At 44.0% G+C, this 125796-nt stretch overlaps 6 protein-coding genes and 1 pseudogene across 8 annotated transcripts; 3 read left to right on the plus strand and 4 right to left on the minus strand.

Moving 5' to 3' along the window:
* The first annotated feature begins 1707 nt into the window (after window positions 1–1707).
* Window positions 1708–2743, plus strand: LOC101839169 (olfactory receptor 5-like). Its single transcript, XM_005085677.2, has one exon. It carries the CDS (start codon window positions 1708–1710, stop codon window positions 2647–2649), a length of 942 nt encoding a protein of 313 aa, XP_005085734.2. The 3' UTR covers window positions 2650–2743.
* A 3682-nt stretch (window positions 2744–6425) lies between these two features.
* On the minus strand, window positions 6426–7364 carry LOC101838901 (olfactory receptor 5). The gene has a single exon (XM_021236296.2). It carries the CDS (start codon window positions 7362–7364, stop codon window positions 6426–6428), a length of 939 nt encoding a protein of 312 aa, XP_021091955.2.
* Window positions 7365–13480: 6116 nt separating this feature from the next.
* Window positions 13481–14425, minus strand: LOC101829124 (olfactory receptor 5-like). The gene has a single exon (XM_005085647.3). The coding sequence runs from the start codon at window positions 14417–14419 to the stop codon at window positions 13481–13483; it is 939 nt and encodes a 312-aa protein (XP_005085704.1). The 5' UTR covers window positions 14420–14425.
* Window positions 14426–20570: 6145 nt separating this feature from the next.
* On the minus strand, window positions 20571–121320 carry LOC101828857 (olfactory receptor 5-like). Of its 3 annotated transcripts, XR_005872498.1 has the most exons (3): window positions 121049–121173; window positions 116017–116112; window positions 112408–113482 (listed from the first exon to the last, which is right to left on the minus strand). XR_005872498.1 is itself a non-coding variant. In XM_005085646.3 (2 exons), exons 1-2 carry the CDS (start codon window positions 121175–121177, stop codon window positions 21136–21138), a joined length of 1068 nt encoding a protein of 355 aa, XP_005085703.2. In that variant the 5' UTR covers window positions 121178–121320; the 3' UTR covers window positions 20571–21135. The 3 variants fall into 3 exon arrangements, 1 of the variants encoding a protein (XP_005085703.2); XM_005085646.3 differs by lacking the exons at window positions 112408–113482; window positions 116017–116112 and adding an exon at window positions 20571–22074 and having other exon boundaries at window positions 121049–121320; XR_005872499.1 differs by lacking the exon at window positions 116017–116112 and having other exon boundaries at window positions 121049–121181.
* LOC101838628 (olfactory receptor 10A7-like) lies at window positions 32886–35233 on the minus strand. Its single transcript, XM_040734022.1, has one exon. The coding sequence runs from the start codon at window positions 35190–35192 to the stop codon at window positions 34224–34226; it is 969 nt and encodes a 322-aa protein (XP_040589956.1). The 5' UTR covers window positions 35193–35233; the 3' UTR covers window positions 32886–34223.
* On the plus strand, window positions 35703–39505 carry LOC101838371 (annotated as a pseudogene).
* Window positions 77062–78078, plus strand: LOC101838099 (olfactory receptor 2B6-like). Its single transcript, XM_013124936.2, has one exon. It carries the CDS (start codon window positions 77092–77094, stop codon window positions 78076–78078), a length of 987 nt encoding a protein of 328 aa, XP_012980390.2. The 5' UTR covers window positions 77062–77091.
* Window positions 121321–125796: the final 4476 nt, after the last annotated feature.

Genomic DNA, 125796 nt, shown 5'->3' on the forward strand with positions numbered 1-125796 from the left:
CAGGTGGATCCTGAGAGCTCACTGATCAGCCAGCCGACCAGAAACTGTAGGCTTATAGTTCAGTAAGAAGCCCGGTCTTAAGGCAAAAAGGTGGAGATCGGTTGAGGAAGACACCCGAAGTTCTACTTTGGTCTCTGCATGCACATTTATGGGTGCATATGGACACCCATGCACATGCAAAACACACACATTCACACACACATGCATGTACAGACACATTCATACACACCCATGCATGTACATGCACACGTACGCACATACATAGGCACAGGGAAACAGAAATACACACACACATGCATGCACAGACACATTCATACACACCTATGCATGTACATGCACATGTATGCTCATACATATGCACAGAGAAACAGAAGTGTGTGTGCTTGTATGTACACACACACACTATTGCCGTTCTGGAAGGATTTTCTTCACCCAGGCTTCATGAGTCTCAGCTGCTGTACTGTTCTAACAGAGGTGAGGCTCTGGGAAGTTGGCTTGGTGCTTAAGAGTTCTTGTTGCTTTTGCACGAGACACAGGTTTCATTTTTTAGCACCTGTATGGCAACTCATGACCATCCCTAGCTCCAGCTCCAGGACCATTATATCGACCTCTGTGGGTACCAAACATTCACAAGAAGGGGCATGCATATGGGCAGGGTAAATACTCATACACTTACGTAAATATAGACATGCTCCTCTGCCCAAATTGTCCTTCACCTACGTGGTCCTCACAGCATCGGTCAACTTCATTCCTGCCCTCGTCATCTTAGTCATGGAAGAAAATTCTCATGGAAAGATTATTGTACTGGAACCTTTTTCTAGCGGTGACACACTTCCTTTAGCAAAGAGCCCAGTCAAGAGAGAGATAAACCTAGAAAAGACTGTTGTGAGTCTTCTCTTACTTAAAATAGTGCACACTACTTCTGAGACCTTGGGAGGTTTTTGAAGGAAGAAATCTGACCCAGAAACAATCATCTAAGGTCATCAAAAGTAAGAAAAATAACCACCATCCCTTATTCTATAAAACATATTCTCATCCATTGTTATATTTAAATATCATAGGCAGGGGTGCGGTTGTGGCTCCGTAGGACAGCACTCATGTAAGATGGGCAGGGCCCTGAGTGCAATTCTCAGCCGGAAAAAGCAAAAAAAAAAAAAAAACCAAGAAAACAAACACCAACAAAATTTAAATATTCATAATGGCTAAGGGCTCTGTGAGGATGGATTTCGCTTTGTTTCATTCTTTTCAGAGTCTATTATTTCATGTTATGTGTACGATCATTTTGCCTTCATGTATTTGTGTGTACCTCATGTGTGCCTGGTACCCTCAAAGGTCAGGAGGTACTGCATCACCTAGAACTGGAGTTACAGATGGTTGTGAGCTGCCACGTGGGTCCCGGGAATCAAACCCAGGTTCTCTGAACTGCAGAGCCACCTCTCCAGCCCCTCACCTCTATTTTACTGACTCAGTAATGGGGAGACCCATAAAGGCTAGACGTCTTTCTTAAAACTGCAGACTCAGTAAACTCCCGTATGTGCCAATCTCCCATTTCTGGTTTTGCAGTTTCCCGGGTTCTCCTCATTGCTCGTCCCGTCACATGTCAACCGTTTGCTAAGTTGATTCAGCCCCAAGAAGGTTTAACCATAGATGCCTTTACACTCCAGAACAGATCCAAGTCTTTACAATCCCATTTCTTTCTTCGCTTAGATGGAGAGATCTCTGCAGCTGACCAATAGGTCCACTGACCAGGATTTTATCCTGCTGGGTTTGTCTGCCAGGAAAGACATCAGGGACGGCCTGTTTGTCATTTTTCTGGCCCTCTACCTGCTGATCCTCATAGAGAACATGCTAGTCATCTACCTCATCTGCAGCCAGCACGAGTTACTCCACAAGCCCATGTACTTCTTCCTGGGCAACCTCAGCTGCCTGGAGATGTGCTATGTGTCAGTCACCATGCCCAGCTTGCTCATGGGCCTGAGGTCTAGCCCGTGCTACGTGTCCTTCACGTCCTGCATGGCTCAGTTGTTTTTGTTCATTTCTTTCATTGGTACCAAGTGCGCCCTCCTGGCCTCCATGGCCTATGACCGCTATGTGGCCGTGTGCCGCCCGCTGCACTACCCCCTGCTCATGAGGCCCCAGGTCTGCTGGGGACTGGCTGTGTCCTCCTGGGCGGGTGGACTGTCCGTCTCGGTGATCAAGACCACTTGCATTGCCAGCCTGTCCTACTGTGGCCCCAATGTCCTCAACCACTTCTTCTGTGACGTCTCTCCTCTGCTCAGCCTGTCCTGCACCCGCGTGGTCCTCACAGAGCTGGTCGACTTCATCTTGGCCATCGTCATCTTCTGTGGGTCGTTGCTAGTTGCTCTGGCCTCTTACGTGGGCATCGGTAGGGTGCTGATCCGGATGCCTTCGGCTGCTGCGAGCCGCAGAGCCCTCTCCACCTGCGCCTCCCACCTCCTTGTGATGGGCATTTTCTACTCTGTGGTCCTCTTCATGTATTCCAGGCCCAGACGTATCAAGCCCACAGACCTCAACAAGGTGCTGTCAGTCATCTACACAGTGGCCACTCCCATGTGCAGCCCAATCATCTACTGCTTGAGGAATAGGGAGGTCCACGCGGTGCTGAGGAAAACGCTCCGCGTGTGCTAAGATTCTTGAGAGAGCCGATGTCCTCCCTCTCCTGGTTTGAAAAGAAAATCATGGCCAAATACTCATGAAGGAATCTCAAAGGCAGAGAGAAACATGGCAGAAGTTTTCGGGACACTGCACCAAGAGCCTTCTTTTCTTTTATTTTCCGAGGCAGGGTTTCTCTGCATATCTTTGGCTGTCCTGGAACTCACGCTGCAGACCAGGCTGGCCTCTTGAACTCCCGAGTGCTGGGATTAAAGGCATGCACCACCCTGCCCAGCCTAAAGAGACTTTGTAAAATCATCGTGAAAAACAGGACTATTAAAGGGACTGAAAAGATGTCTCAGGGAGCAGACGATCGCTCTCAAGTCTGATGACCTGACTCCCTGTGTCTCACATTGTAGAAGGAGTGAACTGACACCCACAGGCTGTCCTCTGATGTTCACATGTGCATGGTGGCACGCATATACCCCGATTCTCAAGACAGACAGAGAGTCTGATCAAAAGGTTACTATTGCATGCTCAAATGCCCTCATCGCTATTCATCATTAAAGGAACTCAGGGCAGAAACTCAAGCAGGGAACCGATGCAGAGGCCATGGAGGGGGAGCTGCTTACTAGCTTGCTCAGCCTGCTTTCTTATGGAACCCAGGACCACCAGCCCAGGGATGGCATTATCTACAATGGCCTATGTCCTCACCCATCAATCACTAGTTAAGAAAATTCCCTACAGGTTTGCCTACAGCATGATCTTAAAAAAAGATTAGAAAAGCCTTATTTTATATATCAATCCCAGTTCTCTCCCTCCCATCCTCCCAAACCCCACACTGACCCCCATCCCATCCCTCTTCCGCTCCAATAGAAAGGGTAAGGTTTTTCAGGGGGGGATCATCAAAGTCTGTCACATCGTTTGAGGCAGGGCCTAGGCCCTTCCCCATGTGTCTAGGCTGAGAGAGTGTCCCTTTATGGGGAATTGGGATAAATACTGATCCACTATCAGAGGCCCCATAGACTTCCCAGGTCTCCTAACTGACACCCACATTCAGGGGGCCTGGCTCTGTCCTATGCTGGTTCCCGAGATGTCAGTCTAGAGTCAATGAGCTTCCTTTTGTGCAGGTCAGCTGTTTCTGTGGGTTTCCCCAGCCTGGTCTTGACCCCTTTGCTCATCACTCCACCCTCTCTGCAACTGGATTCCAGGAGTTTGGCTCAGTGTTTAGCTGTGGGTGTCTGCTTCTGCTTCCATCAGCTGCTGGATGAAGGCTCTAGATGGCATATAAGGTAGCCATCAGTCTTATTATAGGGGAAAGGCATTTAGGATAGCATCTTCACTATTGCTTAGAATCTTAGTTGGGGTCATCCTTGTAGATCTCTGGTCATTTCCCTAGTGCCACATTTCTCTTTAAACCTATAATAGCTCCCTCAATTAGTGTTTCTCTTTTGTTGCTCTCCTCTATTCTTCCTCTGACTCAACCTTCCTGCTCCCTCATGTTCTCCTCTCCTCTCCTCTTCTCCCCTTCACTTTGTCCTAACTCCTTCTCCCCTCCTCCCATGCTCACAATTTGCTCAGGAAATCTTGTTCTTTCCCCTTCTCTGGGGGACCAAGTATGTCTGTCTCAGGGTCCTCCTTGTTTCCTAGCTTCTTTGGAGGTGTGGGTTGTAGGGTGGTGATTCTTTGTACAGCACGATCATATGGAGGCATTTTCTCAAGCAGAGTTCCCTCCTCTTAGATGACTACAGCTTGTGTCAAGTTAGCATAAAACTAGCCAGCACAGGAAGGAAGGAAGGAAGGAAGGAGTGAGGGAGCCAGAGGGAGGAGTGGAGCGAGGGAAGAAGAAAGAGGAAGGACTGGAATACCCCCCAAAACAAATGAAAATAGTTGTGAACAGGAATATTGACAAAGAAACATAACTGCTCAGTAAACACCAGAAAGATGGACATCCTGTCTCTCTCTTTTTCTTTTCTTTTTTTTTGAAACTTGGTTTCTCTGTAGCTTTGGAGCCTGTCCTGGAACTCTCTCGGTAGACCAGGCTGGCCTCAAATTCACAAAGATCTGCCTGCCTCTGCCTCCCAAGTGCTGGGATTGAAGGCGTGTGCCACTGCCATCCTTTCTCTTAAATACAAGCTGGAGAGAAGATTATCACTTATTATTTGTGTCCTAACACACATCTGCTACATATATCTGTGTGTACAAACAGTGAGAAAAAACGTGTGTACAAGAATGGTTAATATGTGCTTGCTTTGGCAACGTATACTAAAATTTGAATGATACAGACAAGAATGGTTACTGTAAATTGTGACATTCCAAATTAATATTATGTAAATAAATATTTGAAATGTCTCAAAGATCCTCTTGAAAATTATTTACATTTAAAACGCACATTTTGTGAAAAGATACATATCAGTCAAAGATGAAACTGGGTCTGCGATTACTGACATGGGGGAGATAATCTGGCAGGTGATTGAGTAGAAAGTAGACAATTACATGACTGTGTCAGTCTTATAAGACAATAATGGCAGTGACAGTGATGGGTGGCACTCATTTACAACCAGTATGCATTGATAAAGGATTCTGAAGGGACACATGATATAGTTAACAGCTGCTAGAAATTTTTAGTTAATGAACAGGACCATCGGGAACTCATGTTTTCTATGCTTACCATTTTGCATTAAGTTTGTGTTATGTTAGGTAGCTCATGCCTTTGATCTCAGCACTCTGGAGGCAGGATCTCTGTGAGTTCAAGGTCAGTCTGCTCATTCCTTCCTTAGCTGTGGAGCTACTGGCAACCGATGTCTGTTAAAGGAAAGAAAGCCATTTTTCTTTAGGGATGCGGACCCTGGCAGGTTGCTCATGCTCATTCAGGCAGCGGTAGTTGTGAGCAGAGGATTAAGGAAGGTTGAAGGACATGAGGAATTTGAGGGGATGAGGTTGGTCAATATGATCAAGATAAACTGTAAACACAAATGCAGTTTTCAAAGAATAAATAGAAGTATTTAAAAAATTTAAAAAAGTGTTATTCATAGGGGCTGGAGAGGTTAATCACCTGTTAAGAGCACTGACTGCTCCTCCAGAGGACCTCTGTTTGATTCCCAGTGACCACACGATAGCTCACAACTGTCTGTAACTCCAGTTCCAGGGGATTCAATGCTGCTTTTCTGGCTTCTGTGGACACAATTCACACGCATGGTGTACAGACATACATGCAGGAAAATACCCATAAACAAATAATAACAATAATGATTCTTAACAAAATAAAAATGTTCATGGTTTCATTAGACCAAAGATTTCCCCAAAGCAGACTCAACCCACATGTCCACTAACTGGTAAATGAGCACACAGGATAGGGAGCATCAAAACAGCATAGTGTTAGAGCATCAATACAGCATAGTGCCATTTGGGTACAAACAGAAATAAAGTGCTAATTAATGAGGCAATATGTACAAATTTCAAAATACATCAGCCGCAATGGCCACATGTGACATAAGCCTCTTAACATAAAAGGTCCAGAACGGATGAATCTACAGAAACAGAATACAGGCTGTTAATTTATTGGGGTGTGGAGTAGTGAGTGGTGGGCATTAGGAATGGTTTCTAACATGCCTAGGTTTATCTTCAGGGCAGGTAAAACGTTCTGGATTTGATAGTGGTGGTGCTTATGTAATTGCAAGCAAGCTGAGAAGAAAACACTGTGCTGTATGTGTTTAAAAGGTATAATGTATGCTATCTGAATTGTATTTTAATAAAAATAGCCATTGGTAAATTTAAAGTCTCTCTCCCAGGATTAAGTCATCTGGTCAACCTCAGGACCAGTGCATGGTTCTGTAGAAAGCTACTTGGACCTCCTTGTTCCTCAGACAGTAGATGACTGGGTTGCACAAGGGGGTGACCACCGTGTAGATGACAGACAGCATCTTGTTGAGGTCCATTGCTTCTATGCGTTTGGGGCGGGCATAGATGAAGATAGTGACTGAGTAAAAAATTCCTACTACTATCAAGTGGGAGGCGCATGTAGAGAAAGCCTTGTAGCGGGCAGTGGTAGAGGGCATGCACAAAACTGTCCTACCGATAGCCACATAGGAGGCCATAGTCACCAGGAAGCAACCCCAGAGGATGACAATGGCTGAGATGAAGTCTACCAGTTCTGTGAGGGCCACATGGGTGCATGACAGGTTGAGCAATGGGGAAACATCACAGAAGAAATGGTTGAGGACATTGGGACCACAGTAGGACAGTGTGGCGATGCATGTGGTCTTGACCAGAGAGACCAGTAGCCCACCCAGCCATGAAGACAAGGCTAAGCCCAGGCAGACCTGGGGCCTCATGAGCAGTGGGTAGTGTAATGGGTGGCAGATGGCCACATAGCGGTCATAGGCCATGGAGGCCAGGAGGATGCACTCTGTGCCTACAAGAACAATGAAGAAGAAGAGTTGTGTCATACAGGCTATGAAGGAAATATAATAGAACCCATTCCATAGTCCCATGAGCAGGGTGGGCATGGTGACTGACACATAGCACATCTCCAGGCAGCTGAGGTTGCCCAGGAAGAAGTACATGGGCTTGTGGAGCTCGCTGTGGCTGCAGATGAGGTAGATGATGAGTGTGTTCTCCAGGAGTGTCAGCAGGTAGAGAGTCAGGAAGACAGCAAATAGAGCATCCCTTATGTCCAGCCTAGTGGACAAGCCCAGCAAGATGAACTGCTGAACCCTGGTCATGTTTGTCAGCTCCAGGGACCTCTCCATCTGTAGACAGACAAAGAAGATTGCTGACATTCCATCCCTGGTGATATACAGTGATTACAAATATCAGGGAAGATGTTCAGAGTGCTCGGAAATCCCCTACATGTATGGTGTTTTAACATCTGTTGGGGTTGTTATACAGAAAGGCATGGGTGGTTTATGGGGCATGTGTGAGAATAGTACCTCACTGAGTCTGAGACTTCATCCAGAGCACCCATGAGTTGACATAATCATGCTCTGGACCTCTGGGTATGTATTGTAACCAAGCAAATGAATCAGTGGGTGGTAAGTTGCTTATTTGAATAAAAAATATTATGGGCCTTGTCAGGTGAGGTAGCTGTTTAATCCCAACCTTTTGGAGGCAGAGGCAAGCAGATCTCTGTGAGTTAGAGGCTTGTCTGGTCTATACCGTGAATCCCGGGTCAACCTTGAGGTGAGACTGTGTCTTATAAAAAATACATGAGCCTGAAAGAGGACTCAGTAGATAAAATGGTTGCCCACTAAGCGTGAGAATATGAATTTGGATCTGTAGAAATCCTATAAAGTCAGATACTGTGGTGTATGTCTGTAGTTCCAGCACTTCTATGGCTAGCTAGTGGCTAGACACAAAAGAATTCCCAGAATCCCTGGGGCCATATAGCCTGGCTTACACACTGACGAACAAGAGACACTGAGTTAAACAATGTTTTGACAATGAGGACTGACACTCTAGGTTGTCTTCTGACCTCCACGTCCATGCTTGCACATGGGCTGCACACACAGAAATACACACAAACGCGCGCGCACACACACACACACAGATATCACCAAGAAGACAAATTATACTTTGTCAGTTTTGAAAGAAGTGTAGTCCTTTTGTCTCTGATTTCTTTCTGTCAGGTAACTAACACACACATATTAGGTACTCTATAATGCCTAGAGACAGGCAACATCCTCTCTCTCTTTCTCCTTCTCATTCCTCTGTCTCTTCCTCCTTACCCTTCCCCCTCCTCTTCCAATGCTCCTGCTTTTCCCAACTCTCCCTCATCTTTCCTTTATCTCTCCTCCTTTCCCCCTCCCCTTTTTCCCCTTCCCCTCCTTCTCTTCTCTCTCCCCTCTTTCCTTCTTTTTGATCCTTTCCAGAACATTGTAAAAATGCTATCTTTACTCTTTTTTTTAAACAAGGAAGACACTGTAGAGCAAAATGCTAAAATGGGGCCCAAGAGATCACTCGGCGTGTAAAGCTGCTTGCTACCACTCCCGACAACCCGAGTTTGATCCTTGGCACTAAGTGGTGGAAAGAGAACATATTCCTGCAAGCTGCCTTTTGACTTTCACACACGTGTCATGGCAAAGGCATACACATCACACACACACACACACACACACACTTTTCATTAAGGATTAAAACCCAATTAAAATGGCTTGCTCTAAATCATGCAACCAACAAGGGAAATGGGATCAAATCTCTGGATAATTTGAGCCCCTGTCCAGCCACACTCTCTAATTGTTATTTCCTGGTCAGCATCATTCTGAATGGTAGTAGCACAAACGTTAAACTCCATAGTACTAAGGATAATCATTATCTCCTAAGTCAGTGGTTCTCAGTCTTCCTAACGCTGTGACCCTTTAATACAGTTCCTCATGCTGTGGTGACCCCCTCCAACCATAAAATCACTTTGTTGCTATTTTATAACTAATTTTGCCAGTTATGAATTGTAATGTGAACATCTGACATGTGACCCCAAAGAGTCAACAACCCACAGGTTGAGAACAACTGTCCTAAGCTCTTACTTGGGTCAAAGTCTTGGTCTCCAATGAGAAGAATTAACCCTTTAAAGCATTTCAGACACCTATGAAGATGATTTTACCATCACAACAGTGGAAGTCAGGATTGAGAAGAAACATACCCAAGACAGAGTGGAGGGAATAGGGAGAGCTGGCTTACAAATGGGGCTCTCACAAAATCAAAGTTCTGTGTCCTGACATCTTTGGTGCTGGGCAGTGAGTGAATGAATACAGAAAATATAGTGCATATATACACAGAGCTTTTAATCAGTCATAAAGTAAAATGAAATAAGGATTGCAGAAAAAATGGTTGGAACTGGAAATCATCATGTTAAGTGAAATAACTATAGGATATTTTCTCTCCTATATTTAGGAATAAAATATAAAGAAGGATACAGTAGGAGAGGAGTAGGGAGGATAATTAATGAAAAACAAATTTTGCTTTAAAAAGTCCAAAATGAGCCAGGCGTTGGTGGCGCACGTCTTTAATCCCAGCACTTGGGAGGCAGAGGCAGGCGGATCTCTGTGAGTTCGAGGTCAGCCTGGTCTACAGAGTGAGTTCCAGGACAGCCTCCAAAATGATACAGAGAAACCCTGTCTCGAAAAACCAAAAAAAAAGTCCACAATGAAACTGAATACTAAAGATGTATGGAAAAACTCAACAGAAGGAAATTATTTTGTAGGTTTAATAGGTGATCAATTGTATATTCCCCATGAGCCAGTAGATGATGTCACACCCATGCACATTTGAATAGTACTAGCTGGACTTTAGAAGAACATGCAGTTGGCAGGATGGCATGTTGGGTGGGTTACAGGGAGAGGGTAGGGGTGGATATGGTCAAGACATATTAGTGTATGAAATTAAAAAAATAAGAAGAACCAAATTAGAAAAAAATGTTAAGTGGAGTCCCTCTGCACAGGTAGATAATTCTCCTTGAAGCTAAAGATTCAAGATGAAATAAGAAAGTGAAAGGAATATTATGGACATGGGACAGGAAACGAATGTGTGTTGTAGGGAAAGTGGTAATAGAGAGGGGGAATATTATCAAAATATATTACATGCACACATGAAAAATGAAATGCCAAATTCATGCTTTGGATATTAACTTTTAATAAAAGCTAATCAAATTTTTAAAGTTCTTTAATACATTTCACAAATTAGGTTTGGTTAAATTTTCACCTTATGGGTTTAAATATTGACTTGGACAAACTAATGAGAACTTAATAATTTCTCTTGCCAAAGTTTCATAAAAAGATGGTGCTCTTTCTCAGAACCTTCATGGTAGTGTGTGTGTGTGTGTGTGTGTGTGTGTGTGGTGTCTGGGGACTGGACCCAAGGCTCGCACATCCTAGGCTGGTTCTCAACCATTAAGCAATGCTTCCAGTTCTTGAAGACTGCCAGAAAAGTTCACACTGTCTTATTACTAGTGGTGTGTGCCTGTGCTTTGTCTTAAATAGGACCCCTCCAGATCTGAATAGGGGCTGATTCTGTCTAGGTTGCTAAACATGAGCATTCCATTAGCTTGGATGTTTATCTGGTGGTAGGTCCCTTGACAAACTTACACATGCACTCTCAAGAGTTAGGTTCTGACTCTCTACAGGTGGGGTTCTGTTTGCTGTTGAAAGGGAGTCTTTATTCTCCAGACTCAGAACTGATGCCAAAGTTCTGAAGAGTCTGGCAGCAACTTCCTTGCCAAGACTTCCGGTTGTGACATCTGCACCATACTGCTTTTCCCTCTTTTCTGGTTCTGCCTTTGAGTTTCATTCTGTTCCCTTTCACACCAACTCCACTCATGGCTCAACTCTTCTATGAATCTTTTTCTGGAAAACCCTTCCTTTCTAACAGATTGAAATACAGCACAGCACACCATAAAAATCCTACAAATATCTACCAGCCACCCAAACTGCCCCACCACATCAGGAGAAACAGGAGACACACCCAATTATACCTCACTTCTCTAATATATGAACCACTCAGCAGGATCTATACTAGATTAAAAATGATGTGGAGGATATCCTGTTTCTGTCTGTTCTCCAGAGGGATATTAGCCATGATGCTTTCCCAAATCTGTGCCCTGGGAAGGCTACTAATTCTCTTCAAGCATCAACTGTCTGTTTTTCAAAGTGAGAGACAGTCATCTACTCTGATGAATGTCATTTCTCTGCCCCATAAAGGAGCGAGAAATATTTTATTATAAGCCTTTACTATAAGAATTTACCTCATAAGTTAAATGAGGTTTTGTCTTAAATAAAATCCAGATTTTTTCTCAACAAGACTATTGGCTAGAATGCTTATGAAGGAAAGTTTTGAGCAGAGAGAGCAGGACCAAAGAGCAATGGGTACGTTGTCACCTGAGAAGCTGAGTTTTTAGCATCAAGATGTTTGCAAACTTGTATATGTCTCTAGGAATCACTCATCTACTTCAGCCCTTTCTGTCTTCTCTGCAATATAGGATCATTCCATATCATATGGGATGATAACTGAACCACTGCTGAAAATGAAAGGCTGAAGTCACCCTGACATATTACCTCTCCCTTGTAAGTACATGGTCTTTAAGACCACCTGACCCCTCCATGCTGTCAATCTCTCTATCTCTACCCATATATGCACATATTTTTTCTATGCAGTTGTCATGAGCACTAAATCAATATCTTTCAAGTATTTGGAGATGGTACCTAGTAAACAATCATGTGCTTTATACAAGTTCTTTTTCTATAGCCAAGCATATATACTTGTGATTACATACTCGTAATTCCAGCACCCCAAGGCTGGATGAGGTGGGAGGACCACACTTTTGAGTCCAGAATGATCTTGACTAAAGAGACAGCATATTCATTCTGCCATTCTTTGTATTGGTTTTTAGACTGCGTCTCATATATCCCAAGTTGGTTTTGAACTTGTTATCTAGTGAAAGGTATGCCCTGAGTTTATGATCCCCCTCTCCACCCTCTGTTTCCCAAGAACTGAGATGTGAAGCGTGTGCCATCACTCCCTCTTTTAGGTAGTGCCTGGGTTCAAGCCCAGGGCTTCTGGCATGTTAGGCACTTGACCACCTGAGCCATGTCCTCAGCCCCGATGTTCCTTGTTTTCACTCCCTGAAAGAGATTCTCTGGATCTTCTCACCTGGATGAAGGTAGATGAGTACAGGTCCTTTCTGGCTGATGCCGAATGTGGAGTAGGCCTTGGTGGTGGACAGATGGAAGCAGCTGGCCCTAAGGAGGGGATGCCAAGCACTGGAGCCTTTCAGCGCGGTTTGGGAGAAGCTGACTTTGGCCTTCACACACACACACACACACACACACACACACACACACACACACACACACACACGATCTCACACCTGTGTCTCTGCTCAGGATGTCTCCGTCACTGAGTTGGCTATACCGTGGGAGAAGGCAAGAGAACAATCTTAAGCCAGTTCTCTAGACCTGAGAGGATTCTTTGGTCCCTGTGGATTTAGAAGAAATGGGGAAGGGAAAGATTCAGAGAAGACGGAAGGTGAGGATTGACACCTGAAGTTGTCCCATGAGTTCCACACACATGTTAAGGTATGTGCGTGTCGACACTCACACACAAATATATGCACACAAACAAAGGGATTTGTACCACATTTTACTTGGCTTTTTAAAAAATTTAAGATATGTATGAGTTAGGTTTATTTTCATGGTAAAACATATTGGCTGGAGAAATGGCTCAGTTGTTAAAAGCATTCATTGCTCTTGCAAAGGACACAAGCTCACATCCCAGCATCCAGGTTGAGTGGCTGCTGGTTTCTCTTCCCCAGGGACTCTGATGCCTATGAGTTCTGTGCACACGCTCACTCCCATGCATGCACCCCATAATAGACATACAAGTGCACAATAACTAAGATCATAAAAATAATATTTAAGACATGATATTTCTCTTTTACTGTCCCATATTTTATCTTATAATTAAACTATCATTATATATAAATACTATTGGTAGGCATTTAAATTGATCCTCTCTTGTTGCAAACAATGACTCAGTAAGCTTTTCAAGTTTGAACATTATCTTTCTATACTTGTAGACTTTTACAGGCTCACTTCATGAGTATTTATTAGCCAATTATCAGTAAAAATTACAGGACTATGAAATATGCATGTGTGAGTTAATTTAAGCACATAAAAATATGGGTGAGCACATATGTGTAATTACTCACGAGCTTTGATCATTTTCTCTTAATGATTTTTCTCTTAGTGACTTTTATGAGCCGAGCTCCTAGGAAAACATTTTCTACAGGTTTTAGTTAATATTTAAAGGTTACTTATGGTGGTCGTGCCATGGGAGATTTGAACCAAGGTGTGAGAGGCTCATGTATGGAAGATGATTATCAAGGCCAATGGAGGGCCTTCCTCAGCACAGTGTGGACCTCCTTGTTTCTCAGACAGTAAATGACAGGGTTGCAGAGAGGGGTGACCACCGTGTAGATCACAGACAGCACCTTGTTGAGGTCCATGGACTTGATGCGGCTGGGGCGGCAATAGATGAAGAGAGCAGCTGAGTAGAAGATGCCCACCACTACCAGGTGGGAGGCGCAGGTGGAGAAGGCCTTGCGTCTGGCAGCAGCTGATGGCATTCGGAGTACGGCCATCCCAATGGCTGAATAGGAGGCCAAGGACACCAGGAGTGTCCCGCAGAAGATGACGATGGCCGAGATGAAGTCCACCAGCTCTGTGAGGGCCACGTGGGTGCAGGACAAGTTGAGCAGAGGAGAGACATCACAGAAAAATTGGTTGAGGACATTGGGGCCACAGTAAGACAGGCTTGCAATGCATTTTGTCTTTATTGCTGAGACCACCAGCCCACCAAGCCATGAAGACAAGGCTAAGCCCAGGCAGACCTGGGGCCTCATGAGCAGTGGGTAGTGCAGTGGGCGGCAGATGGCCACATAGCGGTCATAGGCCATGGAGGCCAGGAGGGTGCACTCTGTGCAGATGAGAGAGACGAAGAAGAAGAGTTGGGTCATGCAGAGCGTAAAGGAAATGTGGTAGGGCCCTGTCCACAGCCCCATGAGCAGGGTGGGCATGGTGACTGACACATAGCACATCTCCAGGCAGCTGAGGTTGCCCAGGAAGAAGTACATGGGCTTGTGGAGCTCGCTGTGGCTGCAGATGAGGTAGATGATGAGTGTGTTCTCCAGGAGCGTCAGTAGGTAGAGAGTCAGGAAGACGACAAACAGGGCGTCCCTTATCCCCAGCCTTGTGGGAAAGCCTAAGAGTACAAATTGCTGGACTCTGGTCATGTTGGTGAACTCCAGTGATGTCTCCATCTGTGGAGAGCAAATAGCATTATTCATAAACAAGCACAATGGTGCAAACTTGTTCGTTCACATTTCCTGGTGAAATTAGTGGAGCTGGAAACTGTCCAGAAAGGTAGAGTGTTAACCAAATTTCTGAAAGAAACTCTAACATGGTCCCCGTTTGCATTGGTTACTTCTCTTGTTATGATGAAATATTATGGCTAAGGCAAGTTAACGAAGAAAGAAAGAGCTTATTCTACCTTAGGGCTCCAGGGGGTATAAGAGTTTGTTGTGGTGGGAAAACATGGTAACAAGAGGCAGGCATGGCAGCAGGAGTGTGACGCAGAGAGCACACATCCTCAACTGACAGCAAACAGGAAGTTGATTGGGGTTATGAACTCTCAAAGCCCACCCCAGTGATGTACTTCCTCCAGCAAGACCACTCATCCCAAGTATTCCCAAACAGCATTACCAGCGAAGTGGTCAAATAGCCGCGTCTATGGGAGATGTTTTTCATTCAAAGTGCCATACAGGTTCCCTAAATCTCTGTAATCTCTCTGTCTCTCAGTCTCTCTGTCTCTCTGTCTCTCTGTCTCTCTGTCTCTCTCTCTCTCTCACACACACACACACACAAATATAATTTTAAAAAGGGGGTCTGCAATATGATCAGTGTGTAATATGCTTTCCACCAAGTCTAGTGTGAACTCAGCTCACCCTCTGAGTGTTGCATGATATTTTAAAGTTTCCTTTTGCATTCCAACCAAAGTTCTCCCTCCCACCCCTTGCTTCTTCCTGCCCAAGCTCACGCCCCAACCACTCCTCCCAACAGGTAAGGGCTTACATGGGGAGTCAACAAAGTTTGGCATGTTAAGTTGGGTCAGGACTAAGCCCCATCCCCTGTGTTAAGGCTGAACAAGTATATAATATACATATAGACACAAGAAATAATAACCATTGTGTTGATGGCCCATAGTAAAATATAACAAAAAAATAAAACCACACTAAGAGAAGAGAGATATTTTTCAAAGAAAAAAATCTAACAGTCTTGTCCACTCTTGACTTACAGATGTGACCAATTTTCTGTGTGGAGTTTAAAAAGGATATTAGAAACCGTTAAGGCTAGCTCAGCAGGACCAGGATCTTTCCCTGGGTGGAGGGGAGGGAGAAGAGGGTGCACTTGGGATGTAATGTATGAGAGAAGAATGAATAAATAAAATAAAGTAAAAGAAAAAATGAAGGAAAGTCACAGGAAGCAGTAACAAGAAGTCTACATACTAAGTTCTATTTTATTTTTGAGAGCTGATTGCTGGTCTGTTTCTTCCCATGTGCGCCTCTCTGCATTTCCATAAACTCTCCATGGAGATACCACTCTGCCCCACCCATCTTTGCTGGTAAGGGAATGGCTTCAGAGAAACAACCAGCTTCCTTAAAACAAAGAGCTGTGCTGCTACAGCTGGGGCCACTCTGTACCCCAAAGCACATATCTCCTTCAGGCTGGTGCCTTTTTTCCCCTTTAGTTCCTACAGAGTTTCCAGTATTCAAACACTGACTTAGATAAACTAGTGTGAATATGGATTATTAGTTTTTTAGTCACATTTTCAAATTGACACAGACGCTGCATTTGAATATTAGAGATGGAGAGTATTTTGTTGCTTTGTGGTAGTTTATACTCTTTTGGCTTTTTGAGACAGGATTTCTCTGTGTAGTCGTGAAACTCACTCTGTAGACCAGGCTGGCCTTGAACTCACAGATTCCTGCCTGCCTCTGCCTCCTGAGAGCTGGGGTTAAGGGCGTGCGCCACTGCCACCTAGTCTTACTCTTTTATTCTAAATATTTACTTTTCTTTTTAATTATGTGCATATGTCTGTGCTTGTTTGAGGGTTTGTGGTCTTGTGAATGCAGGTGCCCAAGGGGTCCAGAGACATTGGCCCCGTGGAGCTGGAGGTACAGGTGGTTGTGTACCATCCAATGTGGATGTTGTGTTCACTTCGAGAGCAGATCATGCTCTTGACCCTGAGCCGTCTCTGCAACCCATACTAACCTTGAAAACCACTACGCTTTAGTTAACGTTTTTGGGTGTGTGTGAGAGAGAGCATGAGCGGAGGTCAGAGGACAGCTTGCAGGCATCTGTTCTTTCCTCCACTACGTGCATCCTAGGCATTAAACTTACATCATCAGCCGTGGCGGCAAACAACTTTACCCGTAGATCCATCTTGCCACCCTCTAGTTGTATCTATTCTTTGGGAATATCATATATTTATGCAACATGTTTGGGGGGAAATGGGGGCAGAAGCAGTGGATGAGTCCAAGGACACACTGTCTTCCAGACACATTGCACATGGGACAGTTGCACGAGTGAAATCGGGACAGCATGCCTAAGAGCTGTGTAAGCTCAAGCTGGGCAAATTCCCAACAAGAAGAGGAGAGTTGGGCCTGAAGTCTCATCCCTAGGAGAGGATCTGTTGGCAACTGGTCGCTTCTGAGAAAGGAGGATTCAGTTTTTGCTAAGAGTGTAGGTCCTCGTAGTAGACCGTGCTCCAGCAGAAGGCCACATGTACAAAAATGCATGGGTAAAACAAATTAGATTTAATTGGTATAAATACAGAGGAGAGTAAAAGGGACATAAAAATTGGTGAGTAGGAATGTCAGGGTAGATATGGGAGGTGTTGAGAGAGGGGTGAATATGATTAGAACATTTTCTGAAATTCTCAAGGGACTAATACAAATTTTAAAAATAAAAATAGACTTTAGATATGAATAGAATTCTCAAAAGAAGAAGTAGAAATGGCCACAAAATATTTTTTAAAAATGTTCAACATCCTTAGTGATCAGGGAGATGTAAACTAAACTACTTTGAGGTTTCATCTTACCCCAAGCAGAATGGTTAAGACTTTAAAAAATGAATTTTACAACAAATGCTGTCAAGGCAACGAGGAAAGGGAAACCACTTATTTGTTTTAGCAAATGTGTAAAGAAGCGCAGGTATTCTGGAAATCAATGGGGAAGGTTCCTCAAAAGGAGTCAAATAGATCTATCATAAGACACAGCCATACTTTTTACAAGGATTCTACATCCTACTCAGAGGTATCTGCTCATCCAAACTCATTGATGCTCTATTCACAATAGCCAAGTAAAGGTTTTGAGACAGATCCTCTTGCATGCATCTTTTTTTGTGCCTACACAGTCTGTTTGATGACCCAGGAGTACTTACATTTCCTTATATTACTTGCTGTAAGAGTACCTCCAAAGGGCCACAACAGTACCCTGAATCAAAGAGCTAGACCATGTAAAAACTGATTCAACTGAAAATGCATGTGTGAGCTTGTGCTGTCTTTCAACAGTTCCTCTGTGTCGTAAGGGGATAGTTTGATGAATATGAAAGAATCCAGTCCATACAGGGGTTAGGGCCATGGTGCTTTCCTAGAGCATTTCATGCCTCAATGTTCTATTTTTCTTTTCAGTAAGGATACCAGAAGCTAAATAGACGGCTCAGAGGTTAAGAGCACTTACTGCTCTTGCAGAGGACCTGAGTTCAGTTCCTAGCACCCATGCCAGGCAGCTCACAAACATGTATGACTCAAGCTCCAAGTGACATGGCACCCTCTTCTGGCCTCTGCAAGTGATGAACATGCGCTTACCCCATGCCTAGTCACAGACACAGCGATGGACAGACAGACAGACAGACACACACACACACACTCACACAAGAAATAAATTTTATAGTTAAAAACGTAGAGATATCCATCTGTATCTTGAATTGCATTTCTTCTATTGAAGAGGGAATGTAATATGGAGAGCACTTGGACTCTTTGTTATATAAACTGTATCTGTTCTAAACAAAATTGAGACTTTCTCTCACGAGAAAGCAGAAGTCTTTAATGGCCATTTCACTCCATTGGCATTTAAGAAACCGGGTCATCAGCTGAAATTTTTGGGTATCTCAGTTTTGCACTTTGAGATACCTAACTGGTTGCAGTGGTTAGTTTTAAAGAGACATGAATGTTTGAAAGGGAATTATAGGGAGAAGAGGGTTAATAGCGGTAGGAGAGACATTAGAGAGGGTAGCAATGTTACACTAGTCAGAATCCACCTTAAACTTGCAAAACTTGTCAAAGAGCAAACTCAGCAAAAAAAAAATAGGAAGCCAAGGATGTACACAAAAATGCAAAGCGTCAGGAGCTTCTTGCATAACACATACAGCTGCACTTTTTTTCTAAAAGCACTGGGAGAACTATGACTCTAGGAACGATGGTCAATATACTTAATATTGCTTGTCTATTCTGGCATATAGGAGTGCTCAGTAATTCCCTAGAATGAGCTGAATCCATACAAGAGTAACCAGCCCTCTTTGAAATGGTATAACACTATGGTTAACATTCTTGAAGTCAGACAGAATGTCTCTCCCACCCTAACTGGAAACCACTTAGATGGACCATGTAGCGTTACTAATATTTCACTTCTAGATGCAGTTATTGTTACCACCTCTTCATCAGTTCCTCTGATGCTTAAATTTGTTGATGTCTCCAAAAACAGTCAATATCCATGTGCCAGAGGTGTTCATGGAGGCTTCTTGCCTTCATGCCCAGAACAACGCGGGAGCAACTCACCTGGTGGCTGAAGATAGCAGGTACGGTCGATCCTTCCTCACAGGTCTGATCAAGAGGCTCTGATACTCAGCTGCTGCCCAGAGCAGATGCCAAGAAACAGGAGAAAAGCCCTTCCGTGAGCCTTGGGAGGAGCTGCTCGTGGTCCTGAAACAGACCCTCCTCCAGTTCTTTTTTGTGGCTCCGGAGTCTCTGAAGTGCTGCCTGCACTAAAATGAGGAGGCAGGGTGCAGTCTCAGAAGCTCTGGGCCTCAGAGACGCCCCTGGCCCCCGATGGTTTGTAGGAGTGGCAGGAAAGGAAACATTTGGCTGATACTTGTTAAGCCATTTAAGTAGAAAGGCAAGCAGACAGCTCTCAATTAGAGCCAGTTCTTTCTAAAAATGTATGTGTATGCCACAGCTAAACTGACCTGAGCTCCTGGAATCCAGCTGTGGATAGAGAGGACTGATGAGCAAAGGGGTCAAGACCAGCCTGGAGAAACCTACAGAAACAGATGACCTGAACAAGGGGCTCATGGACCCCAGACTGATAGCTGGGAAACCAGCGTAGGACTGATCCAGACTCCCTGAATGTGGATGTCAGTGAGGAGGCCTAGGTAATCTATGGGGAGTCTGGTAGTAGATCAGTTTTTATTTATAGCACACAAATGGGCTTTGGAAGCCCATTCCACATAGAGGGGTACTCTCTCAGTCTAGACACATGGGGGAGGGCCTAAGCCCTGCTCCAATTGATGTGACAGACTTTGAAGATCCCCATGGAAGATCCCCTAGGGAACAGAAAGGGGATGGGATAGGGGGTTACTGGAGGTCAGGGGAGGAGGGAGGGAGAGGGAACTGGGATTGACATGTAAAGCAAGCTTGTTTCTAATTTAAATTAAAAAATAAAATAGAAAAAAATTATATGTATGTGTGGTATCTGTATGGGGATATGTGTACGTGGGTGTAGATGCCTGCAGTGGCCACAAGAGGCACTAGAGCTGGAGTTACAGGCAGTTGAGAATTACATAACATAGGTATTGGGAACTGAAGTTGGACTCTCTACATAAGTAGTTTGTCTTCTCAATTTCTGAGCAATCTCTCCAGACCCATATGGGCAGGTTTCTTATGCAATGTAAATACTCTGCTTGGAGTATGAAGTATGTAAGGGTGCAAAACCAAAACCAAAACCAAACCAAAACAAACGCACAACTGCTCCAGCCTTCAGTTGATTGATACTTAGAATAGAGAAGCATGCCAACAAGGAATATACAACCCATTAATATACGGGTACATAATCTGTTTAAAGAAACACAGTTGGTGCTGAAGACACAAGAAAGAATGTAACAATTCAGCCAGGCTATGGTGTTGGCATGCTTTAATCCCAGCACCTGGGAGGCAGAGGCAGGCAGATCGGTGTGAGGCCGAGGCCAGCCTGGTCTACAGAGAAAGTTCCAGGACAGCCAGAGCTGTCACAAAGAGAAACTCTGTCCCCGACCCCCATAAAAAGAACATAACAATTCAGACAAAGGAGTAAGTCTGAAGTATGTCCACCACAAATGTAACTGTGTGTGCACAATTGATACAGGCCAACAAATACAAAAGGCATGAAATTGAAATTTATTGGAAAGAAGAAAGAGACCAGCGTGGGGTGGAAGGAAGATAAACGATGGTCATGACAGGTGAAGTACATTATATCCATGCAAGAAAATGCCGTAATGAAGCCATTTTGTACTGTTAATATATGCTAACACAGTTTTAAAAACTTTCAGTAAAAACGTATCAGTCTTCCAGGAATAAAATGATGGGATGCTCAAGCTACATTCTTTAGGTTATGATTTAAGAAGTGGGTCATCGGTCACTAATGCATAATATTTGTTTTGTGTTGGGCATTGATGATTTCTCCTTAGCCATTTCAGATTTAGTTATTGCTTGATGTGTATTACATATCGAATGGAAAAGATGTTTTATTCTATTTTTCTTTGGGGTTTAAGGTTTATGGAGTTTTGGGAGCCAAGAAATAATTATAGTTCTTTTTTCAAAGGTGTTGGGGATCAAATACAGAGTCTTGCATGCTATGATAGAGGTCTACCACTGAGATACATCCCCAGACCTCAAGGAATGTTTGGTCCAGGGAGAGAGGGGTCCAGATTTGGAAAACCATGGTCAAGCCCAGTGAAAAGTCTTTTGTAGCACAGTGTGGACCTCCTTATTTCTCAGACAGTAGATGACAGGGTTGCAGAGAGGTGTGGCCACCGTGTAGATCACAGACAGCACCTTGTTGAGGTCCATGGACTTGATGCGGCTGGGGCGGCAGTAGATGAAGAGAGCAGCTGAGTAGAAGATGCCCACCACTACCAGGTGGGAGGCGCAGGTGGAGAAGGCCTTGCGTCTGGCAGCAGCTGATGGCATTCGGAGTACGGCCGTCCCAATGGCTGAATAGGAGGCCAAGGACACAAGGAGTGTCCCGCAGAAGATGATGATGGCCGAGATGAAGTCAACCAGCTCTGTGAGGGCCACGTGGGTGCAGGACAAGTTCAGAAGAGGAGAGACATCACAGAAAAATTGGTTGAGGACATTGGGACCACAGTATGACAGGCTGGCGATGCATGTTGTTTTGGCTACTGAGACTACCAGCCCACCAAGCCATGAAGACAAGGCTAAGCCCAGGCAGACCTGGGGCCTCATGAGCAGTGGGTAGTGCAGTGGGCGGCAGATGGCCACATAGCGGTCATAGGCCATGGAGGCCAGGAGGGTGCACTCTGTGCAGATGAGGACTATAAAGAAGAAGAGTTGGGTCATGCAGAGCGTAAAGGAAATGTGGTAGGGCCCTGTCCACAGCCCCACGAGTAAGGTGGGCATGGTGACTGACACATAGCAGATCTCTAGGCAGCTGAGGTTGCACAGGAAGAAGTACATGGGTTTGTGGAGCTCGCTGTGGGTGCAGATGAGGTAGATGATGAGTGTGTTCTCCAGGAGCGTCAGCAGGTAAAGAGTCAGGAAGACAGCAAATAGAGCATCCTTTATGTCTAGCCTAGTGGACAATCCCAGCAAGATGAACTGCTGAACCCTGGTCATGTTGGCCAGCTCCAGGGGCCTCTCCATCTGCAGAGAGACAAACCAATTGTTAACATGTATTCTTTATCGTAGAAGTAATTAGAAACATGTTCTTGGTGATTTGAGCCTTTAGTGACTTAATGATGCGGGAAGTCCTTCTGTGTATATGTTGTTTTATTGGTTGATAAATAAAGCACTGTTGACCAATAAGGAAGCAAGATAGGTGGGACTAGGAGTCGAGGAGGATTCTGGGAAATGTAGTCAAGAGTAGAGGATGTGGTCCCAGGAGGAAAGGGCACAAGTCTGGTGTTCTCTGTAAGATAAGACCTTGTGAAAATACATATTAGTAATTATGGGTTAATAATTAGATCAGAGCTAGCCATTAAGAAACCATAGCAAATGGCCAATAGCTTCATAATTAGTCTAGTGTCTCGTGTGTTATTTGGGGGCTGAGACAGTGACAGGACCCAGGCAGCTGAAGGGAAGGAATGCACGGTACAGACAATCATATCAATATTTCTTGGGGACTGGATAAGAGAAGGATTCTTCACATTCTTGAGATGAATGCTGCATCTGATGACTCCAAAGCACAGAAAGAACGTGACCATCTGTCTGAACATTCAGAGGATAAATGTTGCTCTCAGTGAGATTAAGTAAGGGAAAAGACTGACATTTGCTATGCTACATGATTATAATTATTTTCATTTCAGTTTTTTAGAAGTATTATTCCCCAGTTGTCTCCCCTACACACCAGTTTAGGATAAGATAAAATCTAGGGGAAATAAACTGCTATCTGTGATATCCAAAAACCGGGTTTAATCTACAGCCATACTACTCTGAATGGGCCTGATCCTGTCTGAAACAGAGTCCCTTTTTTCTTAAAGTGATTTTATTGTTACGGAACTGCATTATGCTGTAGGTGATTAGACCCACAGCTAAGAAGTTTTGTTCAGAATAATATAGTTAAAATTCTAAGAAAGTTGGTACTCATTTAACAGAAGTTTAGAGATTCCATTGTTTAGGCCCAATCAGTGTGATCAAATATACAACATTACTCATAATTTGTACAACATTGCATCTGGTTAAAGGGTGGAGATTCTGTTGGCTGCACCCAATGTAGATGATCATACTTCCTTATCATTCACACACTGCTGTTTGGGGGAGAAGCTGGGAGATACACAGGGAATGATGGATGCAATCTAGGTATGCATCCTGATCACAAAAACCTCTAAGATTTATTGAGCTTTTACTTCATATCAGAAACATGTCATGAAGACATGGCTATTCAGCACTATTAAGTTCTGGTATGACTCAGCCATTCTTTATTTTTTTGAGGATTTATTTTTATTTTATCTGCATGACTATGTATGTCTATGCATTGCACGCATGCAGTGTCGTCGGAGGCCACAGAAGGCATCAAATCCCCCTGTAACTGGAGTTACAGATGGTTATGAGCTGCCATGAGGGTGTTGGGACTTGAACCTAAGTCCTCTGGAAGAGCAACCAGTGCTTTTAACTGCTGAGCCATGTTTCTAGCACCACGGATTTAGTCTTAAATGACGTAGTTATAGTCTTTGCCTCTGTCCCACAGGATAAGTGTGGGGACACAGGGAGGTACATCACAGCCCAAAGTGACCCAGTCAGGAAGCTATTGTAGCTCATCCTAACTCCATATCTACGTCACTTCAATAGGATGACATTACCTGTCCTGAAAGCCAGGACCAGAACAGGCTCTAACATCCAAGACTACAGATCCAGAAAGTTATACAATTTGGGAGTCTTTCTTGCTTTAGAGTATCCTGCAAAGATTCTACGTGGTGGAATTAAGCTCCTGCAATGAGTTAGGAACCCTAGCATTCTTCAGTCTTCTTCTTGTTCTTGTTCTTGTTCTTCTTCTTGTTCTTCCTCCTCCTCCTCCTCCTCCTCCTCTTCTTCCTCCTCCTCCTCCTCCTCCTCCTCTTCCTCCTCCTCCTCCTCCTCCTCCTTCTCCTCATTCTCATGCTCCTCAATCTTCTTCCTTCTCGTCTCCTCCTCCCCTTCTCCCACCTCCTACTCTTTTTCTTTTTCTTTTCCTTCTCTTTCTCCTCCCCTCCCCTCATTTCCCCTATCTCTATTTCATTTCTCTTAAATATGGGGATTTTCTTTTATATCTTGTTAGTATAAGCAAACACATTTAATAAACAATTCAAGGTTCAAACATTGCTCTCACCTATTAGGAGTTGACTTCTTACAGGACACAGAGCCAATGAAAAGATATTACAGAGCTTATTATGAAACATATTATCTTGATGTTGAAGGCTACTCCTTCATAAATGGCTAGTAGTCTAATGCAGGAGGAGAGAGGGCCCTCATCTACCATGGAAAAATATTGGGAAGAGCATTTTAACAAAGCAGCAGCAACAAGAATAGCTTGACTATGAGGGAAACTGCCTCACAAGAGCCTGCTTCATCATCCAACAGATTCTCTCCACTTTAGAATTTTTAGCTTCTCATCTGGTTTCTTCTTCAGTGAAACATCCCTGAATTCCTTCAAATATTTTATTTTTAAAAACTGCATTTATTTACTTGTACACACATGCTTGTGAATATGCATCATGGTTCATGTGGGAAAAGCCAGAGAACAACTGTCATGGCAAGACTCAGTTCTGTCCTGCCATGTGGATCCTGGGAATGTAACTCCCAGGCTATCAGATCTGGAGGTACACAACCAACTTGACTCCCTGAGCTATCCCACCAGTCTACTTTAAGCATTTCTCAAGGGCAAAGCATTCACACTTCTCCCAGAATGATCACCATCATGTGACCCCACCGTAGGAAAATGGAACAAATTCAAGTCATCATTCTCTCCCAGACCAACTGAAGCCAATGTCAAATTCCCACCTCCATATTTGGTCCCGAAAGTCATTGACAGTCCTTGGTCCATTTTTTTCTACATGTGAAGATAAACTAGTTCACTTTCTTCCCTCCTCTCCCCTTCTCTCCTCTCCCCTCCTCTCCTCTCCTCTTCTGCATTCTCTTCCCTTCCTCCCTATCCCTGTTTCTGTAGATATCTCAGCCAGTCTGTCCCTCTGAACTCTTTTATTTCTCCTTCCCCTTCCTTTACTTCTCTTAAGTATATAGACATTTTAATCTATGCCTTGCTATGATAAGCAAATATATTTACTAAATAATCAACTCATTATTTTTCTCATCCTTTGCACTCAGTTGGGCACTTACCAAGCCAGCTTCTTAGAAGTATGGTTTCTGTCAACATCCTCACAAATAGGCACACGTGTCTTGGTAAACACCAGATACATTCAATACCTCGCTATTTTCACCAATGATTTATTCTCAGGCAGATCCTATATCTTCAGAGAGCTGATATTTTTTTAGTAGAATCTAGATAGCTCCTTGTGTGGGTCACAGAGTCCCAGTTCCTTACCAGAAATTGTTCCAATCTCCAAGTCCATCACAGAGATCACAGAGCAAACTCAACTTGTTTTCCAACCTCCACATGTGCCTGGTACAATAACTGCATCTTATGAGACAAAGAGAGTTAAAAATCCCAGCAAGGAGGAGGGAGGGGCTTCCAATATTTCACCCCTAGCTTAGGACCTAAAGGCAGCTGATGGGAACAGAGGGAGGAAGGCCACTTTTCTTTCATGAGTGTGTGGATTTCTGTTGTTAGATCACCCATGTCCGGGTTGATGACTGCACACAGAACATATGGGCAGCACTAATTGAACTTAGTTGGCTACAAAATAAAAAGGTAGGATGATGATTGGGACAGAAGTGGGAGGAGTTATGGGGAGACAGTGAGCTGGAAGGAAGGAAAGGGGGGTGGATATCACCCAGATCTGTTAGCTCCTTAAAACCTCTATAGAACTACAATTGCTGGGATGGGGTTATGACTTCCGGTGGTGGAGTGCTTGCCTGGTGTGCATATGTCCCTCAGCATCACATAAAAAAAATAAAAGATGATTTCTTATTTGATGGTTAAGCATTAAGCTCTGATATTAGTAACTTGGCCCAAAATACAGAGAGGATGTCTAGAGCTAAGGTGCACTGGTAAGTCACAAGTCCCCTCTTCCCCATGCTTGGTCTCTGTTCCTTCTGTTTAGTTTCTAGGTTCCTTTCCAAATATTTAATAGTTTGGCATGAACAGATATTTATTACAGACACCATGAAGCTGAGATTCATAGTGACATTGGTCCTCAATTTCAGAGATACTCTATAGCACCTGAGCTTTGGTAGACATTAGTTGGATGTAAGTCCAGTCACAGACCCGTAAGGCTGTAAAATCAGACACAGAGCTAGATTCAGCTATGTCCCATACACATTTTTCCAAGCAATGGGGATATCATGAATTATCCTTAAGAATTTATTGGAAGGAAAATTGAAGCATAGCTACATCAATGACAGCTATAAAATGACACCAATGTACCTTGTAAAATGATGCCTATTATTGGTTCCTGTCAAGAATGCCTTAATGCTAAGAGGTAACTCTAGACCATGGAGCTGCCTGTGAGTTTCTTGAGCTTGGGTTTGGCTTCTATGTGGGCTGTTTATTATAATCTTAAACAGAAGCCTTACCAATTAGTCATCAACAAGACACGTTTTTAAAATTCAAGATGGAGCTGTCACCAATCTGGTGGAACCCTTTGTTCTCTTCTGAGAAGTCTGTCCTCCTTCTGAAGCTCTTCCTCCATTTCCGGCCTTCCATTGGTCTCTCTTTGCCTACCCAAATCAGCTTCTTCACAAATTCTTTTCTGTGCTCCCACCCATAACTGATTGCTTCAAATGCAAATGAGATACCCTTAGAAGTGCATTTGGAAAAATTCATTCCTCTGAAGCCCAGAGATAGAATATTTAGAGAATACCCTGCCTCAAAAGTGTTTACTAGCCCTTGAACTAAGTCAATAGCTGCTGTAGAAAATGGACAATGTAAAGCTGGGTGGTGGTGGCACACACCTTTATTCCCAGCACTCAGGAGGCAGAGGCAGGCAGATCTCTGTGAGTTTGATTCCAGCCTGGTCTACAAGAGCTAGTTCCAGGACAGCCTCCAAAGCCACAGAGAAACCCTGTCTCGAAAAACCAAAAATGAAAGAAAGAAAGAGGACAATGTAATGTAGTTACTAAAATTTGCTCTAAAAGTCACAAATAACTCATGAGATATATGCAAAAATCAACAGTAAAGACATTCTTTGTAGAAGGTTCTCATGGATGAAAGGGTTTGTGGACATGTCCTCTTGGGTTATAAGATCAGGAACACTGAAGAATATTTCAAAGGGAGGATTTTTTTTAGTTGTGGCAAGTCAGAAAATTTTTGAAAAATTAGAATTGGAGATATGGAGAAATGTTTCATCTTAATGTTATGTCTAAAGGAATAAGGATCTGGACTTAAGTTTAACTCTGAGTATAAACAGATGTTTACATCCCTTCAATTATTATAGACAAAACTGAGGACATCTCTCAAGAGAAAGTAGACTCTTTTTGTTTTGTGTTTTGTTTTTCGAGACAAGATTTCTCTGTATTGTTTTGGAGGCTGTCCTGGAACTCACTCTGTAGACCAGGCTGACTTCGAACTCACAGAGGTCCACCTGCCTCTGTCTCCCGAGTGCTGGAATTAAAGGAGTACGCCACCAACACCCGTCGAGAAAGTAGACTCTTAACTGATCTACTATGATCTTCAATTCCACAAACACTTGCCAAAGAAGGACCTGGTGCACAGAGAAGACCCTAAGGGGCCTGAGGACATGGAGACATGAAAGAACCTGAGTTTTCATTAAAAGTGTTTGAAAATTTTGAAACAGTGTATCTATGGGCAAACTTCTTAGGCTATTTGGTACTTTACACATGTTCTATAATGTAAGAGCTATTATTCACTTTGGTGTTATCCGTGTTATATATATATATACACACGAGTGAATTGTTTGGTAGAACACAGGAGTAAGAAGCAAAGGTTATGAAGTGTGAGAGACAAGCACAACAGACTATTTCTCCACTGATAAAAATTCTAATATGCAAAAGCCACTTAATCACCTGCCAGTTCTAAATGTCTGTCTTTCCATCCGTCCGTCCACCCACCCATCCATCCTGTCTATTAACCTATCATTTATCATCTATCTGTCTATCATCTATCTATCTGTCTATCTATCTATCTATCTATCTATCTATCTATCTATCTATCTATCATGTATCTATCTGTCAGCTCTCCATCTTTACATCATCCTATCAAACATCCATCTATTCATTTATCATCTATGCATCTCATTCATAATTTATCTAATCTATCTGTCTGTCTGTCCATCATCTATTTCATGGGTATACACACACACGTGTATTCTAAAACTCATGTATATATGTGTCTTATATCTATTATCTATACATATATTTCTATTTTATCTACCAATATATCCATCATTTATTGCTCACATAGTTATGTATCACGTACCTGTCTGTGTATTCAGATAAAACTGCCATTCCTGAGCATCAAGCCATTTGGTGTCACTAAAGTGTTCAGACTTTGTAATGTGGACGTGATATCTTGACTACTCTAGAAAAGAAAAGCATATGTTCCTGCCACTCCCTGATTTTACCCTCAAAGAATAGCTCTGGGTCTTCATACCTGATAGCAGTTGAGAAGTATTGATCCTTCCTTGCTGATTCTAACAGTGGAGGAGCAGACTCTGATATCTACATAGACTCGGCTTCTGCTTAGAGGAGATACCAGAGAATGCAACCTTTCAATCTGCCTTGAAAGGAGGTGCTCTACACACACACACACACACACACACACACACACACACACACACACACACACACACAAAGCCTTTGTCTCTTTTCTGTCTTAAACTCTTGAAGTTTCCGAGTAGACTGTCCACACTCTGAGAAGGAGTAGGCATGCAAACTTAAGCCAGAGCTTTGGACCCCAGAGACTTCAGTGGTCTCTGTGGATTGGGAAAGGACTGTGGCGGAAAGTCTCTCCCTGATGCTCTGCAGAGACGGAAGAGGGCAGGTCAGAGGCAAGCGAGCTTCTAAACTACCTTCGCTTCATGTCTGGGCATTGATGGTGTCTTCCCCGAAGGTCAGGCCCTGCTCTTGGTGCTGATGGGTCTGATGTCCATGTAATAGACAAGAGGCTGATAATGCAGCTTAGTGAAACCGTATCTGTCACCTACATCCACAGTATCAGTGTTGACTGCAGCCAGAGGTGGAAGAAACCAGATGTCCTTTGAGCAGAACACAAAGGAATATTGTTTAGCCTTAAGGAAGGGAGGGAATTCTGACAGATGCTACAATACGGATGAACCTTGAAGGCGTAGTGTCAAGTGAAATAGTCAGAGGAAGACTAGCGGGGCTGGAGAGATGGCTCAGAGGTGAAAGCACTCACAGGTTAAAATTCCAGAGGGTGTGAGTTCAGTTCCCAGAACCCACATGGTGATCCCTTACCAGCTCTGTATCTCCAGCTCCAGTGAATCTGACGCCCTCTCCTGGCCTCTGTAGGCACTGCACATACATGGTGTAAAGGCATACAGGCAGGCGAACATTCATACACTAAAAACAACCATAACAGAGCCGGGCGTTGGTGGCGCGCGCCTTTAATCCCAGCACTCGGTAGGCAGAGGCAGGCGGATCTCTGTGAGTTCAAGATCAGCCTGGTCTACCAAGCGAGTTCCAGGACAGCCTCCAAAACAATACAGAGAAACCCTGTCTCGAAACAACAACAAAAATAACAACAACTTTAAGAAATCTTTGCCCTTGAAATATCATCAAACCCTAAATGAAACAAATTCTTTTTTGAGACAGGGTTTCTCTGTGTAGCCCTGGCTGTCCCGGAACTCACTCTGTAGGCCAGGCTGGTCTCGAACTCACAGAGATCCTCCTGCCTCCCAAGTGGTGGGATTAAAGGCATGTACCACCACCACCAAGCAAATTCTTTTCTTTTACGAATATATTCTGTCTGTTCTTTGAAATTCTATATATGTATTCAATGTATCCCATTTCCTCCCCTCCAACTTCTCCTGCCTCCTCCAATATTGTCACCTACTAAAGCTCTACAATTTATTTATATTTAATTACTTTCACCCAAAGACAAAACCCACACGGTTTATAGCAACCAAGTAAGAAAAATCCTCAAGTATATGTATAGAATAATTTTTCTAATGTACTGTCTGGTCATCCTATTTTTTCATGACTTTGTTTTTTTCTAGTATATCTTTCGTTTATTCTTTGACAATTCTGTAAGCATATGCAATGTATCTTGACCATATCCACCCCAACTTCCCTTTCCACTTCCCCCATACAAGTTCCTCTTGCACCTCTGGTTCTGCTTCATCTTATTTTAAAGTGCACAGAGTCTATTTTGTTCTGCCTGGTGAAATACGAGTTAGCCATGCTGGCCTGATCTCGTGCAGGTAACCGCAGCTACAATGAGTTCATGTGTGCAACAACTATGTCATGTCCAGAAGACAGTATCTCACAACCCTCCTCCATATCCTTCAGCCATTACGTTCTTCTCATTGCTTCTTTCATGATTTTCACTAGACCTGGTGGGTGGGCACCTTTTGTCTTTACATGTAACCTAGAATCCTTGTGTGAAGCCTTCCCCACACTTTATCCTCAGCCTCATAAACACTAGTGACATAAAAGATATTCACTCTTGATCTCCACACATCTATTCATGCTGCAACAGACCCATTTTTCCTTGTGGTGAAATAGGATGCATCCTTTAAAAGTTAAACCCAACACCACAGTATTTGAAAAGTACTTACTAACCCCTTCTGTCTCCACCCAAACTGACCTGAGCTACCTCTCTGAGCAAGTCCTGTGGTGGGACACAGTTGGTCATCTTCTGAGTGAGAACAGAAGAACACTACAGAGACTGTATCTCAACAGACCTGAAACCCAGCTTTTGACAAACTAAGATAATTGTGAACCACCAGAATAAATTGCTATGACCTTGCCTTTCTCTCAGGATCACAGAGAAGACAAAAACAGTGACTGTAGATGTCACTCAGCTCAGTATAAATGAAATCACCCTCCAGTGGGATTGTTTTTATTATTACCATTATGCAGGTATGAAGTATAGACATTTTGGAGAATTAAATTAGCAGAAGCATTTACCATGTTGGCATGAAAACTGACACTGAGTAGATTCTCAATACATACTAGTTGATTTCCCTCATGATGCTAGAAGTAATGGTTTGGTGTAGTAGCCACTCTCAGGGTTCCTCTGAGGTACTAGCTACATTTTGCAAAGAGAGGCAGAAGATTAAACAATTATTTAAAATTGGAGTTCTTTGGTGGTTTGAGTGATGAATGTCTCCCATAGTCTTGTGCATAGTCTTGAATACTTGGTGCCCAGTTGGTGGCCCTGTTTGGGGAAGTTTAGATATGGTCTTGCTGGAGGTGTGTCACTGGGAATGGGCTTCCAGATTTCAATTGATATTCCCAGTTCACACTTTCTCTGCTTTCTGCCATAGTGGACTCAGCTCTCTGAAACCATGAGCATAAATAACTTCCTTCTGTAGGTTCCTATGGTCATAGTCCTTTATCACAGCAATAGAAAGGTAATTAATTGTTTATGAGTATTCAGGATGGACCACACTCTTCCAAACAGGATGTTGCACAAATCATCCCATCTTCTTCAGGGTTTACTTTGTGTTCTTTGAACAGGATGGAGTGGGGTTGGGGTTCATTGGTCTCTATTGTACCCAACACCCATAAAAGTATAAAGAGGCAGTCAGTGAAAAAACAGAGACAGTCAGTGTAAAATATGCATACTAAATGATGACGGTGATGACGATTATGTTAAAAGTCAACATGCACAGGGTTATTGTAATGGTGCTTTGATACCAGAACATCTTTATTTCAACTCAGTCCAGAGCTGTTCTAACTGAGAGGATTACGCAATTTCACAGAACAAAGTCCTTCATTTCCTATGTAGTGACAGTACGTTACCACAGCTATCACCATTGTCATCGCTATCATTACCATCACTACCGCCATCATCATCACCACCACCATCATTGCCTCTCAAGAACTAGGCTAATTGTTAAGGCTAACATCAGGAGTCATACCAAGAGATGGAAAACTCGACCAAAACACGCTTAAGCAGAAGTGAATTTATTTGTTCACAGAAGGGGACTTTCTATGAATAGAGCAAACTTCAGGTGTGATTGGATCCAGGAATTCATTAGCCATTAGTACCTCATTGCTGTCTCTCCAATAGACTTGTTTTTCTTTTGTTGATTCTGTTATTAGTAAGAATATATGTATGTATATGTGTGTGTGTGTTTGTACATATATGCATATATATATGTAAGGGTATGAGCATGTGTGCAGTACCCATATTGGCCACAAGAAGGCAATATTGGATCCACTGAACCTCTGGACAGGTGGTAGCCAAAACGGATATTGGGAAGGGAACTCTAGTCCTTTTGAAGAGTAGTGCGTGTGCTTAACGGTCGAGCCTTCTCTGCTAAAGCCCAAACAGTAGCATCTACAACTCCTACAATCCTATAGATGTGTTGGTTAGTTTTATGTCTACTTGACACAAACTAGAATGATTTGGGAAGAAGGACTCTCAGCTGAGATAATGTCTCCATGAGATTGTCCTATAGATAAGTCTGTTGAATGCTTTCTTGACTAGTGATTGGTATAGAAGGACCTTGTCCACTGTGTGTGGTGCCACCCTTGGTCTGGTGGTCCTGGGTTGCATAAGAAAGCAGCTGAGCAAGCTGCGGGGTGGTCCACATAAGCAGCTCTCCTCCATGGTCTTTGATTCAGTTTCATTTCTTGAGCTCCTTCCCTGACTTCCTTCAGCGATGGACTGGGACCTAAGCGTTTGAAAATGAAATGAACATTTTCCTCCTCAGGTTGCTTTTGGCCATGGTGTTTTTGTCACAGCAGTAGAAACCCTCACTCAGATGATGGACAAAGAAAAAAATCTGAGAGAGAAATTTTGAGATCTGGGGGTTTGATGTTGATTTATTAATGTCTTATTAATTTCCTCAATCACCGTTCTACGAAGGTCAAGTTTCACATAACTCCAGCCTCCTTCACATAAAGCCCGAGGGAATACATTACCTCTTGACTTTAGATCTTCCCACAGGCTTTAAATGGTCTATTCCTAATGATAGTACGCCATGTGACCAAAGCCTTGACAATCTGGCATGTAATTGGATCTCCCCTTTTATACTTCAGCTACTGCAATGGAAGGCCATGCTTTAATCAACTCTTTGATCTTGAGAAGTATATAGATAAAAGCTTCTTCATTATAACCACGCTAACATTGAACAACATCTATGTGCATACGCAAAATTAGCCCATGTCAAAAACCACTAAGGTATGTCCAGCCTAGGCTACCTAACACTCAGCCAATTGAAATTGAATGAGAATAGGTGACAGGCTTTAAGACACTATTTTTGTTTGTTTGTTTTACACTAGGTCCCTGGGCTATTTAGTCTCAGGTTCTTGATTACCCAAGCAATGTTGGGGATGGGTTCCATTTGTGGAGTGGCCCTTAAGTCAGATCAGATATTAATTGGTTACTTCTCCAAGCTTTGTGCCACCATTACACTGGCATACCTGGACACCGTTGCGGATCAAAGTGTTTGCAGCTAGGTTGGTGTTTATGTTTCTCCTGTGGTAGCACGCAGAGTATCTGCCTGTACCAGATGCTAGCCAGTACAGGCGAAGGCTCGGTGTAGGCACCAGCTTGACTTCCCCATGTTAAATGAGTTGTGTAGGTGTCATCTACAGCAACGGGACCTTGCCCGTTAGATTGTGGAGAACAACCTACAGTCTTGGCAACAACCTTGGCTTGTTTGGGTGTTCCCATGTGACGCCTTTGGCCAACATCTCAATTAAATGTAAATGAATCCTGGTACTGGAAGCTTCATTTGGTGACAAAAGATGCCTAGTTGGGGCTCAAGACACTAAATTTTAAAATGGCTTATTGTGCAACATTCTTCCAGAAGATGCTAGCTAACACACTCTCCTTGGCTTAAAGTGGATTTGTTCACCCACCTTTATTTAAAATAACCATGATTAGAGACGGAAAGTTTGGTGTTGTGCCTTCTCTTGGGTAGGAAAATGGAAGCAGTCATGGGTTTCCTAGAGGAAAGTCAGGGTCTTAAGCCACCCTGGGAACGTGGGCCTCAACAATTTCCTCACTCTGAATGGTGGTAAAGGGGAAGCTTCTTCCATCGAGTCTAGAGCCTAGACCCTTGGCGTCCACAGCACACACGCCCAAAGGCAGCCTTGACCTCCTTGTTCCGCAGGCTGTAGATGAGGGGGTTGAGCATGGGGGTCACCATGGTGTAGGACAGGGACACTACTTGCTTGCTCTCAGGAGAGTAGCTGGCCTTGGGGCGCAAGTGGATGACTCCCGTTGTGCCATAAAACAGAATTACCACGACGAGGTGGGAGGCACAGGTGGACAGGGCCTTGTGGCGCCCAGAGGCTGACGGCATCCGAAGGACAGCAGCCAGAATCAAGATGTAGGATGTAGCTATAAGACAGAAGGGAACCATGATGACGAGGACAGTGGCCACAAACACGTTGGCCTCGAAGACTCTGGTGTCTGCACACACCAGGCTCAGCAGAGGTGCTATGTCACAGAAGAAGTGTCGGATGCCCCGTGGTCCACAGAAGGGAAAGTTGAAGAGCCAGATGGTGAAGACCAGAGCCACGGGAATTCCTGCGAGCCAGCACATGGTGGCCAGCAGGTGGCACAACCGTGGGCTCATGATGGCGCCGTAGTGCAGAGGCCTGCAAATGGCCAGGAAGCGGTCCCAGGCCATGACTGTGAGGAGGAAACACTCAGATGTGACACAGGACAGCACAAGGAGCAGCTGCAGGGCACAGCTTGTGGGGTACATCCCGCGACCAGGTCGCAGCAGGGTCACTAGCAGACGGGGCGCCACGTCCAGTGAGAAGCAGATCTCCACCAGGGCCAGCTGGCGCAGGAACAAGTACATGGGCGCTCGCAGGCCTGGGTCAAGGCTGGTGAGCAGGACGATGAGCGTGTTGCCTAGCAGCGTGAGCAGGAAGATGGCCAGGAAGAGCACTGCGAGCATTGGGCGCAGGGAGGGCACATGTGCAAAGCCCAGCAGAACGAACTCCAGCTCATGTGTGTGGCTCTGATTGGTCCAGGAACGAGCTGCCCAGAACGGCGACATGAGCCCAGGATTCCAGGGCACTGAGCTAAGGGTCAGGCAGGAACCCTATGGAGTACCAGAGGGAGGAGAAGATGAAGTGAGAATTGCAGTCTGTAAGTTCTGTCCTATTTAATCACAGCAAAGCGTATCCAAAATGCAAATCAAATCCTCTGACACCCAGGGCCTTTCTTAAGCACCTCAGTAAGTGTGGAATGAATGAAATGGCCGCATCTGTTGACCTAACTCCGCCCTGTGTCTCTGGTCTATGTTCCATGGATCTCCATCCGGCGCGCGTGTACCGCCTCAGGGTCTTCGCATCCGCCGTTCATTCTCTCCCCCTCCCGCCACTCTTTCCGTGTCGTTTTTTAAGGGTGATGTGTGCTGGCCCTTGGCTTCATCTCTACCCACATTTCCCTCTACCCTCCCAAGAGGTTCCCGAGATCCTCAATACCTGACCATCTCGCCCGAGCACCCAACACGTCCTCCTCCTCAGGGAGCCCTCTCCAGGGCCTTTGCATATAAATTTTCCACATGTTGGTGTTGCTAGACCATTCTCAGTCTTCAGGTATGTATTAAAACACCACCTCCAAGGCCACCAAGATGGCTCCCCAAATAAAGGAGCTTGCCGCTAAGCCTGAAGACCCGAGTTCAAGCCGCAACACCCGTACAGCGGAAGAAGAGATCCAGCTCCTGTGAGCTGGTCTTTGACATCTGAATGGCACATGCATTCACTCACTCCCACATCCCCCATACATAAATAGGTGAAGAAATCATACCACCTGAGAGTCCATGCCTGGGTGGCCAGAGTAAAACAAGCGACCACTCCTACTAGTCACACTTTCTGATTGTAGCTGTAATTGAGCAAATACTAGATCAAACTTACTTCCTACTCGACAAAGTCTATTCAGTCTGTAATCTGTGAGCACCACGGGTCACATGACTTCACCTACAGCCCAGGAGATCATTCTCCACTAAATGCCATCAAAGGATCGTCTCTCGTGTGAGTTTTGTGAAAAATCCATTTTGAGTGAAAATATTTGCAATTTCTGGGCCCAGGGAGATAGCTCTATGTGTAAAGTGCTTGCCGTGCACAGAGGAAGACCCGAGTTTAGATCCTCATTATGTAAAAGCAGGGTGCTGCCTCTGTTACTCCAGTGTGGGTCGTGGGTGCAGAGGCAGGAAGATGGTAGGGGCTGCTCGCCAGCCAGAGTCTGGCTGACACAGCGAGTTCCACATTCAGTGACAGATCCTGTCTGAGAAAATAAGGCAGAGGGTTTGGAGCGATGGTGAAGGGGGTAAGAGAGCTTGCTGGGTAAGCCTGGGGAGCTGCGTTCAAGTCCCTAGCGCCCATGTAGAAACCAGGTATGGCTTCATATGCCTGTGAGTACAGTGTTGGGGGAGCAGAGGCGGGTGCATCATGGGAGCTCTCTGTCCAACCGGTCTGGCTCACGGGCACGCAACACTCACCCATGTGCATGCTACACGCATACTACATGCTACATCAGAAATTTTTAAAAATTAAAAAGCTGGAGCCAGGCGTTGGTGGAGCACACCTTTAATCCCAGCACTCGGGAGGCAGAGGCAGGTGGATCTCTGTGAGTTGGAAGCCGGCCTGGTCTACAAGAGCTAGTTCCAGGACAGCCTCCAAAGCCACAGAGAAACCCTGCCTCGAAAGACCAAAAAAAAAAAAAGAAGGAAAAAAGTAAAAAGAAAAATTAAAAATCTGAGAACGGTGGATGAAGACACCAACCTTGACCTATATTCAAACGCACAGACAAGCATACCTGCATACACATGTGTATATTGTACCACACACACACACACATTATTTGGACATATTTGACTGTGACCCATCCCTGGAAAAATATGCAAACACACACACACACACACACACACACATACACACACACACACACACCACACAATCCAGAAAGATAACCCACAGCCCCAGATATTGCATCAGGAACTGATCTTGGATCCAAGTTTTAAATGGAAAGAGGCCTGTTCCTCAACTTCCAATGTTTGGGCAGACAGAGGGGAATACTTAAATGAGAAAGGATTGCACAGAAGGGTGTCCTAGTGTAACACAAGAAATAAAAGAACCCAGAGACAGACATTAGGGTTCAAACTTCAAGCTAAACATCAAGCAGAGTAGCCAGCCACTAGCTCTTACCTCTACCTCAGAACTAAAGGGGATGATCCTGTCTCCACCATGCCTCAGATGTCTGCCTCTCCTCAGTGTGGCCGGAGAATCAATCCCCACATGAGACCCTTTGATTTTTACACCTCCCTAGTGCTGGGATTAAAGGCGTGTGATCCCAAGTGCTGAGGTCATCGTTGTGTGCGCTGTCTCTCTTTAAGACTGGGTCAGTTTCGTGTAGCTCAGTGCGGCCTTGAACTAACAGAAATCTGCTTACCTCTACCTCCCAAGTGATGGGTTTAAAGGTGTGTGTCACTATTGCCTGGCTTCTATAGCTAACTAGTGTGGCTGGCTTTGTTTTCTGTACCTTCAGGCAGACTTTAATAAACCATAAATAGTACATCACCACATCATAGGGTGACACCCTAAAGCCTGGTCCTCTGTGCAGCTCATCAAACAGTCTCACAACAGCATTCAGTGCATGCACATCCTTTTGTTTTACTAAACACAACGCCAGGCTCGCAGTAGGTGAAGAATTTGTATTTACAAAATGGTTGAATGCCTGTCTTGTTCATAATTCCACTTCTAGTTTCTACTTCAGTGCCTGGCACAAATAACGGCAAATCAGAAGCTCTTTGTTTGTTTGTCTGTTTTTTGAGACAGGGTTTTTTTGTGTAGCAGCTCTGGCTGTCCTGGAACTAACTCTGTAGAGTTCGAGGCTGGCCTCGAACTCCCGAGTGCTAGAATCAAAGGCATGCACCACCACTGTCTGACCCAGAAGTCCTTTATTGAGCTTCTGGGGATGGACAGCCCACGTTCTCAGGCCTCCTTTATTCTACCCAGCACCTTCTCACTCGATCTTCAGTCCTGCTGCATGCTGGTGTCTCTCGCTCACCTTGGGGGTAAATGCTGCTCCCACCCTTGTCCCAGGCCTGAAATTAAGCCAGTCTCATACCAGGTGGAGCCTGGCTGTACATGTCCACGTCTAGAAGCAAGTTTTATAGTGAATGAAACGGTGAGATGGGTCAGTGGATAAGAGTGCTTGCTCTGTGAGTTCCAGAGCCTAGGTTCAATCCCCAGTAGCCAGGCATGTGCCTGCAAACCCAGCGGCAGAGAGGGGAACATAGACAGACAGATCTTCAGGGCTCGCCGCCAGCTAGGCTAACCAAAAGGGCTGGCTCATCGAGAGACCCCGTCTCAAGGTCATACGGTGGGGAGAAAGAAGAGAAGCTACGTCAACAGTTCTCAACCTGTGGGTCGCAACCCTTTGGAGGTTGAATGACCCTTTCGCAGGGAACGCCACAGACCATCTGCATGTCATATATTTACATTATGATTCATAACAGTAGAAAAATGACAGTTATGAAGTAGCAATGGAAAACATTTTATGTTTGGGGGTCACCATAGCCTGAGGAACTGCGTTAAGGGCCACAGCATTAGGAAGGCTGAGATCCACTGCTCTCCTGCTCGTGTACAGGCAGACATGCTACCACACTCAAGTGCACGTACATTACCTCCACTGCCGGGAAGGGGGGGGAATCTATCTTAAGAATGTAACAGAGGAAAGTTAAACACAGAGATAGCCAACGTCTTTTCAACTCCGAGAGGAGAGCGATACTCTTAAGCAACCTCCAGGGATACTGCTGGCTGAATGTAGGTTAGATCTTCCCACTCGAGCTTTTCTATCTAGCAGGTTTGAGCTCCCAGATCTAAAAAGAAATAAAAAGCAGTTTGTAAAAATGTACTCTGTGGGTGGAGGTGAGCGGAGTTCCTGCTGCTGAACTTTGGGGGCAGATTCCTGGGGCCTGCTGGGAACAGGACTTCTAAAAGGCAACTATGGAACGCTTTGGTGCACGGCCATCTTTGCTGGCTATAAGCGAGGTCTCCAGAACCAGAGAGAGCACACAGCTCTTCTTAAAGCTGAAGGTGTTTATGCCCGAGAGGAAACTGACTTCTACTTGGGCAAGAGATGCGCTTACGTGTATAGAGCGGAAAATAACACAGTGACACCCAGAGGCAAACCTAACAAAACCAGAGTGATCTGGGGAAAAGTAACTCAGGCCCGTGGAAACAGTAGCATGCTTCGTGCCAAATTCCCGAAGCAACCTTCCGGCAAAGGCCACTGGACAAAGAATCCGTGTGATGCTGTACCCTTCCAGGATTTAAACTAATGAAAAGTAAATAAATAAAGGTGTATTTGTAAAAAAAAAATGCACTCTGTGAACTAAGTGGATACCATCTCCATAGCAACCTCCAGCGTAGGTCACCATCACTTTTCACATAATGAGTGCTGTAAGTTCATAACTAGGCATTCTTCCTTTCTCCTTGGCATCTCCAATCTATTTTTTCATTGCATTCACCAGAATGATGAGTGAATGTGTGTGTGTGTGTGTGCGAGTGTGTGTAAGAGAGAGAAAAAGAGAGATCGAGAGAGAGAGGTTGAGGTGTGGGAGACAGATTGAAGGAGACGGCAGCTCATTGAGAACCACAGAAAAAATTGCTGCTGCCTCGGTGAATATCCCTTTGGTGACTGCATTTTTAATTCCTCTGCAACTGGTACCCAGGCCACTGGAAGTCTTCATCACCCCTTCAGGGAGACAAGGGATGCCTCAGCTTGCCTGAAGGACTCTATCTAGTCTTACTTACACATTCGTCAAGCATTCTCTGTTTTACTTCCCAAGTGCTCTCAACTGAAGAGTGTCTGATGGCAAAGCTGGAGGCACAGGGAGACATCAGAAGGCTACTTGGATAGTCCTGGGCGTGAGGGGTGCTGCTGGCTGCTACGTAGAAACAGACATCTCAACGAGGAGGTGCAGATGCACAGAACCGATTCCGGAGGCTACATCACCAGCTACTGCTGATGGATTGGATGCTCGCGCAAAGGACGGGGGGAGATGAGACATGACTGCCAGGAGTCTGTCCATAGACGCAGGATGATGGCATCGACTGAAACGGAAAGATTCGAGGATGTTCCAGTTTGGTGCTGAGGTGGGAGGGAGGGAGGGACGGCTCTGACTAAAGAGAGTCTGAGACTTTCCTGCTGGCTTGTAGAGAAGGCTAACATTGGGTGTTTTCCTTTGTTATGTAACACCTTCCTTTCTGAGACTGGGTCTCTCACTGAATCTGGAGATTGCACTTTCAGCGAGGCTGGCTGGCCAGGGAGCTTCCGGAGTCTGCCTGACTCCACTTCCCTTTGCTTCCCGAACCTCTTATGTTACTGATGATTCTTACATGATTTTTGAGACTCCAAAATCAACTCATTTTGCTCGGACACCAACCACTTTAGCCACTGAGTGTAGAGACCAGTTTTAAAAGTAAAATTGTAATTGGTTTCAAAGCAGATTTTGTGTCTTTCATGTTCTCATGCATGGGAAAAATTTTCCTTGTTATTATAGCTAGCTGGGCAACCGTCTGCTTTATGAGGCTGCCAGATAGCATCCAGTCAATTCTAGATCACATGGGTCACATGGGGGTAAGTCCTTCATTTCGTTGTCAATCCAGTGAAGTGTGCAAAACTCTACTTAATTCAGTGAGCCACAGTGAGGATGGACTGAACCAGTTTAATCTCTGACTGTGAGAAGGTTCAGTAGGTAAAAGTGCTTACTGTTAAGCTAAGAGATCTGAGTTTGATTCCTGGAATGATGGAAATAAGAAGATGACTCCTCAAGTTGTCTTCTGACCTTCACACATGTGCTATAGAGCATACAAGCATCCCGCACACAAAGAAATAAGTGTGATAAAACCTGGAAGAATTCTATACATGGTCCCAGTACGTAACAGCCATTCGATAAGTGCTATTTTGTTATTATTTTACATAGTGAAGCTGTCTTCAGTGTCATATATATATAGTTTGTATTATAAGGGATGGAGCGTGATGGTGCATATCTGTGACCCCAGTCTTGGGAGGTCGAAGCAGGGGATATTATGAGTTCTAGAACAACCTGGGATATATACTGAGAGCCTCTTTCAATCCCTGCTCCCTGCCACCAAAGTAATGCAATGGACAGCTGTAGACAAAGTTGATTGTAAGATAACTGAGAGAAGGAAAGGGCATAGAGGGAGGAAGGAAGAAGACGAAGGGACAGAAGGAAGACAGAAGAAGGGTGGGAAGATGGGAAGGAGGGATTAAGGAAGAAAGGGAGGAGGAAGCTGAGAAGGGAGGAAGGTGAGAAGGGAGAGAGGGGAAGAGAGCAGAGGGAGGAAGAATGGGAGATAGGGAGGAATGGAAGAGGAAAGGAAGAGAGCAGAGAGGGGAAATGGAGGAGTGAGGGGGGCTGACTGCCTTACAACTATTGAGCGTACTGCTTTCCTTGAGATCAGCCATTGTTCTTGGTTCTAATATCAGAAAATGAGAAACCCAGAGTGGTGAGTCCTCCCCAAACACTCAGGGAATTCTTCACTGGCCCCCCCACACCTGTCACAGTTCATCTCGGTCAAGTTAATTCTCAGGTGATGATTGAGTCGAGAAACGGAAGCCCGGGGACCTCCCAGACTTGCCAAGCAAAGCAGAGACACCCACTCCTCCTACCTTTCCAGTAATGTCCTTGAAGAAACTGTCTCTTTCCTTTGAGTAACCCCACAGTCCCAAAGAGAAAGGAGATGGAGACTCGCCTCCTTGCCCATCCACAGTCAAGGCTGGCTGAAGCAGGTCCCAGGGATATCAGCCTCTGGCCAGGGACCCGGAGCTGTCTGCTTTCCCTGGGGAGTGTAGACTCCACGCTCATTAGCCATCCTCACTGTGCCCAGGGATATCAGCCTCTTCCTGTTCATCCCTCCATCCACGGCACAGGCAAGCCAAGTCACCTCTGTAAACGGTGGGAGCCTCTTCCATGGAGAAAAGGCCTGATGTTGGCAGGGGTCTGGAGGGACAAATCCCTTCCTACTGGGAAGCTGGGAGTCTTAGCTGCACAGCCCAGCTTGCGGGAATGTGGATAGAATCAAATCAGTGTTAGATCAAGCCTTCCGAACAGCGGGGCAGGGATACCACATCTTAGCACCATGTGATGGAAATGCCCTCTCGAGGGGCTATGTGGGCACATGGAAGGGTGCGTGAGGGACACCAATAGTGACATTGGGAATACACGTTGATAAGTCCTGGGTGGGCTAGAATATATGTAGATAAGTCCATTCACCCCACAGGAAAACACTGCAGAGACCGTTCTGTAACGATAAAGGAGGATTTCCCCCAAATGTTTAAGACTAAGCAGAGATAGCTCCTTGCAGAGTGATACGGTGGGGTATCTCTCAGGGGAGAAATGAGGGATATGAAGAAGAGGAAGAAAGGTGTAGTCCAATGTGGAGGAGGAGAAATGGGGGAGGAGAACAAGGAGAGGAGGGGAGGAGGGAGAGGAGGAGGAGAAGGAAAGAAGAGGATGAGGAGGACAAGGAGAGGAGGGGTAGGAAGGAGAGGAGGAAGGAGAAGGAAAGGAAGAGGATGAGGAGGACAAGGAGAGGAGGGGAGAGGAGGAGGAGGAGGAGGACAAGGAGAGGAGGGGGAGGAGGGGAGAGGAGGAGGAGGAGGAGGACAAGGAGAGGAGGAGTGTGTGGAGGTCAGAGGACCAGTCGCAGAGGTCAACTTTCTCCTTCTGTCCTGTTGGTTGTGGGATCACACTCAGGTCTCAGACTTGGCGGCAAGTGCTGTCACCCACCACGAGCTGAGGTCAAAGCCCTTGGACAGGCTCATCGTTCAATGGCGCTGAAACCCTGTCCTTGCAATAGCAGGATCGAATCTGGTGGAGAATGTGGCAAGCGAAACCTGCGGGTGACTGGAAAACAAGGGTCATATGAGCACAGCACGCAGACTGGGAAAAGACTGAGTCCATAGAAGCAGAAAGTGAACGTGGGATTTCCCGGTTCCACAGCACCGGGGAAATGAGGAGATTTGAGGAATGTTCAAACTTCAAGACAGAAGATGTCTTATTGCACAGTGTGGTACAACAGTTAACCATGAAGTGCTCCATACTCGCCAAGGGAATCGCGTGTCTACACCACGTGTGGTGCACACACGTACACACATATGCACAAATGGTGATGACACATGTGTTAATTAAATTCATAGGTGGCAATCGTTCTATAGGGTGCAGGTATATCAAGTGGTCAGGTTAAATGCTTTAAATCAGTCAGCGCCCCGCCAGGCAGCGCTGACTGGACCCTGAGTTTAAAACAATAATAAGAGGAAGAGATTATATCAGGCAGGGCGCGCTGTGAGTGACCAGAGGGAGTGGGAGGGGTGGAGGTGGGCGTGGATGTGTGAAATTGTTAGAAAATAGATAAAAAATATTTTTAAATGTTATATGCCTTGAGTATACCAAGCTTTTACTGGCCCCTGGTACCTCTTTAAAACTTGAAAAATAAACTCTATCTCAGGCTCAAAAATTTAGTCTAAATTAAACATGTTTTAGGACAACTTTGATAGCTTCTTTCTGAAAAGAACCTATAAAGGCACTCATTGCATGATTGAAGTTTAATAATCTCTTTTAAAAAGAATGTGGTGGCCGGGTGTTGGTGGCGCACACCTTTAATCTCAGCACTCAGGAGGCAGAAGCAGGTGGATCTCTATGAGTTTGAGGCCAGCCTGGTCTACAGAGTGAGTTCCAGGACAGGCTCCAAAGCTATGCAGAGAAAGTCTTTTAAATGTATTCTTATTTCATGTATGTATCGGTACTGCAGTGCCTGCAGAGACCAGGAGAAGATGCTGGATCCCCTGGAATTAGAGTCTCAGACAGTTATGAGCAGAAAACCCAAAACCACAAACCTCAGGCCCTCTGCAAGACCAGCCAGTGCTCTTTAGTGCTCCAAAACTTTTTATAAAGGATGAGATGACAAACATTTTGGATGTTGCTGAAAGCTACCTTAATGCTGCCACGGTAAAAAAGGCCTCCAGATTAAGCCAGAAAGGAATCAGGGCCTGAATCCATGAAACCATTTGTGGACACTGGTAGCTGAGCATTATCTAATGTCTGCGTACCACAAAATCTTATTTTAATTTTCAAAAATATTTATTTTATGTGCATATGTGTACCCCTGAGTATGTGTCTGTACGTGTATGCAGTACCCACAGAGGCCAGAAGAGAGTATCAGATCTGGAAATGGAGTTATAAATCATTGTGAGCTGCCATGTGGGTGCTGGGAATTGAACCTGGGTCCTCTGGAAGATTAGCCAGAGCTCTTAATCACTGAGACCTCTCTCCATCCCATAAAAGGTGTGTATTATCTTGCACGTGCTTTCTCAATTCTCGTTTTATAGAAGAGTTCTTTTTAATTTATTTTTTATTTTTTGTTTTTTGGGTTTTACGAGACAGGGTTTCTCTGTATTGTTTTGGAGGCTGTCGGTCCAGCCCGGCCTCGAACTCACAGAGATCCGCCTGCCTCTGCCTCCCGAGTGCTGGGATTAAAGGTGTGTGCCACCACCGTCCGGCGAAGAGTTCTTTTTTAAAAATATTATTTTGTGGAACCAGGTTTCTGCAGAAAGTGCCTCAAACGCTGGCATTGCCAATTGAAAGTAGTCTAGATGTGGTAGGTATTCAATAAACATATGCTGAATCAGGAATTCTTTCCCTCAGGAAACCATCCTCTCTCTCTCTCTCTCTCTCTCTCTCTCTCTCTCTCTCTCTCTCTCTCTCTCTCTCTCTTTCTGTCTGTCTGTCTGTCTTTCTCTCTCTCTGTCTCTCTCTCTCTGTCTGTCTGTCTCTCTCTCTGTCTCTGTCTCTCTCTGTCTCTCTGTCTCTGTCTCTGTCTCTGTCTCTCTCTCTGTTTCTCTCTCTCCCCCAGAGGAGTGAAAACGCATTAATGCATTTACAGACTAGGTGCCAAGTTTGTTTAACTTGTGGTCCATGGACCCCAAATAGTCAAGGGCCGCCACAGATGAAGTCCTACACAAAACCACAAACCCACTTAACACATTATGCGAGTTGTAGTGTTGGGAGACTGCTCAGCAGGCGGAGTGCCTATAGTGCAGTTATGAGCACCCCAGTTTCAGTCAGCCTACAGCACCCACGTAAAAATCCAGTCAAGGAGGAGAGGTCAAAAGGTGAGGAAGATGGAGAGGGAAGTGTGGGGTTAGAAATGATGTAAATGCATTACTCAAATATGAAATCCCCCAAAACAAATTAATGTTAAAAAAATAAAAATCCAGATGAGGTGGCCCGTGGGGGCGGGACAAGCAGACCTCAGCAGTGTGCTGACCAAAAGCCTAACCGGTCAATGGGTTTGGGGCTCCATGTGACACCCTGCCTCAAAAAGCAAGGCGGTGAGAGGGAGGTGACCCTGGCCCCCACCCACATGTGTACAACCCAACACACAGACACACAAACATGCATATATTATATATACTACACACACAGCATTCTTTAAACTATGAAGTTAGGACTGCGGAGATGCCTCAGTGACTAAGAGAACCAGTTGCTTTCCCAGGGAACCCAGGTTCAGTTTGCTGTACCCACGAAACAGCGCAGAACTGTCTGAAACTCCAGTTCCAGGGGCTCTGACACCCTCTTCTGGCCTCCATGGGTACTGCATGCAAATTGTACACATACATGCAGGCAAAACACCCACACACATAAAGTTTAAAAAAAGAAAAAAGAGAAAGAGAAACAAAAATTAAAACTCTGAGACTTTTTGTGATTTTTTTTTGCAACTCAGTTGTGTGGTTCTCAAGTGTAGGTTTTGTGGATTATGGTGTCCTCTTACGAAGTTCAATAGTTGGAGATACCTGATACAGCATACTGGCCTCAGATACACGCTTTATGTATCTAATTATGGGATTTTGGTCATGAGATTAACGAAAAAGAAAGTCAGAATAAATCTAAATCAGACCACATGTCCTGCTGACTTAAAAATCTGCCACAGCACCCCACTGTCACAGAACAAAGTCAAAACAACCCACCATTCCATGGCCCCAAGGTTTCTTAACACCCTATCTATTCCTTTGTTTATGGGAAACCCCCTACTTAGAAATACTATGCCTGCTTGTAGAGGCAAGAGGTTGTGTGTGTCTTCCTTTTCCTTTTAAAAAGGATCTATTATGTATGCAGTGTTCTGCCTGCATACCAGAAGAGGGCACCAGATTCTATCATAGACGGTTGGAGCCACTATGTGGTTGCTGGGAATTGAACTCAGGACCTCTGGAAAAGCAGCCAGTGCTTTTAATCTCTGAGCCATCTCTCCAGGCAGTGTGTGTCTTCCTCAGTCTCTCTCTACCTCGCTTATGGATGTAGGGTCTCTCACTGGATCTGGAGTTCACTACACAGCTTGCTCTGAGGATCCCTGTTTGCTTCTTCCAATCGCTGGGAGCACAAGTAGGAGCACAAAGCTGCCACACTCAGCTTTGATGTAGGTGGGTGCTGAGGCTCCAAGTTTCTCTCTCCCCCAACCTTCTGTGGCTAGCACTTTATCTTTCAAGCCATCTCCCCAGCATCTTCAGCATAATGGTTTTGCTCATTTGTTTGTCTTTTTGAGACAGGGGCTGTACTGGAACCTCACTCCGTAGACCAGGCTAGCCTTGAACTCACAGAGATTCACCTGTCTCGGCAACCTGAGTGCTGGGATTAAAGGTGTGAGCCGCCACTGGCAGGAAAACATAATGTTTTAAGAAAAATAAAATTCAGTGACAGGATAGAGTGACTGAGTGTCAGAGGGACAGCCTGGCTAAAATTCAACAACTTTGTAAAATGGGACACAAAAGTACCCAACATTTAATGGGTCATCTTGGTTGTCAGTGTGATTGGACTTAGTAGCACCTCTTGGTATTTCTCCAAGGATGTTTTCAGACAGGTTTAACTGAGAAAGGATGGTGGGTGGCATGAACAGAAGTCCCAGCCTGGACAAAAGGGGGGCCAGGAAAATATGACCTGAGTACCAGCCTTTATCTCTCTCTGCTCCCTGGTCCAGTGCGACCAGATGTCTCCCAATGATACCTCCTGCAATGATGGACTACATCCTTGATGGGGAATGTCCTTCTGTATGTAAGCTTCTCTTATTGGTTGATGAATAAAACACTGTTGGCCAGTAACAAGGCAGGGAGTGTAAGCAGGGACAGGACGCAGAGAGACGCCACATAGATACTGGGAAAATAGGACTCTGGGCATTCTCCAGTAAGATAAGGCCATGTAGAAATACACAGATTAATAGTTGTGGGTTAACCAAGCCACACAAAGATACAACTAAGAAAGAGAACTTCAGACCAATATCCCTCATGAACATTGATACAAAAATACTCAATAAAATACTGGCAAATCGGATCCAAGAACACATCAAAACGATCATTCACCACGATCAAGTAGGTTTCATCCCAGGGATGCAGGGATGGTTCAACATACGAAAATCCATCAACGTAATCCACCATATAAACAAGCTGAAAAACAAAAATCACATGATCATCTCACTAGATGCTGAAAAAGCCTTTGACAAAATCCAACACCCCTTCATGATAAAGGTCTTGGAGAGATCTGGGATAACAGGAACATACTTAAACATAATAAAAACTATATATAGTAAACCAACAGCCAACATCAAACTAAATGGACAGAAACTCAATGCAATTCCTCTAAAATCAGGAACAAAACAAGGCTGTCCATTCTCTCCATACCTTTTCAACATGGTACTTGAAGTCGTATTGCCATACGACAACAAAGGGGGATCAAGGGGATACAAATTGGGAAGGAAGAGGTCAAACTTTCACTGTTTGCAGACGATATGATAGTTTACATAAATGACCCAAAGAACTCTACCAGGGAACTCTTACAGCTGATTAACACCTTCAGCAAAGTGGCAGGCTACAAGATCAACTCAAGAAAATCAGTAGCCCTACTATATACAGATGATGAAAGGGCTGAAAGAGAAATCAGAGAAACATCACCCTTTACAATAGCCACAAACAACATAAAATACCTTGGGGTAACACTAACCAAACAAGTGAAATACCTGTATCATAAGAACTTTGAATCTTTAAAGAAAGAAATTAAAGAAGCCCTCAGAAAATGGAAAGATCTCCCATGCTCTTGGATAGGTAGGATCAATGTAGTAAAAATGGCAATCCTGCCAAAAGCAATCTACAGATTCAATGCAATCCCCATTAAAATCCCAGCACAATTCTTCACAGACCTTGAAAGAACAATAATCAATTTTGTATGGAAAAACAAAAGACCCAGGATAGCCAAAACAACCCTGTTCAACAAGGCAACGTCCGGAGGCATCACCATCCCTGACCTCAAGCTCTATTACAGAGCTATAGTCCTGAAAACAGCTTGGTATTGGCACAAAAATAGACAGGTAGACCAATGGAATCGAATTGAAAACCCGGGTATTAACCCACACACGTACGAACATCTGATCTTTGACAAAGAAGCTAAAAATATACAATGGAATAAAGAAAGCATCTTCAACAAATGGTGCTGGCATAATTGGAGACTGGCATGTAGAAGAATGGGGATCGATCCATGTTTATCGCCATGCACAAAACTTAAGTCCAAATGGATCAAAGACCTCAACATAAATCCAGCCACACTGAACCTCTTAGAAGACAAAGTGAGTGGTACCCTTGAACGAATTGGTACAGGAGACAGCTTCCTGAACATAACACCAGTAGCACAGACAGTGAGATCAACAATTAATAAATGGGACCTCCTGAAAATGAGAAGCTTCTGTAAGGCAAAGGACACAGTCAGCAAGACAAAAAGGCAGCCCACAGAATGGGAAAAAATATTCACTAATCCCACATCTGACAGAGGGTTGATCTCCAAAATTTACAAAGAACTCAAGAAGCAAGTCTCCAAAACACCAAAGGACCCTATTAAAAAGTGGGCTGCAGAACTAAATAGAGAGTTTTCAATAGAGGAGTCTAAAATGGCTGAGAGGCACTTGAGAAAGTGCTCAACATCCTTAGCCATCCAGGAAATGCAAATCAAAACAACTCTGAGATATCATCTCACTCCTGTCAGAATGGCTAAAATCAAAAACACCAATGACAATTTATGCTGGAGAGGATGTGGTGAAAGGGGGACACTCCTCCATGGCTGGTGGGAGTGCCAACTGGTTCAGCCACTTTGGAAATCAGTATGGAGATTCCTCAGAAAAATGGGAATAAACCTACCACAAGACCCAGCAACTCCACTCTTAGGCATATATCCAAAAGATGCCAATTCATACAACAAAGATGTCTGCTCCACTATGTTCATAGCAGCTTTATTTGTAATAGCCAGAACTTGGAAGCAACCTAGATGTCCCTCACCCGAAGAGTGGATAGAGAAAATGTGGTACATCTACACAATGGAGTACTATTCAGCAGAAAAAATAATGGAATCATGAGATTCGCAGGCAAATGGATGACACTAGAAGAAACCATCCTGAGTGAGGTAACCCAGTCACAAAAAGAGAAACATGGCATGTACTCTCTCATATATGGATTTTAGACATAGATCTGGGGAGTGCCAGCCTACAATCCCATGGCCAGAGAGTCTGGGAAACAGAAACTTCATTTAGTGGCTGATCGAAGAAGAGGCAGACTCCCTTGGTTAAGTACTGAGCTGAACTCAAGAAAGCCAGTAACAGAGAGGGAGGATTGATGATCAAAGGGATTAAGACTGGGCTGGTTTAACCCCCAGAAACAGCTGACCAGACAAAGGTTAACTCTTGAATCCCAGGCATCAGCCTGGGAATCCAGCATGGGACTGATCAAGACCCCCTGAATCTGGGTGTCAGTGAGGAGGCCTAGGGAATCTATTGAGCCTTGGGCAGCAGATCAGTACCCATCCCAAGTATACACACGGACTTTGGGCTCCCATAGATCAATGTGAGGTGCACTCTCACCCTGAACTCTTGGGGAAGGGTCTAAGCCCTGCCCTGGATGAAATGACAGACTATGGGCACCCCCATAGAGGGCCTGACCCTCCCTGGGGGAATGAGGGGATAACGGGGGGGGGTTGCGGGGAGGGCACGGGAGGAGGGGAGGGAATGGGAGAGGGACCTGGAACTGACTTGTGAAGCAACCTCGTATCTTATCTAAATTTAAACTGGAAAATAAAATATAAAAAAATAGTTGTGGGTTAATAATTAAGAGAGACCTTGCCAGTAAGAAGCCTAAACCATCCGCCAAACAGTTGATAATTAATATAAGTCTCTGTGTGTTTATTTGGAGCTAACTGGCAGTGGGACTAGGTGGAGCAGAACCTCTGTCTAGACATCCTGAAGCTGTGAGCCTAAATAAGCCCTCTCTTCCTTCCATTGTTTTTGTTATAGCAACGAGGAAAGCAACTAACAGGCTACCGTGGGCGTCTCAGCAAAATTAGATAAGATATTGCATAGAAGTGTCACGAAGTAAGAGCTGACTAAGTCATTGCCATCATTATTTCAATTATTTCTTGCAATCACTATTGTTATTATTCCTCCAAAGAGGAGTTTAATGAATTGAATGAAAAAATGTGTCCCCATAGGCTTAGATATGTTAACACTTGGTCCCCATGGATGGTTCTAGAGTTTTCTTTTTAGGGTGTGGAGCCTTGCTGGAGGAAATGTGACAGTCAGGTGGATGTTGAGAGCTTTACCCTACTTCTAGTCCACTCTGTTTGCTTCCTGTTTGCCATGGGAAATGTTCTCTCCTGGCTTCCTGCTGTGGTGCCCAGCTGCTATGTGTCCCCCACCATTATGGACTCCCCCTCTGGACCCACAAGCCAAAATCAAGCCTCTTCTGGCACAAGGAGTGAGCAGCCATTACGCCCTGTGGCGGCAGGATTGGGGAAAGCACAGCACACACAAGAACCCCACATATATACATACACACACATATACATACATATACATACACATACATACACACATATACATATACATGCACATACACACATACATATACACACATGCATATATACACACATATACATACACATACATACATACACACATATACATATACATGCACACACATATACATATACATATACATGCACATACACACACATACACATACATATACGAGCATACGCAAAAAAAGCCCATTATGTTGAAAATCATCTTTTGGCTTTACTTCATTGTGACTTTGTCACTTGAATCTCCCCCAAAGGGACATTTTGGGAGCAAACCTTTTGAGCACTTTGTCCTTTGCTCTGCCTCTAACGCCTGGAATAATGATGAGCACGGCTGACTCACTCCTGCTATAAATGTGCGGTGGCTGAATGGATAAAGCTCCCTGTGGAGACGCAGTAATGAAGGTTGACAGAGTTGGAGAGTTATCGAACGGCAGTTTCCTCTGAATTGAAGCATTTCATTCAGGAAGGAGCAGAGAAGGCTTCGAGACTCGGGAAATAAAGAAACTCATGTGTCTGGGAAAGCAAAAACTGACAAGATCCAAGAGGGCCACTCAAGGTTATTGAAACAGCGTCAGTCTGCCGCTGTGGGATAAGACTGACCGGCTGAGCTGCAGAGGAGGAATTCTCAGACCTGTCAACATGGCTGCAGGCTGTGTGGACAGCTCCAGGGATGAGGGTTTTGTGGAGTCATCATGTCTGTTGGGGAGAACCTTCCAGTCACGCGCTGGTTTTGAGTCACCCATTTTCCTGAAAGTAGCCCCTCACCCAAAATCATGGGTTTACCGAGATGTGTTTCGATAGAATTATTTTGGTCCATTGTGGGATTTCTGACTGGGGCGAGTAGTTAAGAGTGCTGTGATGCCATGGAAAGTGTCACTTGGTGGGAGTTTGTCCTGAACCTTGTCGAGTTAAGTGACAAGCCTTCTGTTTTTCTCATGTTATAACGCTCTTTGAGCTTCCAGAATGGAGATGGGTGACAAATCAAAATAATGAGAACATCTTGCTCATTGAAAATGGTCGCATTTCCTTTTTTTTTTTTTTAAGATTGCAAGTCTTGTTGGAGAAATAGCTTACTGGTTAAAAGCATCGGCCCCCTCTTCCAAATGACCCAAGTTCAATTTCCAGTACCCACATGACAGATCATGACTGACTATCTGATAATCTCTTCTAGCCTCCTAAAGAGTACCAGGCACACATGTGGTATACAGACATGAATGCTGGCAAACCAACCATACACATAAAAATAAATAATAAGTACACAATTTAAAAAGATTGTAAATCTTGTCTAATACAAGCTAAATTTATGTGGAATATCTGGTTTGATACAGGGTTGGGGGCCTCAGAAATGTGGGATTACTCCATCATTATAAAGAATAATTGTTCACCAGGCGTTAGTGGAGCACACCTTTAATCCCAGTACTCGGGAGGCAGAGGCAGGAGGATCTCTGTGAGTTCAAGGCCAGCCTGGTCTACAGAGTAGGTTCCAGGACAGCCTCCAAAACAATACAGAGAAACCCTATCTCAAAAAACAAACAAGCAAACAAAATAATTCTTCATGTGAAAAAAAAGGTGCATACCCACTACTTAGCACCAAGCCTAGTGATCTCTGGAACCCACATGACAGAATCAGACAACCCATTCTATAAACTGACCTCTGGTCTCCATGTTTGCACTATGGGACTTGCACCCACATAAATAAATAAGTGGGGGGAAAAGAACACAGAGCGATCAAAAGAAATAGCAATCAAAATAAAGAAATGTCTGTCCACATGCCAAAACATTAAATGCAGCCTTGCAACTGCCATAAAAATGAACTCAAAATGGCGTTTGGGGAGAGAATGGGATGGAAATAAGGCCGCCAGTAACTGAGATTCTGACTTGAGGGGACACCCTTGCACAGCCCTATCATCTACCATGATGGGCACTCCTCCAAGAGATCCTCCTACAGTTGTGAAGATGTAATAAGCACAGAGATTCAAAGGCACATGGCACCTTTGTACGAAACGCATAGTCTCTAGAATAGATGCATCAGTGATTTGGGTGCTCTGGGTAAGGCCCATCTCTCTCTTGTTTTAAACTATGGGTGGACAGGATGACTGGAGCTAAGTAAAAAACTCCAAGTTTCATTATTTTAAATGGCCATATCAAGAGTCAAGCCTAAGCACACAAGATTCAGGCTCTAATTTTTGAAATGTGTTCTGTGTCGGGCCACTTTGCTGAAATGGTTGATTATTTCTACACGTTTCCTGGTGGAATTTTTGGGATCTCTTATGCATAATATCGTGTCATATGCAAATATTTGACTTCTTGTCAGATTGTTGTCTCTTTAATTTCCTTCTCTTGTCTTATTGCTTTGGCTAGTGCTTCAAAGACTACATTGAAAAGGACTGGAGAGAGTGGACAGCTCTGTCTCATTCTTGATTTTAATGGGATTGCTTCAAGGTTTTCTCCATTTAGGTTGGTGGTGGCTATGGAGGGCTAGGGCTTCTTAAACCAAAGTGAAAGCGTTAGAGAGAGGACAGAGGTAGAGGATCAGGGATGATGGTATCATTGCTGCAGTACTGTCTTCATTACTGTTATATTGCTATAAAAAGACACCACGGCAAAGGTATCTAGAGTAAGATGACAGATTCTGATATCCCCTATGTGGAAGGAATTGGCAATGGGGTGGGAGGGTGGGGGGAAAGGGGAGTGCGGGAGGAGGGGAGGGAGAGGGAACTGGGATTGACATGTAAAACAAGCTATTTAAAATTAAAAAAAAAGGTTAGTGACTGCAGAAAGGCAAATACAGTATGTACTCACTCATAAGTGGATACCAGACATAAAGCAAAAAAAAAATCCCAGCCTACAATCTACAACCCCAGAGAAGCTAGAATCCTCGTCCAGAAACAGATGAAAGCAGATGCAGAAATCCACAACTAACCAATGGGCCAAGCTCCTGGAGTACAATCGGAGTGAGGGAGGAGCGATAATATGAACAAAGGAGTAAAGACCACGATGGGGAAACCCACAGAATCAGCTGACCTGAGCTAGTGAGAGATCACTGACTCAGGTCTGACAAATGGGGAACCTGCATAATACCGAACTAGACTCCCTTAATACAGGTGACAATAGCATGGCTGGGAAAATAGATGAGGCCAGTGGCATTGGGTACAAGATCTAACAATAATGCCCAAACTGACTTAGTGGAGCCCATTCTACATGGAGAGATACCTTGCCCAGCCTAGACACAGGGGTGTGGAAGGTGGAGAGGGGCCTTGTCCTGCCTCAACGAGATGATGTGACAGACTTAGTAGACTTCTTAGGGGAGGCATTACCCTCTCCACAGAGCAGATGGGAGGGGGAGAGTGGAGGGAGCAGGAGGAGAGGAAGGAGGGGGAACTGGGATAAGAATGTAAAAATAAATTAAGAAAAAAAAAGGTTAGTGCACGGTCATCATGGAGGGAAACATGGCGATGAGCAGGCAGATGAGGCTAGATCAGTAGCTGAGAGCTCACATCTGAGCCATAAGCAAGGGAAGAGACAGAGAGAGGGGTGAGGGGAGGGAGAGAGAAAGAAAGAGATAAGCCCACCCTCAGGGACACACCTTCTTCAGCAAGACTGTGCCTGCCAACCCTTCCTAAACAGTTCTGCCCACTGGGAACCAAACCGTCAAATATATGAGCCCATAAGGAGACCATTCTTAGTCAAACTACCATGCTGTGGTTTGGAAGAAATTTAAGAATTATTTTTCTATTGTGTGAATACGATGCTCTTCTCATTCAGTCGCCGTTTCATAGGCATGTGAGTATGTCGTGGGATGTAATTCAGGGGAGATGTGAACAACATCTACTCGTCCCAGAAAGCTAAACAATGACAGAACGAAATAAGGACACCACCAAAGTCCAACTAGGTGAACAAGTGAGCTTTACTGGAATTCCCTAAGGGGTTATTTACAAGAGCAGAAATGACTCAAAGACAGCTGAATCACAAGGCCCACCACACCATAGGTGACAGTTCATTAAAGCTGGTAACCTGGAGCCTACTAAAGGATTTACAGGTGGCGTGAAAGCTCAGAAAGTGTCTCTTCCTGGAAGTTTGGCTGCTCTCTCTTTCCATCAGTAATATTGTTTAGGTAATCTTGAGGAGGGAGGGTCTTTGCACATAAGATCTGGTTCAGGGACTTCCTAAGCCTCCTGAGTTGTTTACTCTTCGAGTTTGCATTTAGAATGCTCTAAATCTTACAAAACCTTCTTCAGCATTCCTGGACTTTTTGTTTGTTTCCTTGCTTTTGGAGACAGGGTTCACTATGTAGCCATGGCTGGCCTAGAACTCAGTGTGTAGGCAAGCGTGGCCTTGAACTCAAAGAGATTCACCTGCCTCTGCCTCCTGCTAAGATTAAAGATGTGTGCCAACACACCAGGTACCACTTCCTTGGTCTTAATGGGCTTCAGAGGAAATTGCTACACTATACGAATGATTTTAGAGTGACGATCCTATAAGTATTTGCATGCAAGTTTTCATCTGGATATATATTTATGTGTATTCATTTTCACTCAATTTGTTCTTCACAGGAAGGTCACTCAAGAGTACAACTGAAGTCAGTGGGTTAAAGAATGAGGACACAAAGCTGTATGGATAGGCAAGAGAGCGGCTCTGGAAGGAGTTGTGAGTGGTTAAGATATATTTGTATGAAATTGTCAAAAGAATTCATAAAATATTGTTAAAACATCATAAGAAAAAAAACAGAATTGCCAGGTAGTCTAGAAATCTCACTTCTGGGTACATTTTTTTTTTGGTTTTACGAGACAGGGTTTCTCTGTATTGTTTTGGAGGCTGTCGGTCCAGCTCGGCCTCAAACTCACAGAGATCCGCCTGCCTCTGCCTCCTGAGTGCTGGGAAAGGCATGCGCCACCACCGCCCGGCTTCTGGGTACATTTTTAAAAGCAATGAAATCAGGGGGCTTGGGAGATGGCCTGGGGGGGTAAAATACTGTTGAAAACATGAAAACCTATGCAAAATCCAGACACGATGGCCCACACTTGTAATACCAAGGTGGAGAGGTTGGATCTTTGTGGCTCACTAAGCAGTCAGTCTATCCAAAGCAGAAAGCTTTGACTTGGTTGAGAGACCCTATTTTAAAAAGACAAGATGGCTGGGGAGATTGATCATTAAGTAAAGGCACTTATGGCCAAGCCTGATGAGCCCAGTTTGACTCGTTGAATCCACATGGTGGAAGAAGAGAATTGAGCCCTACAAGTTTTCCTTGGTCCACACATACACCGGTCATGGCAGAAACCTGCCCATCAACCAATAAATCAAACAATTTGAAAATTAAAAACAAAGTGGAGAGTGATAGAAACTATCTGAAGCCATCATCTATCCTGTTGAGGTAATCTTTTGCTGTGTGAAAAAGTGTCTCTGTTCCATCTCACTTGCCTAAGGCACTTTCTGATTGGTTTAATAAAGACCTGAGTGGTCATTGGCCAGATAGGAAGAGGATATGTGGGACTCCTGGGTAGGGATAGGAACTCTGGGAAAGAATCTGAGGTGCAGGGGATTCGCCAGCCAGGTGTGGAGAAATTTGGACATATGGTACTGAGGAGAGGTAACAAGCCACATGGAAGAACATAGATTAATATAAACAGGTTAATCTAAGTTTTAAGAGCTAGTTGGGAACAAGCCTAAGCTGAGGCCAAGCTTCCGTAATTAATAAGAAGTCTCCATGTCATTATTTGGGAGCTGGCGTTCCTAGGAAAGACCTGTTAACACACGCACTTGCACATGTAAGTGTACCATCTGCACACACATACTACATGGATACTACATACATCTACATGATAAAGACATCAATGAAATCAGTATACTGAAGAGGCATCTGCCCTCCCATGTTCCTGAAGCACTAATCAGTCATGATAGCCAGGAAGCGTCTGTGTCTAACACATAGAAACATAAAGAAAATGGCATGTACGTACAATAGAGTATCACTGAGCCTGGTTATGGTTTTAATATGAAATGTCTCGGGTCAGCTCATGAGTTGAATTGGTCCCTGACCGATGGAATTGTTTGGGGAAGTGGTGGGAACTTTAGGTGAGGTCTAGCTGGAGGAGCCAGGTCACTAGCGAATACGCCTTTGAGAGTTGTATCTGGCCACCAGAGCCTGACTTAGTCTCTGCTTCTTGTCCACCATGAGTTAAAGGAGGCAGTGTCACGGGCCCAGAAACCATGGAGCCTGCCATGCTGGCTGCAAAATCTCCGAAACCATGAGCCAAAATAAGCCTTTCCTCCCTGAAGTTGTCAACAAGAACACACCCACAATAACATGTGTGAGCCCGAAGGCCGTGATGCTAAGTGAAAGTGATGGATGCAGGAAGACGAGGCAGTGACATCTCCCTTATAGGAAGACTTCTGAATAGCAGAACTCAGGGAAGCACAGAACTGAATGGCGTTTTCATGACACTGCCATGTCGAGATTCGGTTCGAAGGATGGAAATATTGAGCTGAGCAGAAGGAATTGCTGAGAGAGGCCAGTGAGACAGATGTTCAGGGGGTAAAGTCTCTTGCTGCCAATCCCGATGTCCTGAGCTCAATCCAGAGGGCCCACATGGTAGAAGGACTGAGTGTTGTGGGTTGTTCTCTAACCTCCGTATAAGCACCGTGGTGCGCAAATACTCCACACACACAAGATAAATAAATAAACAAATTAATAAATGTAAATTACTGAAACATGTCTTAGATGTCATCATTCCAAATAGGATAAATAAATAACATTGATCAGTTCTATTCAGCCATTGCACAATGCTTATAAATATCAAAATGTCAAACTGCATATCATCAATATATTTTGACCTTGTCTGGGGAGGTGTGTCACTGAGGGTGAGATTTGAGGTTTGCCTGGTGTTTTCTTTGCCCCCTGCTTGTGCTTTTTGCTCTAGGCTGTTATGCCTGCCATGCCGTTGCTCTACCATCATGGACTCTCACCCTCTGAAATCATAAGCCCAATTAAATGCTTTAAAAAAAGTTACATTGGTCATGGTGTCTTATCACAGGGGGAAAGTAACCTGAACACTTTCTATGTGGGTATGTCTACTCACTTCCAGTCTGTCATCTCTAATCAGATGGTAATTTCCCATGAAGTGTCCCCAGTTTCAAGTGAGAGGTCTTTGTTGCTCTTGAATATAGTTATGGAAGGAACCTTGGAGGTTGAGCTACTTGGAGATACTGAGATATAACTCTGTTCTCGTTCTTTTTACATATTTATTTTATTTATTGCTCTCTGTGTATGTGTGTGTATGTGTGTGTGTGTGTGTGCATTGTGTGGTTCCCACGTGTCTGGAGGTGCAAGTGCCCATGTGTATGAAGCTGTGGATGCCCAAGTTTGATATTGGCAATCATCCTTAATCCCTCTTCAAATTTATTCATTAAGGAAGGGTATCCCTAGTTAGATTTTTAATGCTGTGATAAGCAACATGACCAAAAGAAACTTGGGGACGAAAGGGCTTATTTCATACTTCTCAATCGCTCTCTACTGCTGATGGAAATCAGGACAGGAACTCAAATCAGGTACCTGGAGGCAGGAACAGAACCAGAGGCCATGGGAGGGGGCTGCTTACTGGGTTTCTCTTCAGAGTTTGCTCAGCCTCCTTTCTCATAGTATCTCAGAACACTTGCTCAGGGGTGGCAAGCCTACTGTGGTCTGGGCCCTCCCACATCAATAATTAATCAAGAAAATTCCCCACAGACTTGTCTGAAGGCCAATATGATGGGGGCATTTTCTCTTCCCTCTTCCCAACTCTTGCCAACTTGACAAAAATAACATCCAGCGCAAAGGGTCTTGCAGTCCCGTATGTGCCTGGCTTCCCTATCCAGCCTGCTCTAGGGACTCCTGTTTCCCAAGACCAGAACTACAGATAGGCCAGTTGTCCACTCAGAATTTGCTTGGATTCTGGGTGTCAGAACTCCAATCTTCATGCTCATGGGGCAAACACTTTAAGCCCTGAGCTACCTCTCCCAGCTGTAACTCCCCATTATCTAGGGGGTGGGTTGGCCATAGATTCCTCGATTCATGGCATGCACATTGCCATATATGGGTGCCATTGGCTGTACCAGATTCTGGTTAGTGACAAACAGCAACGGCAAATTCTCTGCTCATTTCTTGCAAGACCCACCAGCTACGTCTCTTCAAAGACAGAAGTCACATGGACATCTCAAAGAAGAAGCCTTTGACAAGGTCCAGTGTTCTCTATGATTGATCCCTTCCCTCTCTTTGAGGGATCTTTTATTTTTATTTCCCCTGAATCGCCATTGCTTATTCGAACTCTGGTCTCCAATATTCTTTCTCTACAACTCATGCATTCATTTCCCCAGAGCTGTCCTCTATAACCCACTTTTCTTAATCTGTGTTCACTTGACACCTTTTCAGAGCAATCTCTCTTAATTGTTCTTTTTTTGTTGCTGTTGTTAAATATTTACTTTTCATTATGTGTATGCCTGTGTGTCTATGTGTGGGTGTGTATACAAAGAGACCAGAAGAGGACCCCAGATGCCCTGGAGCTGGAGCTACAGAAGGTTTTAAGAAGCCAGACATGGGTACTAGGAGCTGAATTCCAGTCCCCTGGAAGAGTATCAAGTGCTCTCAACCACTGAGTCCTATCTAAGCTTAATAATCAATCAGTCTTATTGCAACATCAGTAAGCATTCCACTACCTTTAATTTACACTGCCTCGTCTGCCTTTAATATATGCGGCCTCATCTACCTTTAATATACACTGCTTCACCTTTAATTTTTTTCTGTTTTTTATTTTTTAGACAGACTTTATTAAGTATGTCAAGATGACCTTGAACTCACAATCTAACTCAGGCTGACCTTAAACTCAAAGCAATCCTTTTGCATCAGTCTCCAAGATTTTGCAATATTTTTCTTTTTTATTATTTCTTTTCTTTTTAAAATTTAAATTAGAAACAAGGTTGTTTCACATGTCAATCCCAGTTCCCTCTCTCTCCCTTATTCCCATGCTTTGCCACCAATTCCCCCAGTCCCCCCTAGTCCCCACTCCATTCCCTAGGGAGGGTGAGGCCCTCCATGGGGGATACCCAAAGTTTGTCATTTTGTTCAGGGCAGGGCCTAGGCCTTCCCCCAAGAGTCTAGGCTGAGAGCGCATCCCTCATTGTGGGATGGACACCCAAAGTCTATTTGTATGCCAGGGATAAATAATGATCTACTACCAAAGGCCCCATAGATTGCCTAGGCCTCCTCACTGACACTCACATTCAGGGAGTCTGGATCAGTCACAAGCTGGATTCCCAGCCATCAGTCTGGGGTTCAGGATCTCCCCCTTGTTCAGGTCAGCTGTTTCTGTGGGTTTCACCAGCCCAGTCTTGACGCCTTTGTTCATCAGTCCTCCCTCTCTGTCACTGGGTTCCAGGAGTTCAGTTCAGTGTTTAGCTGTGGGTGTCTACCTCTGCTTCCATCAGTCACAGGTTGAAGATTCTAGGATGGCATATAAGGAAGTAGTTGAACTCATTATCAGGGAGGGGCAATTAAGATAGTCTCTCCACTATTGCTTAGTTTTCCAGTTGGTGTTATACTTGTAGATCTCTGATTAGTCTGCTTCCTTATAGCATCCAGGACCACCACCCCAGGGGCAGCCCTGACAATCAATCATCAGTCAAAGAAAATGCACCATAGAGTTTCCCATAGGCTGATCTGGTGATGGCATTTTCTCAATTGACTTCCCTCTCTCCAGGTAAGTCTAGCTTGTGTCAAGTTGACATAAATGGAGTCAGCACATTGTGATCTGCCTTTATACGAGATCTATTTTTATTTTTTTAATTTTTTTATTTTTAAATTTAAATTTCGATTAGAAACAAGGTTGCTTCACAAGTCAGTTCCAGGTCCCTCTCCGTTTCCCGCCCCTCCTCCCGTGCCCTCCCCCAACCCCCCCCCAATATCCCCTCATTTCCCCAGGGAGAGTGAGGCCCTCCTTGAGGGTGTCCATAGTCTGTCATTTCATCCAGGGCAGGGCCTAGACCCTCCCCCAAGTGTTCAGGGTGAGAGTGCATCTCACATTGTTGGATGGGAGTCCAAAGTCCATGTGTACACTTGGGATAAATACTGATCTACTGCCCAAGGCTCAATAGATTACCTAGGCCTCCTCACTGACACCCCCATTCAGGGGGGTCTTGATCAGTCCCATGCTGGATTCCCAGGCATCAGCCTGGGATTCAAGAGTTAACCCTTGTCAGGTCAGCTGTTTCTGGGGGTTAAACCAGCCCAGTCTTAATCCCTTTGGTCATCAGTACTCCCATTCTGTTACTGGCTTTCTTGAGTTCAGTTCAGTGCTTAGCCATGAGTGTCTGCCTCTTCTTCCATCAGCCACTGAATGAAGGTTCTGTTTCCTAGACTTTCTGGCCATGGGATTGTAGGCTGGCACTCACCAGATCTATGTCTAAAATCCATGTATGAGAGAATACATGCCATGCTTCTCTTTTTGTGACTGGGTTACCTCACTCAGGATGGTTTCTTCTAGTGTCATCCATTTGCCTGTGAATCTCATGATTCCATTTTCTCTGCTGAATAGTACTCCATTGTGTAAATGTACCACATTTTCTCTATCCACTCTTTGGTTGAGGGGCATCTAGGTTGCTTCCAAGTTCTGGCTATTACAAATAATGCTGCTATGAAATGCTATAATGGAAGACATGTCCTTGTTGTATGAATGGGCATCTTTTGGATATATGCCTAAGAGTGGAGATGCTGGGTCTTGTGGTAGGTTTATTTCCATTTTTCTGAGGAATCTCCATACTAATTTCCAAAGTGGTTGAACAAGTTGGCACTCCCACCAGCAATGGAGGAGTGTCCCCCTTTTACCACGTCCTCTCCAGCATAAATTTGTTCTGGTTTTAGCCATTCTGACAGGAGTGAGATGGTATCTCAGAGTTGTTTTGATTTGCATTTCCCGGATGTCTAAGGATCTTGAGCACTTTCTCAAGTGCCTCTCACCCATTTTAGACTCATCTATTGAAAATTCTCTATTTAGTTCTGCAGCCCACTTTTTAACTGGATCCTTTGGTGTTTTGGAGACTTGCTTCTTGAGTTTTTTGTAAATTTTGGAGATCAACCCTCCGTCAGATGTGGAGTTAGTGAATATTTTTTCCCATTCTGTGGGCTGCCTTTTTGTGTCTTGCTGACTTTGTCCTTTGCCTTACAGAAGCTTCTCAGTTTCAGGAGGTCCCATTGTTTAATTGTTGATCTCACTGTCTGTGCTACTGGTGTTATTATGTTTAGGAAGCTGTCTCCTGTACCAATTCATTCAAGGGTACCACCCACTTTCTCTTCTAAGAGGTTCAGTGTGGCTGGATTTATGTTGAGGTATTTGATCCATTTGAACTTAAGTTTTGTACATGGCGATAAACATGGATCGATCCGTATTCTTCTACATGCCAGCCTCCAGTTATGCCAGCACCATTTGTTGGAAATGCTTTCTTTATTCCAGTGTATTTTTTAGCTTCTTTGTTAAAGACCAGATGTTCATACATGTGTGTGTTAATATCAGGGATTTCAATTCGATTCCATTGGTCTACTTGTCTATTTTTGTGCCAATACCAAGCTGTTTTCAGGACTATAGCTCTATAATAGAGGTTGAAGTCAGGGATGGTGATGCCTTCAGACATTGCCTTATTGAACAGGGTTGTTTTGGCCATCCTGGGTTTTTTGTTTTTCTATACAAAATTGATTATTGTTCTTTCAAGGTCTGTGAAGAATTGTACTGGGATTATAATTGGGATTGCATTGAATCTGTAGATTGCTTTTGGCAGGATTGCCATTTTTACTACATTGATCCTACCTATCCAAGAGCATGGGAGATCTTTCCATTTTCTGAGGGCTTCTTTAATTTCTTTCTTTAAAGATTCAAAATTCTTGTGATACAGGTCTTTCACTTGTTTGGTTAGCGTTACCCCAAGGTATTTTATGTTGTTTGTGGCAATTGTAAAGGGTGATGTTTCTCTGATTTCTCTTTCAGCCCTTTTATCATCTGTATATAGTAGGGCTACTGATTTTCTTGGGTGGATCTTGTAGCCTGCCACTTTGCTGAAGGTGTTAATCAGCTGTAAGAGTTCCCTGGTAGAGTTCTTTGGGTCATTTATGTAAACTATCATATCGTCTGCAAATAGTGAAAGTTTGACCTCTTCCTTCCCGATTTGTATACCCTTGATGCCCTTTTGTTGTCGTATGGCTCTGGCTAGAACTTCAAGTACAATGTTGAAAAGCTATGGAGAGAGTGGACAGCCTTGTCTTGTTCCTGATTTTAGAGGAATTGCGTTGAGTTTCTGTCCATTTAGTTTGATGTTGGCTGTTGGTTTACTGTATATAGCTTTTATTATGTTCCTGTTATCCCAGATCTCTCCAAGACCTTTATCATGAAGGGGTGTTGGATTTTGTCAAAAGCTTTTTCAGCATCTAGTGAGATGATCATGTGATTTTTGTTTTTCAGCTTGTTTATATTGTGGATTACATTGATGGATTTTCGTATGTTGAACCATCCCTGCATCCCTTGGATGAAACCTACTTGATCTTGGTGGATGAGTTTTCTGATGTGTTCTTAGATCCGATTTGCCAGTATTTTATTGAGTATTTTTGCATCAATGTTCATGAAGTTCTCTTTCTTAGTTGTGTGGCTTGAGTATCAAGGTTATTGAAGCCTCGTAGAAAGAGTTTGGCAAAGACCCTTCTGCTTCTATTGGGTGGCATACTTTGAGAAGAATTGGTATAAGCTGTTCTTTGAATTTCTGGTAGTATTCTGCACTGAGGCCATCTGGACCTGGGCTTTTTTTGGTTGGGAGACTTTTGATGAGTGCTTCTATTTCCATAGGGGTTATAGGTCTATTTAAATTGTTTATCTGTTCTTGATTTAATTTTGGCAAGTAATAGCTATCCAAGAAGTCTTCCATTTCCTTTAAATTTTTGAATTTTGTGGAGTACAGGTCTTCAAAGTATGACCTGATGATTCTCTGAATTTCCTCAGAGTCCGTTGTTATGAACCCCTTTTCATTTCTGATTTTGTTAATTTGCATGTTCACTCTCTGCTGTTTGGTAAGTTTGCAATAACTCCATACACCTTATCAGACCACGAAGCATTAAAATTAGAATTCAACAACAACACAAATTTCAGGAACCCTACAAACTCATTGAAATTGAATAATGCACAACTGCACCATTCCTGGGTCAAAGAAGAAATAAAAAAAGAAATTAAAGACTTCCTAGAATTCAATGAGAATAAAGACACAACATACCCAAACCTATGGGACACTTTGAAAGCAGTGCTACGGGGGAAGTTCATAGCACTAAGTGCCCACATGAAGAAACTGGAGAATAGTTATACTAGAGAATTAACAGCACAGCTGAAAGCTCTAAAACACAAAGAAGCAAAGTCCCCCAGGAGAAGTAGATGCCAGGAAATAATCAAATTGAGGGCTGAAATCAATAAAGTAGAAACTAGGAAAACAATACAAAGAATCAATGCAATGAAGAGCTGGTTCTTTGAGAAAATATATTTTATTTTTTACTCATGAGTATGTGTGCATGTCTGTCTACAGGAGGGTATGAGCACATGTGTGAGTTTCCCAGAAAAGCCAGAAGGTGGCATCGGATTCCTCCAGAGCTAGAACTACAGGTGGCTGCCGGTGAATCGTAAACTGCCACAGGTGCCAGGAATGGTACATCCCATCTGTCCTCTGCTAGAACAGCGCAGACAGCTAACCATTGGACCATCTCTTCACTCCCAATCACTCTCCACTTTATACATCCAAGCAGGGATCGCTGAACCCAGAGATCAACAACTGTCCTGGTGTGGCTAGCCCCACTTGCTGTAGGGAAGCCTCTGCTTCCTGTATGCTGGGATTATAGGCGAGATGACACACCCTCATGGCTTTTAGGTGGGTTCTGAGCATCTTAACTCTGGTTTTCACTTGCTGAGCTCTTGTGTTCATGGGATGCACTTGTGTCGCCACGCCCCCCTGCTCCCACCGTGAAGTTGTTGGAAAGATATTTATTTATTTTTGTGTGTATATATCTCAGGTATGTGGTTGGGTGCTTGTGAACATATGTGCATGGAAGCCAGAAGGTGACATGCAGTATCTTTTTAAAAAGATTTATTTTTATTTAGTGTGTGTGTGTGTGTGTGTGTGTGTGTGTGTGAGAACATAAATGTGTGCAGTACCTGCAGAGGCCAGAAGAGGGCACCAGATCTTCTGGAGAGGAAATTGCAGGCAGATGTGGACCCATGATTTGTGCAGGGAGCTAAACTTGGGTCTTCTTCAAGAACAGCCAACGCTTCTGGCCACTGGGCCCTCTCTCCAGCCCCTGGCTGTCTTCCTCACTTGCATTCCACCTTAGACTTTTGAGGCAGGGCCTCTCACTGAGCCCTGAGGTCACTGATTCATCTAGACTGACTAGCCAGCGCTCACTAGGAATCCTCCTGTCTCTGACTTCCCAACACTGAGATTGCTCAAGTGCTTGCTGCTGGGGTCACCTTTTTACAATAGTGCTGGCATGATAGCTCAGATCTTCATGTTTGTCTGGAAAGTACTTTACTGAAAGAGCCATCTCCAAGCCCCCTTGTTCATCTTCTCAATCTCCTCTCTCTCTCTCTCTCTCATGCTGTATATGTACACATGTATATTTGTGTATGTGCCTCTGTGTGTGTGTGTGTGTGTGTCCAGAGGTTGACATTGCATCATTCTCTATCACTCTCCACATTTTTATTTGAGATGGGGTCTCTCACTGAATTTGAGCTCTGTTTCATCTAGGCTGGCTGGCCACAAGCTCTGGGGATCCAGCTCCCTCTGTCCTCCAGGGTTGGAATTACAAGTACAAACCGCTATTTATGTGGCTTTTACCTGGGTGTCAAGGATTCAAACTTAGGTCCTGATGCTTGTGTGATAGGCACTTTATCTACTGAGTCCACTTCCCAGATCCCTTATTCTTCCTTGTGCCTTGAGAGCTCGGGAAGATGGAAGATGGATATTGTCTTGGTTTCGACTGTCAGTGTGACACAGCCTCGGGTCACCTGAGAAAGGAGTCTCGATTGAGATACTATCCAGATCAGAGTGGTATGTGGGGATGTCTGTCAAGAGACTGCCTTGATTATTAAGTGGTGTAGTGGGATCCAGCCCACTGTGGGTGGCACCATTCCAATAGACAGTTGGTCCTAGATTGTACTAGAAAGCTAATGAAGCATGAGCCTATGAGCAAGCCAGCAAGTAGCATTCCTCCATGTGTTGTTTTTCTGCTGTATTTCCTTGGCCATGAGTGAGTTCCCTGATAAGAGGCAATGTCTCATGAAATGTCTTTCTTTTCCTACCTTGAATTCCTGCTCTCATTTATGATGAACTGTGACCTGGAAGTGTAAGTGAAATGAATCCTTTCCTTCCATAAGTTGCTTTTTGGTCAGAGTACTTTATCACAGGGAAAACAAAAACAGAAGGAGAATTGGACAGTTAGGAATCAGTAAGCCAATGGTTCTTAGCTATGGCATTTGGGGATCTGATCATTCATTGCAGTGAGGGTCTGCCCTGTGCATTACAGATGCTAAGCAGTCTCCCTGGCTTCTACACATTGTATTTTGGTATCTCCCATCCAATGTGGCAATCAAAACTATACTCTGGCACTGCCATGGGTCTCCTGATGGGCAGAGTCACCTCAATTTGAGAACTGCTGCTACCAAGACAACATCTACGTGAGTCCTTTCAACCATTCAGCCCTACGGCTCAATCACTTCCCACCTATCTGTCTTCTCCTGTGTGCTGCAAGAAAGGAACTGTTTCAGGTACTGGAGACTCACCGAGAGGAGTAGCTGAACCGTCATCACCCACACCCTCATTTGACAGAACATAAGGTAGGCTCTCATGGAGCCAAGACATGCATGGCTAAGCAGTGATTGCAATAGGCGCTGCCAAAAGTCTTTTCCTTTCTGGCAACTCCACGGTGCATTTCCTCAGCATGGAGACTAACTTGCTGCTCCTGGGGGAGGTCTCAGCCATAATCGGCCTCTTTGTTAATGAGTTTAAGCAGTCAAAAAGTTTTCTTTGCAATTCCCTGACCAGCCTGGGCTCACCTGCTCCTAACAAGCACAGAGTTCTCATCCCTAGAGGCTACCCCAGATGAAATGGAAAGCCAATTACTCCAGCCCTGTGGGGAGGAGACCTTGATGGGTGTTCCTGAGTTGGCTGAGTTCTCACCCTTGGGAAGCCATCAGGAGTTTCAACTTAATGAGACATGTCTTCACCTTAGAAGAGTGGTGTGTTGTGTTCATCTAAACTGATTTGGTCCTCTTGGAATTTCCAAGTGAGAGCAGGTGAGAGGAATCTCACCGGGCATTGGGGGCTTCAGAGAACAGTTTGAAGTTTGCTGCCATCAGCCCTGGGGTGTTTGTGTCGTGTTCTTTGAGTTATCACATCTCTCTGTAGATACTATGTTAGTCATCCCAGGTATCAATACTGAAGATGTTACATTGGTGTTAGAATGATTTCTTAGACACACACACACACAAATACCAACTTCTCTCAGTCCTGTGACTTTAGTTACCATTGAAGTTCTTTAAAATAAAACAACAACAAACAATGTTTATTGTCCAATTCCAATGGAAATTCTTGGGATCTTGGTTTAGAGTCATTCTCCACAGTTATTCCAATTGCCCGGTTTAAACAAAAAGCAACTACCTATCTAGAAATTTCATGATTGTTCTTCAAGCAGAAAATATTAGGATTTAAAATAAAAACTCCAAGGTGTATAGTATACAGATTGACAGACATAAAATATATACATTGGCAGAAGATAAAGAGTAGCTAGACAGAAAACAGAAAGATAAATAGTAGATGGTAGATGACAGATTATTATATAACTATAGGTAAATATGGGGCACAGATAAACATCGTGTGTTCACTGTTGCCATTGTGTGTTATTTCTGTTATTTCTACCACCTCAATGGCATGAGTCTCTAAGTTCACTCCACACCACATCTTCTTGTGGTTTGGCCACAGCACTATGATTCAAACAGGATTTTAAAAACTACCATTCAGGTTTTTCCTTCTCAGAAAAGCCCCTCAAGGTCATGTTACCATGCTGATCTTCATATACAGCCCACACAATTGGGGTCCTATCTTGAAGTTCTAAGTCTCACTAATAAAAGAATTTAACAATGAACTAAAACTGAAGTCCAAGGTCGATTTTATTAGAGTTTAAAAGAAAAACCCCAGGGTAGGCAAGGTATAAAACTCTCAGCAGCTTTCTGTAGAAGGCAGGAAAGAAGAAAAAAAAAGCAAACAAGAGCATGCCCTTCCAGACATATGGTGGATATGCAGTTACATAGTTCGGAGAATTTTAGAGACAAAGAAAGCCCAAAATGTTGGGGGAATCCAGTGTTAAAGGAAGCTTGCTTAGAAAAGAGATAAAAAGAAAAGAAGTCATGTTTTTCAAAGCAGTCATACTGTGAAACAACATAGTTGCCTCCTTGTAACCTGCTGTGATAGTTCTAGGGATTCTGGGGGAAAAAAAATACAAGATCTCGTTTGAGGACTAATTATTCCGCCCATTTCTTCAGTGCCACTCAAGGTAAACCCATCTTCGTGGAGATGTCCCTTGACTTGGTGATTGACCCAGCCCAACTTAAATGTTATATTTTCACCCAATCAAAAGATTCAGATTATTTTTTGACAGGGAGGAGTTTTCTCTTAATGGGTGTGGGCTTTTACTGCTAACAAATACCCACATCATATATTATAAAGGACTATAAGACTACAATAAGGAAATAGCAGTGCCTTAGCCACTGTTCTATTTTTATTGAAAAGCACCATGACCATGATGACTCTTATAAAAGAAAGCATTTAATTGGGGGCTGGCTTACAGTTTCAGAGGTTTAGTCCATTATATTCATGGTGGTGAGCATGGTGGCACGCAGGCAGTCATGGTGTTAGAGAAGTCAAGATTTCTACATCTGGATCCACAGGCAGCAGGAAGAGAGAGATGCTGAGCCTGACTTGAACATTTGAAACCTCAAAGCCCATGCCCAGTGACACACTTCCTCCAAGGCCACACTTCCTAATCCCTGTCAAGTACCGCCACTTGCTAAAGACTACACATTCAAATATATAAGCCTATGGGGGCCATTCAAAGTTTATGAAGTAGGAATTACATTTTAATAAATATTTGTAACAATAAATGGAGGAATTGTTTAGTGGTTAAGAATGTTCTCTGTTCAACCGTGAGGACCAGAGGTTGGATCCCAGCACCCATGTGATAAACCATGTATCCCACACATGCCTGTGACCTCAGTTCCAGGGACATGCAGATTGCTGGGGCTTGCTGGCTTCCAGTCTAGGTGAGAAAACACAAGCTCCAGATTCAGGGACAGACTCTGCCTTAAAGGATAAAGGAGAGGGTGATAGACAAGGAAATCTGTGCTCTTCCAGTCTGTGCATGCATGTATGTGCACACACCACACATACATGTGCATGCATGTATGTGCACATAACACACAAAGATGTGCACACATGTATGTGTACACCCCATGTATATGTGCACACACGTATGTACACATGCCACACATACATGCACATGCATGTATGTGCGCACACACGTATATGTGCACGGATGTATGTGCACACACCTCACGTATATGCGCATGTACTTGCATATACACAAACAAACATTTAAAAATAGCCGTGATCACACACCCTTCAGAATGACATGGCAAGGAAACCATGTGACGGGAGGAAGGGCAGCTGGTCACTTCATCTACAGTCAGAGAGAGGAGTGCCCTCTTTTTTTCTTTTTATTTAACTTGGGATCTGAACCCATAGATTGGGTTTTCCCAACTAAATTCACCCATTATAGAGACATCCCTCACAGATAAGACCAGAGTTTTGCTTCCAAGTTGATACTAGATCCTGTCCAGTTGATAATCAGTATAAAACATTGCGCTGTGGAAATGTAAGCTAAAATAAAATAAGATGGGGTTTTTTTTTTGGGCCATAGGATGACTATGACTTTAAAAACTATCAAATTGATCATAAAAATAAAAATTGATTCTCATACACACATAACTCATATGTATATTGATAAAGCTCATTCATACTGAGTTGAAAAATTTCCCAGGAATAAAGTGCCCACACCCATTGATTCAGTCATTCCAATTTATTGGAAAAATCTGTGCCTATATACAAAGAGGGTATGTTTTATCTTATACACTGATACCAGGTATAGTTGGGGAGACAGTTCAGCGGTTAGGGCCCTTGATTGCAAGCATGAGGACCAGAGAGTTCAAATCCCCAGAACTAGGTAAACAAGGATGGGTGTGGTGGCCTGCTTGTAATTCCAGCCTCAGGGGATTCCCCAGAGCAAGCTTTCTGGTGATTAGCTGCATGGGCCAGCTTTGAGTGGGAGAGACCCTGCTTCTGTGGTTAAGGAGGAAGAACAGTTGATGACGATGATTCTAGATATCGACTTGAGGTCTCCACAGGCATGCATATGCATACAAAAACATACGCACACAGGTGTCCAAATACACAAAAAATATATAACATGTATACATATACATGTGTATATATACTCACAGATACACCATACACATAGCTAAAAATTGAAAAATAAAATAATAATAATAAGATATAAGAAAAAGCACAAAGATCAGTAAGGTATATGATTATCTACTGTAATCAATAAGAAAATGTCTTGAAAATGAAATACTATTTAAAAGAACAACCAAACTCAAGGGTAATGACAAACAAAAAACACACTAAATTATAAAGAATTTGTTGAACATACTTAAAGATATGTAGCCTAAGATGTTAGTATTTAAAGACTTAATTGATGTATACATGAATAAACATATATACCTAGGATGTTTATTTTAAATATTTATTTTTTTACGTGTGAATGTTGAGTACCTTCATCTATCCTTCCCCACTTATTTCTTTGAGGCAGGGTCTCTCCCTGAATCTGGGTCTTTCATTTTCTCCGCTAGATGTGGTGATATATTGTTTATGACTTATTAAAGCTCGCCTGAGGATTCAGAAAGTAAAGTCAGGTCAAGCTATAGAAATCGGGCAGTGGTGGCATACACATTTATCCCAGCAGCCAGAAGCTAGGAGGTAGTGGTACACACCTTTAATCTTAGGACTCAGGATAAAGAGGTAGACGGATCTCTGTGAGTCCAAGGCCACCTAGATTTACACAAGAGTGATCCAGTTTTAAAGAGAAACAGCCCACACAAAGATGATCTCATCACCTGGGATCACACTCCTTTAATCCCAGTACAAGAGGGGTATAAAAGATGGGAGCAGGGTCTTCAACAGTCAGTATCAGGCATTAATTCTCCAGCCGCATTGACGATAGGAAGACATTAAGTCTCAGGATTCTACAGGCACACTGAGGAGAGGCAGCAGGATCAGTCCATTCAGCTTGAGGTAATGAGTGATACGAGCTAGTGGCCTACTAATCTTCAATTTGAAGTTTGAACCCTGATATCTGTCTCTGGGTCTTATTTATTGTGCAATGGCTGAGACCAGAAGCCAACAAGCCCCAGTGACCACCTGTCTCTGCCCTCCTAACATCTGGGGCTACAGGAGTGCACAGGATCCCTGGATTGTTTTATGGGTGCCGGGATCTGAACTCTGTTCCTTGTGATTGTGCAGCAAGAGCTCTTGGCCAGTGTATCATCAGCCCATAACCCAAGATGCTTGGGAAAAATGTAAGAATGCCGGTTGCAGAACCAATAGCCTTGGCCAAAAGGTTGAAAACAGACTAAGAGTCCACTGACGTGAGAAGGGACACTTTAATTTTTTTTATCTACAGTGTGGAGCTATGTGAAGCAGTCAAAAAATATTTCTACATGAGATTCCTATTCAATATCTGTCTGAGACCATTTTCAATGAGACGTACCTATAAAGGCAAAATAGTAAGTGACATAATGTCCATGGCCACTGAGTATTATCAGAGTGTCCGAGGAAGGTCCCAGCTGGAGCCAGCACTGATCTCCGGCCTGCCAAAGAGCCTCATTCTCAGAGCTCAGAACCACCACAGAACACAAGGTCCCAGAGGTGAGCCTGGGTAAGCTCCCAAGAGAAGCAGAGAGCAACATCTCAGAGGCGGAGCTATGGTTCAGAGCCAACCTCAAGGACAGTAGTAGACCTGGCCCATTCCCAAGGCTGTCCTTGCCATAGCTTAAAAAGTGTGGGTTCGTCCTTGACTGAAGAGCTCCCATTTTGGATCTGCACCCAAACAGCCCCTCAGGGAATTGGCCTCCCACTAGCCCAGGGCAGCGTCAAATAGGCTTCAGCTTCACTTCCTGCATGGGGATAGTGGTCAACAGCCAGGTAGGTCGCCCTGCTGCAAATTTCTAAGCAGCTGTCATTTTGTGCCTGGGATGTCTGAGGCAGCAGAGGCGTGCACATCTTGGGTTGTGGGGGTGGATCAGCCAAGGCTTAGCCTAGCCTGTCCATAGCAGTGCCAAGATAAAAAAAAGGAAAAATCCTGCTTTAGAGAGAACAAGGAAGTCATTTGTTCTGAGCCGAATGACCATCACACAGGAACACGGATTCAAAATTATCATTTATACTGATGGACGTGTCCCCTCTGTGGAAGTTACATAAATAACTTTATAGTCACAGAAGTGAATCAAATGTGGATTTATCCGATAGGTATAGAGAATATATAGGTATATATAGAAGGCATATATATATATATATGCATATATAGAAGAATCTCTTCCATAGGGTTCAGAAGCTAGGCATCTTCTGGGATCTCCATAGAACCTAAGACGTTTTGTGGAGTTGTTTATTTGAGGCAGGATTTCCTAGGCTGGACTCAGTCAAATTCACTGTGTAGCTGGGGCTGGCCTCAGTCAAGTTCACTGTGTAGCTGGGGCTGGCCTCAGTCAAGTTCACTGTGTAGCTGAGGCTGCCCTCAGTCAAGTTCACTGTGTAGCTGAGGCTGGCCTCAGTCAAGTTCACTGTGTAGCTGACTGAGGCTGCCCTCAGACAAGTTCACTGTGTAGCTGAGGCTGCCCTCAGTCAAGTTCACTGTGTAGCTGGGGCTGGCCTCAGTCAAGTTCACTGTGTAGCTGGGGCTGGCCTCAGTCAAGTTCACTGTGTAGCTGAGGCTGCCCTCAGACAAGTTTACTGTGTAGTTGAGGCTGGCCTTCAACTCTTGATCCTCTCACATGTATTTCCTGAGTTCTGGAATACTTGGCCTTGTAATTCTTTCTAGTAAGGAAAATGTTGGATACAGAGTTGATACTATTAAAAGGGCCTAGAGATAGACTACAATAGCTGGCTCAAAAGAGCCTGCAAGACTTCACCCATCAGTCTTGGTCTAAGGCTCTGTGGGCTCTTGAAAACCCAATTGGCAGAGTGCCTAATATGTATGCATGAAGCCCTGAGTTTGATCTCCAGTCCTGCATAAAACCAGGCACAGTGGTGCGTGTCTCCAATCCCTGCACTTGGGAAGCTAAAGGCAGGAAGATCAAGAGTCTAAGAACACTCTAAGTTAGTAAGTTCAAGACCAGCCTAGCCACAGTGAGTCCCTGTCCCAAGGAAACATCATTACAGGGCCAGCAAGATGGCAGGTGAAGACACTGCTGCCTAACCTGAAGCAGAGCTCAGCCCAGGAATCTGCATGGCAGCGGGAGAGACCCCAGGTTGTCCTCTGACCTTCATAGGTGCTCCGTCACGTGTGTGTGTGTGTGTGTGTGTGTGTGTGTTTGTGCGCGCGTGCGCACACGCAAGCTCACCTTACACATAAATAAATAAATGCAATAAAAGATTAAAACCCATTGTATTGCAGATTGAAAAGCAAGAGGACAGATCAGCCAAGCATCTAGTGGGTGGTGGGGCTGGGAACCCTGAACACTCCCGACTGTTCTTGGTAATAATCTGTGGATTATTCTCGAACTTTCTCTTTTTTCATCGAAAGATCCTGTCATTGGAAGGGAACCCAACAGTCCAATAACAGAAGTAAGAAGCATACAATTTTCTCTAGCTGAAGGAAAAAGGTCATATTCCCCACAAGTCAAGATGCCCACATCCTGGAGGTCCCCAAAGAGTAGTGGGAGCAGAGAGAATGGCCTGGCCAGCCCCTCTCCTGCAGATGAAAAAAAAAACAGGCTGTGATAACAGCTCAGTGAAGAGTCACCTTTCTGCACACCGGTCACAGGGAACACATTCACGTGCAAATCTCACAGCTTTCCCAAAGGACAGTGAGGGTAGAGGGTGGATACTGTACCTCTTCATATACATACATACATATATATATATGATACACACATATATAATCATTTTACTGTGTTTGGGAGAGGTACGTGTGTACCACACACATATGGAACATGGAAGTGAGTTGAGTTTGTGGAAATCATCTATCTCTCTCCACTTTGTGGTTCCCTGGGATTGAACTCAGGCTGTCAGGCTTGGCAGCAAGTGCTTTTTTCCCAGTGAGCTACCTCACTAATCATTTTGCACCCCCTGGAATACCAACATGCACTTCTGTCTCTCTGAGCGGTCACACATGAAGCCTTGTCTGATGATACCACTGAAATCAGCACAGTCCTTATATTCACGCCTGGAATCTGTCTCATTCAGATGCATGCATCCTGAAGAGGGTTAGGGTTGTGGTGGAGGGAGGGAAGAAGGGAGGGAGGGAGGGAAGGAGTGAGGGAGGGAGGTAGGGAGGGAGAGAAATAACAGGGAGCCTCCTGAATGAGGAGCAGATGATAGTCTTTTTGCTTAGCACTTTTACTTCTGGGTAGGACAGGACAACCAGAAGATCACAACAAGCTGCTGGCAGGATTCCAGTGAGTCTTGAAGAGGTCCTGGTCTGGGTCTCCCAGCCAGACCAGGGGAGCAAGCTGAGAACCCCTGGGAAAGGGAGAGGCAATGGGATGGAGTTGTGGCGTTTGGCAGTCTCCCTACTGGGTGACTAGAGTGGATGGAGCCCATGGAGGAGAGCCTGAGCCATACTATGTGTGTGAGTAATAGAGATAATGTCTAGGTGCAGCTTGCAGCAGGGGATGCTGGGAAGTAAAGAGAAGAGTCAGAAATCATCTCCCAGTTGTTTTTTTTTTGGGGGGGGAAGAAGGAGTAGATACTTAGACCTCAAACTGCATGTTCTACTTAAGAAGCCATGGACGAGCCGGGTATTGGTGGTGCACGCCTTTAATCCCAGCACTCGGGAGGCAGAGGCAGGCGGATTTCTGTGAGTTCGAGGCCAGCCTGGTCTACGGAGCGAGTTCCAGGACAGCCTCCAAAACAATACAGAGAAACCCTGTCTCGAAAACAAACAAAACAAAACAACCCAAAAAAGAAGCCATGGAGTTGCCTAGAAACACGCATGGAAGGCTGGGGATGTGGTTCAATTGACAGAGCACTTGCCTGGTATGATGAACCCCTGGGCACCGCCTACACTAGGTATGACCATGGACACCTGTGACGGGCAGGTAGAAGGAAAGGGTGTTTACCATCGTCCTCAGCTACACAGTGACTTTAAAGCAAACCTGAGTTATACGAGATTCTGTCTCAAATGGCGGGAAAAAAGATAGATGAATGTGTGATAAATAGTTTTGCAAAAGAGCATTAAACTAATGGAGGCCATAGGCAGACTCAAGCATATTCCCTCAATTGCTCTCCCTCTTATTTCTTGAGACAGGATCTCTCACTGAGCCTACGAGTGGTAACTCAGCTCCCTGGACCGTCCAGCAAACCTGGTGTCTCCACCCCACCAGCGCCGGGATTACAGCTGCATGGCACTGGGCCAGCTTTGCTTTTTTATGTGGGTGCTGGGAACCAAACTCAGGTCCGAGTGCGTATGTAGCAAGCACTTTACAGCTGAGCCACACGTTGTAACTCACTGACAACCTATGAGAGTCAAGAGATTTTCTTTACAGACGTGGGACTCGCAAGCCTCACTTGGGCAGAATCCTCATTTTTCCAGTCTCCACCATTTCCTGATGCATTCCACCCAGCTGGATTCTCTTACGTGTGTCGTGTCTCTGTGGGTATTTGAGTTTGGGATTTCAATGGGAGATAAGGAACATTCTCTCCAGAGGCAACTCATCCTTTTAAAAACAGGTTTTAGGCTGGGCAGTGGTGGTGTACACCTTTAATCCCAGCACTCGGGAGGCAGAGGCAGGTGGATCTCTGTGAGTTCCAGGTCAGCCTGTTCTACATAACGAGTTCTAGGACAGGTTCTAAAGCTACAGATAAACCATATCTTGAAAAAACAACAACAAAAAAGCAAAAAAAGATTTTAATACATTCTTTTAAAATTTCATATCTTGATTATATCAACTCATTTCCCCCTCCATCTCCCTCCCAGAACCACCCCCATCTTCCTCACAACTTCATGTCTTTTTTCTTTTATAACTGTTCATTTATTCTGACCTATTAAGTCATATTAGTGCTACCCATATGTACATGGTTCTGGTGCCATCACTACAGGGGTGTGACAAACCTATCAGTCACCATATCTCGAAGAAAAGAGACTGGCCAACATAAACTACCGTTAACTCCTCAGGTAGAGGTGGGTGGGATCCCGGGAGTCCCTCCCACCCATGCCGAAATTACACCCGGCTTGCGTAGGTCACCACAGCTGCGGTAGGTTTGCAGTGTGACAGCCATGTCATGGTCAGGGACAGCCTTTGGGAGCACCCCTTCTCTATCCTCTGGGCTCCTACATCCTTTTGTCCCCTTTTCCATGGTGTTTCCTGACAACTGAGAGAGAGTTGATATAAGACGTCCCACGTATGGCTGGGCGCTCACGGCCACTTATCCCCAGTGCTTCCAATTAAATGGCATCTCTGCATTCAGCTCTCCGCTGCAGCAAGAAGTGTCGTTGACCGAAGCTAAGACCGGAAATGCCTCACCTCTTTTTTTCTCCCTTTCCTCCCAGGTCCTTGCTATGGTTGCCTGTTCTCTCTGCGCACTCTCCCTTGTGCCGATTTTCCGGTGACAAGCCATGGCCAACCTCTCTGCAGTGTCTGTGTTCATTCTCCAGGGCTTCTCCACCGTCCCCGCGTTACAGCTGCTGAGCACTGGCGCCTTCCTTCTCGTATACCTGGCTGCGGTTCTGGGGAATGTCTCCATCGTGGTAGCCGTGACGTCCAACGCCCGCCTGCACACCCCCATGTACTTCTTCGTCAAACACCTCTCCCTGGCGGATCTCTGTTCTACAACCACCACCCTGCCCAGGGCCCTGGTGGCTACCATGGCAGACACTAAGGAGATTTCCCTCCCGGCCTGCGTGTCCCAGCTCTTCGCTTTTGTCTGCTTCGGCTCCCTCGAATGTTTCCTCATCACCTCCATGGCTTTTGATCGCTGTCTAGCCATCTACAGGCCCCTGGTGTATGGGGCCACCATGGATGCTCAGACTTGCGTCTCCCTGGTAGCGGTGGCCTGGGTCAGCGGGCTCCTCTTTTCCGCCTTCCACACGGCCAACACTTTCTCCTTGCCATTCTGTGGCCCCGGGGTGATCGACCACTTCTTCTGTGACATCCCCCCGCTCATGCATCTGGCCTGTGGTGACAGCGCGGGCCGCGAGGCCGTGGGCTTTGCAGTCAGCGGCTGCATCATCATGACCTGCTTCGCCCTCACCTGCCTGTCCTACGCTCTCATCGTGCGCACGGTGGCCCGCATCCGATCCTCGGCGGGCCGCTGGAAGGCCTTCTCCACGTGCTCCTCCCACCTGGCCACGGTGCTCCTGCTTTACAGCACAGGAAGTTCCGCTTACATGCAGCCCGCCGCCCACTACTCCCCTCTCCAAGGGCGCGTGGCTGCCGTGTTCTACTCTGTCCTGGCGCCCGCACTGAACCCACTTATCTACAGCCTGAGGAACAAGGACATGAAAGACGCTCTGAAGAAGGTCTACCCACAGGTGCCACCTTGGAACCTGGCATTTAGACACGGGGATGGCCAGAAGCCTACTAGCACCAAATTCCCCCTGTAGCCACGCAGAGACCATCAGAAAGGCCACCGTTGCTGTCGAAAATAGTTATCGGCCATTTGGGTTGCTTTTTGTGTGTGTGTGTGTGTGTGTGTGTGTGTGTGTGTGTGTGTGTGTGTGTGTGTGTGCCACGTGTCCATTGGTTGTTTTATTTCCTTGGCCGTCCACCTTCTAGTGTCACATTTCCTCCAGACTGAAACGTGTAAACTCAGGAGATTCACCAAGGCCCTTGCCAGAGGTTACACAAATGGTAAACCTTGCACTGGGGCCTCCAGCAACAGCTTTCCTGAGACACTGCCCATGCTTGAGGGAAGCTGCCCAAGCCACTCACATTCCCCTATGTAACACCACAACCATGATGCTCTAATTCAGTCCAATAAACCCATTGGTCGCCAAGTGAGACTTGGAAGGGAATCATTGCTTTGTCCTTCACTGCCCTGACCTGGGTGAGCAGGCATCTCTGTGCCTCTTCCTAGGAAAAAATGATGCACTAGATATTCATATATTTTAAAAAATAACTAGCTCCCTGATTTTGTAAAAGGGGTTGTGGCTGGCTTAAAGCATGCAGTGGGGTCTACTGAGGAATGCTTATTAGGTATTTAAATATCTGGATTCCCTGGCAATGCCAAAGTAGCCCTATTCCTGAGACGTTTGGGGTTTCAAAAATGAGAAATGTAAGGGAGAGCTTGCTTTATAAGAACCACACACTGGGGCTGGAGAGATGGCTCAGCAGGGAAGGTCATTTGGTGCTCTCCCAGAGCACCAGAGTTTGAGTTCCAGCACCCACAATCAGGCAGCTCACAACAGTCATAACTCTAGATCTAGGGGATCCGATGCCCTCTTCTGACCTCTACAGGTACTGCAGTCAGGTACAGAAACACCCCCACACACACACACATTCAGTTCATACAGAAACATACATATACACGTAAATATGAATTCTTTAAAAAGATACACACCTAGGGGAAAAGACTGGAGGGATAGCTAAGAAACATATGTGACCATATAAGGTGAAACACACATAGGAAAGCTGGACCACATACAAGGTTAATGTCCTATCCCTAGTGCTGAGACTAAATGTAACCATGTTAGTAACCAACCAGACAATTTGGCTTGGCAGGTAAAAGTGTTGGCTGCCAACCCCTGGCAACTCAAGTTCAAATCACAGGACACACAAGGTGGGTGGAGAAGTGAGCCCTGAACATTTCCCCCTCACATGCACACACGTGGCTTCACACAAATAAACACACAGAGAGACACTATACACAGGTGCAGAATGTACCGCAACAAACCAAAAGGCATTTTAATTAGATTTTAATGTGGACTAACAATCACAGCCATCATATCTTTATTTATTTATTTATTTATTTATTTTCCGTCTATGGTTTGGCTCTTTTTTTTTTTAAGTTTAAATTTAGATTAGAAACAAGGTTGCTTCACATGTCAGTTCCAGGTACCTCTCCGTTTCCCTGCCCTCCTCCCGTGCCCTCCCACCAAGCCCCCAATATCCCCTCATTTCCCCAGGGAGGGTGAGGCCTCCATGGGGGTGTCCATAGTCTGTCATTTCATCCAGGACAGGGCCTAGACCCTACCCCAAGAGTTCAGGGTGAGAGTGCATCTCACATGGTTGGATGGGAGTCCAAAGTCCATGTGTATACTCAGGATGAATACTGACCTACTACCCAAGGCTCAATAGATTACCTAGGCCTCCTCACTGACACCCACATTCAGGGTGTCTTGATCAGTCCCATGCTGGATTCCCAGGCTGATGCCTGGGATTCAAGAGTTAACCCTTGTCAGGTCAGCTGTTTCTGGGGTTAAACCAGCCCAGTCTTAATCCCTTTGATCATCAGTCCTCCCTCTCTGCCACTGGATTTCTTGAGTTCAGCTCAGTGCTTAGCCATGAGTGTCTGCCTCTTCTTCCATCAGCCACTGAATGAAGGTTCTGTTTCCCAGACTCTCTGGCCATGGGATTGTAGGCTGGCACTCCCCAGATCTATGTCTAAAATCCATATATGAGAGAGTACATGCCATGTTTCTCTTTTTGTGACTGCGTTACCTCACTCAGGATGGTTTCTTCTAGTGTCATCCATTTGCCTGCGAATCTCAGGATTCCATTGTTTTTTTCTGCTGAATAGTACTCCATTGTGTAAATGTACCACATTTTCTATATCCACTCTTCAGTTGAGGGGCATCTAGGTTGCTTCCAAGTTCTGGCTATTACAAATAATGCTGCTATGAACATAGTGGAACAGACATCCTTGTTGTATGAATGGGCATCTTTTGGATATATGCCTAAGAGTGGAGTTTCTGGGTCTTGTGGTAGGTTTATTCCCATTTTTCTGAGGAATCTCCATACTGATTTCCAAAGTGGCTGACCAGCAATGGAGGAGTGTTCCCCTTTCACCACATCCTCTCCAGCATAAATTGTCATTGGTGTTTTTGATTTTAGCCATTCTGACAGGAGTGAGATGATATCTCAGAGTTGTTTTGATTTGCATTTCCCGGATGGCTAAGGATGTTGAGCACTTTCTCAAGTGCCTCTCAGCCATTTTAGACTCCTCTATTGAAAATTCTCTATTTAGTTCTGCAGCCCACTTTTTAATTGGATCCTTTGGTGTTTTGGAGACTTGCTTCTTGAGTTCTTTGTAAATTTTGGAGATCAACCCTCTGTCAGATGTGGGATCAGTGAATATTTTTTCCCATTCTCTGGGCTGCCTTTTTGTCTTGCTGTGTCCTTTGCTTTACAGAAGCTTCTCATTTTCAGGAGGTCCCATTTATTAATTGTGGATCTCACTGTCTGTGCTACTGGTGTTATGTTCAGGAAGCTGTCTCCTGTACCAATTCGTTCAAGGGTACCACCCAATTTCTCTTCTAAGAGGTTCAGTGTGTTTGGATTTATGATGAGATCTTTGATCCATTTGGACTTAAGTTTTGTGCATGGTGATAAACATGGATCGATCCGTATTCTTCTACATGCCAGCCTCCAGTTATGCCAGCACCATTTGTTGAAAATGCTTTCTTTATTCCATTGTATATTTTTAGCTTCTTTGTCAAAGATCAGATGTTCATACGTGTGTGGGTTAATATCAGGGTTTTCAATTCGATTCCATTGGTCTACCTGTCTATTTTTGTGCCAATATCAAGCTGTTTTCAGGACTATAGCTCTGTAATAGAGCTTGAGGTCAGGGATGGTGATGCCTCTGGACGTTGCCTTGTTGAACAGGGTTGTTTTGGCTATCCTGGGTCTTTTGTTTTTCCATACAAAATTGATTATTGTTCTTTCAAGGTCTGTGAAGAATTGTGCTGGGATTTTAATTGGGATTGCATTGAATCTGTAGATTGCTTTTGGCAGGATTGCCATTTTTACTACATTGATCCTACCTATCCAAGAGCATGGGACATCTTTCCATTTTCTGAGGGCTTCTTTAATTTCTTTCTTTAAAGATTCAAAGTTCTTGTGATACGGGCCTTTCACTTGTTTGGTTAGCGTTACCCCAAGGTATTTTATGTTGTTTGTGGCAATTGTAAAGGGTGATGTTTCTCTGATTTCTTTCTCAGCCCTTTTATCATCTGTATATAGTAGGGCTACTGATTTACTTGAGTTGATCTTGTAGCCTGCCACTTTGCTGAAGGTGTTAATGAGCTGTAAGAGTTCCCTGGTAGCTGGGCGGTGGTGGTGCAAGCCTTTAATCCCAGCACTCTGGAGGCGGATCTCTGTGAGTTCGAGGCCAGGCCGACCAACAGCCTCCAAAACAATACAGAGAAACCCTGTCTCATAAAACCAAAAAAAAAAAGTGTTCCCTGGTAGTGTTCTTTGGGTCATTTATGAAAACTATTATATCATCTGCAAATAGTGAAAGTTTGACCTCTTCCTTCCCAATTTGTATCCCCTTGATCCCCTTTTGTTGTCGTATGGCCTTGGCTAGAACTTCAAGTACAATGTTGAAAAGGTATAGAGAGAGTGGACAGCCTTGTCTTGTTCCTGATTTTAGAGGAATTGTGTTGAGTTTCTGTCCATTTAGTTTTATGTTGGCTGTTAGTTTACCGTATATAGCTTTTATTATGTTTATGTATGTTCCTGTTATCCCACATCTCTCCAAGACCTTTATCATGAAGGGGTGTTGGATTTTGTCAAAGGCTTTTTCAGCATCTAGTGAAATGATCATGTGATTTTTGTTTTTCAGCTTGTTTATATGGTGGATTACATTGATGGATTTTCATATGTTGAACCATCCCTGCATCCCTGGGATGAAACCTACTTGATCGTGGTGAATGATTGTTTTGATGTGTTCTTGGATCTGATTTGCCAGTATTTTATTGAGTATTTTTGCATCAATGTTCATGAGGGATATTGGTCTGAAGTTCTCTTTCTTAGTTGTATCTTTGTGTGGCTTGGGGATCAAGGTTATTGAAGCCTCATAGAAAGAGTTTGGCAAAGACCCTTCTGCTTCTATTGTGTGGAATACTTTGAGAAGAATTGGTATAAGCTGTTCTTTGAATTTCTGGTAGAATTCTGCACTGAGGCCATCTGGACCTGGGCTTTTTTTGGTTGGGAGACTTTTGATGACTGCTTCTATTTCCATAGGGGTTATAGGTCTATTTAAATTGCTTATCTGTTCTTGATTTAGTTTTGGCAAGTGATAGCTGTCCAGGAAGTCATCCATTTCCTTTAAATTTTCGAATTTTGTGGAGTACAGGTTTTCAAAGTATGACCTGATGATTCTCTGAATTTCCTCAGAGTCTGTTGTTATGTCCCCCTTTTCATTTCTGATTTTGTTAATTTGCATGTTCACACTCTGCTGTTTGGTTAGTTTGGACAAAGGTTTGTCTATCTTGTTGATTTTTCTCAAAGAACCAACTCTTCGTTGCATTGATTTTTGTCAGTGTTTTCCTAGTTTCTACTTTGTTGATTTCAGCCCTCAATTTGATTATTTCCTGGCGTCTACTCCTCCTGGGGGAGTTTGCTTCTTTGTGTTCTAGAGCTTTCAGCTGTGCTGTTAATTCTCTAGTATAACTATTCTCCAGTTTCTTCATGTGAGCACTTAGTGCTATGAACTTCCCCTGTAGCACTGCTTTCAAAGTGTCCCATAGGTTTGGGTATGTTGTGTCTTCATTCTCATTGAATTTTAGGAAGTCATTATTTTCTTTTTTTTATTTCTTCTTTGACCCAGGAATGGGGCAGTTGTGCATTATTCAATGTCCATGAGTTTGTAGGGTTTCTGCAATTGTGTTGTTGTTGAATTCTAATTTTAATGCATGGTGGTCTGATAAGATGCATGGATTTATTCCAATTTTTTTGTAGCTGCTGAGGTTTGATATGTTGCCAAGTATGTCGTCGATTTTTGAGAAGGTTCCATGTGGTGGTGAGAAGAAAGTATATTCTTTTTTATGTGGATGAAATGTTCTATAGATGTCTGTTAATCCCAGTTGGGTCATTACTTCTATTAGACCCTTTGCTTCTTTGTTGAGTTTCTGTCTGGTATTCCTGTCTAGTGGTGAGAGTGGTATGTTGAAATCTCCCACTAAAAGTGTGTGGGGCTTTATATGTGATTTACGTTTTAGTAATGTTTCTTTCACGAATGTGGATGCCTTTGTATTTGGGGCATAGATGTTCAGGATAGACACTTCATCTTGGTGGATTTCGCCTGTGCTGAGTATGTAATGACCTCCTTCATCACTTTTGATTGATTTTATTTTAAAGTCTAATTTGTTAGATATTAGGATTGCTACCCCTGCTTGTTTCTTGGGTCCATTTGATTGAAAAATTTTCTCCCAACCTTTAACTCTCAGGTAATGTCTGTCTTTGAGGGTGAGGTGTGTTTCTTGTATGCAGCAGAAGGAAGGGTTCTGTCTTCGAATCCATTCTGCTGGTCTGTGTCTTTTTATGGGTGAGTTAAGGCCATTAATGTTGAGGGATATTAATGACCATTGATTGCTCATTCTTCTTCGATTTGGAATGGTTGTTGTTGGTGGAATTATGTGTGGAATTTCACCTCTTTGTTCTTTTGGCTGTTGGTAGAGAGGGATTCTCTAATGCCTATGTTTTTCTGGTTGTAGTTAACTTCCTTGGGTTGGATTTTTCCTTCCAAAACTTTCTGTAGGGCTGGGTTAGTGGATATGTATTGCTTGAATCTAGTTTTGTCATAGAATATTTTGTTTTCTCCATCTATAGTGATTGAGAGCTTTGCCGGGTATAGTAGTCTGGGCTGGCATGCATGGTCTCTTAGTGTTGGTAGAATATCTATCCAGGACCTTCTGGCTTTCAGAGTTTCCATGGAGAAATCAGGTGTAATTCTGATAGGTTTGCCTTTATATGTTACTTGGCCTTTTTCCTTAGCTGCTCTTAATATTCTTTCTTTATTCTGTATATTTGGGGTCTTGATTATTATGTGGCAAGGGGACTTTTTTGTGGTCCACTCTATTTGGTGTTCTGTAAGCTTCTTGTACCTTCATTGGCATGTCTTTCTTAAGGTTGGTAAAGTTTTCTTCTATGATTTTGTTGAATATGTTTTCTGCCCCTTTGAGACGGTTTTCTTCTCCTTCTTCTATACCTATTATTCTTAGGTTTGGTCTTTTCATGGTGTCCCATATTTCCTGGATGTTTTGTGTTAAGGATTTGTTGGATTTAAGGTTTTCTTTGGTTGATGAATCCATTTCTCCTAATGTATCTTCAACACTTGAGATTCTCTCTTCCATCTCTTCTATTCTGTTGGTAATGCTTGTATTGGTAGTACCTGACTGTTTGTCCAGCTTTTCTATTTTCTGCCTTTCTTCAGATTGTGTTTTTTTAGTGTCTCTATTTCAGTTTTCAACCCTTGCAGTGTTTGCATTGTTTCTTGCAATTTTCAGTTTATCTTTTCGTCCATTTGTTGCATTTTATGAATTTTTTGGTTTGTTCTTTCTTCCATTTCTTGTATTTTTTGGTTTGTTTTTCCTTCCATTTCTTGCATTTTTGGTTTGCTTTTTCTTCCATTTCTTGCTTTGTTTCTTCTTCCATTTCTTGCATTTTTTGCTTTGTTTTTTCTTCCATGTCTTGCATTTTTTGGTTTGTTTTTTCATCCATTTCGAGGATTTTCCTATATCCTCTTTTAGGGCCTCTATCATTTTCTTGATGGTGCTTTTAAGGTCATTCTGTTCTGCGTCGTTTGCATTGGGACGTTGGAGTCTTGCTGGTGTGGAGTCTCTAGAATCTGGTGGAGTCATATTTGCTTTTCTGTTGCTGAGTGTGTTTTTGTATTGTCTCTTTCCATCTCTTCTTCTAGTGGTGCAGAAAGAGCCCTTACTGGTCTGGTGGTTAGGGACCAGAGTTCCTTCTGGTGGGTGCTAGCAAGTCCAATAATCGTTTTTGGTTTTTACAAGACAGGGTTTCTCTTTATTGTTTTGGAGGCTGTCGGTCCGCCTTCTTCCATTTCTTGCATTTTTTGGTTTGTTTTTTCTTCCATTTCTTTGAGGGATTTCCCAATATCCTCTTTTAGGGCCTCTATCATTTTCCCAGACAATCCCCAGGCACTGGAACACAGGCCCGGATGCAGGGCCTGTTGTATCTGGTCCCAACGGAACAGCTGATCCCCTGGTCTCCCTCGCCACCATATCTTTATAAAAGCAGAAAAATCATGTATACATTTACAGCACAATGATTGAAGACTCAAATATATAAAAATTACAAAGAATGCTGATGTAAGACAAATTAAGTAAAAAAACCAAGCAAACAAACCAAAAGCCCAGTGGTCCAAGCTGGGTCCTGCACTATGCAATATGACCTTATCTGTAAAGGCTAAGAGCCCTGCTGCAGCTCCTACCCAGGGTCCCGGGGGTGAAATGCTTCTCAGAGGTGAAGGAGGGGGTAAGGGATTTCTATAGTAACTTCTCACACAATCTGGGGGTCATGCTCTTTATTGCCAGAAGGAGAAAGATGAAGGTTGAGACCATTTGAGGCTGATATAGGAATAAATCTATGGGATCATGTTCTATTGGAGCAATGGGAAATCCTGACTAACATTCCTCCATTATCTGACATAAACCATAAACAAAATCGTGTTTATGGAAAAGATGTGGTAAGGCACTATATAAAATTGACACTAATGATCCATGCTGTACAAAAACAGAATACAGTTGCCAAACTCACAGAGGAACCAAAAGCCCTACCTTTAAAGTGGCTAAATGATGAACCTGTCTGGGCAGGGCAATGGCCTATAACCTATGAGAAGCTGGAGGCCATAGACACTCTAGTTCAGGAAGAGCTAAATGCTGGACATATTGAAGAATCTACCAGCCTTTGGAATTTTCCTGTATTTTTTATTAAAAAGAAATCTGGAAAACGGAGGATGTTTACAGACTTGAGAGTGATCAATAAAGTAATTCAGCCACTGTGCTCTCTACAGCCTGTAATGCCCTTACCTTCTCTGATACCTAAAGAGTGGCCTATTATAGTTATTGATTTGAAGGATTGCTTCTTTACTATACATTTAAAAGAAAGGGATAGGGAAAATTTTGCCTTCACGTTACTTACAATAATTCTCAGCTGCGTAAGAGATATCAATGGAAGGTCTTGCCACAGGAAATTTTAAATAGCCCCATCCTATGCCAATATTTTGTGCAAAAATATAATTTGTAAACAGTTTCCATAATCCATAATTTACCATTATATGGACAATTTATTGTTGGCTGATTCAAAGGCAGAGATATTACAAAAAAAGTTTGAGGAAGAAAATTTTGCCTTGCTGGGGATTACAAATTGCCTGTGAAAAATACAAAGAGGAGATTCTATCAATTATTTAGGATATAGAATAGGTCTACAGAAAATTATACCACAAAAAGTACAGATCAGGAGAGATTGATATTAAACTCTTAAATTTACTAGGAGAGATTTCCCAGCTATAGACAATTATTATTGGAGTAGAAGGGTAGGAAAGAGAATACTAGAGGCACATGTGGACTGTGTTCATCCAAAGCTTGACTGCATTCTGTTTATAGTACCACCTAGGGAACACCCTTCAGGGATTTTGATGCAGAGGGAAGACATCATAATAGAATGGATATTTCTGCCACATAAATAGAATAAAAAATTAAAAACATATCTGGAAAAGACTTCCTATTTTGATTTTAAAAGGAAAATTAAGTGTTCATCAACTGACAGGAATGGACTCAACAGACATTAAAGTACCTTTAACTAATGAGGAAATTCTGTCCTTATGGAAAGATAATGAACATTAACAAAGAGCTTGCAGTAACGTTTTGGGAATGATGAGCAACAATTATCCCAAAAGTGAAAGAATACAATTCATAAAGAAAACCATTTTGATCTTTTGAACATTGTAAGGAAAACACCAAATTCTGGAGTCCCTACATTCTACACTGATGCAAACGAATCAGGTAAGGCAGGTTATAAATCATGAAGTATAAGTAAAGTGGTTCCCAGCTCTTATAACTCTTTATGCCAATCTCATGGTACTTAAGGATTTTACAGAACCTCTCAATTTAGTTACTGACTCTCAATAAGCAAAGAAAGTGGTCTTATACATTGGAACTGCTGAATTTATTTCTGATGATACAGAATTAATGTCATTGTTTATACAATTACAAGAAATAATCAGGAATAGGACTCATCCTATAAGCATAACACACATCAGATCCCATACGAGTCTGCCAGGTCCTCTAGCTCAAGGCAATGATGACATTCATTGTTTATTAATAGTAACTGTGTGGGAGGCCTTAGCATTTCATAAAAAACATCCCATGAATAGCAAAGGACTTTTCCATCACTTGGCAACAAGCTAAGGATATAGTAAAAAAAATGTCCTACCTGTCCCTTCCATAATCAAAATCCTTTATCAGCAAGTAGTAACCCTAAAGGTATACATAGAATTGAAATTTGGCAAATGGATGTGTTTCACTTTGCAGAATTTGGAAAATTAAAATATGTGTACCATACAATAGACAGAATTTCAGGATTTCAATGGGCAACTGCTCTGAGTTCTATAAAGGCTGATTCCATTACTACACACCTATTAGAGGTAATGGCTATAACAGCACAAATAAAAACTGACAATGCTCCAGCATATGTCTCCAGTAATTTGAAACAGTGTTTTAAATATAATAACATAAAGCAGGTTATTGTATACCACACAATCCTACAGGACAAGCAGTTGTTTAGAGGTCTAATCACACCTTAAAGGAAGTGCTCTCTAAACAGGCAGGGGGAACCAAGACCCTCCCCCCCAAACAGATAACATAATGCTTTACTAACCTTAAACTTTCTTAATTCGGTCTGTTGCTGGACTGCCTTCTGTTTGCCTCCCCTAGGGGGCTTCTGGTCTGGTTACTGCTCGAAGGTGGACATGCCCAGGTAGGCCAAGCCATCCAAAGTCTGCCGACCAAGTAACGCTAGTGCCATCTTGACCCACGGGAAGAGGTGGGCTTGGTCCTGTCTGTTCTGTGGCCACCTTCCACTTGCCCTCCTAGGGATCTCCTGGCCTGGGGACTGCATACAGTTGGACCTGCCCCCTGGCAGACCAACTCATCCAGAGACTGCCAACATTGTAGTGCTAGTCCCGCCTCCACCCACCGGGAGAGGAAGTGTCTCAGACCCACCTACACCCACCGGGAAGGTCAGCAGAGTACTGGACCTGCTTGCACTCACAGGAAGAGAACGTTGGAATCATACTAACCAGGAAGGGGAGAAACCCCACCTGCACCCACTGGAAAAAAGGATGAGAAGACGAAAGTTTAAGAACACATTCAACAAAGAAAGACCAATATGACACCACCAGAGTCTAGGGATTCTACACCAGCAAGACCTGAACATCCCAACACAAATGAAGCAGAAGAGAACAACTTTAAAAAACAACTTAATGAAGATGTTAGAGTCCCTCAAAGAGGAAATGAGAAAATCTCTTAAAGAAATGGAAGAAAAACAAAAAATACAGGAAATAGAGGAAAAGACAAATCAAAAAAATCAAGAAATAAACAAATCTATTAAAGAAAGCAAGAAAAACTAAGAGAAAAAACAACAAATGAATGAAACAATTCAAATAGGCCAAGGCTTGAAAGCTGAAATAGAGACAATTAAAAAAAACACAGTCTGAAGGAATGCTGGAAATAGAAAAGCTGGGCAAACTGTCAGGTACTACAGATACAAGCATAACCAACAGAATACAAGAGATGGAAGAGAGAAACTCAGGCTTGAAGGTACACTATGAGGAAATAGAGTTATCGACCAAAGAAAATCTTAAGTCCAACAAATCCCTAACACAAAGTATCCAGGAAATATGGGACACAGTGAGAAGGCCAAACCTAAGAATAATAGGTATGGAAGAAGGTGAAGAGCTTGGTCCACCTATGCCCTCTGCTTGGGTTGAGTGTGGGTTCCGCTCAGGCCCAATTTCCCCCATCCCCATCCTGGAGCTTTCTGGGTCTGCTCAGCATGTAGTAAACCTGCCTCAGCAGGCTGGGCCATTTGGAGTCTGCCTGTATCTCAGTCTTAAACACCCCCCATGCCCTATGCTTGAGGTGAGTGTAGGCTCCACTCAGGCCCAATGACCCCCACCCCCTCCTTGAAGCTCTCTGGGTCTGCTCCCAGTGTAGTGGATCCGCCCTGACAAACTGAACCATCTAGAATCTGCCCACACTGCAGTTGGAAACCCCCTATGCCCTCTGAGTGAGACTGGGCCATCCAGAGTTGCTGACATCGAAGACTTGGCCCAACTCCACCCACCAGGACACGAGAGGAGAGGGGGAGACTCCCCTCCACTCACTGGAAGAAGGGATGGGAAGACAACAGCATAAGATCACATTCAACAACAGAAAGACCAATATGACACCACCAGAATCTAGGGACTCTACACCAGCAAGACCTGAACATCCCAACACAGATGAAGCAGAAGAGAAGGACCTTGAAAACAACTTTATGAAGATGATAGAGACCCTTATAGAGGAAATGAGAAAATCCCTTAAAGAAATGGAAGAGCTTCTGCTGCCCTGTTTGGAGCCACCTCTGGGGACTGTGCACTGTGGATCCCATCTTGGTGGGTTCCAGCCCACCCAGAGACTGCCAGAGCCCTAGTCCTTTTCTCTGCCCACAGGCCAAGGTAACCGTGTGCAGGGAGAGTCTTATGTTGGGTGTGGTCACAGGTATGTAGAAGGTACGGGGGATGAAATAGCGGACGGGAAAAGAGACATGCTCTCTCTTGGGTTCCGGTCGGGTCTCGGAAGGCAGCGAGCAGACCTTGGGTTCTCGGCTTCTCATTTATTTAGACTTCTCTCTAAATAAATATCATATGACATCCCTACGCTGTGTAGCTTAATTTTCCTCAATATCTGGTGTCAGTACCCAGGCTCCCCTCCTCCAGGTCTGTGCACCTTGGCACCGTTCCAAAAGCGGCTGCATAAACCGCTTTGCTCTCCGGCAGCTCCGCCACCATAACCCGGTGCTGAGTACATCGTTCCCAGAGACCGGCAGTTCTCCTGCCCGCTCATAAATTAATGGTTCCTACCGCGTGTGTCCTGTGCCTGCTGACTCTCTGCTCTCACTCGCTCAGACAGGCCACTACCTCAAGACACATGTGGGCTCCCCTATTGCTGAGTTGTATCCTAATGCTAATGATTGGCTTCATAATCCATATAATATCCTGGAAGAGAGAGCTAGATAATAAGGTAAAGGATGAGAAAGTTGTGCAAAGTGTCGGTAAATTAGAGACACAAATTCAGAATCTTGAGGACAATGGGAAAATGACAGACAGGTTGAGCAACTTAGAATGTAACAATGGCCACCTAGGAGACAGGATTGGATCCATTACTGCTTTCCCTAATGGCCCAAATAGGATCAACTCAGGATGACATTACCAGCCTAGCAGAAACAACTCGTTCCATGTCCGATGACTCCATTAATAAAACTCAAAGACTGGAACTTCAGTTTGGAAAACTTGCAGAAAAAATACATTCCATGCCTGAGGATATTGACCAGATAGTAGATAGAACATTGTTTCTAAAAGGCAACTTACATGCCGTTCAGACAATATTTATGAATGAGAATATTAAATGTTTGGAATCACGTATAAATGATGAATCCAAAAAATTGACCCATTCTATGAAGTCCTTAAAAAAATTTTTAACCCAAAAAGTTCAAGCACTCAGACAAACAATGGTGAATAGGTTGCAGGTCTTAGACAACCTCCAATCAGATACATCAGAATCAGAGATAATGGCAACAGGTCATGAAAGAGGTTTACCTACACCTCTAAGACACCAGGACGACCTTCCTAAGGTTGTTATGCCCTCTCCAATGGTTTTTCCTGCATCTACGACTGAAAAACCAGCAACAAAAAAATAGACAAATGGCTTTGTTGCTTAGCAATGGTAGCCAATACAGATGAATGACCTGAAGGAAATCAAAGAAGCCATTGTTTCTTATAGTCTTCATATGTCAGAGAGCTCCTGAACTCATGGGCAACTACGAATACGGTGACCCCTAAAGATTGGAGCCAATTGATTTCAGTGGTGCTCGAAAATTCATCTCAAATACAATGGAAGGCTTTAGGGAGGGAAGAGCAAAAGCCCTCGAGGTTCAAGGCTTAAAGAAAGGTTATGAATCTCCCCAAGATAAGATTCTTGGTTAGAGTGCTTATGCTGACACAGACTCAGACTGCATATGATAAACACCTCTTGTCTTTATGCTATACAACAGTTCAATAAGGTTCACTGAATTCTTCAAAGAGTGTCCAGAGCAGTAGAACTACAGTTAACTGATTTAGATTTTAGGCAAATACTTACACATATTTTGGTAAACTTTTATTCAGGATCACAGACCTGGATTAGCAAACAGGATAAATAATAAGGTGATTATTGGCTTTTTAAACATTGGAGATGATATCACCATCATAACTCAAAAATCCTGGCCTTCAAGATGGCCCCTACAAGAGGTAAATGTTCAATTCTTAGGGATTGGAACCCTATCTCAAGTAAAACAAAGAACGAGATGGATTGAGTGCATGGGGTCAGAAGGAAAAAGAGGAAGATTGAGGCCATATGTCACAGACATTGCTTTAAATCTCTGGTGTCGTTATCTAGTGTAACAAAGGAATACCTAGATTAACATTCCTCCACTATCAGAAATGAATCATAAACAAGCTAGTGGTAGTAGAAAAAATGTTGTAAGACACTACAGAAAATAAATACCAACCATACAGGCTGTATAGAAAACAGAATACAAGTGCTAAACCTACAGAGGAACAAAAAGCCAACAGATGAACCTGTCTGGGTAGGGCAATGGCCTATGACCTCTGAAAAACTAGAGGATTTAGAAAAGCTGGTTCAGGAACAGCTAATTGCTGGACATATTCAGGAATCTACTAGTCCGTGGAATTCTATATTTATTATCAAAAAGAAATCTGGTAAATGGTGATTGTTCACAGGAGAGATTTATCAGCTATGGATAATTATTGGAGTAGAGGCACATGATTTAAAACACCTAAAATGGCCCTAAAAGGAGACAAGGACTTAAATAGTCCATGAATTTTATCAGCCGAGGCTGAATGAGAATTAGAATGGGTAGAAAAGAGAATACTAGAAGCACATGTGGACTGTGTGGATCCAAAACTAGACTGTGTTCTGGTTATGTTACCATATAGAGAATACCCCTCAGGGACTTTGATGCAGAATGAAGGTATCATATTAGAATGGATATTTCTGCCACAAAAACAGAATAAAAAAATGAAGATACATATAGATCTCTGATTTGATTTATAAGGTAAATTAAGGCTTTCCAACTAACTGGAGGGACCCAACAGAAATTACAGTACCTTTAACTAATGAGAAAACTTCCTCCTTATGGAAGGATAATGAATATTGGCAAAGGGCTTGCAATAACTTTTTGGGAGCAACGGGTAACAATTATCCCAAAACATAGAGGATCAAATTTATAAAGCAAACAATTTTGATCCTTCCATGTATTGTAAAGAAAACAACAATTTCTTGAGTTCCTACATTCTACATTGATACAAACAAATCAGGAAAAACAGGTTATAAATATAAGTAAAGCAGTTAAAAGTCCTTATAATTTGATAAAAAAGGCAGAGTTGTATGTCCTTCTCATGGTACTTATGGATTTTACAGAGCCTCTCAATATAGTTACTGACTCTCAATATGCAGAGAGAGTCGTTTAACTCAGAGACTGCCGAATTTATTCCTGATAATACGGAATTAACTTCATTGTTTATAAAATTGCAGAAAACTATAAGAAATAAGACTCATCCTACATATATAGCACACATCAGATCCTATACAGGTCTTCCAGGTCCTCTAGCACAAGGTAATGATGAGATTGATTGTTTATTAATAGTAAGTGTGCTAGAAGCTTCAGAATTTCATTTAAAAAACACCATGTTAATAGCAAAGGCTTAAAGAAAGATTTTCTATCACTTGACCACAACCCAAGGAAATAGTAAGAAACTGCCTCTTCATTCCATATTCAAAACCCCATTACCAGCAGGCAGTAATCCCAAAGGTTTGGCAAATGGATATGTTTCACTTTCCAGAATTTGGAAGTTTAAAATATGTGCTCCGTACCATAGACACATTTTCAGGGTTCCAATGGGTTACTGCTCTTAGCTCTGAACAGGCTGATACCATTATCACACATATCTTAGAGGTGATGGCCATTATGGGTATACCTGCACAAATAAAAACTAACAATGCTCCAGCATATGTCTCCAGCAAATTGGAACAGTTTTTCAAATATTATAAAATAAAACACATAACTGGCATACCATACTGTTGGGGAAGTCCTGTGCATTTGTCAATAAAGAATAAAGCACTGTCTAGCCAATAGGGAATCTAGATAGGAGGGACTAGGAGTCCAGAAGGATTCTGGGTAGGAGAAACACAAGGAGCGTCAACATGTAACGCCATGGGGTAGGAAGCCTGGAACTATTCTCCGGTAATAAACATACTTAGATTAACAATTATGGGGTAAATACTTACGCCAGAACTAGCCAGTAAGAAACAAACAAGGCCAACAGCTTCATAATTAATACAGCGTCTTGTGTGTTTATTTGGGGACTACAATGCAGCAGAGCCCAGGAGGCTGGCGGGGGATAAACCAAAGCGGCTAGCAAAGAAAAAGCTTCTCTTTACACCATACAATCCCACAGGACAAGTAGTGGTTGAGAGATCTAACCATACTTTAGAAGAAATGCTCCATAAACAGCCAGGAGAAACAAAGACCCTCAAACACAGATTACATAATGCTTTATTAACATTAAACTTTCTTAATGCTAATGAAAAAGGAAAAACAGCTGCAGAAAGACACTGGATTACAGGAAAAGCTTCTGAACTAAATCAGCCAGTGTATTTAAAAGATGTTATGACCTCAGTCTTGAAACCAGGAAATGTGTTATGTTGGGGAAGAGGTTTTGCCTTTGTTTCCACAGGAGAAGAAAAGCTTTGGATTCCACCGAAATTGATCAAGATTCAATGTGAATAGGAGAAACCTTGGGAGGAGGAAAGATGACAGCTCATTAACAAAGTCATATTCTGTGAGGTGTAAGGAGTCTTCACAAAAGGAAAGGTGTTTGGTTTTTGTGTTCACAGGAAAACCCATCTCCAAACAGCAAAAAGATTCTGAACATGTAGATACCTAAACAAGGGAAGATGGTTACCCAAAGAACCATCAAACAAAGAAGAATCTAATGTTTGGTTTCAATGTCTGTTTCTCTTTACTTCCTAATACTCTTTTGGCCCCAATTAACTTAAACCATATCTGGCTTTGGAGGTGGATTTGGCTATCCTCCTCTAAATTCAAGCATGTTGATGAATAAAATTCAGAGTTTCTGTATTATATCAAGGAGCCAATTGATGTAAGACAGAAGAATACAAAATCTAGGAACTGTCATCTGTTTATACTCGGTTCTTTCTCTGTAAGTCTATTTTCCCTCACATTTAACATCTCCCTTATTGTTACCTTTCCTAGTATGCATACATGTAAAAGTTGAAATTTCTAATTTGACATTAACATTTGAGTTTTCCATAGAGAACAAGGAATTTTCTAACAGCAATTCTTCAAACACTTCGGAAAGAAAACAGGCCCCACTTCATCGATTCCACCTGATCTGACTTGATGTATCTGAACTGACAAGTACCACCCTGAAATTGGTTTGGGAATACATCACTCTACACAACTCCAGACTAATGAACTGATATGGTGCACCTTCTACGACCTGGGCAGAGCCTCAGACAAGAGCTTCAATCAACATTAGAACTTCAGTCAAGAACTTCAATCAAATATCTCCTGTCAAACAGGGACTGAGTACAAATGTAGCCAGTCAACTTGAGACTTTCACTACACAAACATTTTCTTACCACAGAATCCCATGAGGTTATCGTTGTCCCATTTCAGCAAGAAGTAATTCTGAGAATTTCCCTACTGTTGACATTACACCATTAGTTTTCAATTATTTAGGGTTGGGATTGGAAGGAGGCATTCGGACTTGGGCATCTCTTTCAGATAAGCTTAAGGTTTAGATCTGATAGATATGTTTAAGATAGGATATAGTTAGATTATAATTTTTATCATATTCTATGTATATATACTTGATATAATTATTTTTGTTTTAAGTCTAAATGTTTTCTTTAGACTAAAAGGAGAAATGTAGGGAGATATCTAATACCCATAGTGCTGGCCACGACCATTTGAGTGTGGTCAAAAGTATGTAGAATGTAAGGGGGATAAAAGAGCTAGGGGGAGGAGACTCTCTCCTTTTGGGTTCCGGTTGCATTCTGGTCATGTCCTGCAGCAACGTGCAGACCTTTGGTTCTCGGCTTTCTTGGCTTCTCACGAAAGTGATTTCTCCTTAATAAAATATCTTAGGAAATCCTTATTTTGTGTAGCATAATATTTTAGTAATAAGAAACACTACTATCAGAGAGATATAGAACATTGCATCCAATCACAAAAGAAGATACCTTCTTCTCAGTGCCACATGGAACCTTCTCTAAAATCGACCACATACTTGGCAACAAAGCAAACCTCAACAGATAAAAAAAAGAAAAAAACACTGAAACAACCCCCTGTATCTTATCAGACCACCATGGCTTAAAGTTAGGAATCAACAACAACACAAATTGCAAAAAGCCTACAAACTCATGGAAATTGAACAATGCTCAACTGCATCACTACTGGGTCAAGGAAGAAAGAAATTGAAGGCTTTCTAGAGGGGCTGGAGAGATGGCACAGAGGTTAAGAGTACTGGCTGTTCTTTCAGAGGACCTGGGTTCAATTCCCATCACCCACATGGCAGCTCACAACTGTCTATAAATCCCAGTGGAGGGAACCTGGCATTTTCACATAGACATTTATGTATGTGAAACACCAATGCACATAAATAAATAAAAAGTAAATAAATAAATAGATAAATAAGGCTTCCTAGAATTCAATGAGAATGAAGGCACATACCCAAACTTATGGGATACTTTGAAAGCAGTTCAAAGAGGAAAGTTCATAGCACTAAGTGCCCACATGAAGAAACTGAGGAATAGTCACACTAGAGAATTAATAGCAAAACTGAAAGCTCTAGAACAAAAAGAAGCAAACTCACCCAGGAGGAGTAGAAGCCAGGAAATAATAAAATTGAGGGCCCAAATAAATAAAGTAGAAACAAAGAAAACAATACAAAGAGTCAATAAAACAAAGAGTTGGTTTGGGACTGATCAAGACCCCCTGAATGTGGGTGTCAGTGAGGAGGCCTAGGTAATCTATTAAGCCTCGGGTAGTAGATCAGTATTTATCCCAGGAATATAAATGGACTTTGGACTCCCATCCAACAATGAGAGATGCACTCTCACCCTGAACTCTTGGGGAAGGGTCTAGGCCCTGCCCTGGATGAAATGACAGACTATGGACACCCCCATGGAGGGCCTCACCCCCCCCTGGGGAAATGAGGGGATATTGGGGGGGTTGGTGGGAGGGCATGGCAGGAGGGGAGGGAAAGGGAGAGGGACCTGGAATTGACATGTGAAGCAACCTTGTTTCTAATTTAAATTTAGATTTAAAAATAATATATATATATAAAATCAACAAGACAGACAAACATTTATCCAAACTAAACAAAAGGCAGAGACAGAACATGCAAATTAACAAAATCAGAAATGAAAAGGGGAACATAACAATGGGCACTCAGAAAATCCAGAGTACAGGAAAACCTATACTCCACAAAAATGGAAAATTTAAAGGAAATGGACAATTTCTGGATGGATATCACTTACCAAAATTAAATCAAGAATAGTTAAGCAATTTAAATAAACCTTTAACCACTAATATACTCAACTTTATATGGAAAAACAAAAACCCAGGATAGCCAAAACAACATGGCATAATAGAGGAACTCCTGGAGGCATCACCATGCCAGACTTCAAGCTCTACTATAGAACTATACTAATGAGAACAGCTTGGTATTGGCACAAAAATGGACAGGTAGACCCATGGAACCGAATTTAAAACCCTGATGTGGACCCACACACCTACGAACACCTGATTTTTTATAAAGAAGATAAAATTATACAATGGAAAAAAGACACCATCTTCAACAAACGGTTCTGGTATAACTGGATGCAGGTGTTTAGAAGACAGCATATATATCCATATCTAACACAATGCACAAAACCTAAGTCCAAATGGATCAAAGACCTCAACATAAACCCAGCCACACTGAACCTCCTAGAAGAGAAAGTGGGAGGTACCGTTGAACGAATTGGTACAGGAGACTACTTCCCGAACATAACACCAGTAGCACAGACACTGAGATTGGCTATTAATAAATGGGACCTGCTGAAACTGGAAGCTTCTGTAAGGCAAAGGACACCAGTAGACAAGACAAAATGGCAGCCCACAGAATGGGAAAAGATCTTCACCAACCCCACATCTGACAGAGGGTTGATTCCAAAAACATACAAAGAACTCAAGAAGTTAGCCACCAAAACACCAAATAATCCAATTAAAAAGTGGGGTACAGAACTAGAGAATTCTCAATAGAGGAATGTTAAGAAGAAATGGTTCAACATCCTTAGCCATCAGGGAAATGCAACTCAAAACAATTCAGAGATACCATCTCACACCTGTCAGAATGGCTAAAATCAAAAACACCAATTTCTGGCGGAGCATTGGTGGTGCACGCCTTTAATTCCAGCACTTGGGAGGCAGAGGCAGGCGGATCTCTGTGAGTTCGAGACCAGCCTGGTCTACCGAGCAAGTTCCAGGACAGGGTCCAAAACAATACAGAGAAACCCTGTCTCGAAAAACAAAAAAACAAAAAAAAACAAAAACAAAAACAAAAACCAACCAAACAAAAAACTCCACCAATTTCAGTTTATGCTGGAGATAACGTGGAGAAAGGGGAATGATCCTCCACTAGTGGTGGGAGTGAAAACTTGTACAGCCACTTTGGAAACCAGTATAGCAGTTTCTCAGCAAAATAGGAATCAGTATATCTCCACCAATTTCATGCTTTGGCATATACCCAAAGGATTCACATTCATACCACAAGGACATTTGTTTATCTATGTTCATAGCAGCATTATTTGTAATAGCCAGAACCTGGAAGCAACCTAGATTCCCCTCAAATGAAGAGTGGATAGAGAAAATGTGGTACATTTACACAATGGAGTACTACTCAGCAGAAAAAACAATGAAATCTTGAAATTCACAGGCAAATGGATGGCACTCGAAGAAGCCATCCTGAGTGAGGTAACCCAGTCACAAAAAGACAAACATGGCATGTACTCTCTCATATATGGATTTTAGACATAGAGCAAAGGATAACCAGCCTACAATCCAGAGAAGCTAGGAAATAAGGACCCTAAGAGAGACATACATGGTCCCCTAGAAAAGGGGAAAGGGATAAGAGCTCCTTAACAAATTGGGAGCATGGGTGAGGGGGGGAGCCAGGAAGGAGAAAGAGGAGGGGAAAAGAGGTGGGGGAGGACATAAGGGACCAGAAAGGTTGAGTCAGGGGAAGAATAGAGGAGAGCAAGAAAAGAGATACCGTAATAGAGGGAGCCATTATAGGTTTAAAGTGAAATCTGACACTAGGGAAATGGCCTGAGATCAACAAGGATGACCCTTCTAAGAATCTAAGCAATAGTGGAGAGGCTACCTTAAATGTCCTTCCCCTATAATGAGATTGACAACTCGCTTATATGCCATCCTAGAGCCTTCATCCAGTAACTTATGAAGGGAGAATCAGAGATCCACAGCTGAACACTGAGTTAAACTCCTGGAATCCAGTGGGAGAGAGGGAGGAGTGATGAGCAAATGGGTCAAAACCAGGCTGGGGAAAACCACAGAAACAGCTGACCTGAACAAGGGGGGAGCTCATGAACCCTAGTCTGACAGCTGGGGAACCAGCATTGGACTGAACCAGGCCCCCTGGATGTGGGTGTCAGTTAGGAGGCTTAGATAGTCTATGGGGCCTCTGGCAGTAGAACCAGTATTTATCTCTAATGCACAGACTTTGGAAACCCATTCCCCATGGAGAGATATTCTCTCAGCCTAGATACACAGGGGAGGGCCTAGGCCCTGCCCCAAAGGATGTGACAGATTTTGATGATTCCCCAATGGAAGACCTCACCTTCCCTGGGGAGTAGATGGGGGGTGGAATGTGGGGATTGGTGGGCAGCATGGGAGGATGGGAGGGAGAAGGAATTTGGATTGATATGTAAAATAAGAAAGTTTCTAATGTTAATAAAAATTTATATATAAGAGAAACCTAACAGGACCTACCCCTAGCTCATTAATTCTGCAGTATTCCCCGTCAGTCTGGTGGTACGTAATGCCTACAAACTTCTTTCCACTGTACTTTCCAGGGACCTCTCATTTCTCAGTTCTGGATCTCAAGGACACTTTTTTCTCTACCTGTCTCTGCTCTGTCTCAAAATATCTTACCTGGACTGACCCTGACACTCACCTCTCCACACAGCTCACCTGGACTGTCCTATGCCAGGGATTCCACAGCAGCCCACACCTATTTGGACAGCCCCTAGCTTCTGACTTACTCTCTCTGTCTCCCCAAAATCTCAACTCATACAGTATGTGATGATATTCTACTTTATAGTCTGTCCGTAGAACTAGCCAAAATGACACCTCTGCTCTTCTAAATTTCTTGTCCAGCAGGGAGTATAGAGTCTCACCTTCCAAGGTCCAACTGTGCACTCCTCAGGTCACCTACTTGGGACTAACTATTACCCAACTCTGAAAGCCACCACTTTAGACAGGAAACACCTAATCTGGTCTCTTGTAGTCCTCACTACTAAAAAAGAGATTTTTATTGTTCCTAGGAATAGCTGGCTTCTTCCATTCCTGAACTCCCTCTTTTACTCTCCTGGCTCACCCCTTATATGAGGCAGCCCTTAGACCCGCACATGAACCTCTATCAATCCCATTACTCAGCCCTTTCAAAAGCTCCAACAGGCTCTCCTCCAAGCTGCGTCTCTTCATTTTCCAGAACTAACTCTTCCTTTCTCCCTCTGTGTAACAGAAAGTGAGGGACATGCCCTTGGGGTCGTAGACTACCAGCTGGGAACTTCCTTTGCACCTGTAACATACCTGTTAAAAAATAGACCTAGCTTCTGCTCGCCCCCTCCAGGATATCCTGGGCTGGGAACTGCAGCAAACTCAACTCACCCCGGAGGACCAAGCTACCAGGAGCCTGCTGAGAGAGCCTGACTATACTTGCCCCCACTCAGGGCAGAGGGCAGAAGGCAGAGGGCAGAGTGCAGAGTGCAGAGGGCAGGGCTCCCACCCATCGGGAGAGGAAGTGTCTGAGACCCATCTGTACCCACTGAGAGACCCATCAGTGAACTGGACCTGCTTGCACCCACCAGAAGAGAACCTTGAACCCATACTCACCAGGAAATGAAGAGACCCCATCTGTACACACTGAAAGAACTATACAAGAACAAATTCAATGACAGAAAAAGCAATATGATGCCACCAGAGTCTAGGGACCCAAAACCAGCAAGATCTGAACATCACAAGACATATGAAACAGAAGAAGATGACCTTAAAACCAACTTCATGAAGATGATAGAGGCGTGGACAAAGGTACGGGCACAGGTGAGGATAAAAGGAAGCGAAAGAAAAAGTACGCTCTCTGGGAAGACTGCCACACTTCTGAACTTTCAGCTTGTGTGTGAGTTCTTTCTCTGGTAAATAAATATATTACATTCCATATTGCATTGACCTCCCTCATCAAAAGACAAACCAAACATTACAAGAAACAATTCAAAGAGTGCAAGGGTTGAAAGCTGAAATCAAGATAATAAAAAAAAGACACTGTCTGAAAGAATGCTGGAACTAGAAAAGGTGAGTAACTGATCTGGAACCACAGATGCAAGCACAACCAACAGAATACAGGAGTTAAAAGAGAGAATATCAGGTGTTGAAGATTCACTAGAAAAATTAGATTCATTGACCAAAGAAAATTTTAAGTCCAACAAATCCCTAACAGAAAATATCCAGGAAATATGGGACACCGTGAAAAGACTAAACCTAAGAATAATAGATATAGAAGAAGGTGAAGAAGCCAAGCTCAAAGGGGCAGAAAACATATTCAACAAAATTATAGAAGAAAACTTTCCCAATTTAAAGAAAGACATGCCAATGAAGGTACAAGAAACTTACACTTGCCACAAACAACATAAAATGTTTGGGTATAACGCTAACCAAACAAATGAAAGACCTGTACAGTAAGAACTTTGAGTCTTTAAAGAAGATACCAGAAAATGGAAAGATCTCCCATGCTCTTGGATTGGTAGGATTAACATAGCAAAAATGGCAATCTTTCCAAAAGCAATTTACAGAATCAATGCAATCCCCATCAAAATACCAGCACAATTCTTCACAGACCTTGAAAGAACAATAATCAACTTTATATGGAAAAACAAAAGACCCAGAATAGCCAAAACAACCCTGTACAATAAAGGAACTCCCAGAGCATCACCATCCCTGACTTCAAGCTCTCTTATAGAGCTATAGTCCTGAAAACAGCTTGGTATTGGCACAAAAATAGGCAGGTAGACCAATTGAACCGAATTGAAAACCCTGATATTAACCCACACACGTATGAACATCTGATCTTCAACAAAGAAGCTAAAAATATACAATGGAAAAAAGAAAGCATCTTCAACAAATGGTGCTGGCATAACTGGATGCTGGCATGCAGAAGACTGCAGGTAGATCCATGTCTATCACCATGCACAAAACTGAAGTCCTTTTCAAAGACCTCAACATAAATCCAGCCACATTGAACGTCTTAGAAGAGAAAGTGGGAAGTACCCTTGAACTAATTGGTACAGTAGACCACTTCCTGAACATAACACCAGTAGCACAGACACTGAAAATTATCCCGATTTGGAATTCTGGCCTCTCTCCATTCAGACAACAGTCCTGAGTTCACCTCTCAGATCTCTCAAACCTTACCTAAAGCTCTCAACACGCACTGAAATTTTCATATCCCCTATCACCCCAGTCCTCAGAAAAGAGAGAACGAATTAACTGCTCTTTAAAAAATATTCTTGTTAAAACGTCACAGGAAGGAGCTTCAGGTCCAGAGCAGTGTCATTTGGAGGCTGGAATCCCAGCTTGGAGGCAATGTCTGAGGGAGGGAGCTCAGGCCTGGAGCAGTGTCAGAGGTAGGCCTGAACTTCAGCCCCAGAGAAGCAGCTTCAAAAGTTTGAGCTTCAGTCCCTTTAGGAGAAACTGCAGCCAGCCTACCCAAGTCGCAGTCACCGAGGTCCCTTACACTTCAGGTGAGGAGGAGTCAGACTGCTTATGCCAAGCAGTGACCCTCAAACCACGGTGTTCAACCCCTCTTACTCCCCCTTCCTGCCTTAACTCCTCTACCCCAGTGGCAGGAATTTTATGCCCCCATTTGCCCCAATGTTCACCCCCACAGCACCCTCCCCCCCACTGTCTCCCCAGCCTGTGTTGTGGCATCTGTCCTGCCCCCCCACATGCCATGTGGGTGTCCAATCATGGCCTTCCCTGTTAACGTGGAATCGAATGCAGTCAATCAACCATGGGTGCCCTTACTAACCTTTCTCTTATCCATAAGGCTGATAACGAATCTGGCCCAGATGCTCCCTACTTTGAACAAGTTCTTTGACAATGGGCTATGCAATTACAAGCACATTATGACTGGTATCATCTTCTTAAGGCTGTTTTGGAATCTGTGGTCTTCCTTAACTGGCACTCTGCCTATGATGATCAGGCCAAGGCACAGGCCTGTCTTAACCTCCACTATGGGCTTGATACAACACTAGACATGCTCACCGGGCTTGGCCAATATATTGATCCAGGGTCCCAAACTACCATTGGCCAATATGTCTATTTCCAATAGGTCTCAGAACTGGCATTTAAGGCATGCACTCACAGAGATCCTTCTGATTATTTCTACAACTTTGTCCAACAATCTGGGGAGTCATTTGGCAACTTCCTCACACAGATCACCAAGACAGTGGAACATAGGGTGGATTCAGGCCCAAACTGGGAAGTGTTGATTAAGCAATTGACAAGGGAGGGCCTTACTGCCCCTACCTGGAATACAGTGGCTGCCATGCATAATGATGAGATCATAAATGGGTCCTGGCATCTTGACCCTGGTGCGATCCTACTGCTACCCTGACTGCCTCCATCAATGCCCTGTTGTCAGATAGGCAATGGTCTTCTGACTGACAGGTGCCTTCTGCCCCACCATACTGTTCCTGTTGAGACTGAGGCAAGCCCAGCCACCTGTCGCATGACTGTCCTAAGGAATGTCCAAGGACATGCTATCCCAGATGCAACAAAGGTTTTCATTGGACTAAGGACTGGCATTCACAGCCTTTGGACAACCCTGCTCCTCTAAACTCCTATGGGGCATCCCTCAGCCCCACCAGTAAAAGGGAGTGATCCCACCCCAAAAGTGTTCTGGGCCCTGCCTGTTTGTCCCCACTCTCATCTGATGACCATACATCTGGATGGACAACCCATTAAAGGGTTGATGGACATGGGAGAGGATGTTACCATCCTCAAAGGGACCGAAGCTCTCCAATTATCACGTTGATGGAGGGGCCAGGTTGGAATTACCAGGAAGTTCCAACCTGGCCCCTCCATCAACGGGCTGGATGGACAACAGGACCCCAGAGCCACCATACAGCCAGTCCACTGGAAGGATCTTGATGGCAACCAGGGTTCCTTTTCCCCCACAGAAGCTAATGTCCCTGGTAACCTTTGAGGAAGGGACATTCTGGAAGACATGGGGGTTATTCTAACTACCGATGACTGTGCCTTTTTCAATGACATGACCCAAGACAAAGCAGGCCTTTCAGGATTTACGTCACCCTTTCTCCAACAGAACAACACCCCCAATCCTAGAGGCCACCGTCCACCTAGAGACCACGCAAAAACTATTACCAAACCCTATATCCCTCTCGTGGCTCTCTGGTGGCAATGTCTGGGTGGAGCAGTGGCCCACCACTGAACCCAAGTTATCAGCACTTAAGGACATAGTCAAGAAACAATTAGACTTGGGGCATTTGGAACCATACACCAATAGACACAATTTTTGTCATCCAAAAGAAGTCAGGCCATTACCGACTCCTCCAAGACCTGTGTGCCATTAATGCTCAAATGGACAACATGGGGACCATGAAGCCTGGTCTGCCACACCCTAGTGCCATACCCACCTCATACCACATTGTTGTGTTAGATGTTAATGATTAATTCTTCCAAATACCACTTTCACCCCCAAATAGACACCACTGTGCCTTTATGGTTTGGGAACCCAACATGAACAAGCCTGCCCAGGGATATCAATGGACTATGTTGCCTCAGGGAATAATAAATAGCCCTACTATCTGCTGATTCTATGTTTCAAAGGCACTTGTAAACATCCCAGGAGACATTCTGCTTGTCCATTACATGGATCACATCCTCATTCCTGCTCACTTCCTAAGAAGGTCATCTTGTGTTCTCTTTTGCAATCTAGCATCCTTAGAACTACAGGGTGCCCCAGAAAAGATTCAGTGTGTTGACCCTTTGTGTTTTTGTGCTTCTCTATTGCCGAACAAATGCACCCACTTTCATTCAAATTAGTTCGCCAAACCCAATATATGCTGGCTGAGCCCCAACAACTATGTGGTATGGTCAGTTGTCTCAAAACGTTCCTCCCAATCTCAGATCAAGATATGTGCCATCTTTTTCTCTGTTGGAGGGTCCTACATGCCCCTCCACAAAAATTCAATTAACACCCAAAGCTATTACTATTCTTAATATAATTGTTTCCCTGCTATCCACTTTTTCTCTGGGTCGACATGACCCTAAGAGACCCTTCCTGGCCATTATTCTGTGGATACTAACACTTCTTGGGAGCCCTGTGGTAATCCAGATCTTTGATGTAGATTCACCAGTCCTTCTCCAACCTTTATAAAATCACCTCTAAATTTGAACAAACCTTTCACCTTTGCTTAAAGGATCGAAGATTAGCCCATAGGACCTATAACCAGGAGCCTGATAAGATTAATCTTGCTCCTGGCCTGGGGCCTGCACGCAGGTGGACCTGTCCTGGCAAACCAAGCCATCCAGAGTCTGCTGACATCCCAGTGCTAGTCCTGCCTCCATCCATGGGAAGAGGTGGGTGTGGGCCTGCCTCCAGCCCACCTTCTGACTGCCCTCCTTGGGATTTCCTGGCCTGGGGACTGCACACAGGTGCACCCGCCCTGGCAGGCCAAGTCATCCAGAGTCTGCCAACATCACAGTGCTAGTCCCACCTCCATCCAATGGGAGAGGGAGTGTGTCAGACCTGCCTACACCCACCGGGAAAGCCATCAGAGTATTGGACCTGCTTGCAACCACTGGAAGAGAACCCTGGAACCATACCAACCAGGAGGGAGAGAGACCCCACCTGCACCCACTGGAAGAAGGGATGGGAAGAACACAGTATAAGAACATATTCAACAACAGAAAGGCCAATGTGACACCACCAGAGTCTAGGGACTCTACATCAGCAAGACCTGAGCACCCCAACATAGATGAAGCAGAAGAGAATGACCTTAAAAACAACTTTATAAAGATGATAGTGACCCTCAAAGGGGAATAGAAAATCACTTAAAGAAATGGAAGAAAAAAATTCAAGAAATGGAGGAAAACACAAACCAAAAAAAAAAAAAAAACCAAAAAACAAGAAATCATCAAATCTCTTAAAGAAAGCAAAGAAAGTCAAGAAAAACCAACTAAACAAGTGAAGAAACAATTCAAACAGTTCAAGGCTTAAAACCTGAAATAGAGACAATAAAAAAACACAGTCTGAGGGAATGCTGGAAACAGAAAAGCTGGGTAAATGATCAGGAACTACAGACTCAAGCATAACCAACAGAATACAAGAGATGGAAGAGAGAATCTCAGGTGTTGAAGATTCACTAGGAGAAATAGTTTCATTAGCCAAAGAAAATCTTAAGCCCAACAAATCTCTAACATAAAATATACAGGAAATATGGGACACTGTGAAAAGACCAAATCTAAGAATAATAGGTATTGAACAAGGTGAAGAAACCCAACTCACAGATGCAGAAAACATATTCAACAAAATCATAGAAGAAAACTTTCCCAACCTAAAGAAAGACTTGCCAAGGAAAGTACAAGAAGCTTAAAGAACACCAAATAGAGTGGACCACAAAAAAAGTCCCCTGCCACATAATAATCAAAACACTGAATGTAAAGGATAAAGAAAAAATATTAAGAGCAGCAAAGGAAAAATGCCAAGAAACATATAAAGGCAAACCTATCACAATTACACTTGATTTCTCAATGGAAACTCTGAAAGCCAGTAGGTCCTGGACAGATGTTCTACAAACATTAAGAGACCATGGATGCCAGCCCAGACTACTATACCCAGCAAAGCTTTCAAACACGATAGATGGACAAAACAAGGTACTTTATGACACAACCAGATTTAAACAATGCATATTCACAAATTCAGCCCTACAGAAAGCACTGGAACAAAAACTCCAACACAAGGAAGTTAACTACACTCACAAAAACATAGACAATAGATAATCCTACATTACCAAAAGCCAAAAGTCAAAAAAGGGGGAAAACCCACATACAATACCACCACCAAAAACAAATAAAAAACCCTAAAAAAGCAAGAATAAACAGCCAATGGTCATTCATATCCCTCAATATCAATGGTCTTAACTCATCTATGAAAAGACACAGGCTAATGGAATGGATATGAAGACAGAATCCATGCTTCTGCTGCATACAAGAAACATATCTTCAACTTCAAAGACAGACATTACCTCAGAGTAAAAGGTTGGGAAAAGATTTTCCAGTCAAATGGACCTAAGAAAAAAGTTGGTGTAGCTATACTAATATCTAACAAATTAGACTTCAAATTAAAATTAATCAAAAGAGATGAAGAATGTTATTTCATATTCATCACAGGAAAAATCCATCAGGATGAAGTCTCAATCAGAAACATCTATGCCACAAATACAAAGGCACCCATATTTGTAAAAGAAACATTACTAAAACTCAAATCACATATAAAACCCCACAGACTTGTAATGGGAGACTTCAATACCCAACTCTCACCTCTGGACAGGACAATCAGACAGAAACTTAACAAAGAAATAAAGGAACTAACAGAACTTATCACCCAATTGGGTTTAACAGACATCTATAGAACATTCCATCCAAACACATCTCAGCACCACATGGAGCCATATCTAAAATTAATCACATACTTGGCAACAAAGCAAACCTCAACAGATATAAAAAAATTGAACAAATCCCTGTATCTTACCAGATCACCATGGTTTAAAGTTAGAATTTAACAACACAAATTGCAGAAACCCTAAAAACTGATGGAAATTGAACAATGTTCAATTGCATCACTCCTGGGTCAAGGAAGAAATAAAGATAGAAATTAAAGACTTCCTAGAATTCAATGAGAATGAAGGCACAATATACCCAAACTAATGGGACATTTTGAAAGCAGTGCTAAGAGGAAAGTTCATAGCACTAAGTATCCACATGAAGAAACTGGAGAACAGTCACATTAGAGAATTAACAGCACACCTCTTTCAGAGGTGTTTCTCTAGAACAAAAAGATGCAAACTCACCCTGGAGGAGTAGACGGCAGGAAATAATCAAATTAAGGACTGAAGTTAATAAAGTAGAAAAAAAGAAAACAATACAAAAAAATCAATGAAACAAAGAGTTGGTTCTTTGAGAAAATCAACAAGATAAAGAAACCTTTATCTGAACAAACCAAAAGGCAGAGAGAGAGCACATGCAAATTAACCAAATCAGAAATGAAAAAGGGGGACATAACAATGGACACTGAGAAAATCCAGAGAATCATCAGGTCATACTTTGAAAACCTGTACTCCACAGAAGTGGAAAATTTAAAGGAAATGGACAATTTTCAGGATAGATATCACTTACCAAAATTAAATCAAGAACAGATAAACAATTTAAGTAGACCTATAACCCCTAATGAAATAAAAGCAGTCATCAAAAGTCTCCCAACCAAAAAAAGCCCAGGACCAGATGGTTTCAGTGCAGAATTCTACCAGAAATTCAAAGAAGAGCTTATACCAATACTCCTCAAATTGTTATACACAATAGAAGCAGGAGGGTCACTGCCAATCTCTTTTTACGAGGCTACAATTACCTTGGTACCCAAACCACACAAAGACACAACTAAGAAAGAGAACTGCACACCAATATCCCTCATGAACACTGATGCAAAAATATTCAATAAAACACTGGAAAATCAAATCCAAGAACACATCAGAAAAATCATCCACTATGATCAAGTAGGCTTCATCCCAGGGATGCAGAGGATGGTCCAACATGACGAAAATCTGTCAATGTAATCCACCAAATAATATGAAAAAGAAAAACCACATGATCATCTCACTAGATGCTGAAAAAGCCTTTGACAAAATCCAACACCCCTTCATGATAAAGGTCTTGGAGAGATCAAGGATAACAGGACCATACCTAAGCATGATAAAAGCTATATACAGTAAAGCAACAATCAACAGCAAACTAAATGGAGAGAAACTCAACACAATTCCTCTAAAATCAGGAATAAGACAAGGATGTACACTCTCTCCATATCTCTTTAATATTGTACTTGAAGTTCTAGCTAGAGCAATAAGACAAAAAAAAAAAAGGAGATCAAGGGAAAACAAGTCAAATTTTCACTATTTGCAGATGATATATAGCTTACAGAAGTGACCCAAAAAGTCTACAAGGGAACTCCTACAACCAAAACCACCAGCAAAATGGCAGGATACAATATTAACTCAAAAAAAAAAAACCACATACAGACGATAAATGGGCTGAGAAAGAAATCAGAAAAGTGTTATCCTTTACAACTGCCACAAACAACATAAAATATCTTGGCATAATGCTAACCAAACAAGTGAAACACCTGTATGACAAGAATTTTGAGTCTTTAAGGAAGATACCAGAAAATGGAAAGATCGTCCATGCTCATGGATAGGTAGGATCAACACAGTAAAAATGGCAATCTTGCCAAAAGCAATCTACAGATGCAATGAAATCCCCATCAAAATCGTAGCACAATTCTTCACAGACATTGAAAGAATAGCACTCAACTTTATATGGCAAAACAAAAAAAAACCAGGATAGCCAAAACAACCCTATACAATAAAGGAACTTCTGGAGGCATCACCATCTCTGACTTCAAGCTCTGCTATAGAGCTATAGTAATGAAAACATCTTGGTATTGGCACAAAAACAGACAGGTAGGTCAATGGAATGGAACTGAAAACCCTAATATTAGCTCACACACCTATGAACACCTGGTTTTTGACAAAGAAGCTAAAATTATACAATGGAAAAAAGAAAGTATCTTCAACAAATGGTGCTGGCATAACTGGATGCTGACATGTAGAAGATATATCTGTACCTTATCACCATGCACAAAACTGATGGCGGATGTCCTTCTGTACATGTTTCTCTTATTGGTTGATGAATAAAACAGTGTCTAGATGTCTTTCAACTGAAGAATAGATAAGGAAAATGTGGTACATTTAAACAATGGAGTAAGAGTCAGCAGTAAAAAAAAAAACGACATCTTTAAATTTGCAAGCAAATGGATGGAACTAGAAAAAAACATCCTGAGTGAAGTAACCCAAACCCAGAAAGGCAAATATGGTTTGTGCTCACTCATAAATGGATATTAGACATGGAGCAAAGAATTACCAGCCTGTAATTCACAACCCTAAGAGAGACATGCATGGATCCAGATAGGAAGGGGAAACAAGCAAGATCTCCTGAGTAAATTGGGTGCATGGGGGAGTGGTTAAGAGGGAAAGGAAGGAAGAGAGAGGAAGGAGGAAGGGAGGGAGGAAGGAAGGAAGGAAGGAGAGAGAGAGGGAGGAAGGAAGAGAGGGAGGAAGGAAGGAGGAAGAGAGGGAGGAAGGAAGGGAGGAGGAAGAGAAGGAGGGAGGAGGAAGGAAGGAGAGAGGAAGGAAGAGAGGGAGGGAGGGAGGAGGGAGGAAGGAAGGAAGGAAGGAAGGAAGAGAGGGAGGGAGGAAGGAAGGGAGGAAGAGAGGGAGGGAGGGAGGAAGGAAGGAAGAGAGGGAGGAAGGAAGGAAATGGGACGGTTGAGTTGGGGGAAGGACAGAGCAGGGAAAGAGATGTCTTGATATTAGAGAGCCATTACGGGACTAGTTAGAAACCTGGCACTAGTGAATTTCCCAGAAATACACAAGGATGACTCCAGATAAAACTCTAAGCAATCGTGGAGAGGATGCCTGAACTGGTCTTCCTTTGTAATCAATCAGATTGAGGAGTACCATAATTGTCTTCATGGAACCTTCATCCAGTAACTGATGGAAGCAGATTCAGAGATTCACAACTAACCACTGGGCTGAGCTCCTAGAGTCTATCCAAAGAGGGAGGAGCGATAATATGAACAAATTGAGTTCAAGACCAGGAGGGGGAAACCCACAGAAACAGCTGACCTGAGCTAGTGGGATCTCACTGACTCTGGCCTGACATCTGGTGAATCTGCATTGGCCTGAAATAGACCCCCTAAATCCAAGTGACAGTGTGTAGCTTGGGCAGTTTGTGTGGTCACTGGCAGTGGGACCAAGATCTATCCATAAAGCATGAACTGGCTTTTTGGAGCCCATTTGGAAAGATACCTTGCTCAGCCTAGACACAGGAGTAAGGGCCTAAGTCCTGCCTCAACGTTGTGATGGGACAGACTTTGTTTACTCCCAATAGTAAGCGTTATCCTCTCCGAGGAGCAGAGTGGGGTGTAGAGTAAGGGGGGGGGAGTGGGAAGAGGAAAGGGGAGCCTGGAATTAGTACGTTTAAAAAAAGAAAGAAAAGTTTTATTAGCACAAGAGGAAAAAAAATCTTGTAAGTTCCAGGAAGTTGACTTGGATTTACCTCAAATAGCACCTCAACAGATCCAGGAAGCACATGGTTCCACAGAGCCCCAACAGCAGTGAAACAACCAGCTATTCCATGATGCGGCCAGCTCCCTAATTCTCCCAGGTCCCCCAAGACTCTGATGCCCCAGGTCAGCGGGAAGCAGTTTGGAGAACTCACGCCCTTATCTTCTTTAACTCCTCACCTTTTTATAATAAGCAAAAGGTTGGAATGTTAGCATTCAGGCAATACGCTGGCCCGCCCTGTACCTGGCAAGATGCTTTTACCAGTGCTCAGGCAGATACCTAGCCAGCCTTGGAATCTTATGGCCAGGCATGTGCTTATCAGTATTCAGGCAAATGCTCAGTCAGCCTGGGAGCCCTATAGCTGTACATCACTACATTGTGTGCTAATTAGTGGCCCAAGGCTCTGTATGCACATGCCAAGGGTCCCTTTGAAAGCGAGCCCCCGGCTGTCCTTTCTTGGTTGACTGTCACAACGTCCTCTTTATCCACCCATAATAAACTTCCATGTGGGTTTGTTGTATTCCCTGACTCATTCCCGCAGCCGCTGCTAAATGACAACACTGGGGTCAATCTCAAAAGACTGGCTTGATGGGGAAAAAAATCAAAGCAGCCAACGACAGCGGCTGTAGCTCACCCTTCTCAGGCAAGGGTTTGGGTTCTGTGACTCCAAGACGCATGTGTCTCCACAAGACCACCGCTCGATGGGGTGGTGGTAAATGTTTAATGCCTTGACACGGTAGAAAACAGATCGCCAGTGCAACTCAAGTCTTAACATTTAAATTGGGAAGCATGCCTAGTATGGAAGTTAGGCTTCAGCTGAAACTGGCCAGGCTGATTATGACAGTGTGCAAGAAATAGTAATAGTGAAGGACCGTTTATTTCTAATAAGGGCGGGGGAGAAATCACAAAACCTCAGACGATTGCCGAATAACTCCTACTTGATGAGTAACAGCTTCACAACACAGGAGGGCAATTGCGAGGATGTACTTAGCAAAGAAATACTTCCCTTGAGTACACGTCTCTGATGCCAGAGCAAGAGAGAAATGGTTAGAAGAAAATCACCCCAAGAGAGCACCCCGAAACTACATGTATCCGCATCCACTCTCGTGTGAAACGGAGCTGGCAGTTCTCAGTTGGAAGACGGCGGTGAACGGTACAGCGTTCCTTCAGAACTGGCGTGGCAGGGATCTGTATTAAAGGGTCACAGCATTAGGTGGCTTGAGACCCATTTTCAAAATAAAAGCCATCATGTTAGGAGACCTGAGTTCTCTGACTTTCTCAATGCTAGCTGTCCTGTGCCTGTGCCTGTCCCTCTTGAGGATGCAACTGACGGTGCTGAGTGGGGTGTGCGGGTTGGTTGAAGCGTTTCTCACACGCTGGCACTGGGAAGGCTTGAACTTGGGGGTGGTGGCAGAGACAGGCGCTCTACCAGAAAGTTCCACCGCAGTCTCAACACCGGCAGGTTCTCTCCCCCGTGGAGTCATGTTTCCCCTGGTAGAAGATGATATACATCTTGTGGTCCAACTCAGGGGGGAGGGGCTTTGCCTCCTCATGGGCCTTGAGATGCGGAGAGAGGTACACATCCTGGACAAGGCTTTGCCACTCTGGCACTGAAAACATTCGTGGCCACGCCCTCCCCTGAGCTGCTCTCACTTAATCCAAGGAATTCTTCACAGTCAGTGGGGAGTTTTTAAACTCTGCTACATGTCAGGGGTTTCCCACCAGGAGTCTTCAGGTGTCTGTTGAAGTGTGTCATGAGAGAGAAGGCCGTGTCACACTGTGGCACTGTGGTGCCTCTTTCTGGTGTAGAACAACACACGCATGTCTCCTGAGACCTCCTTGGTTGCTACAGATTCTTCTGCAAAGTTTGCATGGGACGTGGTCCGCTGGATGGAGCCAGCACCAGCCTTGCTGGGGGTCGATTCCTGGGAGGCTGAAAAACATCAGAGCTCTCTGAAGAAAGGTCCTGGGGTCACTCACTGTTACAGCGCCCACCAACAACGCCCATCAACAACCGTTGTGAGACTTCTGACATGCCCCCCCCCCCCGACACAGACATGTCAGAAGTTGCCCACTGGCGGGTCCTCCATCCCTGACTACGGGTGGTTCCAAAGCAGGGGGAACTCTGCTCTGAGGCTAGTTCTTCCAGTTCAGGTCTCCTCTCAGGACCTAGAAATAATACGAGAGCCCCTCTACTCTTTTTACTCAGAAAGACACATCATTATAGCAGAAACAGGGAGTGGTGGAAACGAACCCATGGAGCTGTAGATGTGGAGATGAGCCTGAGGCGGGGAGGTACCAGAGAAGGATGGAAGGGAGAAGACACGAGAAAAGTTGAGGGAAGTCTAGGGGGGTGAGGGAGGAAGGGAGGGGCAGAGAGAGGGAGAGCATGAGCACGGTATGTTAAGAGGACTTTATGCTGATGAAAATACCAGGAAAACAGAGCGAGGAGGGAGACAGAGGAGGCGATAAGTGAGACGCCTCAGTAATCAGTGATGTTTAGAAAAGCTAATAGCAGGGAGCACAAAAGGTTCCAGTACCCAGACAACCTGAGAAATACTATACGGTATGGGTCACCCATGTTGCATTTCCATGGGGCTTTTTAGAACCTTCAAGATGCTCCCCTATTCTATTCCTATTCTCAAAGGAAGGCTTAAAATTTGGCACTTAGGAGACTCCTTTTGAGGGAGGTGGTGGAGCATGGGAGGCAGAGGCAGGAGGATCTCTTGAGTTCAAGGCCAGCCTGGTCTACAGAGTGAGTTCCAGGATCGTCAGGGCTACACAGAGAAAGTTTAAAAAAAAAGAACAAAGAAACAGAAGGGGAATCTTTCTGAGAACACTGGTTCTCGAGGACCACAGAGGACACCTGTGGCGCCAAGAAGCTGAGCATCTGCAGCTGAGAACAAAACAAAAGGATTCTAACCCTTGTCTTTTGGATAGCATTCTATCATTTGATTTGATCTATGCTGTCTAACAACTGACTTCACTCAATTCAGCATCAGTATTTCACAGAAGGCAGTACAACCCAACTAGCCCATCACCAGACATCTGGAGAAAGGACTCTCATCAGACTAAAATGATTGCAACAGCAGAGAGGGATGCAGATCTCCTGGAAATATGAGGGGAGAGGATGGCAGTCAGCTGTAGTGATCAGTTGAAAGGAGGTGACAAGATCAGCAAGTGATCTGGGCAAAGACACAGACTGTGGAAATCCATAGTCGGGAGAAGCCAGAGCACAAAGCTTGAGTCGAATGTCTATGGAGATGAGTCTGGGAAGGGTGTGCTGGGCCAGAATGAGAAGAAATGAAATGTTTTAATGCGTATTCAAGTTTCGTAAAGGCAATTCTCTAGGCGGAATAGGAAGCTGAGGAAGTCGAGCATGAGATTGTGATGAAGAAAGAATTGCATCTAACAGAAACTCAATTTGTGAGTAGGGGAGAATGGAAACATTGTGCCAGGCAGAGTAGAGACAGCAGGAAACCCAGCTTGGGAGCCATTGGAAAGCGGGCTCATCACAACGGATTGGATCCATGAGAAAACAGTCTTTGCAGGCAACCCAGACCTCACGACTCTTCTTTCCATCATTTCCAGCATGTTCTGCCCACTCTGCCTTCACAGAGTACCTCCAACTGACAACTATGCCATCAGGACACCACCCAACACCATGAGCCTGATGGTCGAGCATGCAGATAACGCTGGCTTTGAGTTCACAACTGTCCTGCCTCAGCCTCCTGAGATGTGCCACCATGCTCAGTCCAGATGGATCTTTCTAGAATAGAACTGTTGGCCAACAGGACTCCCTGCCATGATGACAATGGCCTATTGTTTTTGCTAACACAACCGTCATGGGTCATACGTGACCATCAGACACGTAAACGCTGTGACCAAGGAACTAAACGTTAAGGTTCTATGTAGTTCAAGTTCAGTGAGACTAATGACATTCAAGCTTCCCAACACGGTTCTAAAATGTCAGTGCTACCACCTCATTCCCCCCCCCCCCACAGCTGGTGGGGGAAGGGGAGATGATGGGAGGGAACGGAAAGGTAAGGAAGGAGAGGAGAAGAGGAGTGAGAGGGGAATCACAGGAAGCCCACAAATCTGAGAATGGAATGAAGAAAAGTGAGAAGGGGCCTTACACTAAGGCTAAACGCTGATCACGGTTGATTAAGGAAAGGTAACAGCTCCAGCTACAAAGAGAAAGGCGTAATGAATGGAGGCGTTACTCGTGTGGAGGAAGCGGACACAGCCCTGCCTGGAGCTGCCTGGCAGAGGGTCTCACGCTGCAGGAAGAGATGTGCAGCAGAGAGAACAGAAGGCAGGAGCCCGACACAATGAGAGCGCTGCGAGCCTTTCCCTTGACCCAGGCCGGCTGTGACAGATGCTGTCAGGCAAGCCTCCCTGGACCAGGACCTCGGCGCGCTGCCTCCCAGAACTCCCCATGCTCTCAGGTTCTGCCCCATCACTCACTTCTCTGCCTTACTGTGTTGCTGTCTTCCTCTGTTGCTTGGGGTGACTCTTCTTTCGGGTGCAAAATCAAGCCGGGTTTAGGGAACTTGTACCCTACTAAAGAAGGCAGACAAATAACTTGGAGGTCAGCAATCCCCAAGGTCTGGGTTCCTGAAGACTCTGGGGTAACAGAAGTTCAGCAACTGTCCAGGGCCTGTGTCCTGAAGACTTTGGGGTAACAGAAGTTCAGCAATTGCCCAGGGTCTGGGCCCTGAAGACTTTGGGGTAACAGAAAAGGTGCACAGACTAACGGGAGTGAAGCGAAGCCTGTTTCCAGCTCACAAAGTAGTTCTTCTCAATCACTGTACACCCCAATATGCCCTCCCCACGATGGATGTCTCCCTGTACATTCCTATGCAACCTCACAGCAGATGCCTATACAGCCCTGTACAGCCCTATACACTTTCCCCATAGCAGACACCTTCCCATACAGCCCTATACACCCTCCCCACACCAGATGCCTCCCTGGATATGGAGACACCACTTATTGCCCCAACTGTGGAAGAGAGAGGTGGCCTCGGCATCTAGCTACTGGAGGCAGGGAGGTTCCTCAATCCAACAGCATAACCATAAAAGGATTATTGAGTATGGAACGCTGCAGTGACGGCTCAGTGGCTAAGTAAGAACCTTCCCGGGGGACACGAGTTTGGTTCCCAGCACTCACATTGGAAGCTCACAATCATCTGCAACTCTACTTCCAGGGGACACAGTGCCCTCAAGTGCACACACCCAGTACACACACACACACACACACACACACACACACAACAGACACACACAGGCACACACACAGACACATACACAGACACACATACACACACAGACACATACACAGGCACACACACACAGACAGACACACATACACATAGACACACACATACACACACATAGACACACACAGACAGACACAGACACACATACACACACAGACACACACAGGCACACACACACGTAAGAATTATACATCCCCATTCACTAATAGTAGCAAGGCTGAAAAACGTACTGCATAAAAACTAAGAAGGAGAACCGAGTGTGTGCTGAGCCCCACACATCAGCTTGGACAGTCTGACAGAGTCAAAGCCAACAGCAGAACTCTTTTTCTTCCTGTGATAAGCCCCGTTCTGCTCCTCCCATCCTCAGTTCCCTTTCCCAAATCCCTGCCATCTGGGTACCACCTAGCTACGGGCTTGTTGATCATGTGTCTCCTCCCGAGATACACAATCCAGTAGAAAGGGAGTTCTCATTTAGTGTGGATTCCTAAAGCGACACCAAGACGCAGCACAGTGGGACCTCACTGACACACTGATGAATGGCATTGCATTGTTGGCATAAATTGGTGATATCTGCAGCAGTATTAAGTACTTATTTAGTACTTTTCTATGGAGCAGTGCGCTGGATAGTTTTAGGTGAACTTGACACAAGTCAAAGCCATCTGAGAGGAGGGAACCTCAATTAAGAAAATGCCTCCAGGGCTGGGGATATGGCTCAGAGGTTAAGAGCGCCGGCTGCTCTTTGAGAGAACCTGGGTTCAATTCCTAGCACCCACATGGCAGCTCACAACTGTCTGTATCTCTAGTACCAGGGGATCGGACACCCTCACACAGACATACACACAAGCAAAACACCAAGGCGCATAAAATAAATCATTAAAAAAAAAAAAGAAAAAACAAAATGGAGAAAAGGTTTCCATAAGAGGGGGCTGCAGGTAAGCCTATAGGGCACTTTCTTAAACAGTGATTCATTAGAGAGGGCCCGATCCATGATGGGTGGTGCCATCCCTGGGCTGGTGACCCTGAGTTCTGTAAGAAAGCAGACTGAACAAATCATGGGGAACAAGCCGTTAAGCAGCACCCCTCCATGGCCTCTGCATCAGCTCCTGCTCTGCTTGCGTTCCTGTCCTGACTTCCTCCAACGATGAACTACAAGGTACAAGTGTAAGCCCAGTAAACCCTTTCCTCCCAGGATGCTTTGCTCATCACGTTTTATCACAGCAATAGTAACCCTAACTAAGGCAATCAGTTTCCATACGTGTATTTACATGGAAGCTCTCAATCAACCCTATAACAGGAAAAGGACACTACTTCCGAAAGACAAAAATAGAGGCCATGTAACAACAGACAAGAAAAACAAAGTAACAGTTTCCTAAGACAGAAACATCTCATCTGTCAGGGAAGCTCTTTAGAAGTGAAGTTAAACAAAGTAACCCCAGGAAGTCCCAGAAACTGACCAGATTCACTAGGTCCCTCCCTGTCAGTGTAGGCAAAGACAAGCTGGACTGGCGCCTCTGAATCCAGACCAGCTAGGAAACCAGCGAGCATCTCCAAGAGGTTTAGACCAACTGAGGCAGCTGGAAAGTATACTCTAACTTGTTAATATGCCTGTAGGCTGTGCAGAGAATCCTACCTTCAGAGAGGTAATCAAACTTGCTCACGACTCTGATTCCCATCTCTAGCAGGGCCACAATAACAGCAACAAGAAGCATGGCTCTCTTTCATAAGACTAGAGTGAGGATCAGGAAGTCACACGTGCAAAGGTTTTAGATATGTGCCTGGAACATAGTAAGTCTGAATTAAGATACTGGGTGGCTTGCTTTCTTTTTCTTTCTTTCTTTCTTCCTTCCTCCCTTCCTCCTCCCTCCCTTCCTTCCTTCCTCTCTCTCCTTTTTAGGAGAGTGTTCTCCTTTTGAAGCTGGGTGGCGGTATGGTTGGGAAGTTTGGGAGGAACTGGGAGGCAGATGGGAGTAGATATAATCAAAATACGTTACACACATGTATGACATTCTCTGGGAATAAATAAATGTAAAAATAGACAAGCAGCTGCTTAAGGAAGATTTGAACTATGGTGACATCAGTACACACGCTATCATGGGTGGGGAAAAGCTCACGGGGTCCAAACCCTAAACAAAGAACTAGGAATGCCGAGAGCAGGAGAAATAGTCTTCCCCAGGGAAAATCACACCCACCAGTTATCTAATACCTAGTGGTCAGCACTGAAACCGTACACATACAAGTAACATGATAGGACCGAACAGGTTGCATTCATATATATTAGGGACACATATGTATTTGTATTCTGTTTTTCTATATTGAGAATATATATGCATACACGTATACATACATGACACTGAAGAAACAAGAGGCCATGAATTTGAGAGAGGGTAGTAGGGAAGGGATGGAGGCAGGAAAAGTGAAGGTGGAAAACTGTTACATTCTCATTTTTAAAAATTGAAGATATAATGGGAACAAAATGAGACTGCTGGAGAAATATCTCAGCAGTTAATAATACTTACGGCTCTTGCAGGGGATCTGGGTTCGATTCCCAGCTCCCACATGATGACTGGCAACCATCTGTAATTCCAGTGCGGGGGGGTGGTATGGGGGGAGACCAATGCCTTCCTCTGGCTTCCCTGAGCACTGAAGGCACTCGGGGCAGACAAACATTCGCGCCAAACACTCAGATGCATAAAATAAAGTATTACCCCTGGCCCAGGCTGAGCTCTACAGACAGCGCATACCTTCACCTTGGGAGACAAGGGTCTAGTAATCTGTTAACATCTCCTCCCAGGACAGGCTCCTCTGACATCACCTCCTGGTTACAGGCTTTTTTCTGAGCAGCACATGGGCAGCCTTTAACTCCTCAGGGACTGAACTAATTCTCCTTCAAGCCATATCCTTGAAGGTCACCAGCTCTCCCCAAACACTAGAAAAAAATACCTCTAAATAATTAAAGAAGCAGCGAGTAAAGAGCCTAAGTGAGAAAAATAGCGCTCACCACAGGAGGCTGAGGGAACACAGACAGGCAGGCTCCCACCCCTGCTGGCTGCCTCTCTGCTGGTTTTAAGCGGCTTACTAAGTCTTTTTGCCTCCATTCTCATTAAAAAGTGGGGGGGGGCATAAAACTCAGGCTAGGGGCTTGTTCTGAATAAAACAGGATGTTAAATCACAAACCATCTCCTCTTCTTTGAAGAAGGCATGGGGGAGCTGGAAGGTTGAGTCGAGGTAAGCATAGCGGGGAGCAGGATGAGAGACACCATAATAGAGGGAGTCATTATAGGCTTGAGGAGAGAGCTGACACTAGTGAGATCTCCAGAGATCTACAAGGATAACACCAACTGGCAAACTAAGCAATAGTGGAGAGACTACACTAATTGCCCCTCCTTGATGTTAGGGTTGATGACTATCTTATATGCCATCTTAGAACCTTCATCCAGTGACTGATAGAAGCAGAGGCAGATACCCACAGCTAAACACTGAACTGCACTCCTGGAACCCAGTGACAGAGACAGAGGAGTGATGAGCAAAGGGGTCAAGACCATGATGAGGAAACTCACAAAGACAACTGACCTGACAAGGGGAAGCTCTTGAACCCTAGACTGATGGCTGAGAGGCCAACAGGGGACTGATCCAGACTCCATGAATGTAGTGTCAGTGAGGAGGCCTCAGAAATCTCTGTGGCCTTGTGTAGTAGATCAATGTTTACCATGGCATACAGATGAACTTTGGGAGCCCATTCCACATGGAGGGATGCTCTCTCAGCCTGGACACATGGGGAAGGGCCTAGGTCCTGCCCTGGATGAAATGACAGACTCTGGAGATTCCCCCAAGGAGGGCTTCACACTCTCTGGGGAATGAGGTGGGGATTGGGTAGGGGGCTAGGGGAGCTGGTGGAGGGACAATGGAGGAGGGGTGGGAGAGGGAGCTGGGATTGACATGTGAAGCATGCATGTTTCTAATTTAAATAAAAACATATATTGAGGGAAAAAACAAAGAAACAAAAAACCAAACCATTCAGGACATGGAGAAAAGGAAGGAAAATGTTCCATAGGAGTGCATCAGGGAAGAGAGAAAAGACCATTTCAGACAAGTTAGATGGGGGAAAGAGGACCACTAACACGTTCATACACAGACTTAATGGAGGTGAAGATTTGATGGACAGGGCAGACCCGGCAATCAGGAAATCTCAGGAAACCGTGACAAAAGACAGCTTAGCTCACCTGGGCCAGAAGATGGCAGACTAACACCTTCGCATCTTGCCTCTGCCGGCCACTGGTTTCCCCCTGCAGAGTCCTGAGCCTGGGTAAGAGGAATAACACAGCACCGAGTCCTTTCTGGCGGCAGTCCATGGTCAGTCACCCACCTTCCTAACACCCGTCCTAATGTGAATGTCAGCAGCGGCCCCGCGCTTCCCGCGGTAAAGGAAAGGACCAAAGAACCCACTTCAGTTCACGCCCCCGCCACTTCCCACGGGTAAGCCTCGCAGTGGGCTTTCCCACCGTCTTCTAAATAAAGCACAAGCTTCTCTAGGATCAGCGCTTTCTGATCTATCAATCAAAATCACCGGGTAGGGACCTGGAGAGATGGGTCTGCTCTTCAGAGAGTCTAATGCTCTTGCATAGGAGCTGGGTTTGGTTCCCAGCACCCACATGGTGGTTCGTGACCATCTAAAATCCCAGTTCTAGGGGTCCAAAACATTTTATCATCTCCATAGGCTCCTGCATGCATGTGATACACTAAGTATATTCAGGCAGGGCTCTCTCCCTCCCTCCCTCCCTCCCTCCTCTCTCTCTCTCTCTCTCTCTCTCTCTCTCTCTCTCTCTCTCTCTCTCTCTCTCTCACCCCTAATTACAACTTAAATTCCCAGGAAACTTCAACTTCTAAGAAACAATGTCTACACTCTAAAGGCTTGTGAGGGTTAAATGTTACCGACATTTACAACACAGTAGGTAAATTTTTTTTAAAGGAAGCCTTACACAACCTCTTCCTACATCTTCTTCACTTAGTAGTCTAGAAGAAGAGGCCGTAGTCTTTTCCAGGTGATCGTTGCAAAAATTTCCTGCCTCTTTCCCAGACCCTGTGCAATTTTTTTATCATTCCCCTCAGCTTCAGTCTCCAAGCCTTGGGTTGTTTTTAACCTCTAGAAAGGAAGGAAGGAAGGAAGGAAGGAAGGAAGGAAGGAAGAAAGAAAGAAAATGCCTTCAAAGAGGCCGTAAGAGGTAGTTGGGTCACTTGAAGCTGGAGTTACAGGTATTTGTGAGGTACCTAGTGTTCCTCTTTTGATAGAGCAGTGAGTGCTTTTAACTGCTGACCCATCTCTGCAATCCCAGGAGCTGCTACTGTATATGTATATGTATATGTATGTGTATGTGTATGTTTATATGTATATGTATATGTATGTGTATGTGTATGTGTATATGTATATGTGTGTATATTTATTTACACATATATTACTCTACTATATATGTGTATAGTATTATATATAAATATAAATATGTGTACTATATATGTATATAGTATTATATGTGTATGTATGGTAGTGTAGTGTTATATATAGTATATATACATTATATAGTATATATAGTGTATATAATGTATATGGGCAGTACAAACTAAACTTGATTTTAAAAAACAAAACTGGGTGGGGTAAGGAGGGGGCTGGGATCTGGGAGAAATAGGGACGACTGTGAATATGATCACAATGTATTGTAGGAAATTCTCGACTAATAAAAATGAGGGGAAGAGAGAAGACTAATGCGCACATAATGTGTTACTATTGTGGGTGGTTTGGTCTGTTAATTCATTTGATTCTGTTAGGCAGCAGCTTTTGCAAGAGGTATGGCTTTTGTTTTATAGACACCGAATCCAGCCATATGCCTATGCTTATGATTCCACCTTTTTTGTTTGTTTTTTTTAAGTTTTACCATGTGGTTCAAGCTGGCCTTGAACCCACAGCAATCCTGCTACCTCACTTTCTGAGTTGCTGAGATTATAGGTGCCACCACACAGTGGTTCCACCACAGTTCTCTGGCTGTTGGGTTCTGGACCCACAGAATATTTTCTGATTTATATTATTCCTCGACTCAGGGCTAAGGGAGGAGTGGGGACGGGGATGAGGAGGAGGGACATGGAGGAGGGAGGAGGGACGTGCATGAGGGAGGAGGTGAGCCTATCTGATATTCAGGGCTAAGTGAGGAGGAGGGACGTGGAGGAGGGAGGAGGGATGTGGAGAAGGGAGGAGGGATGTGGATGAGGGAGGAGGGACATGGACAAGGGAGGAGGGACATGGATGAGGGAGGAGGACGTGGATGAAGGAGGAGGGACATGGATGAGGGAGGAGGGACGTGGATGAGGGAGGAGGGACGTGGATGAGGGAGGAGGGACGTGGATGAGGGAGGAGGTGAGCATATCTGACATTCAGGGCTAAGGGAGGAGGAGGGACGTGGATGAGGGGGTCACGTGGTGGGTGGGGTCGTGGGGAAGACGAAGCGAGATGGACAAAGTTGGTGTCCCAGGTGCAGTGACAGTGCAAACATCCGCCTGTGGCCTGCCTCGACTTACTGGAGAGTTGCTGCGTTTCAAAAAATTGAAAACAGTTAACGGTGAAACTGTCTTGCATCGTTGGTTTTTCACACCCCACACACACAGTTACACCGGCGACCGTTTGAATGGTTTTTGGAATCATCTTTCCGGCTACGCGCTCCCTTACAGGAAACGGAAGGGAAATCGCAACAAACCTCTCTTTAATTGACTTTAAAAATCTATCATTTTTAGCCAGGCAACGGTGGCGCACGCCTTTAATTCCAGCACCGGGGAGGCAAAGGCAGGGGGATCTCTGTGAGTTTGAGGCCAGCCTGGTCTACAGAGCGAGTTCCAGGACAGCCTCCAAAGTTACACAGAGAAGCACAGTCTCCAAAAACGAACAAACAAAACAAAACAAAAATAACAACAACAAAACCAGGCCAGCCAACTGAACAGTATATTCTTGTTTCCGACTGACTTTTACTGCCTGGTACACCCTCTGAATTGGGGTAGCTACTGGCCTACGTTTTAGGAAACAAAATTGTGCTTTTGTTGGAATCACCCACTGTTCACCTAGGCCTGTGTGAATGCACGACTTTTAGATGTTAAGAGGCAGGGCCGAAGTTCCTGCAACCCTGGTGTTTTCTGAACATGCATCCTGTGGACCTCCATGATGCTGGATCAAAGACTGGCAGGACAAAAGTTCTCACTGGGTTGGGAGGCAGTGCTACGGCAAAGTAGCTTGATGATCCTGGACCCACGGGGCAGAAGGAGAGAACTGACTCCCTCAAGTTAGTCTTACTCCACAAGTGCGCTGTTGCATCTACACAATAAATAAACTAATTCTGCTTTAATGAATGAACAGCATTCTTCCAATCTCTCTTTTCTCAATGTTTTAACTGTTCCTTCTTCTTTCCCCTTTTTAGAGTAAAAGGGCCAAGGAAAGAACAATAAACAGAATCCCACCAATCCCGGAGCTTGCCTCAAGATCAGGCCACAGAATCCTACCAATCCCTGAGCACAAAGCCCCACCAATCCCTGAGCTTGCCTCAAGATCAGGCCACGGAAATCTACCAATCCCTGAGCACAAAAGCCCACCAATCCCTGAGCTTGATGAGATCATAAAAATCCCAGCAATCCCAGACTACCTTGAAAAGAGTGTGTGTGTGTGTGTGTATGTGTGTGTGTATGTGTGTGTGTGTGTGTGTGTGTGTGTGTGTGTCCCGCCAGGAACCCTGTATAAACCCAGCTTTCTGCTTGGTTCCCTGCTGCTTCTCACTGGAGCAGAGGCAGTCACCTCCCCACGTTTTTCCCCTCCCAAGAAATCTCTCGTGTGAGTTTTATTGTGCAGTGTGACTCTGTGGTATTCCCTGGCTCCTGACTGCCAGGATAGCTTTCCCCTCAGAGTTGCAACACTTGCACTGGGGAAACCCTCCCCTCCCAAAGCAGAGCTGTGACACTTCTGTTGGGGAAGCCTTTCCCTTCAGAGCCCTGACACATTCCCCCTCTTCCCTGTGGGCCTCTCCTCTCCTCTGCCCCTGTTGCTATGTAGCCCAGACTGACTTCAAACTCGCTATGTGCAATTCTGCTTCTGTTTCCCACAAGCTAACCTAGAAGTTGTGGTTTTGAGATGTGTTTTTGTAGGTCTTCGTACTTGCCCACTTCATGAACAAACTTTCTTTTATTCTTTTTTTTTTTCCAAAACTCCCTCTTTTAGTGGCAGCCTACTGAGTGATAGGGAAAACAGGCCTGTTTCAGTAACGTGTAGGAAGCATGGGTATGTCTACGTGTAGTCACGGATGTGCACATATGTCCATGTACAGATATATTTATGAATACGGATGTGACATATGTATACGTGTGTTGTGTACAAATTAATGTATTTTATGGTGCGATATATCTAGTAGGCATTTGTGTTCATAATTTAAAACATGTTGAATATGTTCTGTTGTGTTTTGATATATGTGTGTGTGGAGGTAGATTTTTCTGTCCCTCCAGCCAGCTCCCAAATCACAATATAGAGATTTACTATTGATTTTGAAAGCTTGGTCTACGGCTTAGGCTTGTTTCTAACTAGCTCTTATAGCTTAAATTAATCCATTTCTATTGATCTATGTACTCACGGCTGTTGTCTCTCCTCCTGTACATCTTGCTTGACTCTGTGTCTGGCCGCCTTCTTCTTCTCAGCATTTTCTCTGCCCCCTCCCCCAAATCCTGCAAACAACTGGAACCTTGGAAACTGTGAGCCAAAGTTAAGTTTTTCTTGCCTGTAAATTTATCTCAGGTATGTTGTCACAGCAACTGAAACTAAACACAAGGGGCTGCAGAGATGGCTTATCAGTTAAGAGCACTAGTTGCTATTTCGGAGGCCCTGGGTTCAGTTTTCAGCACCCTCTTTGTGGCTCACAACTGTCTGTAACTCCAGTTCCAATGGATATGGGGCCCT

The sequence above is a fragment of the Mesocricetus auratus genome, unplaced genomic scaffold, assembly GCF_017639785.1.
Source record: "Mesocricetus auratus isolate SY011 unplaced genomic scaffold, BCM_Maur_2.0 Super-Scaffold_100037, whole genome shotgun sequence".
NCBI classification, from domain to species: domain Eukaryota; kingdom Metazoa; phylum Chordata; class Mammalia; order Rodentia; family Cricetidae; genus Mesocricetus; species Mesocricetus auratus.

What these genes read in the sequence shown, in the direction of transcription:
- LOC101839169 (XM_005085677.2), top strand. Translation starts at nt 1,708, where the DNA reads ATGGAGAGATCTCTGCAGCTGACCAATAGGTCCACTGACCAGGATTTT.
- LOC101838901 (XM_021236296.2), bottom strand. Translation starts at nt 7,364, where the DNA reads ATGGAGAGGTCCCTGGAGCTGACAAACATGACCAGGGTTCAGCAGTTC.
- LOC101829124 (XM_005085647.3), bottom strand. Translation starts at nt 14,419, where the DNA reads ATGGAGACATCACTGGAGTTCACCAACATGACCAGAGTCCAGCAATTT.
- LOC101838628 (XM_040734022.1), bottom strand. Translation starts at nt 35,192, where the DNA reads ATGTCGCCGTTCTGGGCAGCTCGTTCCTGGACCAATCAGAGCCACACA.
- LOC101838099 (XM_013124936.2), top strand. Translation starts at nt 77,092, where the DNA reads ATGGCCAACCTCTCTGCAGTGTCTGTGTTCATTCTCCAGGGCTTCTCC.
- LOC101828857 (XM_005085646.3), bottom strand. Translation starts at nt 121,177, where the DNA reads ATGGACTGCCGCCAGAAAGGACTCGGTGCTGTGTTATTCCTCTTACCC. An exon ending in TCTGCCATCTTCTGGCCCAG is followed by an intron (nt 22,075 to 121,048) that starts GTGAGCTAAGCT and finishes GTCTCTCTGCAG; the next exon opens with ATGGAGAGGCCCCTGGAGCT.